The sequence below is a fragment of the Tachypleus tridentatus genome, chromosome 7, assembly GCF_004210375.1.
Source record: "Tachypleus tridentatus isolate NWPU-2018 chromosome 7, ASM421037v1, whole genome shotgun sequence".
Lineage (NCBI taxonomy): Eukaryota > Metazoa > Arthropoda > Merostomata > Xiphosura > Limulidae > Tachypleus > Tachypleus tridentatus.
The window spans coordinates 177,678,219-177,822,397 of NC_134831.1; the positions used below are offsets into that span (position 1 = coordinate 177,678,219).

A 144,179-nucleotide genomic window follows, 5' to 3' on the forward strand; every position below is an offset into this window, starting at 1 on the left:
TTAATTGGACTAGCTGTTTTCTAATTAAAGTAGACAACACGTCAAGAAAGGAGGTCATTACGTAAGTCTCTACCTCAGATTTGGAGTCGAGCGCCCCATCCACCCGGCCATGCGATTTGTTTGTCTGTATTTTACGAGGTGTATTACTTTACAAACGAAGTAGAGAGGTAAATCATTACATAAGTCTCCGATTCTTCAGAATCGTTAAATAATAATGGAAGATTTAGTGCTGAAAATCTGAAATTTTTAGAATCTTAGTTATGATTAACAGAAAATTCGGGGATTTTGCGTCAACACGTCTGCCACGGTGTCCAGAAACAAATTCGACTTTACAAGCTACATACGAAGAAGTGTTTAGAAAGGTTTCTCCATACAAAACAATCAACTCAGACTTTTTTTTAATGTGTGTGTTTTTCTTATAGCAAAGCCAAATCGGGCTGTCTGCTGAGTTCACCGAGGGGGATCGAACCCCTGATTTTAGCGTTGTAAATCCGGAGACTTACCGCTGTACTAGCGGGGGGCTTTTGTTAATCAAAGGCTGTTGAAAAAATCTTGAAGGACGAGTTGTGAAAATATTCTTCTGGACAAGTACGGAGCCTGGCGAAAGGCATAGCTTGGCTAAAACTTTAGGATCCATTGTTCGATGTGTCAACTATTACCCCATACCGGGTTGCAAAACTTTTACTCACTCTCGCATGTAAGAAATAAAATAAAAAGAAGGCTTAATTCCAATCTCCAGTGACTTCAGTGGATAAGAAACACGAATATCACAAAATGTGAGTTACCAACGTTTGGAAATTTCACGGAAAGCCACGTAAGGGCTACCTGCATACAGCCGTTCTTAATTTTGATCTGGTAGCTTAAGAGAAATACATTTAGCCAACAGCAGTACCCACCGCCAACTCTTGGGTTACTCTAATCCGATAGAATAATGTGATCTGCTTCTGTCGTTTATAGCGCATCCAGAGCGCGTTGTTTTTCTTTGTGGCAACACGTCGCGACCCACGTATAAAAGATCAAATAATTCGTAATTTAATTTAATATAAATATTGGGGCAAATGTTTCAGTAGTTACGATGTTTTATATAATTTGTTGTTTGAGGTCCCTCGCTTGGACAGTTTATGGACGTAAAACTCTGAAATTCGGGGTTCGTTTTCCCGCAGTTGACACAGGAGACAGTCCAAGATATTTGTTTAAATGTACAGCTACACAGTAAACCATCAGCACTCTGTACACCACGAGGAATCGAGCCCGGGATTTAGCATTATAAATCTTAAGGTTTGCGGCTGAGTCGTCGATAGGAGTTATTTTAGAACCAATATAAGTTTATACTTTAGTGCACTAGTGACGTATGAAATAAATGTTTATATCAGTAGTTCTTTAAATCTAGTTAAAAGTTAGTACATATTTAATATTAGTGTTAGAAGTTTTGCTCAAATGCTCTTTATTTTTTATAATTCTATGTTTAAGAATTTCTCATATATATTGAAAAATCCGCCTCTGCTACAGAAGTAAGTCTACGGATTTACAACGCTAAAATCAGGAATTCGATTCCCCTCGGTGGATTTAGCAGATAGTCCGATGTGGCTTTGCAATAAGAACCCCCCCCCCCACACACACACATGTTAAAAATGCACATAAAAGTATTTACTACCTTACCTTAAATTTACAGGATTGAATTTAATAAAACTTTCAAAAACCACCGAATGTGTAAAAATGACGTTAATTCTTAACACATACTGGATGTGTTTTATTTAACACTCACGAGTCGTTTAGTTACTTAAATAGTCAATAAAATTTAAAGCATTAAGAAATATTCGAAAGAAACAAATTATTGTAACTGTCTGAAACAAACGTCCCCTAGTGGCACGTCTTCGAACGTACAACGCTAAAAACCAAATTTCGCTACTTGTGGAAAGCAGAGCACAGATATTCAAGGTGTAGCTTTGTGTTTGACCGCAAAACAAAGAAACCGCAACAACAACAACAACAACAAAAAAAAAAAACACGAGGTAATAGCGTTAGTCTGATATGATAATAGAAAGTTTGTCCATAATACTGATTTTTAATGTTGATTAAGAAAAAAAAACACACTTTGTTTGTTGGTTTTGAAATTCGCGCAAACCTACACGAAGGCTATCTGCGCTAGCCGTCCCTAATTTAGCATTGTAAGACCAGAGGGAAGGCAGCTAGTCATCACCACCCACCGCCAACGTTTGGGCTACTCTTTTACCAACGAACAGTGGGATTGACCGTCACGTTATAACACCCCCACGGATGAAAGGACGAGCACGTTTGTTTTGACGGGGATTCGAATCTGCGACCCTCGGAAAAAAGGAAAGAGAACAATTATAATAACCAAACTATATTTTCCATAATCAGTGCCGACGAGGCTTTACGGTTAATACCAGATCTCGTGGGGGGCGTTATAATGTGACGGTCAGTCCCACTATTCGTTGGTAAAAGAGTAGCCCAAGAGTTTGCGGTGGGTGGTGATGACTAGTTGCCTTCCCTCTAGTCTTACACTGCTAAATTAGGAGCTGCTTGCGCAGGTAGCCCTCGTGTAGCTTTGTGCGAAATAACAAAAAAATCAAACAAAGTGTTTGCCCTCCCTTCTGGTGTCCAAAATTAGGAGCAGCAAAATTAGCTTTGTGCAAAATTCAAAAACAAAACAAAACAATAATTTAAATTAGTGGCTCCTACACCAGATTTGTAAAATATGTATCTCTTGGAAGTTTCTTGTCATGTGTCTTTTCTTCTTGTGGTTCAGCGGTTTGCTTGAGTGGCTGTAATAACGCCAAAATTTGGGGTTGTATCTCAGTGGTAAACACAGTAAGCCCATTGTGCTGAACAAAAAAGTAAATGTTTCCCAAAAATATTTTAATTCTAACAACAACAGTACAAAATCGACAGTTTATAAAACATTGTACTTACTACCAGGGTAAGATGATCATACTTTAGCGCCCTCTATATTAAATTTTAAGTTATTACAAGTGACTTTTTTTTTCTTTTTCTCATCGTATTCTTCTAAATGCCGTAACAAGTCATTCAAAGAAGCTGAAATAAAGCTAAAACTTCCTGGTTTCATGTTAACATGTTCATTTTTAGGAACACGTCATGGAGATACTGTGACTAATTAAGGAATGTCGAAACTATGCACTATGTACCTTATAGAATAACGTGAATTTCCGAACTTGCTAGGACTACATTTTTGAAGTCAGAGCATACTATCGACTTTTTCTAGACTTGTTCTCAAAGTTAAACAAGGTTTTTCTACCGGCATTAGCCGACCTTAGTTTTAATCTGATAAGCTAAAGGGCGGACAGCTAGTGAACAGCATCTACACCGCCTTCTCTCGGGCTATTTTAATCGAATAGTGATATTGGATTGTTGCTTTTATAACGCACCTGCAGCCCAAAAAATATAAAAAGCTGTTTTTTTTTCTCGCAATAACGGGACGCGAACCTGAGATCCTTTGACCTATGGTCCAAAGAAGATAAACGAAATGACAAGCAACATAGAAGCGCAAATAATTCTAAATAAATCAGTAACTAAAATTTGCTGAAGTTTGTTTGTTGGAAGTCAAGCACATATCTACGTGATGGGCTATCTGTGTTCTGTCTACTAAGGGTAACAAAATCACTTAAATTGAGTTCAAGACTAATATAATTTGTACAATGTAGAGTGGGATTACAACTTTCACTGAGAAAACTTCATTTAGTATTTTCAACATAGACAATATGAACTAAGTGGTCATGTTTAGGAACGTAAATCCCCCCCCCATATCCGCTGAAGTTAAGTGTAAACTTTTAAATCATTCGAAATCGTTCGTTCTTCGCTAGTATTCATTTACACTACCGTTAGTTTCACTTGTATTTCTTTCTTAAATTGTAATTAGGAGTAACCTCATACTATCCGCCTTCCCCTCAAAAGATGAAATAAGTAGTTTTAATAATGTCAAAGGTTAATAGTTCATTTGCCCACTTCTGTCATCGCCACCTACTTTTGTATTCCTTTAATTAGTGAAAAAATCGAGAAACCTGTGGTGGGGTTGGCAGTATACCTCCCCGAGTTGAAATTAATACTTTGAATTTCTATAGAGATGTAAAGATGATGACTGTACTATGGCATTAAATATAAGGCTGCTTTCTTATTACTCCTCAGTTGCACAGAGGAATGTCTGCGGACATACAATGCTAAAAACCGGGTGTCGATACCCATGGTGGGCAGAACACAGACAGGCCTTTGTGTAACTTTGTGCTTAATTACAAACAACAACAATCCTTTTTTATTATTACTTTAATATACTTATAGAAGTAAGAACTGTCTTGGAAACAACAGCTTACAAACCAGATACGGATCTTATATGATATTCTATAGAAGTAAGAACTATCTTGGAAACAACAGCTTACAAACCAGATACGGATCTTATACGATATTCTATAGAAATAAGAACTGTCTTGGAAACAGCAGCTTACGAACCAGATACGGATCTTATACGATATTCTATTGAAGTAAGAACTGTCTTGGAAACAGCAGCTTACGAACCAGATACGGATCTTATACGATATTCTATAGAAGTAAGAACTGTCTTGGAAACAGCAGCTTACGAACCAATAGGGATCTTATACGATATTCTATAGAAGTAAGAACTGTCTTGGAAACAGCAGCTTACGAACCAGATACGGATCTACGATATTCTATAGAAGTAAGAACTGTCTTGGAAATAACAGCTTACAAACCAGATACGGATCTTATATGATATTCTATAGAAGTAAGAACTGTCTTGGAAACAGCAGCTTACGAACCAGACACGGATCTTATACGATATTCTTTCTGGAACTGAAATCATTAAAATAAAAACGTATAAACGAATTACTGATCACTAGCATTATCTAAAAAGTATTAATGCCACCTTTGGGGAGGAGGTATCTTGAAGTTAGTCCTCCAAATTTAAATTCATCCCTATTTTGAAAGAGTTTATTTATTTGTCGAATTTCGCGCAATGCTACTCGAGGGCCAGATTTGCTAGTCGTTCGTAATCTAGATGTGTTCGATAGGTTACTCAACAACACCCACCGCCAACTCTTACTCTTTACCAACGAAAAATAGGATTAAGCATGTTCAATGACGGGATCCGAACCCGTAATCCGCAGCCAGCGAGTCGACTGCTGTAACCACCAGGCCTTGTTGTATGTGAAACACAGAGTACAAAATTTAAGTACTTACGAAACACAAACGCTTCTGTTTTTTAATTCATTATAACAATTCCTAATTTAGAACTACTGTCCAGAGCAAGGAAAACGAATAAACAGCGCCTGCCGTCCATTTTTAACGGAATAGTTAGGTTAAATTGAGTGTATGACAATTGAAGGCTTAACCACGATATCTATAAAATAATTATATTAGCTGGTATGTGTTACGTCATATATCTCGTACGTGGTTTAACCAAGAACCATGAACTTTAGTTCACTGTTGGATGTTTCACCCACTAGGGGCGCCAAATGTCTACCTAATAAGCCGTTATTTTAATTCTGGTAAAACAAGGGATAAGCTCCCATACATGTTCTATATTGTAGTTAGCGATGAAACACGTTTTCAAAGAAAGAAAAAGAAGCAACTTAGATCCTTGACAGGTTCTATGAACCCATTTTTATTTCTTATGACAAAACACCTAATGGCCAAGTCTTTGAAGCCTGAATGTGACAGTATCCAGTTTTCAAATAACTAGGAAAAGACAAAAAAGAAACAAAAATTATAACACCAAATTATACTACTTTTATTTTGTCGAGTAGTTAGACTTAGGCCTAATTTCATGGCTTTAAAAAGTCATGCTGGACCGACATTAAAACGTCAATGAGTGCATTTGATAGAGAAGTTCTTAAACCTTGTGCAAAACTGAACGAAATTTTAATATTATATTCTTCTCTGGTAAGGCTTTTAATGACTTCTCTGAATAAACATTATTGTGCTACAAACAAAAGAAGTCACGAAATCGTTAGACAATAATCGCTGTTCTGGTGTCTTATGGCCTGTCGTGATTTTCTGTCCACAAATAAACAAACGCATTTCCTTTACGAAAAGACGCCCTTCTGCTATAGCTCGTGAAGGAATCTTGTTCAAGAAATTACTGGTTGACGAGAGATAAGAATACCAGACAGTTAAATTACGTCGAACATGTTGCTATGACAAAGGCATTAGGCACGAGGGTTAACAGTAAAAAAATAAACAATCTTATCTATGCTTGTTAGAGTACGTTTAAAACACATTTTGGATTGTTTTTTGAACATGCTATCAAACAAACACTACCAAACTATACAAACGCGTCGATATTGAAGTTCGGGCTGTTGCAGAAGTCAAAGAATGTCTGCACTTTTAACAATGTTATACTGCACTGATTTTACGTTGGTTATGCAATAAATGCACATGGGACACATGCAAGTTAACAATGATAACTCCGTAGAGATATACGTAATTCAGCAAAGCTGCCTTGAAGGGGCGGGACATGTGTCTCAAAATTCAAAGACCTTTCCTGTAAGAAAAACAAAAAAAACTTCCGAATTTCCACGAAGCATCCCTCGTGTACATTCGGTCATCAAACCACACCTGTCTTATTTCTACTTTAAGGATACGAATCTCATACTGACAGGATTAAAATATATGTATATGTATAAACATGCAACCAATGATCCATTTCTTGTCTGATTGATCAAGAGAAGATTAGCGACCGATCATTTGCATCTTGATTGGTTAAGCGGCAACACCATAAAAGTTATGACTTTCCAAAATATGTTCACACCATCGACAGGTGGTTTAAGTTGTACGAACCTGGACAAAGAAATTGTATTTAATAACTACAGACAGTAACTGGTATCTTTCAGTTTGCAGTGCGCTCGCGCAACACTCACAGCAACGGTTACTACCCGGTCTTTAGTCTGTTTCTAAGAAGTGAAACCCAAGACTGAGCTAGTCGGGGCAAACTGCAGGCTATCATTGTGCTCCAAAAGAGTGACTGATAGACGACCCTACACTCCTCCCACTCCTCGCTGGTGGACGCCCTGTGATAAGATCCTATATTCGTAAGATACGAGCTCGCGTTACGCAATCGTTTCATTGTTATAATTATCACATTTGTAAATTATCATTAGACATCGTTTTTAAATACATGTCAGCATAAAATTATGATTATTAATTATTGAAACGATATTGGAAAACCAAATTATATTTAGTCACTAATACGACTAATGTTACAATTATTGGAGTAAATCACTTGGATCAAGAGTTGCTCTGATATTTTAAAAGATATAGCAGTATTACATTTATTGCGTGTGAAGTGTTATATGGTTTTAAAAGATATAGCAGTATTACATTTATTGCGTGTGAAGTGTTATATGGTTTTAAAAGATATAGCAGTATTACATTTATTGCGTGTGAAGTGTTATATGGTTTTAAAAGATATAGCAGTATTACATTTATTGCGTGTGAAGTGTTATATGGTTTTAAAAGATATAGCAGTATTACATTTATTGCGTGTGAAGTGTTATATGGTTTTAAAAGATATAGCAGTATTACATTTATTGCGTGTGAAGTGTTATATGGTTTTAAAAGATATAGCAGTATTACATTTATTGCGTGTGAAGTGTTATATGGTTTTAAAAGATATAGCCGTGTTCCACCTGCTCCCTGTGAAGTAGTATATGATTTGAAGGATATAGCTGTGTTCTATCTGTTCTGTGTGAAGTGGTATATCATTTTAAAATATGTAGCCGTGTTCCACCTGTTCCCTGTGAAGTAGTATATGATTTGGAGGATATAGCTGTGTTCTATCTGTTCCGTGTGAAGTGGTATATGAATTGGAGAATATAGCTGTGTTCTGTCTGTTCTGTGTGAAGTGGTATATCATTTTAAAATATATAGCAGTCTTACATGTGTTTCATTTGAAGTGGTATATGATTTTAAAAGATATAGCAGTATTCCATCTGTTCCCTGTGAAGTTGTATATGATTTAAAGGATATAGAAGTGTTCCATCTATTCCGTGTGAGATGGTATATGATTTAAAGGATATAACGCTGTTCCATGTGTTCCATGTGAAGTGGTATATGATTTTAAGGATATAGCAGTGTTACATCTGTTTCGGGTGAAGTTGTATATTATTTTAAAAGATATAGGAGTGTTCCATCTGTTCCATGTAAAGTGGTATATGATTTAAAGGATATAGCTGTGTTGCATCTGTTCCGTGTGAAGTGGTGTATGTTTTAAAGGATATAGCAGTGTTACATGTGTTCCATGAACAGTGGTATATGAATAAAAAGATACAGCAGTGTTACAATTGTTCCATGTGTAAAACAAGGACGGAAAGATGATTCTGATCACAGAAATTTCTTTGAAATACAGGGTTACAGACTATTTAATAGGGATAGGAAACACTGGATGAAAAAATCCCAGGTCCGATAACTGTTACATCAGCTGTTAATGGAAAAGATTATTCTATGTCACTAACAGATATTGAACAAAGTAAACCTGAGAACGCAGCATGAAAAGGGGTAGGACGGCCATTTTGACTACCACTCCTTGCTTGAAGGGATTACAAGTGGAAAATGGCAACGTTGGCAAGTAAAGGAAAGCATCAGCGAAGGTCGAGTTACCTGAGGAAGAGGGAAAGGAAAGAAGAGAAAAGGAAGGGTTAAAGATAAAACCGTGTGGGATGATAGAGACGTCTCTTGCATTTAATGTTCAGGTCTGTATTCTGAATCGAAAATCGGAGAACGTGGATCAAATGTGACACCTGCAACGATTGGGTCCACCAAGAATTTGCAGAAGCCACTGATGGTGAGGATGATTTGAATTACCAATTCTGGACTAGAATGTTTAAGCTTGTGTTTGATGCAAAATAAAGAAACATGGCAATGTAATGGGTAAGAAACAGAGAAAAACAAAATGTTGAAAAATGAAACATTCCTTTGAACAGTCACATGTGATGAAAACGAAATCTCTTAGATGGGGTATAAAATGACCCTAAACATGTGATACGGAAATTGTGTGCATTTACGATAACTTAGTATTGATTATTAACACCTTTAAACTCGAAGACATTAAACTCTGGTTTCTGTCCTATGGAGAAGAAGGAAATTTCACTTTGTCCTTCACTACTGGGGCAAAGAGGAATTTTCATGATTTTTATAATTTCATGTACTTCAAACAAAGGCTTAGTTAAAATGAACTTTGCTTACGCCACATTGAAGTGTTGATCCCATCTGGTATAAAAATAACCAAGGTTTGGCCCTGCATTGATGTTCTAGGCGAAAGAACAAAGGAAATTTAGGTGGTATACGTGATCTGGTCTCTCCTAACTAGAGGACGTGAACAGAAAGGTCAAGGAACATTGAAAAAGTGGATGATGTGAACAAAAAGGTTAAAGAACATTGAGAAAGTGGATGATGTGAACAGAAAGGTTAAAGAACATTGTTTGAGAAAGTGGACAATGTGAACAGCAAGGTTAAGGAATATTGTTAGAGTAAGTGGAGAATGTGAACAGAAAGGTTAAGGAATATTGTTAGAGTAAGTGGAGAATGCGATCAGAAAGGTTAAGGAATATTGTTTGAGTAAATGGACAATGTGAACAGAAAGATTAAGAAATATTGTTTAAGTAAGTAAACAATGTGAACAGAAAGGTTAAGGAATATTGTTTGAGTAAGTGAACAATTTGAACAGCAAGGTTAAGGAATATTGTTTGAGGAAATGGACAATGTGAACAGCAATGTTAAGGAATATTGTTTGAGTAAGTGAGCAATGTGAACAGCAATGTTAAGGAATATTGTTTGAGTAAGTGGACAATGTGAACAGCAATGTTAAGGAATATTATTTGAGTAAGTGAGCAATGTGAACAGCAAGGTTAAGGAATGTTGTTTGAGTGAGTGGACAATGTGAACAGCAAGGTTAAGGAATGTTGTTTGAGTAAGTGAACAATGTGAACAAAAAGGTTAAGGAATATTGTTTGAATAAGTGGACAATGTGAACAGCAAGGTTAAGGAATGTTGTTTGAGAAAGTGGACAATGTGAACAGAAAAGACAAAAAGAAGCAGTGTTTCAGTCAGGTGACGAACTTTGATTTCATACGACATAAACCTCTATTTCTGAACGTTTCAGTTGCTCACCTTACCCAAGTCGCAATATGAGGGTCTCGTGTTAGAATTTATCACCAAATATGTTTGCCCTTTCAGTCTTGGGGTGTTATAATGTCACAGGGAATCTCATCATTCCTTGGTAAGATGTTGACTAACCGCCTTCGATCTATCTATAACTTCACAGTTAGGAACGTCTACTGCTGATACCTCTTAAGTAGCTTTGGGCAAAATAAAAAAAAAAACCCTTTGAATAATGGATGAAGTGCCCTGGAATAACCAACTACAAAGCGAAATAAAGTTGGTTGAATTGCTCTGAAGACGTGAAACTAAGTGTATGATTTATTGTTTAATAAAGGGCTGCTTTTACCAAGAAACAGTCGACACATACTGTGAATATGATTCAATAAGTGATAGAATGTGTGTTCTTTGAATTACATTTGGCTTGTCGTAATTTCGGCTTAAATTAGTTATATGGAAATTTAACAAGTAATCCAACATATAGTTATTAGATAGAAACTAATAATGGTAATGAAAGGTTATATATAATGATAACCTGAGTGATACGGACTCTTGTTTGTTTGTTTGTTTTGGAATTTCGCACAAAGCTACCCGAGGGCTATCTGTGCTAGCCGTCCCTAATTTAGCAGTGTAAGACTAGAGGGAAGGCAGCTAGTCACGAACACCCACCGCAAACTTTTGGACTACTCTTTTACCAACGAATAGTGGGATTGACCGTCACATTATAACGCCCCCACGGCTGGGAGGACGAGCATGTTTGGCGCGACTCGGGCGCGAACCCGTGACCCTCAGATTACAAAGCGCACGCCTTAACGCGCTAGGCCATGCCAGGCCCGATACGGACTCTACTATTATCTGTTTGGGTGTATCTCTTTTCTTTTTGTTGTTTACTAAAAATGAGGTGTGAGAAAAAAAAATGTAAAAGACGTCGTTTAGATGAAAACTTTTACTTGGCACATTGTTCATTGTTTAACAATGAAAAAATTAGAACATAGCACAAACTGTTTCAAAAATACGAACCCTCAATTTCTGAGGGTTTCATTTTGAATGAAAATTTTTATTTGATTTCCAAGTTTAACGATAAAAAAACTCCCATATTTTAATACATGATTTATTAACAGCAACTTTAACCCACGGGTTTTCCTTTTAAATATTTATAGACAGAAACTAATTCCTTAGAAATATCGGTAATACTGAAGAAGTATGCTGTTCGTTTCTAAAACCAATATGATTCTGTGAAACCGTTAGAAACCAAAGGTACTTTAAACAATTAATTGGAACCATCCTAAATCGACAAGGCCTTTCACTGCAGTTTGAAAATTTTCTAGAATGATTTTATACTGTTAAACTCAAACGATGTACACCACTTTTTGGATCCATTTAAAATCGTCAAAACATTTTAACGCAAAGGATTTTAACGCTATTCGGGGCTCGGCATGGCCAAGCTTGTTAAGGTTTTCGACTCGTAATCCGAGGGTCGCTGGTTCGAATCCTGGTCGCACCAGCCATACTCGCCCTTTCAGCCGTAGGGGCGTTATAATGTCACGGTCAATCCCACTATTCGTTGTAAAAGAGTAGCCCAAGAGTTGGCGGGGGGTGGGGATGACTAGCTGCGTTCCCTCTAGCCTTACACTGCTAAATTAGGGACGGCTAGCACAGATAGCCCTCGAGTAGCTTTGCGCGAAATTCAAAACAAACTTTTAACGACGATATTCAAACCACGATTCTAACGATTAACGGAATTTTAATCAGAATTTTAACAGTTAATGAGATTTTAACATACTCGATTTCCTGTGAGATGAAACTTTTTTAGAAATTCGCCAGAATTATGTTCCTAAATTTGAATATTATGAGTATGATTTAATTTTAGGTTTTACGTTTCTTTTTCTTTCTTTTTTTTACATAAAGTACTTAGTTTCTGTGTTTCGTATATAATTACAGTATTTTTCTGTGAATCTCTACAGACTATTGCGTGAATTTTTTGTAACAGAATTTTAGTTACACAACGGCTATACATGGATCAAGTTGAATTAGGATTTCACCATGGATACACAAGAAGACGAAATATCTTCATTTCCTTTATACGAATCTTTCGTTTGGAATCAGTTTCGTCTTCTTTCCTTTAATTTCATTACTGTTTCTTCTTCTAGTTTCAATCAAAAACGTTCCGAATTTTCTCCTTTGCTTTAAAATTCAATGTTTGAACGTTTAGGGTTCTCTTGGTTTCGTGAGTTATATATTTGAGGGCGCCGTGGCTAAGTTGGTTAAAACACCTGTCTAGGAAATCGCGAGTTCGATTCTCGCCGGTGCATTTAAAAAGTTTATCAAATTTACTTTATTTCATTTCGAAGTACGACAAGAAATCTATTTTTATTTTGCCCTCCAGTAGCACAGTGGTATGTCTGCGGACTTATACACTAAAAACCGGGTTCCGATACCCGTGGTGGGCAGAGGACAGATAGCCCATTGTGTAGCTTTATGCTTAATTCAAAACAAACAAACTCTTGGTTTCGCAAGAGAATTGGCTCGAAATTCTAGCTACAACAGATTCTGAGAAATCATTAGGAAAAGAAAACTCCTATAGAATTCTTCGAAACGTTCAACTGATGATTCAGTAAGGGTTTACTTCTTAGTTATAATCTAATTCTAACATTGAAATAATCAACCTTTCTTATATTTGAAAACTAAAGACAAAGGTTGAACTGTTAGCTCTATTTGTTGTACTGCTACACGAAATGAAACATGTAGGTTTAATAATCCTGTCCAACAGAAATAAACGCTATTTCTTCGGTTTAATATATTAACTCTGTCCAACAGAAATGGCCCGGCATGACCACGTAGGTTAAGGCGTTCGACCCGTAATCTGAGGGTCGTGGATTCGAATCTCGGTCGCACCAAACATGCTCGCCCTTTCAGCTGTGGGGGAGTTATAATGCGACGGTCAATCCCACTATTCGTTGGTAAAAGAGTAGACCAAGAGTTTGCGGTGGGTGGTGATGACTAGTTGCCTTCCCTCTAGTCTTACACTGCTGAATTAGGGACGACTAGCACGATTAGCCCTCGAGTAGCTTTGCGCGAAATCCAGACCAAACCGACAGAAATAAACGTTATATCTTCGGTTTATTAAACTTGTCCGATAGGAGTAAATACTAGTTTTCAGTTTAACAGCCCTGCCCAACAGGAATAAACGCTATTTCGTCGGTTTAGTAAACTTGTCCGATAGGTATAAATACCAGTTATTCGGTTTAATAACGTTATCAGACAAGTATAAAAACTATTTATTTGACTTAGTAACTTTGTCGGTCAGGTTTGGTTTGTTTTGAATTTCGCGCAGGGTACACGAGAGTTATCTGTGCTAGCCGTCCCTAATGTAGCAGTGTGAAATTAGAGGGAAAGTTGCTAGTCATCACGATCCACCGCCAACTACGCTTTTGCCAACGAATAGTGGGATTGACCGAACATTTATAACGCCCCCACGGCTGAAAGGGCGAACATGTTTGGTGTTACTGGGATTGGAACCTGCAACGCTCGGATTACGCCCCTCGCTAGTACAGCGGTATGTCTCCGGATTTACAACGCTAAAAGCAGGGGTTCGATTCTCCTCGGTGGGCTGAGCAGATAGCCCTTTGTGGCTTTGCTATACGAAAAACAAACACACCCTCGGATTACGAGTTGAATGCCTTAACCACCTGGCCATGCCAGGAATAAACACTACAAATTATTTAGTTTATAAACCATGTACGATGACTAAAACGAATTAATGTTATTATTACATTGTGCTCAGTAACCTAATCCAACAACATCAAGTAACATCTTTTGAATGTGTGTGACAAGAATAAACGATAATTCGTGCAGATACACGCACAATAATTAATTATAAAAACTACAACTTCTTCACTTAAATTACATTATTTATCAACTACCTGTCTAAGAGAAACTGAATGTCACCGAAAGAACACATAAAAAAAATCATAATTTTCATGACATTAAAATTGTTCCAGACAATGAATATTGGTTGTGCAATATTCTCCATACTGAAACACATTTGAATTGAATCATCAAACTGGTACTGTTGAAATAGAAAGGGAGAGATGAAATAACAATAATGTTAGTTTGCAAGCTATACAAGGACACAGTGACACAGCGGTATGTCTATGAATTTAGGACGCTAGAAAGCGAGTTTCGATACGTATGGTAGAAAGAGCACAGATTGTGTGGCTTTTTTGTTTCAACAACAAACAAATACTGAAGCACAAGGACTACTTGAATATAACTGTCCTTAATGTTAAAATTGATATATTAGAGGAAAGTTAATCAACAGCACCCACCGCCAACTGTTAAGCTGCCCTAATTACTGGAACCATGTTAACTACTATACCGAGTCCACCTCGCGAACTTTGATTTATTTCTTTGTTTTTGAATTGCGCATAAAGCTACACTAGGGCTGTCTGCGCTAGCCGTCCTTAATTTTGCAGTGTAAGACTAAAGGGAAGGCAGCTAGTCATTACGACCCACCATCAACTTGGGTTACTATTTTACCAACAAATAATGGGAGTGACTGCAAGTTATAACGCAACTACGGTAGCAAGGGCGAACATATTGGGTGACATGGCGAGTTAAACCACCAACTTCCAGATGGTTAGGATGCTCGACTTGCAATCTGAGGGTCACGAGTTCGAATCACAGCCGTGCCAAACATGTTCGCCCTTGCAGCCGTAAGGGAATTATAAAGTAATAATTAATACGTGTGGCAGTGTGTGGTGATTACCAGCTCTTTTCCTTCTGTTTTTTTTTTTTTTTTAAATTAGGTATGGGCAGTGAAGATAGTCTTCGTGTAACTTTTGCGAAATTTGAAAACAAAAATACTTTCTTTGACATTGCTCCGCAGTAACATGGCGGTACGTCTTGAGGCTTGTAACTATAAAAATCGGGTTTTGGTACAGGTGGTGGGTAGAACACAGATAGGTTGTGTATCTTCGTGCTCAACTACAAACAAACTAATAAATCCTTGACGGTAGCTTCACGTGGTTTAGTACTGACGTCTTCGCCTATACGAGTCCTAATTCGCGACAATAAATCTTCAATTGTAGAATGGTTACCAAATTTGAGTCGTTCGTCCGTTTAATTCATCTATTCCTGCTCGATCTTATGAGGGTTATCCTAAGTTCATAATTGGTTCCTCAGTACCTCACAGTGACAAACATATTTGCTTTATAAATCTGTATCTCTTTATATAAATATTCTATTTTTAACTAATGTTTAATTTGTTAGGCCTGACTCTACTGTGGCAGACGTTGAAAATCACGGAAATCCAGTAGATGTTTACAGTCTGGAGTAAGTATTTCGTTACAAAGCAATGTTTTCAGATTGAGCACACAAACGCCATTTTCCCAAAAATTATAAACATTTTAATTTAAAATAAAAAATAAACTAAATGAGCTCAAGTCATCTTGCTGTTTATGTCCAAGTGATTTCCTGCAAATCGAGTATTTAGGAGGTCTTATGTAAATAAAGCATTGTTTTTGAATTTCGCTCGAGAGCTATCTGCGCATAAATAAAGCAAGAAGAAACATTTTACAAGGGTGTAGTTAAAGAAAAAAATGATATGTTAATTATAATCTATAGTTGTTGTCATATAGGGACGTAATTCTGTCGGTAGTCACTGGTACTTGAAACATGAGGGTCGCGGGTTCGAATCCCGTCCCACCAAACATCTTCGCCCTTTCATTTGAAAAGGCATTATAATGTGACGAGAAATTCCAGTATTCGTTGGAAAAAGAGTGGCCAAAATGTGGACAGTGAGTGGTGATGACAAGCTGCCTTCCCTCTCTTATTTCACTGTTAAATTAGGGACGGCTAGAGCAGAAACCTTTCGTGTAGCTTTGCGCGAAATTCAGAACAAACTACCAATCAAATGTTTTTGTTATCTTTACACATAGTTTTATTTTCAAAAACAGGTACACAGCTGAATGAAGTGGACGAAATTAGTGAAAGTGTTAATACTCATACCAGCCGTCCTGAGATACATTTTTACATCAAGTAGGTTTCTCGTCATCACGATACATCGATATTGTTTGATGTTAGAATTTTGAAATGTATACTAAACGTACGTATACATCTTGTAGATATTTGGAAGATACCAAGTAGCAAAACAAATATCCAAACGATTTGTCAAAAACGTCTCTTATCTCGCTTTCTTTCTTTTTCTCGAATCTCCAGGTGGGATAGTGGTGAGTCTACGGATTCACAATGTTAGAATCAGTGTTCGATTCCTCTCAATGGACACAGCAGGTAGTACAACTTGACTCTGCTATTAAACACACACATTTACATCAACTCTTCATCTTGGCAGTGCCCTCTGGTGGCTTAGTGACAAACCCTAGGACTTAGGATGATAAAAATCAAGTTTCGATACCCGTGTTGGGCGGAGCACAGGTAGCCCGTGGTGTAGTTTCGCGCTTAGCAACAAACTCATCGGGTCCTCGGATGAGATAACGATAAGTTTATAATGATAAAATTCAAGGTTCAATCACCATGGCGGACTCAGCGCAGATAACCCATCGCTTAGTGGTTTTGTATTGAAACAAACGAGTTGTCTTCAGGCAACTGAAACCTTTACACGTAGCAAATGGAACAAAGGAACTGGTTAAAAAAGTCATAACTTAAAATCAGGGGTTCGAATCCTCTCGGTGGTCACAGGAGATAGCTCGATATGGTTTTGCTATAAGAACACGCAGCCATACAGTGAGAGGTGGATGAAGGGGGAGCTAATTCGTTTCTCTTCATATTCCATCAATGAAGGACATGCCCGGCATGGCCAGGTGGCTATTGCGCTAGACTCGTAATCTGAGAGTTGCGGGTTCGAATCCCCGTCACATCAAACAGGCTCACATTTTCAGCCTTGGAGTCGTTATAAGTGACAGTCCATCCTACTGTTCATTGGTAAATGAATAGCTCAAGAGTTGGGCTAATCTTATACTGCTAAATTAGGGACGGATAGCGCAGATAGTCCTCGTGTAGCTTTGCGCAAAATTCAAAAACAAAACATTTTTCTCGCTTCCTCCTTGTGGCACAGCGGAATATCTGAAGACTTACAACGTTAGAATCCTAGTTTCGATGCTCGTAGTGGGCAGAGCACATATAGCCCATTCTATATATTTGTGCTTACTTACAAACAACATTTTTTCGAGCTATTCATGTAGTAGGGAAAAACAAGTCAATGAAAACTGCCTGTATTTCAGACGCGTCTTAAATATTATTATTTGAAGAAATGCACGTATAAAATTAAAAAAAATAATATATATATATTTTTAAATAGGTTTACACAAACAACTTCGTTGTCTGTATTCAGATAATGGTGTCGTCTTATTGCTTGAACAGTAACTGCTGAGCATTCTCAAAACATCACTGATTCAGCGCCAACTGGCTCTCGCTGAAAACACGTTAAAAGGTGACAGATGAAAATTCGACTGTATAGATCGTCAGTCACGTAACGCGTTTTATTTCATTCTTAGTGTGGAGATCATAAAGTCAAGTATGACGAAATTAACAGCAGACTCTCCAGACCCCCAGTCCTTCACAGGAACATTACACGGGGGCAGCTGTTTAACACATGACTGAATCAGACTTAACAAGGTAATTTTCTATCATGTGGTTAACTTTCATTGCAAACTGTGGTTATAATGCCAATCCCGCTTCTGTTTAGCAGCTAACGTCGTTATCGGTCTATTTGAAATCACTGATTATTGTATTACCAGCTCAACACTTAAGTTTCTGCTCCGTTTGTTTATTCTATTTTTATAAATATTAAAAATAACTTTGAACAGCCTAAATTAATGTCCTTTTCACACAGGCTCACTCGTCTTCACGTTTCGCTCCTGAGGCGCTTCTTTCAAGTGGACCTTCTTTACAGGGATTGGTTTGTTCGTTTTGCAGTCCACTAGGCGCGTTTTCCGGACGAAATGACATCAGCTCTTATTATAACGTAAACAAAAACGTCATAACACGTCACACACTTTTGTAGCTCATCCACAAAATGTGAAATTCCCCGTTAGTTGGCGGATAAAAAGTGGAATCTATAAAAGCATTAGGAGCATTTAGAAAAGATGTGGACGTATAGCAAGTGTCAGGGAGTGACTGCACGTGCTGTATAGGTCTATAGATATTTCCGTGACAGCGTTGTTTGGGTCTTTGCTGAGACGCCACATGACACTTCAGCCTAGATACTTTCGCAACTGGGTTTCTCTTTCGTCGAATCAAGAAGTTAAAAAGGCGGACATGGAAGCAAGATCGTTCATACGGCACAGTTCGCGTATAAACGAATCGTTTCGTGTGCGCTCAAATCGCCCGTTTAGTTCAGTTGCTTGTCTACACACGTATTTAACAGGTAAGTTAAGCCTTCCTTTCAATAAACACAACCCTTAGTAAATGTAGGAATTCTGCACCATCGGATACAAGGATTGAGGAACATTTGTATCAAAGTGCTATGTACTTATGTGTTCTTGGCACGGGACATCAGATGTACTTACTCACTTGACACGTGCTTGACTGTCTGTCAGGTCTGTAAAGGACAGGGAGAGGGAGGGTGGAATCTGTGCCAGTACTGGCTTGTTCTTTATCGGTAACGATCACATTACACTGAAACTTATGTTTGTCTGTAAGTCAAGACGTTCAACAGAGCTTTCACATAGACAAACATACAAACATTATTGGGAAGCTGCTGACGTTAACGGTTGATTAGTGCGCCAGGCCACCCAGGAACTGGAGTACAGAAAGTAACTACTTCAACCTTCAAGCTAGTATACAGAAAATATAGTTTTGCTTTTTTAAGTTGGAGGCTGTGTTTCCAGTTTACAGATATCTGAATGTTCGATGGTTGTCACTTGACGAAACATGTTCATATATCGTTTTATTCTTTTCACACGTGACAAAAATGTTAAATTTTAATTTATGTTGATGATAAATGAACTATACTCTGATCCGACACGGGAACAGAAAAATAACATCGATACTAGAAGATGCTTTGTTTTAATTAGAAAAAGTCATCAAAGTTTATTTTAAAGACGAACTACACTTAATCTCACAATATTGTTCTGAGCCGTGTTTTATACAAAAGGACATTGTTTTTTTAAAAGTTGAAATAAGAAGTCTCAGGGTTTAGGAAATAAACAACGGATACAAGTGTTTATTTCCTCAGGGCTGTTTTATAGGTAAGATCATAGTTAAATAACGGCTTCAAAATCAAACTGATAGTTTTTCTACGAATTATTAATCTGCCGTATTAGGTATAAATGCCTTTCTTCAAGTAACTGAAGTTTGCTTGTTTATTGCAAGCCAGTGCATGCGCATTGTTACCTGGTCTTTCTTTTCAGATTAAGAAGTTCTGAGATAAGCAGGATGTTGTGCGAACCCGGGCTGAAACAGCATTGCTCGTAGAGATAAACGATCCTGTACTAAGGTAGAGTTACGCTTAATATTTTATAAGATGACCATGTTTTCGTGGCAACTTTGAAAAAAAAAAAGATCCGTTATATTAAATTTGGCCCGCAAAACGTAATGGAACTTCAAAAACACTGTTTTTGGTGTTGATTAAAAGTCTTCGAAAAACAAGTCTACTTCTGACAATCTTAAGAATGGGTTCATGACCTCTAGGACTCTGTACTCTCAGTATAAACAACAATAAACGTTCTTTGTCGTTTCCTGAGAAGTCTATCGATCACTGAACGATCTCAAACAATGAAAAGTCTTCCTTCTCGGGAGTTTTATTCTTATCTTTCAACAGGATTCTAAAGTTTCTGGAATACCTGTCTTTTTGATTCTTTAACTTCAACAGAGTTTGTTTTCCATTTTAACACGAAACCGATCCTTACGGTTAATATTAGGGTAAACTTGACTTTAGGACATCCTACCAGTGTATACTCAACAGTTCAGAACTGAAAACAGGGTTTACATAAATAAATTGCTTCATAAAAGACGATGAAAATTTACCGAATTTTTGACAAAAACGGAGTGAGTGGCTAATATTCAAATAAAGGTTTCTGTGTTAAAGTTAAACCAATAAGAATAAAGTTTGTATTGCCCTGAAATGTAATATTAAATTAAAAAGACAACCCTGAAATGTAATATTAAATTAAAAAGCAACCTTGAAATGTAATATTAAATTAAAAAGCAATCTTGAAATGTAATATTAAATTAAAAAAACAACTTTGAAATGTAATATTAAATTAAAAAAACAACCTTGAAATGTAATATTAAATTAAAAAACAACCCTGAAATGTAATATTGAATTAAAAAACAACCTTGAAATGTAATATTAGATTAAAAAAACAACTCTGAAATATAATATTAAATTAAAAAACAACCCTGAAATGTAATATTAAATTAAAAAACAACCCTGAAATGTAATATTAAATTTAAAAAACAACCTTGAAATGTAATATTAAATAAAAAACAACAACCCTGAAATGTAATATTAAATTAAAAAACAACCTTGAAATGTAATATTAAATTTAAAAAAACAACCCTGAAATGTAATATTAAATTTAAAAAAACAACCCTGAAATGTAATATTAAATTTAAAACAACAACCCTGAAATGTAATATTAAATTAAAAAACAACCCTGAAATGTAATATTAAATTTAAAAAACAACCTTGAAATGTAATATTAAATAAAAAACAACAACCCTGAAATGTAATATTAAATTAAAAAAACAACCTTGAAATGTAATATTAAATTTAAAAAAACAACCCTGAAATGTAATATTAAATTTAAAAAAACAACCCTGAAATGTAATATTAAATTTAAAAAAAACAACCCTGAAATGTAATATTAAATTTTCGTTAAAAGATGAAATGTTTTTGCCTTTTTTCCTTTTTTTTATTAAGTTGGCCAGGTGGGTTAAGACATTTGACTCGTAATCTGAGGGTCGCGTGTTCGAATCCCCGTCGCACCAAACATGCTCGCCCTTTCAGCCGTTGGGGTGTTATGAAGTTACGGTCAATCCCACTATTCGTTGGTAAAAGAGTAGTCCAAGAGTTGGCAGTGGGTTGTGACGACTCGCTGCATTCCGTTTAGTCTTACACTGCTAAATTAGGGACGGCTAGCGCACTGCTAAATTAGGGACGGCTAGCGCAGGCCCGGCATGGCCTAGCGCGTAAGGCGTGTGACTCGTAATCCGAGGGTCGCGGGTTCGCGCCCGCGTCGCGCTAAACATGCTCGCCCTCCCAGCCGTGGGGGTGTATAATGTTACGGTCAATCCCACTATTCGTTGGTAAAGAGTAGCCCAAGAGTTGGCGGTGGGTGGTGATGACTAGCTGCCTTCCCTCTAGTCTTACACTGCTAAATTAGGGACGGCTAGCACAGATAGCCCTCGAGTAGCTTTGTGCGAAATTCCCAAAACAAACAAACAAACAAACAAACAAGCTAGCGCAGATAGCTCTCGTGTAACTTTGCGCGAAATTCAAAAACAAACAAAAGTATTTTTTTTTTTTTTAGTTTTTACAATAATGACCAAAATAGCTTGTAATTCTTGGGCGTTCGACTCACGATTTTAGGGTTTATGTTATGTTTTGCATATATATTATTTTGAAGATAAATTTTGGTTTGGTTCGTTTTGAATTTCGCGCAAAGCTACTCGAAGGCTATATAAATTAGGAATGGCAAGCGCACAGTAGGATATTCACACACACCACTATGACGCAAGACACTGTTGACTGCTCTGGTGTTGTGAAGTTCTCGTGAGAGTAAAACTTTTGACACGTGTCTTTTGAGCAACTACCTTCATTCGTGCTGGATTCTATGAAACCAGTAGCTCTGAAAGTGGTAAGTAAGCTCGGCGATTTAATTATTTTACGTGGCTTAGACCCAGTTTCCTTTAATTAAGTAATCACTGGGTGTACGATCAGGGTTGCGTTGACTGGTGACAGAACACAACGATGACCGACCACGTTTCGCAAGAATACGGTAATTGTAGATGCAGTAACATTGATATTACACGTGTTTTCTGAGACTTGTGACTGGGATTGGGAAATAGCATTCCCTCTCATAACTATCCCTCTCTTTCGCCCTGTATCACTACAGGATGGAAGCTTTTTTATCGTTCCAAACAAAATCCAAATACTTCAACTTAACAACTCCCGACTTCACCAGTTAAATAGCTAGGTACATCAACAGTGAAATATAATATTTCAGTTAAATAGCTAGGTACATCAACAGTGAAATATAATATTTCTTCATCATTTTCATGGCCATAAAAATCCTTACTTGATCCATGACTGTGTAATACACCTCAACAGTTCCACGACTACAAAATTAATTTACAGTGTCATGACTATAGTACAATTTTACAGTTCCATGACTATAAAATTAATATACATTTCATGACTACAGTACACTTCAACAGTTCTATGACTATAAAATTAATTTAGAGTGTCATGACTATAGTACACCTCAGCAGTTTCATGACTACAAAGCTCCTCAGTTGCTTCATCACTTTAATAGAAGACGTAGAATGGATTTCCAACCACCACAGAAAGAACATTCTTGTTAACAGAAAGGGCACGGTTTCGGTATAATTATTTTGATGCCGTATTAATAGAGTTAATGATTATTTGTTTGTTGTTAAGCACAATGGGCTTTCAGTGCTCTCTATCCAACACGATTATTATAAACCCAGTTTTAGCGTTATAAGTCTTCAAACGTACCAGTGGGCCACCAGGGGACAGAATTAATTAGTCTATTTCACGTCCTTCAGAATTTCATGCTCACGAACATAATTTTCTAAGTTTTATTTATTTATTTTCTTTTTTCACAATAGCTGATTCTCACTGAAAAAAAGCTGACAATAAGTGAAACGCCACCTAGTGGCATTCATATTTATTTTAGTCTTAACTTCAATAAATGTTTAGTGTAAAGGTTACGATTTGTTTTGGGAATTTCTCGCAAAACTATACAAGGACCATCTGCGCTAGCCGTCCCTAATTTAGCAGTGTAAGACCAGAGGGAAGGCAGCTAGTCATCACCACCCACCGCCAACTCTTGAGCTACTCTTTTACCAACGAATAGGCCTGGCATGGCCAGGTGGTTAAGGCACTCGACTCGTCATCCGAGGGTCGCGGGTTCGAATCCCCGTCACACCAAACGTGCTCGCCCTTTGAGCCGTTGGGGCGTTATAAAGTTACGGTGAATCCCACTATTCGTTGGTACACTGCTAAATTAAGCACGACTTGCGCAGATAGCCCTCTTGTAGCTTAGAAAGAAATTTAAAAACAAATTGTCATTTAAAATAACAAAGATTGCTTTAAAATTCACAGATGATGTTTACTCAAAAATCTAGAATTTTTTCCCATAAGATACGAAAGAAAGGTAACAGTGAAAACCTGTTTGTTTTTTAAACCATGAAAATTCATCTTCCGTTCTTTAAATTTTCACAGTTAAAGATGAGGTGGTAATGGGTTCATCTTCCGGTTAAGATGAAGTGGTAGTAAGTTAATTTTCCGGCTATGACGAAGTGGAAGTGGGTATATCTTCCAATTAAAAGCTCTGGTTGTCTTAGTTTAAGAGCGAGATATTTTAACATTCTAAGTTGGAATCTATTCCCTCACTCGAAGAATGAAGCTGGAAAAACTGGAGTTAGGCCTAACATCAAATTCCTTTATACAGTGGTCGATAGCATTTACTGGTGATGTAAACTTTTTAAAGTTTCATTTTACTTTACTACAGAGCCATCTAGTGGTTGCACTTCGATAACTTGTATATCTTTAGAGTTGAAGAGCCCTTTTGACCTAGACTCTGTATTAAAGATACATTTTAACCGAATTTGTTGACATAAATTAATTAATTTTTCTCCCAATCATGAAGGACATGGCTAAAATACCCATTTTTTTTGGAACATGTAACATGGGAACAAATGGGGTGATTAGTTATCACTTTTGGTTTGGGTAATTTAATGGGTAACGTATTTAATGTTCCCAACTTCTGCTTCGAGCCGTTATGACATCATGATATCATAAAGGCCCTGTAGAACAAGGTTATCACTCTAACAATTGAAGAGACGCAGTCACCAGAAGAAGAACAAATTGCAGTGAAAGTTGGTTTCCGATACCTCTGGTTGTTAAAGACACGAACATTTAAGAACCGTAGCATCCTTCTGGTGATTTTCCACGTTATATGAAGAAATTCGTTAACCGACTACTGTAAAATGCAGGACATGATTGTAACCACAGAAAACTGTTAGTATGGTGAAGAGAAAGTCTCGAACCCGTCGCTACTTCATAGAGTTTACCCTTAAACATACAATGTGGTTGTTTCGTCGCAAAATACAAAAAAAATGTTTTAAAAACGTTCTTTAAAATCATAAATGGGTGTTAAAATTTAGGATTTTTCTATTTGTTTAATAAAGAAAACCAACGTTAAAACATTCGTCAAAGAGTGAATAATAAAAATAGAATATAAAACAAGAAACTTATTATAAATTAAATTTATTTTTTTTAATCACAGAATTACTCGTCGTTCTGTTCGTCTTTGGTGACGTAGCTGGTAATCCTGTCCTCAACAAGACCAACAGGCTTCAAATTTCTGAACAACTATTCTCCCAGAGGCTTCGAGAACCATGTAATGCTTACGACTTCGTAAATGGCCAGATAGCGTACGTGGACATGTTGAGACTGGAACAGGAATTTGTGAGCACTTTGAAAGACAAGGCGAAAGATATGTTTACGTCGGTAAGTATCAGTTTAAACCGCACTTTAAAGTTGTTTTCGTCACATATTTAATCCCTAGTTAACCCATGTTGCTTATAAGCACAAACATTTAGCCCTCTTAAAAAAAAAAAAAACAAAAAAATTGATAAATAAGCTCGAATTAAGAGCACGTGTAATATGTTTAAACTTATAACACTTCTGTTGATGACAAAAGCTGAGCTGATGAGATTTTCTTCAAGAAAACGTGTAGTTTTTGGTAACGTGTTTCTAATAAGTTATGGGTATACTCTCATATGAATAACATATAAATATAATAATATTTTACATAAGCAACATTCACACACACAAAAAACCAACCACAACAACAGATGAAAAAAATGCTTTTAAATAGCAAAAGATTCTATTCTAATCGATTTGACATCAGTTTCACCCAGTCATTATTTGGCACGTTCTATATTATCTGCATAGCTCACTTCCTCTTCAGAGTTTTACCATCTTTATATATTTTTCCTGCTTGTGATTGGATTGTTTTTATATATTTGCACAAAGAGAAACATACAGGTAAGTTTAAGCCATTGAAAAAATGGCAAAATGTTTACGTAAAACTACACGTTTGATCTTGAAATAGTTTTTGTAGCAAGTGGGCGTTTATACGTTTCGAATAATGTAAGAAGACTCAGTGGTTTAATAACTGCTCATGTGAATCAGGTGGAACACGCGTTAAGATTCGAAACGTCGACTCTAAACAACAGGTCTGCGCTAAATATTCGAAAGATCGCTTTCGAACAACCACAGATCCGAAATGTCAATTTGAAATGTTTTATTCGATCTTCTCTGCGATGGGCGAAGTTTGATGTGTTGTTTAAATCTCTTTAAAATGCATAATTTATAATGATTCATTCATTATGAGACGTTATAAACTCTTAGAAAAGATTTTACGTTAAATATTTATATAACAAACCGGTTCGGACACACTTAACTTGTTCAAGAGCGAGCTCTGTAAACGACTAATTAATAACTCGTTTCAAGGACTATTTTTTGTCGAGTAGTGACATTACAATCTAACGGGTTGAAAGCTGCCCATTCTGAATATAACATAAGAAATTAGACAAGCTGTGTATTTGAAACAGTTGAACCCCCCAAAAAAAAACAAACAAACAACAACAACAAAAACTGTGATTGCACGAAGTCATTAACAAGCGTTATTTTCATAACACATATCACGTAATTGACACGACCGTTTTACATAATATATCTACACTGATAACAACACTAACTTAACAGTTATAGTTACAATGTCAAAACCCGATGTTAAGAAACACAATTAGAAATGAACTATATATAAGAACTAGCTATTCTTAAGTAATTTAGTAATTGAAATTTCGTTAAGTCCCCGGGTCAAACCAGATGACTCTGGCACCGGGCCAAACGAACACTGTACGATCACGAAGTTACAGTTAACAACACACTCGGACGACCTGGGTACAAGAATAGAAGGCAATTCATTTAGTCAGTTTGTCACCCAGGTTGTTACAGAATAATTAAATCATATTAGTTGAAAATATGCTTCCTGTCGAGATAATATCAGAAGTGTATCCATCTATTTATTGGTCCATACTTCACTGAGTGAAATACTTTATCTTACTGGTATGTTTCTACTCAATATTTTATGTACCCGTGCTTGTTAGTTACAGCTGAGATTTCAAATGCTCCGGCCCGGAATGGCCAAGCTGTTAAGGCGTGCGACTCGTAATCTGAGGGTCGCGGGTTCGCATCCCCGTCGCGTCAAACATGCTCGCCCTTTCAGCCGTGGGGGCGTTACAATGTGACGGTCAAGCCCACTATTCGTTGGTAAAAGAGTAGCCAAAGAGTTGGCGGTGGGTGGTGATGACTAGCTGCCTTCCCTCTAGTCTTACATTGCTAAATTAGGGACGACTAGCACAGATAGCCCTCGAGTAGCTTTGTGCGAAATTCAAAACAAACAAACAAATGCTTTTCGTCTACAAGAGACGAGTTACTGAAGATACAATCATTCAGTAACAATCATTGTTGTACTTGAGAGGTGGTACTTTTGTAAGTAGCTGAAAGTAATTTGTGACGAAAAATAATCTACTTGAAGAAAATCCATACATAGTAGAGACGGCTATTATTGGCATTGAAAACGTTTCAATCTCTTTACGTTACCACCAGGTTAAGTACGAGATATGAAAAATTTATTCGATTGAAATCAACTAATTAAAACAAGACTTCATCAACGTGAAAGAATTATTCACATGGGGCACGGCCCGGCATGCCCAGGTGGTTAAGGCAAGTAATCCGAAAGTCGCGGGTTTGAATCCCGGTCGCACCAAACATGCTCGCCCTGTTAGCTGTCGAGCGTTATAATGTTACGGTCGATCCCACTATTCGTTGGTAAAAGAGCAGTCCAAGAGTTGGCGGTACGTGATGATAACTAGCTGCCTTCCCTCTAGTCTTACATTGCTAAATTAGGGACGACTAGCACAGATAGCCCTCGAGTAGCTTTGTGCGAAATTCAAAACAAACAAACAAATGCTTTTCGTCTACAAGAGACGTGTTACTGAAGATACAATCATTCAGTAACAACCATTGTTGTACTTGAGAGGTGGTACTTTTGTAAGTAGCTGAAAGTAATTTGTGACGAAAAATAATCTACTTGAAGAAAATCCATACATAGTAGAGACGGCTATTATTGGCATTGAAAACGTTTCAATCTCTTTACGTTACCACCAGGTTAAGTACGAGATATGAAAAATTTATTCGATTGAAATCAACTAATTAAAACAAGACTTCATCAACGTGAAAGAATTATTCACATGGGGCACGGCCCGGCATGCCCAGGTGGTTAAGGCAAGTAATCCGAAAGTCGCGGGTTTGAATCCCGGTCGCACCAAACATGCTCGCCCTGTTAGCTGTCGAGCGTTATAATGTTACGGTCGATCCCACTATTCGTTGGTAAAAGAGCAGTCCAAGAGTTGGCGGTACGTGATGATAACTAGCTGCCTTCCCTCTAGCCTTACACTGCTAAATTAGGGACGGCTAGTGCAGATAGCTCTCGTGTAGCTTCACACAAAAATTCAAAGGAAATAAACAGAGACTTATTCATAGAAACTACAACATAAAACAGCCAATCAACAATCCGCAACTCATCGAAACAATTAACTACAAAGTATTAACACATCTATATACCTTACCTTCGAGGTATCAATAACAAAGCAACCACATTGAAAAACTCGTAGTTAAACCAAACATTTCAGTAAAAACTAAATTATTTCTATAACCGCGTTATTGTCTCCCCCGTGCTAGTACAGCGGTAAATCTACGGATTTACAACACTAAAATCAGGGCTTCGATTCCCCTCGGGGGTCTCAGCAGATAGCCCGATGTGGCTTTGCTATAAGGAAAAATACAACCACGTTATCCGCGCCTCGGATTGGAACTCGAAATCTCTCGCATACCAGACCAGTGAAATAAACTGTGGTTTGTCTCCGAATTTTGTGAATAGCTACTAGAAAGCTTTCTGCTTTAGCAACCCATAATTTTGAAGTGACAGACTAAAGGGAAGGCAGCCAGCCAGCCACTTAATACTATACATCGTCAGCTATTAAGCTACATTTTACTGACTAATAATGGAATTGAATATCGATGAAAACGCCCCTACAGCTGAAAAGGAGAGTATGTTCAATGATGGAATTCGAACCCACGACGCACACATTGCGAGTCAATTTCTGTAACCACTAGACCATTCCAGGCCTAACGAGATGAAAGAGCTAGCCTCATAGAAACAAATTCTCCTTGAACGTAACAATAGAGTGGTGTGGAAGTTGTTAATTAGGTGTTCATGTGGTACTCTTGTTCTCGATATATATACATTTCAACGCCTCGGATTTGAACCAGAGATCTCTTGCACGCCAGGCGAGTGTTCTACCAGTTGCATTTAAGCGCTAGGCCTATAACGATTTCAACTCAAAACGTTCCACCGAAAACCTTTGCTTAGTTTCCAACGTCCGTATTATTTTTTTTATTATCTCACAAATGCTCGAAGGGAGATCAAATTCTATCCTGACTTCATATATCATTCCCTGTTTATCCCTAAAGATCCAAGCCAGGTTCGGTGACAATCGGTCCAGCGTTTCGCCGGTTACCGGCGGTAACACACGGAAACGTTTGTCAAATAACAGTTTAGACTTTCGATAAACGGACTGTCCTATGTTGGAATAGTGTTAAGCTCTTACTGTTAACTTGTGTCACAAAACACAAATGAAAAAGGAAATTAAAAACTTTTCACGCGAGGGAAAATGTTCACATTAGAAAACCCGGTTTTGTTAATTCCTAACGTATTCGTTTATCGTTTCCTGGGTTTCTCGCTCGGAACTCGTGTTGTAGAAACTATAATTTACGTTTCGCCAGAATTAGAATTCAAAATGTTTCACGTAGATTATTTATACACCTTGAATTTTTTGTTTTCGAATTTCGCGCAAAGCTACACGAGGGCTATCTGCGCTAGGCGTCCTCAATTTAGCAGTGTAAGACTAGAGTGAAGGCAGCTTGTCATCACTATCCACCGCCAACTCTTGGGCTGCTCTTTTACCAACGAATAGAGGATTGACCGTCAAATTATAACGCCCCCAAGGCTGAAAGGGCATGCATGTTTGGCACCACGGGGATATAAGCCCGCGATCCTCAGATTACGAGTTGAGCGCCTTAACCACCCGGCCATGCAGGGGATCTAATGTGAATTAAGGAAAATAGTAAAACGTAAAGGTCTCGTGACAACGCAAGCGTTTGATACAAGTCTTACCACTTTCTGACGTCAGAATTATAATTGCATTTAGTATATTAAATAGACAGAAAAGGTGTGGGAATTTCAAACGTCTTTTTATTATTTTTTTGTGCGAAGAGCCAGAAGCATCCGCGCGGGTGGGGTGGGAGGTATTGTCTCCCCCTCCTCGGAAAATTAGAAACATAATCCTGCCTTTATTATTTCAGCATATGCACATGAATTCACAAGTCGCTTTTAATTAACATCAACATTTCCCATAGCTTCGCTTCTCCTTCTCCGCTTGAAAAATTCCTGTAGACGTCCATGCTAAGAGGACTGTTTTTGTCTGTTTGTAATTAAGCACAAAACTGCACAATGGGCTCTCTGTTTTCTCTCTATCACAGGTGTCGAAACCACGTTTTAAGTCCTCAGACATGCCGTTGTGCCCATTCGGGAGGAGAGACTTGCTTGAATTGATATATTATAGACATATATTTATAATTATATTGTATAATCAGTCATTAGTCACAAGATATTCTTATTTCAGCAGCTCAGTTGACCCAGCTGTATTCCGGTTTTGAACACTATATATGTGACAACTATTACTTGGCCCGCCTTTGAACACTATGAACGTGAGAACAATTACTTTATCCATCTTTGAACACTACACACGTGACAACTACTACTTAATCCGGTTTGAACATTGTTTATGTGAGAACAATTACTTTATCCAACGTAGAAGAGCGAATAACGTTTCGAGCTTCTTCGGTCATCGTCAGGTTCACAAAGAAAGAAAGAGGTAACTGACCGGAAGCTGACCACATGTTTGGAAGGGGTTATGTAACTGAGTGTCGGAATGTAGAGGGCGGTGTTAGATGTTTGAATATATAATTTTATTTTATTATATTTAATATAGGTATAAAGGCGTTCCTTTATATTGGTTTATTTTGGTTTAAGTTGTTGTGTAAGTAAGGCTTCTTTAATTTTGCGTTTGTTTATGTTTGTTTCTTTATTTAGTGTTTGAGTGTTTTCTATGGTTATGTTGTGTTTATTTGACTTGCAGTGTTCGAAAACGTGTGAAGGTGACTTTTTATGTTCTTTGAATCTGGTTTCCATTTTTCTACTTGTTTCTCCAATATAGAAGTCGTGGCAGTTATCACATTGTATTTTATAAATAATGTTGGTGTGGTGTTTGTCAATGTAGTTTTTACATAGTATAGACCTCAGTTTTGTGCTTGGTTTTTGAATACATTTGCTATTAACTGGAATGTCATATTTCGTTATTAGTTTTTGCCAAATGTTGGTTATTTGTCTGTTGGTGTCAGAAATATATGGTATGCAGCAGTATATGGTTTCGTGATTTTTTGATTCGTGAAATATATTTACTTTTGTTGATTGATTTTGCTTTCTGTCTAGGTGTGTGCGTATAATGTTTTCTACGGTTTGTGGAGGAAACTTATTGATGTTGATGAAGTATTGTTTTATTTTGTCTAATTCATCGTTAGTTTTATCTGGTGAGCATAGTTTTATGGCTGTGTTTATTTGGTTTCTTAGTATGTTGAGTTTTTGTTTTATTTCATGTGCTGAGTCCCAAGGAATGTATAGTCCAGTATGGGTGATTTTTCGGTGGATTTCTGTTTTGAATTGTGTGTCGGTTCTTGTAATTTTGAGGTTAAGAAATGATATTTGATTGCTTTCTTCCTGTTCACATGTGAAGTTAATGTTGGGATTTATAGAGTTAATGTGATTGAAAACGTTAAGTATGTGTTCTGTAGATCTGAATCCCGCAACCGTGTCATCTACATATCTGTACCAGTATACTGGTGGATGTAATGCTGTGTTAATTGCTTGTGTTTCAACTTGTGTCATAAAAATATTGGCTGGAACTGGTGATACTGGGTTGCCCATGCTTAGGCCATTTGTTTGTATATAGTTGTGGTTGTTGAACATGAAGTTTGTCTTTATCGTGGTGAATTCTATGAGAGTTGCTGATTGGTTGCTGGGAATGTCTATAGTTGGGTTAGGGTCTCGGATATAGAGTTCTAAGGCTATCCTGCAGGCTTCAGTGGTTGGAACTTCTGTAAAGAGGGATATAACATCAAAACTGGCCATTAAGGCTTTGTGATTAAGTTGATTTAGATTAGACTTGAAATTAAAAGTCTTTGATGAATGAGCTGGCTGATGTTACTTATTTGGAGAATGCCCATGCTATGTATTTACCAAGATTGTAATTAAACGATTCATATGTGGACATTATTGGTCGTAATGGACAATCTGGTTTATGAGGTTTGGGAATGCCGTATATTTGTGGTGTGCGTGAGTCGATTTTACATAGGTAGGAATAAAGTGTTTGTGAAATTGTGTTGGCTTTTTTCATTTTTTAGTAGTAATTTGTTTAGTTGCGTCTCGTGTGTCTTTGTTGTTTTTAGGTGTTTCTGGAAAATATAAATTTTTAATTTTACCTGGGAAGTTTGACTGTTGGATGTCAATAGAATTATCAAAGTTGTCTTCTTTCTGTTGGTTTGTTTTGGTTGTTTTCTTATTTTTGCTTTCTGTAGAAAGTATCACAAGTCTCCTGGCTAGATCTTCTAAACATGTTTTGATTTCTATGGTTGGAATGTACCTAGGTGCTATTGCGAAGTTGAGTCCTTTGTTAAGTAGATGTATCTCGTCTGTATTTAATTGTCGGTCGGATCTGATAATTATGAGGTTAGTCAACGGTTTGTCATGTTGATGTCTTTTCTGTTGTTTGCATCTTAGTTTTTCTAGTTTTTTGTTGTGGCAGATCTTTTTGTTTCTGTCATTCCTAGTGTTGATTTGGTTTATGCTTCGTTGTATAAGTCCGTAAATCTCTGGTTTAATGCAGCATGCCAGTTGATGGTCTAGGTTCATTTTTTGTTTTTGTAAGTCATGTAGTTCTTTCTGTAAATTTTGAATAATGTTTGTGTATTTATTAAAATTTTTTGAAAGTTTTACCTTTATAAAATTAGGGGTTAGTTGTTCGTTTCTACATTGTTAAATGAAATAGTTGTCATTTCTTCTATTGATAATTCTTTGGTTTAAATTTCTTAGTTTTTTTAACGATCGTGTGAGCGTGTACTGTTAATAGTGGTGTACGGTATGTTAGTTCAGACATAATGGTAACAGGTAAGTACAAATACTCTGAGAAAAACACAAAGACTTACACTTCTTATACAATCGCCGTGATGAAATAATAATCAGTGATGTCGAGAAAACCCACTTGTAGAGAAATATATATTTCACACACAATTCAAAACAGAAATCCACCGAAAAATCACCCATACAGGACTGACTATACATTCCTTGGGATTCAGCACATGAAATAAAACAAAAACTCAACATACTAAGAAACCAAATAAACACAGCCATAAAACTATGCTCACCAGATAAAATTAACGATAAATTAGACAAAATAAAACAATACTTCATCAACATCAATAAGTTTCCTCCACAAATGGTAGAAAACATTATACGCACACACCTAGACAGAAAGCAAAATCAATCAACAAAAGTAACTATATCTCACGAATCAAAAAATCACGAAACTATATACTGCTGCATACCATATATTCCTGACATCAGCAGAAAAATAACCAACATTTGGCAAAAACTAGTAACAAAATATGACATTCCAGTTAATAGCAAATTTATTCAAAAACTAGGCACAAAACTGAGGTCTATATTATGTAAAAACTACATTGACAAACACCACACCAACATTATTTATAAAATACAATGTGATAACTGCCATGACTTCTATATTGGAGAAACAAGTAGAAAAATGGAAACCAGATTGAAAGAACATAAAAAGTCACCTTCACACGTTTTCGAACGCTGCAAGTCAAATAAACACAACATAACCATAGAAAACACTCAAACACTAAATAAAGAAACAAACATAAACAAACGCAAAATTAAAGAAGCCTTACTTACACAACAACTTAAACCCAAAATAAACAAATATAAAGGAACGCCTTTATACCTATATTAAATATAATAAAATAAAATTATATATTCAAACATCTAACACCGCCCTCTACATTCCGACACTCAGTTACATAACCCCTTCCAAACATGTGGTCAGCTTCCGGTCAGTTACCTCTTTCTTTCTTTGTGAACCTGACGATGACCGAAGAAGGTCGAAACGTTGTTCGGTTTTCTGCGTAAAATATTTTCTCAACCCAAACGAGCCGTTTTTGCATACATATTTCTCTACAAGTGGGTTTTCTCGACATCACGAATTACTTTATCCGTTTTTAAACACTATATATGTGAGAACTGTTACTTGATCCAATTTTAAACACTATATGTGACAACTATTACTTGATCCGGTTTTGAACACTATCTATATATGACAACTATTACTTAATCCGGTTTTGAACACAATGAACGTCAGAACAAATACTTTATCCGTTTTTGAACACTATATATGTGAGAACTGTTAATTGATTCGGTTTTGAACACTATGTATGTGACAACTATTACTTGATTCGGTTTTGAACACTATCTGTATATGACAACTATTACTTGATTCGGTTTTGAACACTATCTGTATATGACAACTATTACTTAATCCGGTTTTGAACACTATGAACGTGAGAACAAATACTTTATCCGTTTTTGAACACTATATATGTGAGAACTGTTAAGTGATCTGGTTTCAATGCTATGTATTTGACAACTATTACGTGATCCAATTTTCAACATTATGTATGTGACAACTATTACTTGATTTGGTTTTGAACAATATGTATATATGACAACTATTACTTGATCCGGTTTTGAACAATATGTATATATGACAACTATTACTTGATTCGGTTTTGAACACTTTGTAAGTGGCAACTATTACTTTATCCATTTGCGAACACTATGTATGTGAGAAGTATTACTATATCCATTTTTTAACACTATGTATGTAAGAACTGTTACGTGATCGGGCTTGGAATACTATGTATGTGACAACTATTAGTTGATCCGGTTTTGAACACTATGTATGTGAGAAGAATTACTTTATCCGATTCTGAACAGTATGTATGTGACAACTATTACTTGAGCCGGTTTTGAATACTATGTATGTGACAACCAATACTTTATCTGTGGAAAAGATAAAGCCAAACATCATGCCGCGAAGACCCCATCTTTGTTACGAAACCCCTCCAGGTCCCACTTATGTCTTCAATTTTTTTTTGAACAATTGTGTTGTTTCAGAAGGGTTAGATTTTCATTCTCTTAGTCTTTCTACACGAGCGACTCATATTTTGGGTAGACGAGTAGAAAAAACACGTAAAAGTCCTAATGAAGCGACAATCACAACTAGTTTTTAGCCAATAAAGGAAAATGAGCGATGGAAATCCGCGTAAATGCGGACACATGTGTCGGGATGTGTACCGAGGGTCCAATATAAGAGCTACGATATGCCACAGATCACGTTTTACAATCTTAGGGCCTGACAAGTGTGACAATAAATTGTGCTATTTTGTTGAAAATAATCCCGAAGCTCATTGGTAGCCTTTCCTCTCGTCAGCAGTTGTAAATTATGAATGTTATGGCTTAATATTTGAGATTTGATTTGCATACCTCAGAATATAAAGATGAAATGACTGTTATTTTTTGAGACTCAGATGTATTTAAAATAGGATCAGAGGTGAGTAGAAGCATGTCATATCGGCCAATAAGGTCATGGTGAGTGATAGAATGTTATCTTAGCTAATGAGGCCACGGTGAGTGATAGAATGTTATCTTGGTCATTAAGGTCAGAAACACTGGCTTTAAATACCAAAAGGAAGCATTTCCACTCTGCTCATTGAAGCCCTTGAAATAAAAATCTTTCGTTCATATCTTTATTTGTTTCAGACATGTTTTATAAGGGCTATCTACACTAAGTGATAGACTATATGGAAGATAACTAATAAAAATCACCCATCGTTCAACGTATTTAGCTATTTTAATCGAATAACGGGGTTTAATTGTCACTTTTGTTACATACCCAAGTTCTGAGATTGTGCAACGCAATATATTTTTATCCGCAACGAGACGCAAACTTTAAATCTTCGGATTCACACAGTAGCCAAAACAGTGCTATAACAGAGTAAACTATTCTACTGTTTGGGATAAAATTATCAATGGGCGAAAGGTTAAAAAAAAAGAAGTTTTAAAACGAGTGGTACTTTATGCACTATTTTTATTCATTTTGGTTTACATCTCTGATATAATGAGAAATTCTTTTCACCCTCTGGCCGGGCAGTTAAGGCACTCGACTCGTAATCCAAGGGTCGTCTGTTCGAATCCTCGTCATACCAAACATGCTCACACAAGTGTGATTTTCATTACGTTTATTAGACCTACCAGGTTACATAATTTTAGCTTTATTGAATTTTTAACTTTTGTTTGCATATACAAAAATAAATTGTTAAATAAAAATAAGTTCTCATTGTTTGCAAAAAAAAGAAGTTTTAAAACCAGTGGTATTTTATGCACTATTTTCAAAATTTAAATGGGCACGAAGAAGAGTAAACATTTACTAACGCCATCTAAAGTCTATAAGCGTATTCTATCGGTATCTTAGAAACAAACCAACCACAATATCAACTAATGAGCTTCTAGTGTACACATCTGTCGAGTTAGGCCTAGTGACCTGGTAACATTAGTGAAAATCACAGTTTATATTTGATAGTTTTTTTTTTTTAATTTCGCGCAAAGCTACAAGAGGGCTATCTGCGCTAGCCATCCATAATTTTGCAGTGTAAGACTAGAGGGAAGGCAGTTAGTCATCACCACCCACTGCCAACGTTTTACTAACAAATAGTGGGATTGACCGTCACATTGCAACGCCCCCGCGGCTGAGAGGGCGAACATGTTTGGTGCGACGGGGATTCGAACACGCGACCCTCAGATTACGAGTCGAGCGCCTTAACCACCTGGCCATGCCGGGACCTCACCTTGATAGATTTATGCAATAAACTCATGAAATATGTAACATTTATTCATCCAAACATGAAATTCAGAGTTTATGGTAATTTTATCTTTGTGAAGAGCTGTGTGAGAAAAATGAAAATATTAGTGGGGAGATGATAATATTACTTTAATCAGATTTTTTTGGTGTGTTTTTTTCAGGTGATGGGGATGTTTGTATTAATACGGGTAGCTAAAAAAGAAATGAAGTTTAAATTACCTAGCCAAACATTTAAAGAAAATCAAGAAACGTGACCACAAACTTTCATCTAGTTACAAAGATGAGAAACCGCAAGTTAATTTGGTTCAATCAGGCGAAGAGCCGCACGTGAATCCCCGCGGGTAATGGGATGAAACCGGATCGTCTAAGGTCAGACCAACCAGTTGAAACCCTGGAGTTATTTCTTTCGGACTAGTCAAGTTACGATGGAGGTTATAATAAAATTATTTTGAGCGACTGATACGCAGGTGCGTTTTTAAGCCACCGAACGTTTCCGATTACAAATGTCGAGATAACTTCGCCATTTTCATGGCATCCGGAAAGGGTGGGGTAATTGAGAACAACGTGGAATGGGGAAAGAAACTCAGATCTTTATGACCCTGATTATGATACCTGAAAGTGATGCAGGTGTGTGCCCTGAACGTGGGCGAGCAGTTCGTGAGGCTTGCTTTACTAATTTCTTTTCTATTTTCGTAACAACCGTAAAATAATTACAGGGCATAAGAAACAGTGCGGTTTACATGAACATCAAAGAATCTAGTCTTTACTATTCAGCTTTCATGACAAAATATACGACTGACAGATATTATAAATAACAAATAATCATGGACTGTTGCCAGAAACCAGAGAGGAAATAGTTGTTTTTATTTTATTAGCATATCCACAAGATTATTTGGAAATAGAAATAAATGCAATCAGTACTGCACTGAGATATGAAAAGTTTGACCTTGACCACAATTCCTAGCGGGAGCCCAAAACGTTTGAACTTCGTGTAGACAAAAATGGTCGATCTTTGATATCGAAGGCCCAGCATGGCCAGGTAGGTTAAGGCGTTCAACTCGTAATCTGAGCGTCGCGGGTTCGAATCCCCGTCACACCAAACATGCTCTCCCTTTCAGCCGTAGGGGCGTTATAATGTGACGGTCAATTTCACTATTCGTTGGTATAAGAGTAGCCCAAGATTTGGCGGTGGGTGGTGATGACTAGCTGCCTTCTCTTTAATCTTACACTGTTAAATTAGGGACGGCTAGCGCAGATAACTCTTGAGTATCTTTGCGCGAAATTCAAAACAAACAAACTTTGACATCGAATTGTGTTTAGTCAAAGAGTTGGATGTCACTGCGCGTTTAACTACAATCATTTTACAGTTAAATATACGAAACGGGGGGGGAAGACGTTTCGGTTTACAGTTTCAGTGTAATTTCCACAAAAAAAGCATAAATAATTTTTATTCTTTCTCACCACTACAGATAGGAGATTGTGCCAACCTAACATCTATCCCCGACTCTTTATATTACATTCCTAGCGTGGAACAACTCCAGGTATTTATGAATTAAATATCTTTGAATTTTCTTGGTATTTAAGGGTAGGTTGATGAAAATGTTTAAATATGTTAACATGAAAGCGTTCATCAACGATAATTTTAAATTAAAAAACACACAACAAAAAAATAAAATATTCTTAATCTCTGTTATCCACTCACTTAGATTTATTTATTTTGAGTGTTATTGTGTAGTTTTCTGTATTCTAGCTTAATATTTTTCTATGCAGACACTATCTGAAACTTAAAAAAATATAATTAAAATAATATTATTATTACTTTTGGGTCGAGAGCGAAAGAGGGGTTTCATTTTGAGATATCTGAGTAACTTAAAGGTCAAAATGCCCGGCTTGTGAATCAGAGAGTTAGTGGTTGAAATCCCATTGACAAATACACAAAATGCGCTCCTCGTTTTGAGGTCGTGGGTGTGGTTTACTTGTTTTGACATTTGCTCAAAGCAAAAATGAGGTGGGGTATCTACACCCATCACTGCCAACTGTGGGCTTCTTTTGTCATACGAACAGTGGATTTGACTGTCACTCTTATAACGCTACTCTATTTAATTTTTGGCAGTAACAGGAATCTCTGATTCACAGCCCGGCACCATAACTACTAGCCATGCCTGGCCATGACAGAGGTAAAAGAAAACCTGGTTTTATTGAAATATTTTAGTATTTATTATTTGTGTATACTACTTTAATTGGACTTTTCTTTTGTAGAATCTAACATTTTCTCGGGCGTTGCAAGTGTTGGACGAGTTGATTGTAAACTATACTGCATACGTATATTTTTCGAAATCTCAAGACGAAAACTCCTCCTGTTACTCTGGTCATTTTGCGTACCAAGCACAGAAAGTCATAGTTAACCTGGAGCAAGTAAGGTGTTACCTCCTACACGTTGGCCAAACACGAGGGCAAATAATTGACGTTAACAGTTCTGCGAGGAATATTTTAAACACAAGCATAATTGACTTAGTAGTGTGCTCACGCCGGTTTTCTAGGGACTGTTATATACTTAAAGATATAACAACTCTAGCAGAGATATTATACGGTTATATGGACAGTCAGATTTCACTGGACGAAAACGAAAGTACCCCTTTTCAACCAACATAATGAGAAATCCATGGAAGTATTTATTTTATTTTTTGCCTATTTATTTATATTGAATTTGGAAGGAAATTGCCCAAGTGCCTTTATAAGGCCAAAAGGACTTCCTAACTTCCTATATATATGTTCATAATGTAGCTACTTTTACTTGGCTATATCTCCAAAGAAAAGGTGGAGGGGATATGTGAAATAATCTAGACGGTACTTTTGTGTCTTTCGTTTTGTAGATTGAACTCGAGGTTAAAGGTAAAATATGAAGTACTTGACTAAAATCAAAAAAAGAGAGATTTGTTCTTGTTCAAACAAAACGATAGCACTGTATATTGAGTCGTTAGTATTTTGCTCGTAGAGAGCGATTTAGCAAAACTTTTTTCTCACTTCGCAAATATTGTTAGACCTAACATATCAGTCGACGTTTCTTGGTTTTAACAGTTTTATATTTGTATTTACAGGTTCCCAAGTCCTGTAAACTATTTGTTTATTATTAGTATTAGGCCTAGTATATTCTATAAGCTATTTTTTTATTAGTAGTATTAGGCCTAGTCTACTCTACAAGCTATTTGTTTATTATTAGTGTTAGGCCTAGTCTATTCTCCAAACTATTTATTATTAGTGTTAGGCCTAGTCTACTCTATAATCCCAATGATCTATCAGTAATGGTTCCTTTCAATAACAAAATATGACTTAATAAAGAATGATAGGTATTTTGTTTCTTAATGTTACCTTGGTTCTTAATTTCAGTTTTATTTTCGAATTTCAACAAACAGGAATTCGGTATAATCGATGTTTGATTAGGTTGTCTTGTTGATGCTTTCTGTTGCTTTAAGCTTTCATTATGTGTATCTTTAAGACAGATCTAGATTATTTATAGTACCAGTCTAAGATAGATGCTTTATTTAAATTTCAAGTTCAGTCAATAATAAGTATTATTTATCGATTATATGTGAACATCTTAAGACGGTTAGTACATCAATGAAAAAATGTAAGAAGGGCGTTCTGTAAAAATGCCACGACAATAACTTTTAAATGAAATGTTTCCAGAGTAGGGTTGCCATCCTCTACTATTTCAGAGGACAATACATTATTTCCTGTATTTTTATTTTATTCTCGGATAACTTATAAGAGTATGATTAATTTTCTAGTCTCAAAAAGTACTTTTGCTTCCGTTAATATAAGGAATCAGGCAATCATGGTTCGATACCATCCAAGTCGTTTTCTCTCTAAAAATGTACAGAAAGCTTCGTAGACCTATAAAGAATTACATAAGCTTGCTGAACATGTTCGAGTCATTGCTTCCAACTTAATGGTGTATCTTGTATATCTGAGTAAAACTTTCGCTTATTTTCAAACAGTTATCTATGGAATATTTAAATTTCAAATTTTAGGGTTTTAAATAAGCAATATTATTTTGTTCTGCTACATTTATTCATGTACAAAATAGCAGATTTGACTGTCTAAATGTTATGTCTTTAATATCGGGTTTTATTTCAAATTACTTTACAGTGTTATATTTATATTGTACGTCTTTTTTTTTTGTCAACTGTAATCTTAGTTTCAGCGAAGATTCGAATAACCCATGATTGATGTAAACGAAATTTTATTGTATTCAAGATTAGGTTTTTTTTGATAAATATTATTCACTGTATAATATTTACTGGACGACTTTGAGAAGAAGTATTTACGCAAGAAGAAATATTACAGTATATTTGGATCATAGAGTGCAAAATAACAGGAGTAGGTAAAGTCATCTAATGGTGCTTGGGATTAGCCTATACTGGATTATTGCATTAAAGACACAGGCATTCAAGACTATCTGGCTAGATTTACCAAATAATTTGATCTGATATTTTTATATTTAACCATAATAGGGATACAGTTTTTCAAGAAGAGGTTATGACAAACCCACAGATTTATATCGGTCGCATTCATTGTTTTCGTTTCCGTTAAAGAAATATTTTGCTGACTGGTTGTGAATCGCGGTCCTGTGATAAAGCTCGCCATGAATACATCGGCTGAGCAAAGTTGTTCACAACTGCATATTTTCCTGTGACTAAGTTTTTCTTCTAGTCAATTTGCAACTGTATACTCAACGATAATAAGAAAAAAATCAATTTCAATTATTAATACTAAACAGCTGTTGGGTAAACTTATATTAACTAAACTAACCTAGAAGGGCTGTGTGACAAAACACAGGTTGATTTTCTGGCCCACTTGATCTCTTTTGGTCTGTTGTTTCCAAATTGTTTATTATTATTATTATTTTGTTTGCTATTTTCGACGGGAAAGTAAATAGCTAATGAATACAATCCATCCAATCATGTCCAAAATACGCATCGTATTTCATTTTTTCTTGCAGAATTCAAATATATAAAAGGAAAACACAATATTACTTATATATTATATTAGTATCATTTTTTTAGCAGCATAAATTGTTATATTAGTATCATTGTTGTTAAACAGCCTATGGTTAAGTACCAATATCGTTCTTCTTAAGACAGCCTTTTCCTTCCAAAGTATCATGTTTTGTATTTACCATGCTGCCTACCAGTTTATTCATGTTAAACGAAAAGTATATTTGGACCAATTATTTCACCACTTGAACAAGAGCGACAACTGTGGTTTATTTAGTAATGGACTTACACACTTGTGGCTTGTGAAACCACTAGTGCATGTTTTTATAACATTTACATCAGTGGTAGAAATGTTTTGATAATCTAAATATTTTTATGCAACTCACAGTAGTACTGAAACTAGTATCTCACGCTTGTATTCGTTTCTTTATAATTATCTAAAAATAAAAAGGGTGTTAAATTAACATGGGCGCCAGCTGGCCCTTTGATATAGCTGTGGATTGCGGAGAAGTCGAACTAGGTTCAAACCTGTTCGATAACACAAAACATTTCCCTAATTTAAGCTATGGGCTCATTATAAGAATGACAGTCAATTAGCTATTATGAATGGCGGATGTAGCTTGCTATTAACTGTTTGCCTTCCTTCAGGTTAAGAGAACAAAATTAAGGTTTATTTGTATTAAAGCACAAAACTTCAAAATGAGCTATCAGTTCTTTTTTCACACTACGAGTATCGAAAACTAGTGTTTATAAGGCTACTTACTTGCTAATGAGTCTCCGGTAGGCTGCAAATTAGGGACGGAGCAGATAGTCTTTACCATAATATAAAATACTAAAATGAGCAAGACTCAGGTTGAAGGTCTGATAAAATCACTGTGTCGCCATACTGAACTTATTGCACAATGTATCATTGAATAGGGAAAATGCATTTCAAGAACGAGCTTTTACTTCGTTATAGTACATTGTTATGAACTAGTTACTTTAATTATTTCAACTAGTTATTTCAATTACTTCATCATTGTTTTATCAAAAATTAATAAGATTGTACACTTTTGCATTGAGTGAGCGGCTATTGTAAGTCCTGTAGGGAATGCAGCACGTGACAGCATAAAACAATGTTTTATACTTTTGATGCGCCGTTAAGACTATTGTTTGGATTGTTGTTGTTATCGCTACTGCTACGTCCCCCCGCTGGGACAGCGACAAGTCTTAGGATTTATAACGCTAACATCAGCGGTTTGATTGCTGTCGGTTGACACAGCAGATAGCTCGATGTGGCTTTACTATAAGAAACACACACATACTACTGTGGCACATACTCGAAACATCACAAGTGAGAGAGATATTTATTTAAACCATATAATGAATATTACGCCTACTAGGCTTCTCACTAGCTAATATTAGTGAAAATGTTATTACGTTTAGAAGCTAGTAGAAACCACCAGTGAACAAGATACCGCGATATTTATTAGGTTGTCCAGAAATAACTGTCGTTTATGAACTGCGAATTTTGGAAAAGTATAAGCCAGTGTTGTAAAACATACTTTAATCAAAGTAAGCACCATTTGCTTCAACACACTTTACCAACGTATAACGATGAAGTTTATGCCCATGCTAAAGATATCAGAGTTTCTATAGTCAATGAACTCTCTGAAAGCTTATTCCGGAGCTGCCTGGTTTTGAAAGTGTTTATTGTTCAATAGGTTTTCAAAGTTCTTGATAAAATAAAAATCTGTAGGGGAAAGGTCTGGGGAATAAGGTAGATGAGGCAGAACCTCAATTCCCAATTTGTTCAATTTTTGGAGCGTCATCCTTGACAGGTCTCATAACGCCGATTTTGTTGATCTTCAGTCAGCTCATGCGGAACCCACTTATTCAACCTTTTCGTCTTCCCAATCGCACTCAGGTGATTGGCAATACTTGATTTGCTTGTGCCTAGCTTTTCTGCAACTTCACGTACTGTTGTGCAAGTGTTTGTCTCAACTGCTTCCCTCAATGTGTTTTAATTTAAGGATGGCTTCCTTCCACGATGGGTTCGGTATGGCCAGGTGGGTTAAGGCACTCGACTCGTAATCTGAGGGATGCGGGTTCATATCCCCCGTCGCACCAAACATGCTCGCCCTTTCAGCCGTGGGAGCGTTATAATGTTATGGTCAATCCCACTATTCGTTGGTAAAAGAGTAGCCCAAGAGTTGGCAGTGGGTGGTGATGACTAGTTGCCTTCTCTCTAGTCTTACACTAATAAATTAGGGACGGCTAGCGCAGATAGCCCTTAAGTAGCTTTGCGCGAAATTAAAAACAAACAAATTTTCATCTCCGTGTCGAAATCTTTGGAACCAACGCTGAACTCTACGTTCAGTGACAGATCCATGGGCGAATGCCTGGTTGATTTTCCGTGTAGTTTCGGTAACTTTTCGTCCAAGTTTGAAGTCGTAGAGGAAAATCTGACGAAAGTCGTTGTTGTCCATGCTGCCGTAGGGATTGCGAAACTTACTCTGAGTAGAGTTGAAACAGCAGACAATTAAGACACTTTGTAAGTGAAACCTCCAACGATAAGTTACTCAATATTCAGCTTCATCGAAAGAATTCTGATATTTATTTCTGGGGAACCTAATATATCATTTGATGCACAATCGAGTGTAATTATATTTTCTTAATGTTGTGAAATAGATAATCCATTGACGGAAATACCATCTGATTTTCTAATTCACCGCAAAATTAATATCCGATCCGATCAGATTTAATCGGATCAGATATTAGTCCACTCGCTCGCCGAGAACTAAAACATATATATTTTACAAAATATAAAAGATTTAAATGTATTACTTCTTGGGGTTAAACAATAGGTTTTGGTAAGTTCTCGGAGTTATTACTTTAATGCCCTTTTCTTTTTTCCAAGGGTTATTAATAACGACTTGGGCTTGGTTAAGGTTTCTTATGCGACTGTATCGAACGGGTTTAATTCTGCACATTTATCGTTATCCGAAAGGCTTAATGTAGTTAATTATTTTGGAGTGAAAAGACACATACAAAAGTAACTCTTTATAAGTTACATTAAATGATTAGTCTTTATAAAAAATAGCGTTGACGATGGGGAATTCACATAAAAAATGTTAATCATATACTATTTGTCGAAAAGAAAATGAAACATTTTCAACAAAGAAATGGAAATTAACACGCGAAAATAATTTTGTTTTCATAGTTCAGAGACAGATCTTTTGTTTTGTTTCTTTAATATCCAATAAGTCACAATTAAATGTTATTGTTTTGTACGGGACTATTTCTTTTAGTTTAACATTATCAATAAATTAGCTTAGAACTATAACTTAACATTCCAGTTACATGTTATTTAAAAATTACATTTTATTTATGTATGTTGCATTTAGTACTTTTTTTAAAAACTACTCTGGTGGTAACGTATGAAACTATATAAGATCTTTTGGCTCTAAGTGTTGTCAACGTTCCTATTTCACAAACGTTTGAATATAAATAGGCTACGCCTTAATCAGGAAAACTGTTAAGTAAGTACTATATTAGCACCCGGTTAAACCTTATGTTTTTGTTTGCATACATATGTAAAAGTTGTAATATAGCTTGACATTTATTATTGTATTCTTTTTTCTTTATAGTAATGTAGTTAAACCTAACGTTTTATTATAAATACATGCTGTAACATTATTGCTGTATAGTCTAATGTAATAATCCAAATATATATATTATACCAACATTACGCCTAACGTTAAAGTCTTTATATAAATACCCACTACATCTCAGGTTTATAATTGGGCCTAAAATCTTTTTATAAATACACGCTACACACCAACATCATAATTAGGCCTTATATAATTAATTATATGAATGCACGCTATATTAGCATCACAGGCAAGCCTAATGCAAGAAAATATCGTTTCATAGAATATCTACTAGTACTATTACTTTTTTAAACGCCGTACTTAATCCATTTTAACTTTGAAAACAAATATTAAAGTGATGGAGTGGAGGTTATGTTACACATGAAAACACCGTGAATTTAAAATATTTGATTGTCTTGTACTTACCACTAGGATCCATAGCCATTATGCTCCGTTCCCAAATTTATTATAATTTGGATTTTGATAATAAACTGTTGGTAAGGAATACTTGTCAGTATATTTCGAAGTAATGATTGTTAAAATGTAAATCGTATAGAATACAGAATGCATAAAACAAAACTTTGAAAGGTTTACATCAACTGCACTGAGGCAAGTTCGAGGTTATATTGTATGTTGCCCGCAGTAGTTTAGCTGTACGTTTTTCCAATTAAAATAATGGGACCACATTAGAACGCCAGAATCAATGTGGGTGGCCTGTACCGTAAGGGTCGGAAGTAAAATTTTGTTTGTTGGAGGGAGGGGGAAGATAAGGTTTAGTGTCGTGTATTAGAAGGTGGTTTGGTGGGCTCAAGCCGTTGTCTTTAAGCTCCAGAAGTACACCTTTTCTCAGTCGTAAAAATTGCCACAACTACGACAATAAATCCCTGATTTCATACCTTATTTATTGCGAGCTACTACTAAGCAAAAAATATTTCATCTTTAAAATTAATACCGCACAGGGAGTTGTAGGTCTGTACAGTAAAAAAAAAAAAAAAGCTGTGATATTCTAAGTGCCATCTTTATTTTCATTGAGACAATGCCCCTTTTAAAGTTCTCTGTTCGTTGCTGATAAGGTTGGAATAAATTCAGTTTACAGCTTGAGTGACAATGTAGGCCTTCTTTTGTGTGTGAATTGGGAACCTATATGTGACAGAAAAAGGAAAAACAACAAACACGTGGCGGAATTCTTGTGAAGATAAACAGTTTAATATTGAACTGGATTTATCGCTAAACATTTTTATTAATTTAAATGAACTAACTAACTACACGTCCAGGACGCTATTACACAATTACCATTACAATTTCATTATAAGCTTCTGTCATTTCTTTTTCTGTCGTAGGAAACTTCGTTTTTTTTTAGGTTGTTCTTTATTACCTTTAATATAAAGTTAGTAACCAGTTAACATTGTCTTCTATGTTTACTTTGGTCTTTTAAACCTACCTTTTAAATCCAGTACCTACAACTAATGAATTAATTTTAGAACTCCGTCTGTTTACACCGAGTCGTTATTTAAAACAAAAAGAAATACAATTCACATTTGGATGGAACGGTATGAGAGAGAAGAATCCTAGGCTCCCCTTGTTATGATACCTAAAACACAAGTTTGGATGGCATTGTATTGGACAGGAAGGTCCTATGCCCCCTTGTTCCGACGCCCACGCGTTTCAAGTTTGTCTTCAGTATAGTTTAGGTTTCAAAAAAGTTTAGAAGAGTTCAATCTGCGCCAAGAGTTTCGAAATCTGCAGTTTTGATATAGTTTTAAATATGTAATAAACCCATAAGATGCTCTAATTGATTTTATTACTTTTAGAAATATATTATCCTGTAATTAAAATATTACTTTGCAAGTTCATGTTTTATTAATACAGAATATCAGTGAAAGTGTGTGCTTGTTGGTAACGAATGTATTTACAGTTTATGTAGCGACAACTGGAAGGTGTTTGATTGGGGGACTTTATGCGAAGGGAAAAAAATCTGTACGGCAGAATACACTCTGTAACAACTTCAGGGTTGTTTAGCAGGATAAACTGCTTCGTTTTCGATTTGAAGGAAACGTTCCTCTAATATGTTTATTGTTGGTCTTGGAGTTATCTTTGGTAGGGCTAAGAAACAGTTGTTACAACAATGATGTCGTGTTTTTTTTTTGTTTTCTGCCATACAGCTAAACCAACTCAGCGCATTCACTGTACATCTGTCACTGTTGACATTCTTATCACGAGTCAATTTTTATACCTGAACAGCCTCCTGGTGGCCAAACGGTGACTCACAAAGCGCTACATAGACATATTCCCTTTGCGTATTATCTTCAACGAAACCTCGAAAAAAATGTTTTAGGTTCAGAATAGTTAAGACTATGTTAGCTAACAGACTGAAGATAAGACCGAGACGTTACTAAACAATTTATATTATGAATAAATTAGTTATTTGTTATTGTTTCTCTTTGGGGGGAGATAGACATAAATGTTTCTATAAAACTTCCATGCTTTTGTTATTCATAATTCTGTTTATGTACTTTATTTATTTCCTATTGTAGAAGTGACCTATTTAAAAAAGGGAAATTGAAACGTGACTGTACTTAAATATTGAAAATAAATTATTCATTTTGTACAAAAGTGACTATATTGTCCAAATATATCTCGTCTAACCATGTAGGTACTGCCCGACATAGTACGTGTTGAAAATACATAATAACCAACTATTGCATGTGTTGTTTCGTTATTATAGAGGGAATATTATACTGGTATCCAAGTGACGAGTCTTGATCTCGAGTGTGTGGTGAAACCCATTTTTCAAGACAAACCGATACAGACGATAAAATTTCTTTGACATTTCGTGAAATATATATCTTCGAATGTACATGGCAAGCCTTCTAACGGCTCCGTCAAATTACAAGTGTAATAATATATGTGATACACGAAAATCAGAAATAGAATATGAAACTTCCAATAACTACACGAGAGGAAAACAATTAATATTCGATCTAGTACAACGTATCAGTATTGGAATATTAAATATATTAATAGTAAAACATTCTTTACCAAACCGAGACATCACATATTGTTTATAAGTTACACATTTCTTGTATCGCAATTTCTACAAGTTTCGTATTGTATTCCATTCAGGCTCGGCATGGCCAGGTGGGTTAAGGCGTTCGTCTCGTAATCTGAGGGTCGCCGGTTCGAATCCTCCTCGTATCAAACATGCTCGCCCTTTTAGCCGTGCGGGCGTTATAATGTGACGGTCAATCCCACTAGTCGTTGGTAAAAGAGTAGCCCAAGAGTTGGCGGTGGGTGGTGATGACTAGCTGGCTTCCCTCTAGTGTAACACTACTAAATTCAAACAAACTAGTATTCCATTCAAATAATTTGGATTTAAGTGAAATTAAACGTGGGCGAACGCGGTTTTTACCTACAGTAACAACAATGTTACGAGGTGCCCGTAAAAGACCAGAACACCTGTGATAATAGTGAATCGAAAATGTATTTTTGTTTCTTTCGTAACTGGTTTATTTTTTTGGAACAGACTTTAAAAAAAGAGAAATGGTTCTCAAATTGTTATTGGAAAGCAAAAGAAATCCAAAAGCTTCCGTACAAAACCACGTGATAGCCTCGTTTCAGAACTAGGTTCTGTTCTAGAAGCAACCCAAATATATACCCATATAATTATCATTTATTGGGTTTTCCCGTTATAAACTTGACACAGAATAAAACTGTATATCATTCGCACCTGTTTGAAAAGCAATACAACTTTGCTAGAGGTTGTTCACTGCCGTTTTTTGTAAATCGACGCACAGATTGTGAAACATTTAATTCGTGGAAACCCCAAGACTTCCAGTTTGATTTTAGAGTTTTACGAAATATGTAAAGCGTGACCTATCTTAGTATGTAACTTATTTTTTCCTTCTACCATGTAACTGGATTGATTTAATATGTCGAAAGTTTATTCAACTACAGAGAAGCGTGGAAAAACCAGGTGTGTCTTATTGGCTATTCAAGTTCGAACGTCTTGGAAGACTTATTGTGCATTCTCGTGCATAATAGGTAACTGTTTCGATCCTAGACATATCAAGGTATTTAAAAATGCACGAGACACGAGAAAAAAGTCAGGTCAGTGCACATAAACTTACGGTTAATTTACTCTGCTTGTTTATTGTCAAGCATAAAACAACACAATGGGCGATTTGTACTGTGCCGACCAGGTGTATGGAACCCAATGTTTGAAGCTATACATCTCGAGACTTGCCGCTGAACGAAACGGGGTAATTTAAACCGCACGAGGGTTCATTATATACTGCGCATTACACGATCTTCTTTATACCGTGTATGAAACCTAATAATCAGAGAAAGTATTTGGATAAACATTTGACATTTCAAGTCATTAGAAAAGCAACAATAACAAATAAAGAAAGCAAAATATTATAATCTCATTATGTTTAGAAGTACAAACAATGTTTTTAATTTATTTGTACTATATTTAGAAGTACAAACAATGTTTGTAATTTCCCTGTAATATGTTCAGGACCTGAGACAATGTTTAATTTCCCTGTAATATGTTTAGGACTATAAACAATGTTTTTAATTTCCCTGTAATATGTTTAGGACTTCAGATAATGTTTAATTTCCCTGTAATATGTTCAGGCCTTCAGACAATATTTAATCCCTGTTATATGTTTAGGACTTCAGACAATGTTTTAAATTTCCTTGTAATATGTTCAAGACTTGAGACAATGTTTTAAATTTCCCTGTAATATGTTCAAGACTTGAGACAATGTTTAATTTCCCTGTAATATGTTTAGGACTATAAACAATGTTTTTAATTTCTCTGTAATATGTTCAGGACTTGAGACAATGTTTAATTTTCCTGTAATATATTTAGGACTTCAGACAATGTTTAATTTCCCTGTAATATGTTCAGGACTTCAGACAATGTTTAATTTCCCTGTAATATGTTTAGGACTTTTAACAATGTTTGTAATTTCCCTGTAATATGTTCAGGACTTGAGACAATGTTTAATTTCCCTGTAATATGTTTAGGACTATAAACAATGTTTTAATTTCTCTGTAATATGTTCAGGACTTGAGACAATGTTTAATTTTCCTGTAATATATTTAGGACTTCAGACAATGTTTAATTTCCCTGTAATATGTTCAGGACTTCAGACAATGTTTAATTTCCCTGTAATATGTTTAGGACTTTTAACAATGTTTGTAATTTCCCTGTAATATGTTCAGGACTTGAGACAATGTTTAATTTTCCTGTAATATGATTAGGACTTCAGACAATGTTTAATTTCCCTGTAATATGTTCAGGACTTCAGACAATGTTTAATCCCTGTAATGTGTTTAGGAATTCAGACAATGTTTTTAATTTCCCTGTAATATGTTCAGGACTTCAGACAATGTTTAATTTCCCTGTAATATGTTTAGGACAACAAACAATGTTTTTAATTTCTCTGTAATATGTTTAGGACAACAAACAATGTTTTTAATTTCTCTGTAATATGTTTAGGACTACAAACAATATTTTTAATTTCCCTGTAATATGTTTAGAACTATAAACAATGTTTTTAATTTCCCTGTAATATGTTCAGGACTTGAGACAATGTTTAATTTTCTTGTAATATGATTAGGACTTCAGACAATGTTTAATTTCCCTGTAATATGTTCAGGACTTCAGACAATGTTTAATCCCTGTAATGTGTTTAGGAATTCAGACAATGTTTTTAATTTCCCTGTAATATGTTCAGGACTTCAGACAATGTTTAATTTCCCTGTAATATGTTTAGGACAACAAACAATGTTTTTAATTTCTCTGTAATATGTTTAGGACTACAAACAATATTTTAAATTTCCCTGTAATATGTTTAGGACTATAAACAATGTTTTTAATTTCCCTGTAATATGTTCAGGACTTGAGACAATGTTTAATTTCCCTGTGATATGTTCAGGACTTGAGACAATGTTTAATTTCCCTGTAATATGTTTAGGACTATAAACAATATTTTTAATTTCTCTGTAATATGTTCAGGACTTGAGACAATGTTTAATTTCCCTGTAATATGTTCAGGACTTCAGACAATGTTTAATCCCTGTAATGTGTTTAGGAATTCAGACAATGTTTTTAATTTCCCTGTAATATGTTCAGGACTACAAACAATATTTTTCATTTCTCTGTAAATTTAGTGCTATAAGTTGAAGTACTTTGATCAAGTAAGTCTTGTTTGGGCAAGACGAGTAAAGAGAGAGAAGAATTGTTAGATTTTATGTATTTTAACTTGTGGTCACTTAGTCGAATTCTATGCAACAAATATATAAGTTATTGTATCATGCGCTTTATTTATTGGAAAAAACAAACAAACAGGGCCGAAGTACGTAAATTAGTCTTTGGTCAGTTATATTAAAAAGAAAAACGAAACTGAAATCACGTGATAATGTACAAGGCTTATTTATTGACCTAAATTTGTTAATCTTTTTTAGTTCATGAAATGAAAAGCTTCCCGGATTTTAACGCCCGCATTTGGGCAAGCACTATTTAAATGTCAAATATAAGAATGCGGAATGGGCAGGGTGTGGCCTTGGGGATAGCGGTCAATTCAAGGGTGGTTAGTTTACTACTTCCTTAAAAATGCGCTCCGCACTTTATGGTCGTGTGTGTGCGTGCGCTATGGGAGTGATGGCTAAATCTCAATATGTAATTAGAAAAGAGTAACACAAAAGTTGTCGGTGGATTCCTATCAAAAAGATGTCTTTATTTTATCAGCTTCGAATTAGGGTTGGCTCCCTGTGTATCTCTAAAACAAACAAACAAATAATGAGGAAAACAACATAAACAGAAATACATTAATTTGCATAAGACAACATATGTGAGGTAAATGAACATATTATATTTACTTTATTTTGCACGTTTGTTTTTTGAATTTCGCGGAAAGCTTCACAAGGGTTATCTGCGCTAGCAGTCCCTAATTTAGCAGTGTAATTCTAGAGGGAAGGCAGCTAGTCAACACACCCACCGCCAACTCTTGGGCTACTCTTTTACCAACGAATAGTAGGATTGACCGTCACATTATAACGCTCACACGGCTGCAAGAGCCAGCATGTTTGGTATGACGGGGATTCGAACTCGCGACCCTCGGATTACGAGTCGAGTGCCTTAACCACCTGGTCATGCCGGGCCCTTTATTTTGTAAGTTTTAAAGGTGCGTTTCCCTTGAAATCATATCACAATATATATAGTGTAAAATCATTAACATAAGTTTATTTTAATGAAGAGAAATAGTGGAATTTGACTTTTACTCTTATAATATCTACCGCAGGTATCGAAGCTCGATTTTTTCGTCATAAGGTTTTAATACTTGCCAATGAGCTACCGAGGAGAAATTATTAATTTTATTGTTCAACACAATGCCCTCACTGGTATCGAAACTCTATTTGTGACGTCATAAGCCCTAAGACTTATCTTGAGGACCGAGGAGGATGTATAAATATTTCTACTGAAGTATTCTTTGTGTAATTAAAATTAGGTTTAATTGAAACTGAACTATGTGGATGCTAAAATAAATAAAACTTCAATCTCACCAAAACTGATTAACTTTTATGTAGTTTTTTTTCGGAAATGTCTGAGGCTAGTGGGATAAATTTCTATTCGGATTTCATAAAACAGATATTTTTTTTATTTTAGCATTTTAATCATTGAAATTGAATTTATGTATACTGGTTGGCAACTCATGAACACAACCCTCCGCCAACTATTGGGTTAAGCTTTGACTTAAACTCATCAAACGATAGACTCGGAGGTGGGTATAAACTAGTGACCTTAAATCTAGGTCAAGGTGAGATTTACGTAAGCTATAACCACGTCGTGAATTTTATTTAGTAAACAGAAACTCCTGTTGAATATCTGCCGTTAACATTTCGAGAGGTTATTCAAAACTTCCTAGATAGATGCACTCTACTGACAACATTTGTCTTTAAAATTACTTATTTAGCCTTTGGAATGAGACTAGTATTGTATGACATAGTGGTTAATGACCCAGAAGATCAGATTTAACGATTCTTAATTTAAAACTGATGACCAAAGAAAAAGAGTAACAGTCAGACACATCTGCTGCTCATACGGCTACTCGTAACTGAATGGTGAGAAACTATCACTGTTATAACGCCCCCTCCGCTAAAAGTGCGGTGCGGATTAAGCGGCAGATCGTGGCTTGAATCTTGGATCCCTCGATTGGCACATTACACGAGGCTTAGTACGCAATACTAGTGTTTATAAATTAAAAGTTAGCTAAACTGAAAAAAAAACACAAAGATTTAAATCAACATTATCTTTAGAAAAGTTAGGTGGTGTTATTGTTTAAATGATCAGGTTGTTAGGGCGCTCGACTGGTAATCTGATGGTTGCGGGTTCGAATTCCCGTCATACCAAACATACTCCCCCTTTCAGCCTTGGGGGCGTTATAATGTGAGAGTCAGTCAGTCGCACAATTCGTTGGCAAATGTAGCCTAAGAGTCGGCGGATTGTTGATTATGACTAGCAGTTGTTGTTTTGAATTAAGCTTAAAGCTACACAATGGTATCGAAACCTGGTTTTTAGCGTTGTAAGTCCGCAGACATGCCGCTGAGCCACTGGGGGGCGATTATGACTAGTTGCCTCTATATTAGGGACGGCTACTCGTTCCTACTGCGCTACTGCAGATAGTCCTCGCGTAACTTTACGCGAAAGTAAAAATAACAAATTATTACTTAAACTTGGTAACAGGAAGCTAATTCTAAAATTACGGTTTAAAACATTAGATTTTATTAATTTATATATTTCTGTACGAAAAAAGCCGTGAGATGGCTTAACAAATTATCTCTTAATAAAATGCAGCTGCTGCAATCTGTTGATGGTTACCAAAGATAACCTGTTAAAGATACGTAGATGCAGTTTATTTAGTGACATCTAGCGACAGCTTTAAATAATAATTCACGAGAAATAAATTTTAAAGTATTTGATTAAATAAAGCCTTCTGGATGTTCATACATTTGCCCTCCCCCTCCGACAAAACAACAATCACGAAATTCTAATTGCTTAAAATTGATCAGTTTTCTTTACTTGATGACTATTAAACCTCACCAGTACATAAAATCAGAGACTATATAGGGAATTAAGAAAGAGCATTCGTATGAATTTTATTTTTAAACATAGACGTTTATATATTTTTAAACTGTTCTAAATTACACCTAACCCTAGCATTCATATTACCTTACAGTTCAATAATTTGTGAGATACGTAATACGGAATTATTAAAAAAACAACTGTAAGCAATTATTAAGAATCGTCACACTTGGTAGATTACTAAAAACAGTGAATCTTTAGTATGCTGCGTTTTTTTTATACGGCTCGCGGAACACAAGAAGAAGCATGATGCTGGGATCGAACCTATGGTTATATGTCAGTGTTGAATAGTGAATGTACAGTCTATGGAATAATGTGAGCTCTGGTGGTGATTGGTATCATAGACGTATAGAACTTGTACACATTTGTTATCTGTGTATATATAATTAGATGTATATCTGTCACGCTTTGTACCTCCTGAACGGTTAATCGTAGAAAAAAATGTACATCAAAATGCTTCTTTCTAAGAGTACATCCCCCTCCAGTGGCACAACGGTATGTCTGTAGACTTACAATGCCAGAAACCGGGTTTCAATATCCGTCGTGAGTAGAGCCCAGATAGTCCAATGTATAGTTTTGTACTTAATTACAAACAAGTAAATCAAGACATTATAGAGAAACTTTCATTCTTTGCAGTTTCTGGTCCGACATGGCCAGGTGGGTTAAGGCGTTCGAGCCGTAATCCGAAGGTCGCTGGTTCGAATCCCCGTCGCATCAAACATGCTCGCCCTTTCTCAGCCGTGGAGGCGTTATAATGTGACGGTCAATCCAACTATTCGTTGGTAAAAGAGTAGCCCAAGAGTTGGCGGTGAGTGGTGATGACTAGCTGCCTTTCCTCTAATCTTACACTGCTAAATTAGGGACGATTAGCGCAGGTAACTCTCGTAGCTCAGCGCGAAATTCAAAACCAAAAACAAACTTTGCAGTTTTTAAGATGTCATATCAGTATCAGTCTGTTACACTTCGTGTATGCAGAAGGGTCAAACACTCAAGAATAAAGATATTTCTTTTCGTGAAAGGATCTTACGGATAAAAAAGGGGAAGGGACTGATTTTAAATATAGGAACGTTGTTTACTTTAAAGATATATATTTCATGTCTATTATATACATTCATGATTTTATTGTAGTGTGTCGATTAATCGACTGTAATTCAATTCATTGTCTCCGTTTTGACATTTTTTTCTGTAGCAGTATTTTCTTGCGCTCACTGAAATGACAAGGAACAGTGGGATCCAGCAGAAAAAGCCCAGCAGCTACTTTGTGAACCTAAGTGCTGTATTGTGCTGGATGAACCAATTTTATCTAAATACGAATATTTTTGTCAATAATGCATTACATTTGGTATACTTGAAAACAAACGAAATGTAATTTTCTTTATTGAAATAAGACACAGAATGACAATATATAACTATAAATGGCCCACTAGTCTATCATATTTCATATACTAGTATGAGGGATCACATTGGCTACACATTTTATATTGATTCATCACATTCTTTTGGAAAATTACCCTTGATTTGTTTCAACTGGCATCTGCTAGTGTTATATAAAAGACAAATTAGTCGAAATCTTCGGGGTCGTGAAATATATGGGTAGTTCTCAAACTTAAGCGACCATAATGAGATGAAACTATTTTGACTGGTTTTTACGAACTGTTCACGTCCCATTCAGCAGTTTCTTTGTGACGTTAGTTTGGACATTTCTAGAAGTATGATTAAGCACTTCTGTAACACCTCTATAAATACCGCACATTTTGACATAAAACCTTTCGCCAACTTTTATTATTTTAAATGTTAGTTACGATTATGATCGGTAGATGACAGTATAGTCCAAGAAAACAAACTAGACGCAAAACCAACGTCTCTTTACTCAATATTTTAGTGAAATAAAAAGTAATTGATTGGTTCTATTCTAGATAATGCAATCTATCAGTGTTAATCACCTGCTTCCACCATAATGTATGAATTTGTTTAAGACATAACTCATTATTTCAGCGACGACGAGAATTAATAGCCTTTTCTGTTAAAATAATCAACCATAAAAATTGACAGAATGGACATAAGTAGGCACGTGAAATTACCTTAACGTGATAAACTTCAGCTAGTTGACGTTCCAGTTGAAATAGTGAGTGATTTGTTTTCCAGGTGTTTTCATAACCTAGTTCTCTGTACATATACTTCACATTCCAGTTGAAACAGTGTTATAATTCGAGGTGTTTTCATAGCCTAGTTCACTCTACAAATACTCCTCGTCCCAGTGGAGTAGTGAGCGTTTTGGTTTCTCTTTACACACGTAACATACGTTTCTTTTGAATTATAGTTTGATGTAAGTGCTGTTTCCTATACCTACAGCTAGTACTAAAATATCCCCTGATTAAGTCCATGTCTAAGATGATTTTAGGAAGTATCGAAAAAACAAGTTAATGTTAAGTACCACTATAGTGGATTCATGTAGACGTAAGCAACATTATTTTATAGGTCTTTGTTTAATTATGTTAAATTAAGAACCTTAATTATGGTCATATGTTTTTTTTTTTAAGTTATGCCTCATTCCCAAAAGTATCTCCAATAAAAATGCCTCTCAGTGGAACAGCGGTATGCCTGTGAACTTATGACACTAGAAACCGGGTTTCAATACACGTGGTGGGCAGAGCACAGATATCTCATCGTGTTGCTTTGTGCTTAAATACAAACAAACAAACCAATAGAAATAGGAGTTTTTAGTTTCGTGCATATCGATATAAATGTTAATATTATAGTAAACCGACAAACAACGGTTTACAAGCACAACGAAGTGGTATGCTTTCTTCAGAGCCGATCTGAATGTCCTGTCGAAAATTGTAGTGTGTTTAGCACAAAATAAACCACTTTATTATGCTTATAAATTGTTTGTCAGTTTACTACTATATTAGCATAATATATTACTGCACACAAATGTATTGTAACATCACAAAATAATCTGAATGCAGTATGAAGACCGCAACTAGCAAACAGTGAAATAAAGTGAAAGTCGGTTTTGTTCGAAAATAAGTTTATTAAAAATGTACGTAGATGGCGCTTCCTTCGCACAAGCAGAGGCATTAGTTTGCCTTGTGCTAGGACTAACTTCTTGTAGTGTTTGGTTAATATACTTTTCTCCTTCTTTATCCTCTCCTGTTATACGAAAGAAAGGAGAAAAGGGCAATTAGGGCTGGTTTTGTAAACAAATAAGGCATTTTTTTTACTTTCATATATGGGCCGGTCGTGGCCTGTTGATTAGCGTACAAGACTGTAAATCCAAGGCTCGCGTCCCATTGATACAAAAATGCGTTCTTTACTTCGGAGCTGTGAAAATGTTATAAGAGTGACCATAAAATCCCGTTTTTCGATTATAGTCATTCAAACACGTTTCTGCGACTTTCCACGTAACAGTTTTCATAATTTTTTCTGTGAAGTTTAAAACAAACGAGTGGATGTACGAACACATACATACACAGCTCATAAAGACTTATAGTTTCTGTATGCTCGTATTTTCAATTATGCCTGGGAACGATAAGGTCACGTGATCGAAAGAAACATAATCAAAGCAACTTGATGTGCTTATTTCTGTTCATTCTTGGGGACTTAGTATTGTTGATAGGCAATCCACGGGGGCCCAGATTCAACATACAGTCCAAATTGAGTACCTCAGAGGTTCAACAGACTAACAATGGACACTCCATGTCAGGTGGCATGATGGAGATATTTATTTCAATTGTGTGATGTAGGTGGCTCGATAAAGATTGGCTCAGCCATTTAGAAAAAATAATTCTTATGGGACAGGATATGTATTGAAGAGAATATAGTAGCTGAGAATAATAGCTGGTGCTGTTTATTGTGTAACAATAGGGAGGTCAAGAGCTTTGTTATCGATGTGCTCATTATAACGTGAAATAAGTAATAACAATTTTTTTTACTAATTCCGTCAGAACACACTCGATTTTGTTTCCTGAACAAAAAATAACCAAGGTACATTTACCACTAAAACGTCAGGCCGTCATGCGGTCATTCTCACGCACGGAAAATAGCCTGCACGTGCATTAGGCTGTTACAATATTACGTTTAGATGTATTATTACGCTATATTGTTTTGAAGTTATCGTGTATTGTTTACAGAAACAGAAAAGGACATTTTGTTCGTCTGTAAGCTACTTTGCTCTTTAACATAGCACAAAATATTTCTAAACCTGATTCACACATTCACATGCACAATGTGCTATTTCTGCTTTATCCATTGCGGGTGTCGAAACTCGGTATGTAGCAGAATAAGACGTCGGACTTACCGCTGAATTACAGGGACTTCCTCGTGCAAATTTTGTGTTTTAAGACAAACAAACAAGATGGTGTCTTCTGTCTTATACTTTGAAATATTGAGCTAATAATATGATAGATTTTGCATAACATAAAAGCTACTTATGGATAAACATTTGACAACTTAATACACTGGTACTCTGTTAAATTGTAGTCGGATGTGTTTTATATTACGTAGCAGTAATGTGTTGTTAAACAGCTTTTATTGCTCTGTTAAAGAGAAACTATTCGTTAAATAGCAGTAATGTGTTGTTAAACAGCACCTATTGCTCTGCTAAACAGAAACATTGTTTTGTTAAGTAGCAATAACGTGTTGTTAAACAGCACCTATTGCTCCGTTAAACAGAAACTTTGTATCTCAGAACGGCTGGTATGGGTATTAACACTTATTGATAAAGAGATAACAACGTTTCGATCTTCCTAGGTCATCTTCGGGTTAAGAAAGAGAAAGTTTGAAAGTGACCGTTGCCGGACACATGTCTTAAGGAGAAGAATTTAAACAGGGCTTTTGCAGTTGGATTTTAGGTTATTAATTATTATAGGTATGAAGGTGTTCCTTTATTTTGGTTTAATTTTGGTTTTAGTTGCTGCATATGTAGGGCTTCTTTGATTTTGCGTTTGTTTATATTTGTTTCCATACTTAATATCTGGGTGTTTTCTATGGTTATGTTGTGTTTATTTGATTTACAGTGTTCAAAAACGTGTGAAGGCGTTTCTTTGTGTTCTTTAAATCTAGTTTCAATTTTTCTGCTTGCTTCTCCAATATAGAAATATTTCCGAAATGCAAACTAGATTCATATAACAAAAAAACAACAAAAACACGTTCACACGTTTATGAACACTGCAAATCAAATGAACACAACATAACCATAGAAAATACCCAGATATTGAGTAGGAAAACAAATATAAACAAACACAAAATCAAATAAACCCTACTTATACAGTAACTAAAACCAAAATTAAACTAATATAAAGGAACACCTTTATACATATACTAATTAATAACCTAACGTCTACCTGTAACGCCCCCTACAATCCCGTACCCGTTTAAACTTTCGTCCGCAAGAAGTGTCCGGAAAAGGCCACTTTCAAACTCTCTCTTTCCCAACCTGAAGATGGCGTAGGAAGGTCGAAACGTTGATTTCTCTTTATCAATAAGTGTTAATATCCATGCCAGCAATTCTGAAATACATTTTTATTTCAAATGGGTTTCTCGTCGTCAAGAGAAACAAAGACTTTGTTTTGTTAAGTAGCAGTAATGTGTTGTTAAACAGCACGCATAGCTCTGTTAATCATAAAAATGTTTGTTTTGTTAAGTAGCAGTAATGTGCTTAAACAGTACATAGTGCTCTGTTAAATAAAAACTGTATGTTTGTTAAGTAGCAGTAATGTGCTGTTAAAGAACACCTAGTGCTCTGTTAATTAGAAATTGTTTGTTTTGTTAAGTAGCAGTAATGTGTTCTTAAACAGCATATATTACACTGTTAAAAAGAAACTGTTTTCTTAAGTAGCAGTAATGTGTTGTTAAACAGCACATATTGCTCTGTTAATCAGAAACTGTTTATTTTGTTAAGTAGCAGTAAGGTGTCGTTAAACAGCACCTATTGCTTTGTTAAAAAGAAACTGTATGTTTGTTAATTACTGCATGTTCACTTTGGCCCGATATTCTTTAAGTAGAAATAGAATGGAGTTATGAATAAATAATTAAGGAAAGTACTTTGTTAGGAAATACTTAAATCTATTGTCTAGCAATAAATTGCTAGACAAAGAGAGTATAATGGCTATGGTTACACTGTTTGTCCAGGTTAACCTGATATCATTTGGCACAACAAGTAATTGTAACTAGTGAAATGCTGTAGGTCATGTGATATAGTAATTCGGTTCTCAAATTGCACGAATCTGTACATTGCTATGATATAAAATTTTCCCAGCCCGCTGGGCTTACCTAAACAGTTATAAATTATGAAAAAAAAAAAAACATTTTTAAAAGCAATCTAATGATTAGAAACCAATTTGTTTTAGTCACACTAGAGGTCAGAATAAAACACGGTTTAGTTTGAATTTTACACAAAGCTAAGCGCCCCTAATTTTGCAACGTAAGTTTAGAGAGAAGGCAGCTAGTCATCACCCACCGCCAGCTCTTGGGCTATCTTATCAACGAATAGAAGGATTGACCGTCACATTGTAACGCTCCCAGAGATGAGAAGGCGACTATGTTTGGTGTGGCGGGATTCGAACCTGCGACCCTCAGATCACGAGTCGAGTGCCTTAATCACTTGGCCATGCCGGGCCGATAAAACACCCACATATGTTATTGGTGTATCTGAAGATAGAAAAGTATTGCTGTTATAAAAGAGACCGATAAATTCAGGTTTTACTCCGCGTAACGGTAGGAATGAGAAGTTGAAAAACTTAAACGATTTCATTTGGGTTTGATTGCAAGCGACTTTAATTAAAAAAATAACTGAAGTTCTAAAACTCAGTGCTCTTCGATGACTGAGAATTCTCTATTTTTTAAATTACAGAAAAAAACTTGAATAAAATATGATAGTAGCTTTGCATTCTGGGATTTAATAATTGCTGAAAAGAAATTATAAGGGCAACGTAAACATTAATTTCATCCCATTTTCAGTGACGTAGGAATCAGGAGACTAAGGGTCCCTACCCTTCAATATGTTCCTTTAAAAATGCATCAAAATTAGGAAATTATGGAAAGCGAAGAATGTACAGAATTTAATCTAGAACCCAAGAGCTTTCGGTGCTTCTCTGAAACATCTCGACATCAGCCACGAGAGGTGAGCTTGTGGTGCTTGGATCGGTCAAACAAAATTAGGGAGAACTAGCGCAGATACTACTTGTACACAGAGTTCAACAAAATAAACCTATTTGCTTTTACAGAAACACAATATTCGCTTCGATAGTCACAAACAAAACTGCGTCAAAATAAAAAGATTTATTTTTATTGCTGTTTGGTTTGTTTAGAATTTCGCGCAAAACTACATGAGGGCTATCTGCGCTAACCATCCCTAATTTAGCAGTCTAAGGCTAGAGGAAAGGTAGCTATTCATCACTACCCACCGCCAAATCTTGGACTACTTTTTTACCAACCAATAGTGGGATTGCCTAGAACATAGTAACGAGGGGAATTCGAATCCGCGACCATCAGATTACGAGTCAAACGCCTTAACCACCTGGCTATGTATATATATACATACATACATATTTATTTAAGCAAGCGAACATATTTTGTAACAAAAATATATTATTTTAGTTTTAACCACGTTCTGGAACTAACCGCTTCAGCTTTATCGGGTTTATAATTTAAGTTTTTGTTTTATCTACTTCTGCGTTTGAAAATCTGTGTCGTTAAGAAATTGGTTATATGTTCACATAAGAATATTTCGGCATTATCACGCGAAGAAAGAAAAGAGCTAATTCTACCTTCTCTTGCGAAACAAGAAAACTCTCAGTGTGTCTTACGTTAGAAGCCCAGCGACAAATGGCTTTGGAATAAAAAGAAAGAAAGGAAAGAGAGATAGAGAAAGCGGACAGTGTCTTTCCTTCTGTACAAAGTACATTCTTTGGGTTGTTGTCAAAGGTCTATAAGGTAATTAATGATGTCTAACAAAGAGCCTAAGTCGCTGGAAGATATTTTTATATTTTCTGAAGAATATATATACACGTGGAATTTGAATGGCGTATTATTAACACGTGGTTTCACCTTTTATCCAATCAATAACTGGTTGAATGGCAATAAAATAGAACAAGAAAATTAAACATAATAAAAATGGATAGAAAATAAAAAGAACTAAGTGGAGGATTTATTTAAAAAAACAACAAGAACATCGAAGACAAACGGTACATAAAACTTAACAGGATTCGAGTAGGCTTAACCTCACTCTAAGCCTATTTCACAATATGTAATTGTGTGAGATATCATGGTCTGATTTTATGAATTCTTCATCTAATTGCCATTGTAAAATATAAGTTATGTAACTACAAGATCCGCTACATATCGGCTTTTTATTAATTTAAATATAATGTTTTTGTTATTATTCCATGTGAAAAACGTCGATTTCTCTTTTGAGTAAGGGTTAGATATATACAGAAAAAAATTAGGTAACTTAGCACAGAGATAAGATGGCACAATTCCAATTGTTGAAGGTAAATAACATTGCTGATAGGAATATGAGAAAGGGGATCCTTCCACCCATTTTGATGGAGTCTAGCTTAGCCTGGTTGATGGGGCGCTCGATTTGATATTCTTTGGTAAAAGAGTAGCTCCAGAGTTGATGGTATTCGTTGTTGAGTAACTGCATTCTCTCTATCCTATCACTGTTAAATTAGGGACAACTATCGGATATAGCACATGCGCATATTTGGGCAAAATTCAAAACAACTTTAATATAGCTTTCTACATGTCCTTTGTTTGGTGGAGGGGTCCAAGAGGACTTTGGAAAATGGAAGGTGTTGATTGTCAGTGGGGTGAAATTTTTAGTGAAAAGAGTCGCGGAGTTGGTGTTTTCCAGTTTACCCTGTAAAAAGAAAGATCCACATTTCAAACGCTCTTTGATAAGGGGGTTTAATATTGTTCTGTTAAATTAATATTTTTGAACCTACTTGTTTTCTTAATATCATGAAAGAACCATTTACAAGGGAAATAACAAACGTAAATGGGTCAGAAAAAATTAGCTCCCTTTAGAGTCGTGTTTGCGTATGAGAGTAGTGGTAAAATCCTACTATTCGCTTAGAATAGACCATGAAGGCTGTTAGATATACATATTCTCTATAGTTCAAGATTGGGAAAGGCTCGAGCATCAGATTCCTATATCAGTAGCTGCTCCTTTACGGTATTTCTTTAGATGTTGCATTTCTACAGAAAGGCATTTACCACAACTGCACTTTGACATTGTTTAACGTTGTATAGTTAGTGTGATGTTACTGAAAAATGATTGTTTTGGGAAAAGTACGTAGCAGCCCTTTCTAATGCAGAATATTTCTTCACTCAAATAATAAAAGTCTGTATAGATTGGGAATTAAGAATGTTCAATACTGGAACATTTCCTGTACTTAATGATATTGGAATGCAAAAAATATGGGACATCTTGGGGTACCAAGACCGTCCAGTAAGAGACCTGCAACAAGTCGTACCCAAGCAGTTTTAAGTAAAGTAAGAATCTTATTACACGTAAAAATATACAAATATAAAGGTCAGAGACAAACGCTGTTCACACGATCCATGGATAACAGTTAGTAACATAACCAAAAATGGCTTCCATCTGAGAAAGCGACATAAGTCACGTGCAAACAACTTGCTTCTGCGACTTAGCTGTTCAACTGTTACATATCTCAAGCAACAAAAGAATGAAACAGATGTTCATGTTTTGGTGTGCGAAGTAATAGCGGTTAAGTCGCCTATGTATTTCTCTGTGATCAGACTGATGAAATGTGCTATTGAAAACCATCATTCATATGCACTAGATAAATTATGGAGAGCCTGCAAGGTGGAGTGGTGTGCTCAAGATATGACACACCTACAACGGAGCCCTTTTACAGTGGAAACTATGTTGTAAAGCTTTAGTCAAGATGCATAATTCTCAGATAGAACATGACGACATTGACTTCAACGACGAGTTGAGGCTCCAAATCGTTTTAATATAACACATTCAACCTCTGTATTTGGAATAAGGAACAGTGTTTATAATAAAGCATAATAAATTTTCCTTTAAAATTTCGAGGCGTTCCATATTGTATTTAAAATACTTTTATATGACGAATTTTTTTTTTACAAACCCGGCAGTATAAAAAAGTATTGATTTGAAGAAAGCATGTCCAAGTGCATTTCGTCTCAAACTTTTTTGGTTTTTTTCAGTAAAATATATTGAAATCTATTTCCCTGGTTTAATTATTAGAAAAAAAGGAAAACCTCCGGAAGGCATTAAAAAGGACTTTGTTGAATGAATATAAAAAACGGAAACCGCTAAGATTTGGATGTCTTATTATCTAATGTAGCTGCGTTTAGTCTTTAATTTGTATGTGACTTTGTCAACGCCTCATTTTTGGTGTTGAAAGGCAAATAAAAAGGAAAAAAATAGAATACTTGTACCTTTTTAATACTTCTATTTCAGATAAATTTCTTCGTAGTAAAAACGAACTGCTACTTAATATTGCATGAATGTAATCGACAGATTAATCTAATATTCTGAAGTTTCACTGAAACTAGTCAGAGGCAAAACTTAAATTAATATAATTTAATTGCTTTTGTTAGAGTGCCAAGAAAGGATCTATTTTGTTAAAGGCAGAACATATTTAAGTTTCTAATTTAAATACGCCATCTCAAGTAATACATATACGGTAAATTTGAATTTTTAATTATTATAGTCACAGTGATCACACATGCACATTTACTATTTTCTTAGTGGAAAATTGAACCTTGGGAGTCTCAGATATTCCCCCCCCCCTAAGTTAGTAATATTTTTAATCAATAAAGTTTCATGTTTTGTTTTTTTTTCATTTTAATAATGTATTTATTATTCGATGCGTGTAGAACGATGAATTTAACCAATTATTCATGTGGTTTTAAACGCGTTTTACTTCATATATTAACCTAAATTAATTTATGTATGCGAATAATCTTATGACATTTCGTTATATTCATTATTCCATGTAGGCCCGACATGGCCAAGTGGTTAAAGTACTCTACTAGTAATGTGAGGATCGATGGTTCGAATCTCCGTCACTCCAAACATGCTCGCCCTTTTAGCCGTGGTGGCGTTATAATGTGACGGTCACTCCCACTATTCGTTGATAAAAGAGTAGTCCAAGAGTTGGCGGTAGGTGATGATGACTAGTCTTACATTGCTAAATTATCCAGATAGCCCTCGTGTAGCTTTGCGCGAAATTTAGAGCAAACCAATTTATTCGATGTTATGTAATGGATGAACTGTTTAATGAGTGCATATATATCTGTATTAAATAATTATTTTCTTTCTCTTATTAAAGAATCTGGGTGTCAAACCCAATGATTCAAGGTTATGAGCATTGATTTCGTGAGGATGAAAATTACTTGAATTAGAAATGCTTTCAGAATACGTATACGGTGGTATATCAAAAGAAACTAAGTTCGAAGGCTTATAATGCTAAAAATTAGGGTTTGGTACTGGCGACACATGCAGCTCACCGGGTAACTACGTGTGTATCAAACAAACAGATACGATCTTCTAAAGAAAGACTTTAAAACAACAACAACAACAAAATTAGCCCTCGAAGTAAGATGACAAAAGGTTCACTCACTCGTAGCCACCATTAAAATGTGGTCGTTATCTAATCTCTCTGCGTAAGAATATTAAAAGTATTATTAAAGAAACTACTAAGGCTTATTGCTACCCCTCTCTTTTTAGCCAACTGATCAAAAGAAGGTTTCTTGTTTGTTGTGAATATCTGCGTTAGCCTTTCCTAACTTAGCAAGGGAAGGTAACTAGTAATCACCTCCACCGCCATCTTCAGGGCTATTTCTTTACCAATGAATAGTAGGATTGACCGATACATTATAACGTCCCCGCGGCTGAAATAGCGGGCATGTTTGGTGAGACAGGGATTCGAACCCGCGACCCTCAGATAACGAGTCAAGCGCATCCTAACCACCTTGCCATGCCGAGGCCCAAAGAGAAGGCACTCAGACAGTAACACTCTACTGCTCATTATCTACGTTACGAAATTGACTGTCACTCTTACAACGCTCCCAAATATGGGGAAAGGTTAGTGATACAGTACATATTTGGACCCGGCTCGACTGTTCCGAAATCACAAATTTTCACAGGGCCAACTAGTGCCCACGTTAATTTAAAATTTTAATACCACTTTCCTTTTTGTTGGATAATTACAAATAAATGACTGCAAGCGTGAGACACTAGTTCGAGTACTACTGCGAGTTGCAACAAAAAATACTTAGATTATCAAAACATTTCTACCATTAATGTAAATGTTATAAAAACGTGCACAACTGGTTTCACAAGCTACAAGTGTGTCTCTTACTAAATAAACCACCTTTGTCTCACTTGTTCAAGTGATGAAATAATTGGTCCAAATACACTTTTTCTTCAACTTGAATAAACTGGTAGGTAGCATGGTAAATACAAAACATGGTACTTTGGAAGGGAAAGGCTGTCTTAAGAAGAACGATATTGGTACTTAACCATAGGCTGTTTAACAACAATGATACCAATATAACAATTTATGCTGTGTAATAAAAATGATACTTCTATAACACTTTAGGTTGTTTAATAACAATGATACTGATATAACATTATAAGCGAAGCTAATTGACAACAATGATAATGATATAACACTATAAGCTAAGCTGTTTAACAACAATGATACTGATATAACGCTATAATCTAAGCAATTTAACAACAATGATACTAATATAACACTATAAGCTAAGCTGTTTAACAACAATTATACTGATATAACGCTATAAGCTAAGCAATTTAACAACAATGATACTAATATAGCCCTTAAAGTTGTTTAACAACAATGATACTGATATAACGCTATAAGCTAAGCTGTTTAACAACAATGATAATGATATAACACTATAATCTAAGCAATTTAACAACAATGATACTAATATAGCACTTAAAGTTGTTTAACAACAATGATACTGATATAACGCTATAAGCTAAGCTGTTTAACAACAATGATACTGATATAACACTATAATCTAAGCTATTTAACAACAATGATGCTGATATAACGCTATAAGCTAAGCTGTTTAACAACAATGATAATGATATAACACTTTAAGTTGTTTAACAACAATGATAATGATATAACGCTATTAGCTAAGCTATTTAACAACAATGATAATGATATAACACTATAAGCTAAGCTATTTAACAACAATGATACTGATATAACGCTGTAAGCTATCTATTTAACCACAATGATAATAATATAACAGTAAGTTTAACACACTGTAAGCTAAGCTGTTTAACAACAATGATACTGATATAACACTATTAGCTGCTTAACAACAATGATACTGATATAACACTATTAGCTTTTTAACAACAATGATGCTGATATAATACTATAAGCTAAGCTATTTAACAACAATGATACTGATATAACGCTGTAAGCTATCTATTTAACCACAATGATAATAATATAACAGTAAGTTTAACACACTGTAAGCTAAGCTGTTTAACAACAATGATACTGATATAACACTATTAGCTGCTTAACAACAATGATACTGATATAACACTATTAGCTTTTTAACAACAATGATGCTGATATAATACTATAAGCTGTTTAACAACAATGATACTGATATAACACTATAAGCTGTTTAACAACAATGATACTGATATAACACTATTAGCTGTTTAACAACAATGATACTGATATAACACTATTAGCTGTTTAACAACAATGATGCTGATATAACACTAAGCTGTTTAACAACAATGATGCTGATATAACACTAAGCTGTTTAACAACAATGATACTGATATAACACTATAAGCTGTTTAACAACAATGACACTGATATAACACAAAAAGTTGTTTAACAACAATGATACTGATATAACACTATTAGCTGTTTAACAACAATGATACTGATATAACACTATTAGCTGTTTAACAACAATGATGCTGATATAACGCTATAAGCTGTTTAACAACAATGATGCTGATATAACACTATAAGCTGTTTAAGAACAATGATACTGATATAACACTATAAGCTGTTTAACAACAATGACACTGATATGACACTATAAGTTGTTTAACAAAAATGATACACTGAAATCCAAAATACAAGTTTGAAACAATTGAAATTCAATTTTAATACTTCAAAAAAAAAAAATAAAGAAAGAAAACAACAAATAATTAGTGAAGATTTGATATATATCTTGATAAACAACTTTGTATAAATATTAATAATAATAATTTCGGTAAATAAATGAATTAAGAAAAAGAACCACAAAAAGAAATATAACTTATGTTTCAAAATGTTAACCACTTTTCAATTCTTTCTAAATATATCTTGTGAACTAAGTCGTTTTTAAAATCAAAGAATGATTTTTATGTCATGGTAAGAGACTTCATCTCCTATGACTAGATATTAACATAAATTTACATAATCATTCATCATATTAATATCTAAACGTCACCGCTAGGAAGAATGTGTGTGTGAATTTCGTAAATTTATTTTAAATTAACCACAAAACTACATAATAAGCTACCAGTATTTTCACAATTACGGGTATCGAAACCAGGTTTCAAGCGTTGTAAGTCTGAAAACATGTCGATCGCCCTAACCACCTGGTCATGCCGGGTATTAGAAGGTGAGTTAGTGCTTTAATGTAACTAAAAAAATAATCATAGTACAACTAAATAATAGAAGGAATAATAAAGACAAACAAAACCACAATAAAATAAATATAGATTAATGTTAGTTTACAATGAACAAACAGACGGTTTGTCGAACTCCGGGGGGTGGGGTCAATCCTACTATTCGTTTGTGAAAGGGTAGCTCAAGAGTTGGTGGTGGGTGGTGATGACTAGCTGCCTTCCCTCTAGTCTCACACTGCTAAATTAGGCATGGCTAGCACAGATAGCCCTCGTGTAGCTTTGCGGGAAATTAAAACAAACAAGCAAACAAACCCTTTTTGTTCGTTCTAATTTTAAGGTATATTTTTGTGTATACCTATTCCAACTGTTTCATCTGCATATATCTATCGTTTAGAATATCTATGATGGATCCCACTCTTAGTGCAACAGGAAGGTCTTTATGTTTAACACTGATAAGGACATCCCAATTTAAGTTGATATTCACTGTTTTTTTCTCAATCATTCCGTTTAAGTTTTGTGTGCTCTGTTTTTATCTGCAGCCTCTCTTAATTCTGAGCAACAGATCAGAAGGAAGGTAACATCAAACTGTTGGACTCTTTCTGTACCAACGAAAAGTAGGATTGATCTTCATGTTACAAAGCACCGACGGTTGAAACAAACGATCATTTTCAGTACTGGGTTTCGATCCCGCGACACAAAATTTGCGAATCAAGAGCCCCAAACACCAGGCCATTTTATATAATAGTTGGTGATGGGTTAGTCTTTTTCTAAATCCAGTTTGTTGTATAAGTTGATTGGAGTTAAATGATTACTAATCCAAAACGTTTGTGGATGTGTGACAACTATAGTACGTTTACGAGTTTTCAGTTTTTATGTTTTCCTTCTTTTTTATTTTTTTATAACAGGTGTTTATTTAGTTTTGCATTCTTCATGATGGTGGTATCCTAGCTGGAAACAGTATGTGTGATTTTATCCAATCCTTGTTGTTTTTCAGCTATATAAATAATACGCTTGCGTTTCTCCTTCCGAAAATTATCTCTCAAATTTCTCGATCAAATACTATAAATATCATATTGTTAGAAAAGCTTTTGTTCATTTTGACTTTTCAGTGCAGAATAATTTTACCTGTTTTTTGCTAAGTAAAACTTTTCAACAAAACGAATATGGTACACGAAGGCAACATGTCGTTCTCATCACGTGACGACTGACTTCGATTTTTTTATTGCAAAGTATCTCATACAGAAAACACTTAACTCACGTGGAATTTTCTTAAAAAATGAACCTTACACTAAATGTATTTTTTGTGTGGAGTTTCTCGACTTATTTATGTCTAACCTACACACGGACAGTTCATTCAGATCCACGTGCTTCTCAGTTTCTGAAGATACATTAAAGCATTTCTGCATATTCAACTACGTTTGCCTTTATTACAACTTTACATTTACTTTAATTTACAATAAATAAGCTCCGTTTCGTTTCATAAACACTTTTAGCTACGTTTCTTTAGTAAGTATTAATTCTCTCTTTTATGAAGTGTCTTTATTTAAACTTTTCACACTATGTCATACACCGAAGACTCATAACAACCATTTCATACTCTGTTTGCTATCTTAGATACCATTACTTTATTGCTTACTTTAGTGGGAGTTTTATTTTATAAATTTACGTCTACGTTAGTGTATTTGTCCTACCTATTTGTAAAGTAGTTTTAAATTTACCAGAATTTATCGATATAAAACATCATGTTTGTAAACAAAGATTGGATTAAATTGGATGCGTCAACATCCAAGAATAAGGAAAATTCAAGCGAAGGGTATGAAAATTACCGCAAATATTTCGCGGGTCACGGCTAGATTTATTTAGTCTTGGTGTTACTTCTTCCTATATGTTGAAGTTACATCGTCTCAGGTAGAAAGATGACAACCGTTGCGTACAATCTCTTATTCCTCCAGATGTTCCTCTTACCACTTTCCAGTATTTTTCTCTGTAACTAATTATAATTTTCAATACCCTTTACTTATACTTATTTCATTTCTAGTGCCTTCGATACCTCTGTGTATTCTTATCTTGCTGTCGGGTCTCTGATTTCTGTTTTTCATAATTCTTTCATTTCGTTATTTTATTTATTTTCCATAAACTTTTATTTTTTGCTTCTTCTATCATCGTGTCTGTCAGTTTTTCTTTGCATTTTTTGCAAGTTTACAGCCTACAATTGACTTTTTCAAATTACATCCTCGATTTCTTTTTTGTTTGTTTATTTGAATTTCGCATAAAGCTACTCGAGGGCTATCTGTGCTAGCCGTCCCTAATTTAGTAAAGACCAGAGGGAAGACAGTTAGTCATCACTACCCACCGCCAACTCTTAGACTACTCTTTTACCAACGAATAGTGGGATTGACTGTAACATTATAACGCCCTCACGGCTAAAAGGGCGAACATGTTTGGCGCGACGGGGGTGCAAACCCGCGACCCTCAGATTACGAGTCACACGCCTTAACACGCTTGGCCATGCCGGGCCCTATATCCTCGAAATGAAGTTTTAATGTTATTTCAAAGTCTTTTTTTATTTTATTTTTACACGAATGGATCAACGACTTAGTCAGAGGAATAGTATTTCACAGAGCCCAGAAGTATTCGTTTTAGGGTGATCCAGATTTAGAGGCTGTAACTAATTATATGACTGAAATACTTATATGCATCTAGTTAAAGAATGGTTATACATAATTCTGGTAATCCTAGGTCATCACACTGGAGTAATAACATTGTAAAACATTAGGTCATAATATTGTTGTAATCACATCGTAAAACATTAGGTCATCATACTGATGTAATAATATTTTAAAACATTAAGACATCCTACTGGTGTAATCCCATTGTAAAACATTTGTTCATCTTACTGGTGTAATAACATTGTAAAACATTGTTATCATACTGGTGTAATCAAATTGTAGAACATTAGGTCATCATACGATGTGTAATAACATTATAAAACATTAGGTAATGATACTGGTGTAATAACATTGTACAACATTAGGTCATCATACAATGTGTGATAACACTATCGAACATTAGGTCATCATACTACAGTAATAACATGGTAAAGCATTAGTTCATCATACTGGTGTAATGACATTGTAAAACATTTGGTCATCTTATTGGTGTAATCACATTCAAAAGTATTAGGTCATAATACTGGAGTATTGACATCGTAAAGCATCAGTCCTTCCTACTTGTGTAATCCCATCGTAAAACATAAAGCATCATACTGGTGTAATCCCATCGAAAAACAGTAGGTCATCATACAGGTGTTATCAGACTGTAAAACTTTAGGGTCCTCATACAATGTGTAATAACATTGTACAACGTTAAGTCATCACACTAGAGTAAAAACATTGTAAAACATCAGGTTATCATACTGGTGTAATCAGACTAAAACATGAGGTCATCATACAATATATAATAACATTGTAGAACATAAAGTCATCACACTATAATAATAACATTGTAAAACATTATTTCATCACACTAGTGTAATCAAATTGTAAAACGTTAGGTCATCATACTGTTATAATAAAGTTGTAAAACATTAGGTTATCATACTGGAGTGTTGACATCGACTTAGGTCATCATACAATGCATAATAACAACGTAGAACATTAAATCATCATACTGGAGTAATAAAATTGTAAAACATTAAGTCATCATACTGGAGTAATAACACAAAACATTAGGTCATCATAATGGTGTAATGACATTCTAAAACACTAGGTCATCATACTGAACAAATAACATTGTAAATCATTAGGTCATCATACTGGTGTAATGACATTGTAAAATATTATATCATCATACTGGAGTATTAACATCGACATTAACTTATCATATTGGTGTAATCCTATCCTAAAACATTAGGTCATCATACAGGTGTAATCCCATCGAAAAACTTTATTATACTTGAGTAATACAATGTAAAACATTAAATCATAATACTGGTGTAATCACACTAAAACATGATATTAATACACACTAATCATGATATTAGTGTAATGAAATTCTAAAACATTAGGTGATCTTACTGGCTTAATAACATTGTAAAGCATTAGGCCATCATACAGGTGTACTAACATTGTAAAACATAAGGCCATGTTACTGGAGTAATAACATTGTTAAACATTAAGTCATCATACTAGTCTAATTACATCATGAATCATTAGGTCATCATACTGGTGTAACCACATCGTAGAACATTATGTTATCATACTGGCGTAATCAGGCTGTAGAACACTAGGTCATCATACGATGTGTAATAACACTGTAGAACATTAGGTCATCATACAATAGCAATAACACTGTAAAGCATTAGGTCATCATACTGGTGTAATCTCATTGTGAAAGGCTAGGTCAGCATATTGGTGTAACGAATCCTAGGTGAACATGTTGCTTTGATCCATCTGAGGTTAACATGTTGGAGTAATCACATCATGAAAGACTTGTAACATCTTCTGTATTAACATAATTGACCTGTTTCAAAGGTAAACTTGAAAGTTTGGAACGCTAAAATGCAAGCATGAAGCCCTGCGATAACCACAACATAAATATTTCACTTTGAACCTCCCAAGAGACAGACAACAAAAATCAACAAAATCTATCTGTTTTTGAGCATATTGTTTACACTGGATTTTATGAATTTGATGTTGGTAACTCTTTAAACTGATCTGTGATAGTTAATACCTGGGTGTCGTGTCGCAGCACGTTTTGTGAGCCTTGACATTCAGTGAAAGGACTTGTGGTTGACATATCTTTATCTTTTATTCTTTGTTTTCACTCACAAGTTCTTAGACGTGAAATATTCTGATAGCAAAGAACACATACATAAACCATGATTAATTTAGTTACATTTATATTTATAGACATTTCTATGTTCTCAACTTTCCTGGTTGTTAGACAAGTCGACAGTTAAGTGTTTGGAGTCTCTGTAAATTTTGATAAAGTGTCAATATTTTAAGGAACTTAGTGGACACGTGGTCTTGTGTTTCATTGTCTACAGGGCAACGTGTGTGTTTTAGTACTTAGGTGGCGCCGAGCAAGTGTTACAGTTAAAATTTCTCAAGAAAGCCAACAGAACTGTAGAGTTATAAGTTACATCATAAGCATGCGTGACACTTCTAGATTTGACGGATGTGGAATATTTTTCATCATTCCACATAATAAATAAAAACCATAAATTGGTGGGGAAAAGGTTGAATCAGTATAACCCGAGTTAGATTTCAATTTCTTAGCACTTGTGTATAATGTTAAAATAATACGCAACGTTAGAATCAATACACGGTTAAAATGTGGACTCTACATGTCATCTTCAGAATTGATCTTTCAAGTCTCATGATCCAACTAACAAGGAGTAAATATGACGCTCCTGTCTAGAAATTTCACTCCTCAAAATGATATGGTTTTGGTCGAAACCTGTAAGAATCCACATTTTAGAAATGGTTTTAATTGTGCATCGATTTTAATGTCGTGCGTTACTTATTTACTCTTGTAACATTTCAATTTATCTATTTAAGTTAATAAGTAACAACAACATAGATTCCACTTGTCTTTAAAAATGTCCAGTTAAAAAATCCTAAATGAGAACAGTGATAAAGAATAAGACTCAACTGTTTGAAAGTCAGAAGCCTCTCAGAATGTTGTGCACCAGTCTGACTCGAACCAGTTCTTGAGCCAAGTTGTGTTGCGTCATTCTTGCCAGATATTCTTGCTGAGTAATTTTATTATTGATCCGTTATTCATCCAAACGGAGCTTCCAAAGAATCCGTCACTAAATCCTTCTACAAACCATAAAGTGTTTTAGAAGATGAAGTATCACACCACAAAGAAACTCGTGATAAAACCAGAACTATACTTCCGGTGTAAGTCCTCGTGATAAAACCAGAACTATGCTTCCAGTGTAAGTCTTCGTGATAAAACCAGACTGTACGTTCAGTGTAAGTCCTCGTGATAAAACCAGAACTATACTTCCAGTGTAAGTCCTCGTGATAAAACCAGAACTATACTTCCAGTGTAAGTCCTCGTGATAAAACCAGAACTATACTTCCAGTGTAAGTCCTCGTGATAAAACCAGAACTATACTTCCGATGTAAGTCCACGTTTCACTGGAGACTTTGAAATCTGTTCGTGTCCTGTTCTTCAGGTGAAAATTTTGCTTATTCCGAATTGTGGCTACTAATAGAGAGCTATACAGACGTCATTTTGACGTAAATAACATATGAAACCTCTACGAAAGATGTTACTCAAATAAAACACGAAAAGGCCCGGTATGGCCAAGTGGTTAAGGCGCTCGACTCGTAATCCGAGGGTCGCGGGTTCGAATCCCCGTCGCACCAAACATGCTCGCCCTTTCAGCCGTGGGTGTGATATAATGTGTCGGTCAATCCCATTATTCGTCGGTAAAAGAGTAGCCCTAGAGTTGGCGGTGAGTGGTAATGACTAGCTGCCTTCCCTCTAGTCTTAAGCTGCTAAATTAGGAACGGCTAGCGCAGATAGCTCTCTCATAGCTTTGTGCAAAATTCAAACCACTACTAAATTAGGTAGGGCTAGAGCAGCTAGCCCTAGTATAGCTTTGCGCGAAATTCCAAAACAAAAAACAAATTTGTATTTTAAAAAGAGTCCAATATTAAACAAACGTTTAGTAGGTTAATGCCCTATAATAAAAAGTTACACGTCTCATTGTTTTTGAGCATAAAGCTTCTCAATGGATTATCTGTGATGTATCCAACACAGTTATCAAAACCAGGTTCTCAGCGTTATAAACCTTCGTGATTACCGCTTAGCTCTTACGGGATCAATTCTATAAAAGTCTTCAAAACTCGCACTGTTTTTATATATACAGCTGTTCACATAATACTTTATTTTTTTCGATAAATATTTATTATTGTTTTTTTAAACTACGAATGAAAGATGGTTTTGGAAAATATTTTTTCTATTGCAATTTCACATGGTTTGATTATTTCATCACCACCGCATTCCTCACGTTACTCAACGTAAACTCTAGAAAATCAGACAAACTGATAATACAAAAATACTGTTTAACAGCTATTCCAACGAATGACTTTCGTAATGTGTAAAATAAATATTATGCAGTTTTCATTGAATTACGTAATAGGATTGAATGTGAATAATCACATCGTATTAAATCAGAAGTGCGTAAAATCTTTTTTGAAAACTTATTACCTGCTATATACAATAAGAACGAAACATTGGAAACACAAGTTTGTCTGGACACGTCACATCTTTATCCATTACTGTGACGTTCTTGGAACAGCAATGCTATATTTCTTTTAATTTAGACGTTATAAAACCAAGGCACCGGAAACAGTATTTATTTTCTAAGTTGGAGAAAAGAAAAGAAAAACGCACACATTATTTTCCACTTGCACGCGCATCCAAGTTTTCTTTTGTTTTTGTTATTGGCACGGACTATGGGCTGTGGATTTCCGACCAGGCGAGCCAGCTTGGAATCTTTACGTAACCACAAATTATTTATCATATCTTAAACTCTTGGTGTGTTATAACAGTGACAAGCAATACCTATGCGTGGAAGGTAGGTGGTAAGGTGCCCCTGACTGTCTGCTCAGCCCGGCATGACCAGGTGGTTAAGGCACTCGACTTGTAATCCGAGGGTCTCGGGATCGAATCCCCGCCACATCAAACATACTCGTCCTTTTCAGCCGTGGGGGCGTTATAATGTGACAGTCAATTCCACTATTCGTTGGTAAAAGAGTAGCTTAAGAGTTCGCGGTGAGTGGTGATGACTAGTAGCTGCCTTCCTTCTAGTCTTAGACTGCTAAATTAGGGACGGATAGCGCAAATAGGCCTCGAGTTGCTTTGCGCGAAATTCAAAAACAAACTGAAACACGAAACAACGAGTTAAAAGCTCAAGTTCTTCTGAAGAGTTTTCTTTTATTTATCTTCACACTTTACACATGCGGACTCGCGATTATTGTTTTTGAAAGAAAAATATGAGCAGTTAGGGAAGGGGTCGTGTGTATGTATAAACTTTTCAAACGACGTGACGCAGATGGCGCAAGTGAAATAACTTGTGAGTCTCTAACGAGGCCCCTGCGTAATCAGAATATTCTGAATGGAAAGAAATAATCACCTCACAGAACTTACATCGAAATAAACTAAACTGGTTATTTAAATTTCGCGAAGGTTTGGAGACTGTTTGTTCGACCATTATCCACCGTCGAGCGTTAGTTTTTTCCAAATACTTGAAGCCAGTCTATTGTCAAAATTGTGTATACAGATCAAATTTGTTTTGATAAAAAATGTAAGGGGGGTACAGCTGTATAGATGCGCTTAATATTATTTCTGTGTTTAAAATAATATGGAAAACAAAAGTGGTCACTTATTATGGACTTTCGGATTATCGCCCTCCCACCCAATGGTACAGCGGGATGTCTGCGAACTTAAACGCTAGAAACCGGGTTTCGATGCCGTGGTGGTAACAGACTACAAATAGTTCATTGTGTACCTTTGTGCTTAATAACATACAAATTGAGATTATTCCCCCTGGTGGCACAGCGCTAAGTTTATGAACTTACAAAGCTAAAATTCGGGATTTCGTTGTCAGATGTAGATATAGCAAAAAGCCTAATGTGACTATAACCTTTCTTGATTTGATGGAAACTAAGACTGGCTTCTACTATTTATTTTTAACCAATCATTTTGAGTCAATGGATCAGTTCTAAATTTAATGGTTTCTAACACTGAAGGCGCGGCATGGCCAGGTGGGTTAAGGCGTTCGACTCGTAATCTGAGGATCGCGGGATCGAATCCCCGTCGCTCCAAAAATTCTCGACCTTTCAGCCGTGGGGACGTTATAACGTGACGGCCAATCCCACTATTCATTGATAAAATAGAAGCCCAAGAGTCAGTGGTGGGTGATGATGACTAGCTGCCTACCCTCTAGTCTTGCACTGCTAAATTAGGGACGGCTAGCGCAGATAACTCTCGTGTAGCTTTGAGCGAAATTCAAAACAAACAAACTAACACTAAAAATCGGGGTTCAATTCGATTCCTAGCAATAGGCGGAGCTTATGTATACTATTGTTTAGACAAGAACAATGGTTCTATTTTGTTTTGTTTCTTTCTTCTTCTATCGATGATGTTTATTGTGAGTTATAATCTCTTATCCTGTAATATGTATTCTGTCAAAACGAAACGTGTGAACCAATCTTACACAGTTATTATTTTTTTAGAAATTCATTTCACAGTGTTTTTTGTTCTAACTGAAAAAGAACGTTTCGAATTGTTTTTGAATTCCACGCAAAGCTACTCAAGGACTATCTGTGCTAGCCGTCTCTAATTTAGCAGTGTAAGACTAGAGGGAAGGCAGCTAGTCATCACCACCCACCACAAACTGTTGGACTACTCTTTTACCAACGAATAGTGGGATTGACCGTATCATTATAACGCCTCCACGGTTGAAAGGGCGAGTATGTTTGGTGTGACTGGGATTCGAACCTGCGACCCTCAAATCACGAGTCGAGTGCCTTAATCACTTGGTTATGTCGGGCATTTTGTTTGATATCACGACCTTATCTATTAGTTGTTGTTTTTATATGTACAGACAAAGGTTTCACATTTCAAATAAAGAACTCAACCTTTCAAGATAACAGTTGCTTCCGTCTAGAGTCAGGACTCAGGACAATTAAGGACCCATCATATTTGAGGATGGTGACATCAATATTATATTTCCGTCAGAGAAAGGTGGATTTAGTTTTTAAAAAGAGATAGAGAATAAATTTGAAAATAGTAAGAGAAAAAAAACACACACACAAAGAAACAAGGCATTATGCAGGTTATTACAGAGTACCTAGTTCCACACCGTCTTATTTATGAAGATGCTTTGTTCACGAAAAAACAGAAATCAATAGTTTCTTTCTCGTGTATTTTGACAAGTTTAATCATTCCTAGTGCTGTAGATTAGTTTCTGTTCCATGTAACTAAAGTTTTCGTTATAAGTTCTTCTTCAGAAGTTGTTTTTAAACGAAAAGATATATAATAGGCTATTTGTGTTGTATCCACCAAGGGGAAATCGAACCCCCATTGTTTAGTGTTTATGAGTCCTCAAGCTTAACGTTGATAAACATGGAATAGCATATTAATATTTGTTTCGTTTGTTTATTCAAGTAAGACAAAGCAATTCGAGGGCTGTATGTTCTGTCCATCTCGAGGAATCTAGCATCTAATTTTAGCGTTGTAATCTGATTATGTAACTTTTAAAGATATGGTATCGAACCTCGTTTTTAGCCTCAGAAACCACGAGACTTACGACTGAGCTACTTGAGGTGTTGATTCAAATCGTCTGTTCTAATATCTTAGAACTTTCCCGTTTATTAAAGTTTTATCTTCATGTTTCTGTTCTTTTAAAGAGTACGTATTCAATTGCTCTTTCAAAAGCTTTATATCCAAGCTGATTTAAACAGATGCTGAATTTTCGAACGTCAAACGTGCGCTTCAATTCTGACTCTTTTTCTCACTTCCACGAAGAGCGGTGGCTCACATCAAGCATATCGAACCTTCGAATTTTATTTTGTAACAGCTTAATAATCGTTTCATAAGCTCTAGCTTATAGAAGATTGCTTTTCCCGATAACCCACACAGCTAGACAAATTCTCTGGAATTGAATATGGTGATGGTGTTTTTTGTTTGTTGAAAAGTGTAACTTTTTCTTTAAGCTTTAAAACTCTGGTTGTGAGTTACTTTTATTCATGGTGTTTTAACCTTAAATTCTTATCGAGGAAAAAAAAATGTTTAGTAACAAACGTTACTAGTCATAATTAATATCACAGGAATGCTTTGCCTGTTCCTTAAGTACAATGCTTCACAACGGGCTATCTCTGCTCTGCCCGTCACGGATGTCAAAACCTGATTTGGAGTGTTGGAATGCCTCGGGTACAAAATCTTCACCAATAACTGTAATGTATACGACAGTCTTTAAACGTCCCTCATCTCCCGTGGCACAGCGGTATGTCTGTGATCTTATAATGCTAGAAATCGAGTTTCGATGCCCGTGGGGGGCACAGCACAGACAACCTATTGTGCAGCTCAGTACTTAATTACGAGCAAACAAACAGCGCTGTTTTTGCGTGTCTTTTACAGAATATTAACTGAGATCTGGAGTCTTAAAACAACAACAATTACACTACAGTGAATTATTATGACATTAAGCCTGGTTTTGTATTTAACATCTTCGCTATTGCATAGGATAATTAATTGTGGTGTTGGCTTGTACTTTAAACTTTCTTTCAGGAATGCCCTGGACATTTGTTTATTTGAAGTTAAGCACAAAGATATACAATGCTCTTCTCACTACAGGTATCGAAACCAGGTTTCTAGCGTTATAAGTCCGCAGACATACCGCCTGTGCCAAAGGGGAGGGAGGTCCTGGACATGTGGGAAAAATAAAACACAAAACACCTAAAACTAACGTTACTCAATGCCCAGTTGGGCTACACCAAATGTTTGTAAGTAATGCTAACACTAAATAATTAATATTTAAGATGCTATTTGTGCAAGAAATGTGATATTTTGTTTGTAAAGGTATTTATTTATTTTAAACGAACCTGAATCTCGCACCTGATCCAATATTTTGTTTAATTTTGTTGTTGTTGTTCTGAAAAGATGGTTTGGTTTTTGGCTTTTGAATTTCGAACAAAACTACATGAGGGCTATCTGCGCTAGCTTTTCCCTAATTCAGCAGTGTAAGACTAGATGGAAAGCAGCTAGTCGTCACCAACCACCGCTAACTCTTGGGCTACACTTTTACCAACGAATATCGGAATTGACGTAACATTATAACATCCCCACTGCTGAAAAGGGCGAGCATCTTTGGTGAAACAAGGGTTCGAATCCGCGACCCTCAAATTGCGAATCAAGCGCTCTAACCACATGTCCATGTCGGGGTTCTCAAAATTGGAAAGAGAAAGTGCCTAGAAGCACGTGTGTAGTTTCTAAACCGAGATTCGCTTGTATGAAGTGTCCTTTCTGTTTTTTGTTGTTTTTTTTTTTTACATTTTATGGGACACTTGTATTTTGATGATAAGTTATCCCTGGACTGGACTGTTTATCGCATTATTTATGGAACACTTCTGACAAGCATGACCAATTACCTCATGATTTATTTTTGTTCATATATATTTATATATGCGTGTTTCACAAACTAAACATCACACAATAAAACATTACAGTTATTCCCAGAAGTACATGATAAATGTTTATATATTTTTGTATTTGAGTCTAAGTAATACATTGATGGCCTTGCACGTGCTTTGTTACGTGTCACTCTTATTCTACCAATAGAAATCTTAAATACGAAAAGAGACAACAAGAGTTAGAGAATTTATAGACAAAGATTTCGAAGATTGGAGACAGTAAATTTAGAGACGTCCCTATATTATAACTTTTTTATTTATCGTTGTTTGTTTTCTATTTTCGACAACTAAAGCGTTTCTACTGTTATGAACACAACTGTTAGGTTTAATTACCTACCGACGACTGGTTAAAGTGCTGGGCTGCGGATCATAAGGTTCAGACTTCAACTGCACAAGCTAAACATTTTCGGTAATAGAAATGATGTAAAAGTAGCAGTCTATCTCTTTTGTTTTCTATTCAAAGCCAGGTAATTCTCAGTACAATTACCGATACGTCTTTTGGTGTTTTTTCGGCTTATTGTCCTCACGTGATATTCAGGAAGAGCGATTTCGTAATGGCTATTTGCCAAACGACACATTTTCAATTTGAAAGTAATAAGCTTTCGGACGTTTGAAGGTCATTATCCCTCCCATTACGTTTAAAAATAAAAGCTGAGAAGTTACATTGTTAATTACATTAAAAACTGTTCAGCCATTTGATATTAAAAGGACGTGCTATGTTATCTCCTAAGTTCTTTCTGCGAATTTGCTATCCTTCCCTCGTATGAATATAGGTTCACTGTGGTGAGTAAAATACCCCCTCAAAATTTTATAAATATATTCTACACTCTCCCATTAAACGAAGCCTAATTTTATTTATCGACTTGCTTTTGTTTACGGTTACCAATGAGGAGTGAAATTCCTGGAAACAGTTACAGTGGTAAATCTAATGACGGATGAGTCTTTGCACTTATTTTATATTAATACACAGTTTTTTAACTCAAAATTAATTAAAGATAAAAACATTTTTTTCTTTCGATTTTACATTTTTGACAGCCTTACTCGATATCTACAGTAAGCTCTTGTGAACAAATCTTTGATTATGAATAAATAACGACGATAATTTATAACCAAGCCAAAAAAAAATCACCGAAACATTCTGGTAACAGTCAATAAGTATTTTAAGTTACAATACGTGCACACAATGTAAACTCAGCGTATTTCGTATTCAGTTTACAACAAGTATTTTAAGTTACAATACGTGCACACAATGTAAACTCAGCGTGTTTCGTATTCAGTTTACAACAAGTATTTTAAGTTACAATACGTGCACACAATGTAAACTCAGCGTGTTTCGTATTCAGTTTACAACAAGTATTTTAAGTTACAATACGTGCACACAATGTAAACTCAGCGTGTTTCGTATTCAGTTTACAACAAGTATTTTAAGTTACAATACGTGCACACAATGTAAACTCAGCGTGTTTCGTATTCAGTTTACAACAAGTATTTTAAGTTACAATACGTGCACACAATGTAAACTCAGCGTGTTTCGTATTCAGTTTACAACAAGTATTTAGTATCATGTATTCAGCTTATAGCAAGTATTGAGTATCATGTATTCAGTTTCCAATAAGTATTGAGTATCATGTATTCAGTTTACAATAAGTATTTAGTATCATGTATTCAGTTTACAGCAAATGTTTTGTATCATTATTCAGTTTACATATGTGGTTAAATATTTATCTTTTAGGTGTCTTGACTATTCAGCGGTGAATATTCGTATTTGCAAAGCTGAAAGCTGGGATTCGATTCCCTTCGGTGGACATAGAAAGGTGGCGTTGCTGTAAAAAATAGTTACTCTACATTTAGACCAATAAACAGCAAGATTGCGGTCTATCTATAAGGAGCAGTCATAAAGAGAGAAAAAATCCATATTTGAAATATTTATATCTCAAGAGCGTATGTGTTACAGAATAAATAAGTGATACAAGAGACACGCTAAGAATGATAAAATTTACCGGACGGCCACTAAAGGGAGTTTTAAACTTATCACATAGCTTGTTTCTGTCCTCAGTATAACTGTTAATTCTTTGTTCCTTGTACCATGCCCAGTCTTTTCTGAATAAAACCTATTTTTCTCTGTGTGCCTCTAGTTAGATTTATTTGTTCTAGAACAAGTTGTTCTAACAACATAACCACTCTGCATATTCAGAAAATTAATTTTAGAATTGGCAAAAGCGATGTAACGACACATATTTTAATGTTTTGTGAGATGATGAAACAGAGAAACAACGACACAGTATTCTGCGTGTAATAATACATGCTATAACACTTTGTTTTTAATATGATAAAACAACATCACAAACACAACGACAGTTTTATGGTGGACCTGAAGTAGAGCAGTTATTAACGTGCTATGTTCTGAGTACGAGGTTCCACGATTCACATCCCATTGTCTCCTTTAAAACCGAATCCGAACTTTGGGGGCGTGGAAGCGCTAAAATAAAGGGGGTCAAGTTGAATTATTCGATCGGATAAGAGTAGCCCAAGAGGTGGCGACTAGCCATGTTTTCCCTCTCGTCTGAGAGTTTAATATCCAGGAAGGCTATGCGCAACAAAAGCCCTTATGTAGCTCTTCGTAAATACATGATACAAACATTGGGAAATAACACATGAGTAGACAGTAAAGTTTAGTGTTTTGAGAATGTTGTATTTTTTGCTGCCATTGGTGACGTTCTTCTAGTCGAATCCTTTCACATATCCTCGCCACTGGTCTGTTTTCAAAGAGATAATGGCGCGTGTGCACTCAGGTATTGATACAGATGAGCGATGCACTCATGCTGACGAGATGAATAAAGAAAAATATACCCTCGAGAAACTGAACCTTCCAGCATTTAATTAGTAAAGGTCTTTCTTTGACAGCAAGGAAACAATATAATCTTCCAGTAGTAGCAGTCTCCCTAAGCATTACTGGTAAAAGATTCTTTTCATTTCTTTTGTTTTTTCTATGGACTCGTGCGTAAAAAAAAATTCAAAATATTTGCACAGACCAAGAACAGAAGGAAATATTAACAGCTAAATTTAACACTTTTTCTTGCTATTCCAAGTTCTTCTAACCCTTGAATTTTGTTTTTTAGTCGCGGCATATTGGCTCATAGAACGACTTTTACTCTTTTTTTTTTTTTCAAATACAAACTTTTAGCTCATACTTCCGCCATCTCTTGACCGATTTGAGACCTAATTACAGTTTTGGACTCAGAAAGTCAAACACCTTTCGAGTGATTTATTGGACCATGCCCAGTATCTCATAGGTAAATTTACTCTAATCGTACCAAAAAAAATTCAAGTGTCGTGGCTATTGAGGTCTTCCAGACCCCTTTTTCTCTGTTCTTGTCGTTGGTGGTCAACGGCTGTCATATCTCACCTTTGGATATAATGTTTTTATGTGGACCAAAGAATGCACTTCTGATATTTGTCTTTGCTAGAGATTTCGGTGGCTCACTGGTAAGCTTATAACACTAAAAGTCGGAGCTCGATCCCAGCGGTGGACGTAACTCAAGTAGCTCATTGTGCAGCTTTACGTTAAAAAAGAAACAAACGTTATTAAATGACCTTCTGCCTCAGCAACATAACGCAAAAAATGTTTTTGTTTTCCATTAAACGATACAAAATAACACAATATACATTAAATGAAAGAAAACATTTGTTTTTGCAGTAAAGAGAAGTCAGAGGTCATGGTTATGGTCAATGTGAAGGTTGAAAACCGCAATAAATGCTATAATTGTTCTGTAATATTGGAATAAAAATATTACTTATGTTTAGTAAAACTATTATTGTCAAATTACTGAGTTGTTATTAACTTCACATATGTCGAGGTAAACATATTTCATAATTTTATTCTTGTTTTATCATAAAGCTACACGATTGGCTACTGTGGTGTGTTTACTGTGGGTATTGAAACCAAGTTGTTAATTTTATAAGGTTTCAGAGTTGTCGCTGTGACACTGGGGGGAGTCCACTGTGAGAATTGAGTAATAAACTTTAAAGTATAAGCCATCGGTAGATAGTTGTATTAAAACGAGAAAAATAAACCAATTAAATAAATTGGAACAACATATCATTTTCTATCTAGAGTATACATAGGAACACAATACTAATTAGTGTAATTATCTTTTTAATTTGTTTAAGTGACTATTTTGGGTCTTGTAACTTAAGAAATCACGGACCCACAGCTTTAACAAAGAAGCCAGTAGGAATGTGTGTGTTTTCTTATACCAAAGTCATATTGGGCTACCTGCTGAGTCCACCAAGGAGAATCGAACCCTTAATTGTAGCGTTGTAAATCCGTAGACTTACCGCTGTACCAGCGGGGTACCAACAGGAGTATAGAACTCCATCGATAATATTAGGGTTAGCCATCAACACTTCTACACAGTCACAGGTGCTGTTCTTGAATTATTTTAACCTGTACTTCACAATCTATTGGCATTTTCTTAGGATAAACAAAGATAAAGGAACTAATAATATGATAAAACTGGTGCTTTAACAGTGAGTTTTTTCTGTTTGTTTGAAGGCTAGCACTAAGCTGTAAACTGGGATATACGTACTATGTCGACAACAGGCATCGAAACCTCATTTCTGGCATTGTAAGTCCGCAGACTTACAGTGTGATCGCCTGAGGAATTATAAAGTTAAAATTCGGGTTTCGATACTTGCGATGTGTAAAACAGATGAAGCGCATTGTGCTAGATCAAACAAACAATAACAACAAAGACAGAGGTTCTTGTTTATTTGAAATTAAGCACAAAGTTAAACAAATGACTGCGTTCTGCCCGTTGCGGGTATCGAAACTCGGTTTCTAGCGTTGTAAGTTCACAGACATTCCGCTGTGCCACTAGGGGACGTCACACCGAACATATTCGCCCTTTCAGCCGTGGGGACGCTATAATGTGACGTGTCAATCAATCGCACTATTCGTTGGTAAAAGAATAGCCAAAGAGTTTGCGGTGGGTGGTGATGACTAGCTACCTTCCCTCTAGTTTTACACTGCTGAATTAAGAACGTCTAGCACAGACAGCCTTCGTGTAGCTTTGCGCGAAAATTCAAAACAAACAAACAAACAATAGTAATTAGGAGAAATACCTGATCTTAATATGCCGTCTAAACCTTGGGATTACAATCGAAGTAAACGAAGCATACATTCGATTGGTTATTTACGATTTAGAAAGAGTCTGAGTCAAGTAGATGAATTATACAAATTAATAAAGAAAAAAGAATTTTAGAAATAAATACATTTTTTGTGATATAATAATATATTGGAATTACATATTTGGAAATTTCTGTCGGCTGTTAAAACAAATCATTTCAGAGAATTGGTTGAGCTTGCCGTATAGGTTTTATTATTATATCCGATTCCGCAAACGATGGCTGCAACCAATTCAAAGGAAGCAAATCCGTTGGAAACCAGCCAGTCTGACGGAAAGAAGGCAAACTAACCCTTCAGTCCGTAAAGTTCTTAAAATTATTTGCGAAAAAGTGTCCTATAAATTGTGTTTGTTTGGAAATTTCGCACAAAGTTACTCGAGGGCTATCTGTGCTAGCCGTCCCTAATTTAGCAGTGTAAGACTAGAGGGAAGGCAGCTAGTCATCACCACCCACCGCCAACTCTTGGGCTACTCTTTACCAACGAATAGTGGGATTGACCGTCACATTATACACCCCCACGGCTGGGAGGGCGAGCATGTTTAGCGCGACGCGGGAGCGAACCCGCGACCCTCGGATTACGAGTCGCACGCCTTACGCGCTAGGCCATGCCGGGCCCTATAAATTGTGTTATGGTATCATAGGCGTCTCTGTTGGCATACGTGCCAGGTATGCCAAGTGAAAAAAAAAAATCTCATCTATTTGACATATCTTGTTCAAACATCGAGTATTTTTAGTACCTGAGTATTTAAACTTCAGACACAATATCCTTTACCAAACAAAGAATAGAATCTTTGTATAACCACGTTATGTGATGACAATATTGATCTACTTTAATTATTGTTAGGTTTAACAGTTATATAATATTGTGTTTATGATGAAGATGTTGATCTACATTAATTATTGTTAGGTTTAACAGTTATATAATATTGTGTTTATGATGAAGATGTTGATCTACATTAATTATTGTAAGGTTTAACAGTTAGATAATATTGTGTTTATGATGAAGATGTTGATCTACATTAATTATTGTAAGGTTTAACAGTTAGATAATATTGTGTTTCTGGTGATCATTGTAACACGGACATTTCTTTTTAATAAAAATTACTAAACACGTGGAGTTCATTTACAGCATCATTTTGACCAGTCTTTTATTAAACACAAAGATATACGAGAAGTTAGTTTGTACTGTGCCATCACGGGTATCAAAACCTGTAGCTGATGTTTGAGTAATTTCATGTGTTCGTCTGTTTCGTCTAGTGTATAATGAACTAAGCGACGGGGTTTACAGAAGTTATAAAATGGAATAATTTTGATGTTGATGGTATTTTTATTCTGCTATTTCTTTATTTATGAGTTGTATATGTTCCTAGGGTTCCACTGGCCAGTAAAGTGTTGTGGGCTCGCAAGCAATATGAATTATAAATAGTTTAGGAAGAAAAATTCTTAAAAAAAAGAAACAAAACTGATGGAGGTCCATGTCGGTAATTTTAAGATTCTATTATTTTAAAAGACGGAAAGTAGTATACTTCAGAACGTTAATGGACTGCAGCTGCATTTTATTATGAAGCGGCGGCGGCGACGTTTCGACTTCACTACTGAAGTCTTGTTTGATTGTTTGGTTTTTGAATTTCGAGGGCTATTAGCAGTAGATCTCTGTAATTTGGAAGTGTCGCGATAAAAGAAAAGACAGCTAGACATCCGAACTAATCACCAACTGATGGGCTACGCCAATCTCATAGTGGGATTTGACCGTCACTCTTATAACGCTTTCATCGTCACCAGAAATGGCGATTTTGTTTTGGTTAAAAGACGATGAAAACCACCAAACCTCAGAACCACAGTCCGATACGCTAACCAAAGCACTTTGGGGCTGGTATCCGAGCCAAATACAAGAATACAAAATGTTGGGAAGTATTATCACTCGGGGGCGATTTTAATTAAACGTGTTCGTTAGAGCTTCAAAGCTATTTTTATTAAAACAGAATATAAACGCCAAAACATAAACCTCAAGCCTGTAACACAAGGACGGCTTTCTTCTAATTAAGTCCAAAACACGAGAATATACATCCTGAACAAAACACGTTTTCGATTTAATATGGAAAGGAATTTTCATAATGGGAAAATCTCATCAGGGAACAATGACTAATTTTTTGTGAGTTCTTTCATATTCAATGAGTATTATGAAGGTAACAAAGGCGAGAAATATATGCCACGAGCTGGAAACGAATAACAAGGAAGGGAGGTGAAAAACCCACCTTCTGGTATACCCCACAGCTGAAGAAAAATAAGTGCTCTGAAAAGGTTTAAGTTATTTTTTACACGTAGTCATGCATTCCAGCAACACAGACAAAATAATTTTGGAAGACAAATATTAGATAATCATTTTATATTAATAGAATAAAGCTTTCACTAAACACAAGTTGACTATACACAACATAAACGAACCTCCGGAATAGAAAATGAGCGATTTCAGCCCTAAAACACAAGCAGAAAGTTAATATTTTTGAAGACTAATTTAACATATAGTACGCGAGTTTTTGCCTCATAATACGAAATCACTTACTGTCATCTCTTACATAGCGTGCCTATACACAGCCGGAAAATGCGGTAAAAATATTTGTGGCAATAGGACGTGAACCATGAATTATCGAAATCGCACTGTAACTTGTAGACCACACCAAACTCAAAGTACCAGTAATTGTTGATTTTGTTTCAAGTACATAACAGCACAGTAGACTCTTCTCTTTTTCACACTACGACTCTCCGTTACGACTTTTTACACTACAACTCAGGCCCGGCATGGCCAGGTGTTTAAGGCACTCGACTCATAATTCGAGGGTTGCGGGTTCGAATCCCCGTCACACGAAAAATCGTCGCATTTTCAGCCATAGGAGCGTTATAATGTGACGTTCAATCCCACTAGTCGTTAGTAAAAGAGTAGTCCAAGATTTGGCGGTGGGTGGTGACGACTAGCTTCCATCCTTTTAGCCTTACACTGAAGGGACGGCTATCGCAGGTAGCCCTCGTGTAGCTATCCGCGAAATGTAAAACAAACCAAACAACAAAAACTCTTTTCACTACGAATGTTTAGCAATATATGCTCTCACGTCTCTGGTAAATTACATGAGCGGCAGGGGGGGGATATAATATACTAAATCAGTGTTATTGTATCACAGAAAACACTTACCAGCACAGTTAGTAACTAAACTAGTATAACTGTATTGTGTTGACCAAGAATATAAGAGTTTATATTTAGATCCATATAAAAATATTATCTAATGACCTACGCATGCGTTAATGATAATGGAAAGTCAAATGCTGTGTATGTGCGTATGTATATATATATATATATATATATTCCTGTTTTTCTTCGACCTCTTTGTTTGTGCTTATATTAAATATATTTAACTGATGTTGTGTAAACTCAAATCCTGGAACATTAACAGCAGAGAACACATACCAGATGTTGTTCTACTAAACAACAAACGCGCCCACATTTAAAAGTTTAAATTTAGCAGCGACAGATTAGATAGTCAACGCCACACAAAGTTAAATTATAACATGTTCGATGATGAGGTTCGAACCAACAACCCGCACGGTGAAAGCTCAATCAACAGGCTTAAATCTAAGATTTAACACCTAGAAAATATTGTGTTTGTGATGAAGATATTGATGTACATTAGTTACTGTAAGGTTTAATAGTTAGAAAATATAGTGTTTCTGGTGAAGTTGTTGATTCACATTAATTATTGAAAAGTTTACTACTTAGATAATAATGTGTTTGTGATAAAGATGTTGATACAGATTAATTATTGTAAGGTTGAAGAGTCAGTTGATGTTGTGTTTGTGATGAAGATGGTGATCTACATTAATAGTTGTAAGGTATAACAGTTAGACAATATTGTATTTATGGTAAAGTTGTTGTTTTGAATTAAGCACAAAGCTACACAATGGGCCATCTGTGCTCTGCTCACCACGGGTATAGAAACCCGGTTTTAGCGTTGTAAGTCACATACCACTGAGCCATTGGAGGTCCAGTAAAGATGTTGACCTACATTAATAATTGTAAGATTTAACAGTTTGATTATATTGTGTTTGTGATGAAGATGTTGATCTAGATTAAATATTGTAAGGTTTAACAGAAAGGTAATGTTGTGTTTGTGAAAAAATGGTGATCTACAGTAATTGTTCTAAGGTTTAACAGTTAGACAATATTGTGTTTGTAATAAAGATGTTGATCTAGATTAATTATTGTAAGGTTTAACAGTTAAATAATGTTGTGTTTGTGATGAATATGTTGATCTACATTAATTATTGTAAGGTTTAACAGTTATATAATATTGTGTTTGTAATAAAGATGTTGATCTACATTAATTATTGTAAAAGGTTTAACGTGTACTTCGAAAGATGAGTCTTCTTTATCTAAGTATTTCGGAATTTTTTTTATAAACAGATGAAGAGATGTATAGATGAAATTAATAAGTATATTAAAAAGTTATCACTTGTTTTTTTTCTCACGTACGTTTTTTTAATATGCGAAAGGAACTCTGATAAAGAAAACTACTTTACGAAGTTTCTACAAGGTTAATTAAGTTTAATTAATCATTTCTGTGGAGATGGACTGTGTGTGCAATTTTCATAGCTAAGTTAATCTAAGCATTAATTAATCTTTATGGTTATATATAGAAAACCATCACTGATAAATGAATATGTTTCAAAACTGCACTTTTTTTTTTCTAGTAGCGGATCCATGCAAACATTACACCCCTAAATCTCATAGTTCAATGTTTCGAAAAAAATACGTATATTAAGATAATTGTTTGTTTGTTTGTTTTTTAATTTCGTACAAAGCTAGACGAGGGCTATCTGCGCTAGCCGTCCCTAATTTAGCAGTGTAAGAATAGCGGGAAGGCAGCTAGTCATTACCACTCACCGCTAACTCTTGGGCTACTCTTTTACCAACGAATAGTGGGATTGACCGTCACATTATAACGCCCCCACGGCTGAAAGGATTACGAGTCGCAGACCTTAACCCACCTGGCCATGCCGGGTCATCTTAAGAGAAAGTTTTGTGTTTGCAAAAAAAAAAAGGGAATTCTGAATAGTTGTAACTGTGATTAGATATCAGAGCCGTTTCACGAGCCGATATGCTGCGGCTGAAAACATTAAACACGTTTCTCCACAGAGCTTATGCACTGATACAAATTAAATATTTTTTTGAAATCACTTTTATTTTTGTAAAAAAAAAGACACATTCTCGATGGTGAAAGTATGTGTCTTCCACGTAAGGTTATTTTCTCACCCTGCAAAGGAAATAAGCAAAAGAAAAGGCAAACACTCACCAATAATAAAAGTTTGTTTATATATCAAGTTTGAACCACCACTTATTATCCGTGCGCGACGTCGGAGCGAAAAGTAAGGACAGTTTTCTGTCTCAATATAATGGAGAACAAGGCACGATATTAAGAAGGTTCGAGAACCTTTTTCATGTTTATCGCTGTGAAGACAGTTCGAGAGAGACGAAATTCTGCTCGCTGGTTTCTTTTGAAAACTATAAATTGGAAAAGTACGAGTTGTGATCAATAATGATTGTAAATAGTTTGCGATATAGTTCCCCCCGATATAAGCAGGATATTCCCCCCCTTCGATATTAAAGAATAAGAAGCACTAGTTTAAAAGACAGTTTTTCGCGTGGGTAAATCTCGGTTTTATACGAGGCGCGTTTCTTTTACTTATTCTAAATTCATTACATTTTGTTAAAGATAAAAAATAACAACAGTGAAATTATTGCTAGACGACTAACACCTAGAAATTACTGATTTCTACGCAGACCCCCAAATAAAGAAAAAAAGATATTTAAATATATCTTATTTAGAGTAATACCACTGTTTAGAAATTCATAGGTTAATACCAGTCACAGAGTTCTTATGCCATTCGAAAGGAACTACTTGACGAATTATCGATTAGTATAGCATTATCGCCACAAGAGGGCGGGATGGTGACCTCTTAATGTATACAGTTCAGGCGCCTCGAGCTGACAGTCGGGTTTTATCAGAGCGAAAAGATCCGACAGGGCCTGTTGGAAACTGACTTATTTAATTGTCATGGTAGAAAAAAAAGACTAGTCTAAATAATTATCCAGTCTTCTTTTATCCAGTACTTTAAACCTGATTCCGGAGATACGTAGGCTTACTGATGAAATCTGCAGAACTGCGCGTGTTCCATATGAATAATCTCTGAGAAATAGGTAAGTGGCTGAAAAATATACTAGAACCAGTCTTTACCGTTAATACCAGTAGTGGTATTCAAATATGTAACTCTTTTGAAACTGATTATAAAACTGTGTGCTTGCTTTTTGATATTTGCAGCGAACTGGAATTTAATTTTTTGACCAGAACTTGATAACAGTACCATCTGAAAGACATAAGTCAAATGAATATATCAAAATGAAAATCATATGTTCATTATAAAGTAGGCTACACAGAAATAACAGTCAGAATTGAATTATAATTTATGAAATCAACGTTAGTTCGCCATATTGGAAAGCTCTAGATTTCGGAGCTAGCGAGCTGAGTTCGAATCCATTCTACACCATAAAATATGCTATATACGATGGTGCTGGTGGGATGGATGCTGCTGAATGAATATCTTCCTTTTGGTCAGTAGTTCAAAATTAAAAACGGCAGCAAATAGTTTTGACATAAATATAAAACAATTACAGCAATCTATTCCGATTGTTCGTTTTATAAATGAAATATTTGTTTCTAAGTCTCTTTTTTTCAGACGACAAAATGGATTTCAGTTCCTTTAATCACAAATTTAATTACAGAGGGTTTAGTACATATAACGATTTTAGGGAGGGTGTGCAACACTCCTTTTATTGGCGCAAAATTTTATATCCTCAAATCATAACGATGTTTTCAGATCGAGGATTTAGAATTTCGAAGCTGGGCATATTCATAATTCTTAATGGCGTTAGAAAAAAAAGAAATATGGATCAACTTGGGGAACCAGAATCCTCCACAACGAGACCTGCAGCAAGTCGTATTCCTGGAATGGTAAACAAAGTGCAGATTTTGTAACAGGATACGATAAACTCAAGAAAGATCTCTGTCTGAAAAAGTTCACGAGTGATGCGCACACAAGTTTCTGCCGTGAAACATCCATTCAATTGTCATGTGCTCCAACAGATGGAGAATGGAACGAATATTCATATTATTCCATACAAAAACGTAAAGTTCAAGTAGCCGGACGTAGTGCCTAATGAACTTCTGTGCGACAGAAGATGGAAAGCATCCAGTGAGAAGTGGTGTGCTTTGGATATGACAGCCTTGCGATGAAACGTTTTCAAGCTAAATTACGTTGGAGGCCTATTGTCAAGGTCGTCAGATAGAGCATGGCCAGATGTGACGAAGTTCCAGAACTGTTTTAATATAACGTACTCAAACGTCTTTCTAATCACTTGTTAAGAGAGACCCTGCAGTAAACTAAAACATTTATTAAATTATTTTCGAGATCAGGACCATCCATTAACATTATCCTCTATCCATAGAGATGACCTTAAGATGTAAGGCCCAGCATGGCCAAGTAGTTAGGGCGCTCGACTGGTAATCTGAGGGTAGCTGGTTCAAATCCCCGTGACACCAAACATGCTTGCCCTTTCAGCCGTGGGGGCGTCATAATGTAACGTAAATCCCTCTAATTGGTAAAATAATAGCCCGAGAGTTGGTGGTGGGTGATGATGACTAGCTGCCTTCCCTCTAGTCGTACACTAGTAAATTAAGAACGGCTAGAACAGGTAGTCGTCATGTAGCTTCGTGCAAAATAAAAAAACAAAAAACAAACATAAAGAAATAACAACACTTACAACAACAGCAATACCTGTTGATATACTTAACAACAACATATACAGATAACTCAGTTTCTTATCTAAATATATAAAATATTTCGACTAAAACTTTATGATCTGTATTAAACTGTAACAGGTTTATAAGCTGTTACGAACAGTTGTGATATTAAAAAAACAAAAATATATGGATGTTCATTTTGAATCCTAATTAGTTTGTTTACTTTCAGCCAGATGTCATTTGTGCGGACTTAATGCCCTCCAAAAGGATACAATAACTAAACTTCCAGTAATTCTGATGTGATGCAGAATCTCTAACGACAAGAGAGATTTTTTTAAAGTGGAGTGGACATTCGCCGAGCGGAGGACAAACAGTCCACCGTTTCATTACAACGAGGCAGGAATGTATCGGGCATCTGATACAGTGAATATGAGCGGTAAGGACTGGTACTCTGATGATTTCGATGGTACGTTATCAGTATCACAAGTTACAGTGATTGGTGCTCTTTCTGTACTGATATTCTTGACATTAGTTGGTAACACGTTGGTCATTGCCGCTGTCGCCACGACTCGCCAGATGCGGACAGTGACCAATTATTTTGTAGTATCCCTCGCCGTTACTGATCTGTTGGTGGGCCTGCTTGTACTCCCCCTGGCAGTTATCCAAGAGGTTCACCACTCCTGGCCCCTGGGGAGAGTCGTCTGTGAGTTCTGGATTTCCATGGATGTGTTACTGTGTACGGCATCTATTCTTACCCTATGTTGCATCAGCGTGGATAGGTACTTCGCCATCACTGCCCCTATGACGTATGTTGTTAAACGGAGCTCCAACTTGGCCCTTGTTATGATCTGTGGGGTGTGGGTGATGTCGGCGTTGATCACGTGCCCTCCTATCTTTGGTTGGAGAGATTCGGATCGACAAAACGCTACAGACTGTGTATACAACTCCAACAAGGGCTACGTCGTGTATTCCGCTCTAGGGTCCTTCTATATCCCAGCTCTGGTTATGGTATACGTCTACTCTAGGATTTTTGCAGTCGCTCGCAGAAGAGAGGCAGTGCTGACGGCCCCACAAGATGAAGACGGTCAAAGAGACGCTTGCGCGATTGAAAATGAGCCAACACAACCGTCGCCAGAAGGGAAAAACGAAATCTACACTTTGACAGAAATCTGCCATAAACGTTCCGATGAGTCGAACAAGAATTATTCACCAGAAGAACACGAGAGATCAAAATCCATGCCTTTTTCAAACACTAAAAGCTACCGAATGAGTTTAACAAGTCGTACCTCTAGTACGGCGAGTGACTCGAGAATGTTTTCGAGATTCTCCAGCAGGTGGCGCGACAGAAATATTTCTTTCCGTGACATCAAGCGCAGATCAGGTTTTGGTGAAGATACTATCAAAAAAAGACAAGGATACGAGCAAACTGCTTTTCAACGAGAGCGTCGAGTGGCCAAATCACTGTCTGTGGTCGTTGGAGGGTTTATTGTCTGCTGGCTTCCGTTTTTTACACTCTACATCGTGAAACCATTCTGCACTGGATGTTCCATACCGCCAATCATAGACTCCTGCCTCGTCTGGTTGGGATGGTTGAATTCAGCTATCAACCCCTTTATTTATGCTCTCAAAAGTAACACTTATAAGAAAGCCTTTGCTCGGTTGACCATCGACAAACTTCATCGGAGACCCAGACGGAAAAGTCAAAACGTGAACAATTTTTTGTGATTGTTTTGTAAAGAAAAAAAATGTTTTTAACGTGACGACTGTTAACATTCATGTTCTGTATGCGATAGACTGAAATACCAAACCTGTGTAACTAACTGATTAAATAAACATAGATTGTAGTGTAAGGTTAAGTATGAAGCGAAACGTTTCAGTTTCTCAAATATGAAAAACAAACATGGAGTTTGATCTCATCAACAGGCAAGGTAATAATACCTTGCCTTTTTTTTTTAATAAAAAAGTGAATCGTAGAATTATTATGTGGGACAACGTTTCGGGCTCTCCAGTGAAAGTTTTCACCGAAATTTTACTTCCCCCCAATAAACAATATGGAGCAGTCCGTTGCATATTTAAACCTTGCAGTGTCTAAAAATCTAAAATACAAGTTAAACGATAAGTAAGAACACACATTTCGTTAGACTTAACGAATCTTCCTAACTTTGCAAATGTAAGTCTTACAGGTTAAATGTTGAACTCGACCTCTTTGTTAAAACCCCAAGTATCCAACAACGGTTTAACAGCGATAACACAGAGTGACAGGTATACGGTTCGATTCCCCGCAGAAGATACAGCCCAATGTCGCTCTGCACTGAAACAAATCGTACGTTTATATGTCGGTATCAATGATGTATCCAACCGTTATATTCTGACCTTAATATAGAATGGAATTAAAATATAACTGGAACGTTGCTTTGTGCGCACGTGAGCTAAATAGCCAAATCAATGACCTTTGGGTTCAGATATAGCCGTTCCAAATCTTTAACTACCGACCAGCTGTCATAAAGACTCCGAGCGGCTCTTTACAACAAATAACGGGAGTGACTGTTAGTTTTACGACGCGCTTACAAGCTGAAGGTGCAGAGAGCTTACAGCTGAAGGTGCAGAGAGTGTTCAGTTGCACCACCTCCCGATCCTTCGATCCTTTGCTCCACAGCTCGACGCTCTAATACTAGGCAACACTTGTGTCCCAACGAGGTCAAATAGCATTTCAAGTTTCTATCTTGTTCTATCATTACTGAAATGTTAAATAAAAAAATAATAAACCTGGCCGAACTTCCTTAAAAGCTTAATCGTGTTAAGGCTTAAAACAAACGTTAATGGCTTACTGATTATTTTCCATTGAATAATAAATGAAAGTTAAAACTGGTAAGAAACTGACGATGGCTTTATTAAGATATACCACTTACAAAACTCAAGTAAAGATTGGACAGAAGTCAAGGTTCTTATTTCTGTTTCTAAAAGAAATTTGTTTTGGATTTTGTACAAAGCTAATCGAGGGCTATCTGTGCTAGCCATCCCCAATTTAGCAGTGTAAGATTAAAGGGAAGGTAGCTAGTCATCACCATCCACCGCCAACTCTCGGGCTAAACAGCTTTCATTCTTGCAACACATACTACACATAAACAACCGTCATGCTTACTACACATAAATAGCTTTCACACTTGCTACACATACTACACATAAACAGCTTTCACACTTGCTACACATTCTACACATAAACAGCTTTTACACTTGCTACACATTCTACACATAAACAGCTTTTACACTTGCTACACATACTACACAAACAGCTTTAACACTTGCTACACATAAATAGCTTTCACACTTGCTACACATAAACAGCTTTAACACTTGCTACACAAACTACACATAAACAACCACAATGTTTGTCTTTCACTCACTTCATACAAACAAGGGAAACAGAACATAAATGTTTCTTTTCCTCTTTTTTTTCTGTTGCTGTTTTTCATCCGAAGTTTTGAGACGAAAATTAGTTATTCCGCGTTAAAAAAAGGTTATCCGCTGGAACAGTGAGAAATTTACAATCCTAAAATCAGGGGTTTCATTCCCCTCGATGCACACAGGAGATAGCCCCGATGTGGCTTTGCTGTAAGAAAAACACAAACACACGCTTTAAAAAATCCAGCTTTCAAAGACATCTTTACAAAGTCAAACTAAAAAGTCCTGGTTAAAAAAAAGTGATATTTGTTTCTAACTGATCAAAATATAAGAAGAGTTGTTAACTTAAAGGGAATACCGTGACAACTAAAGTTGGTAAGTTAAAGGGAATACTGGGACAACTGAAACCGATAGGAACGGAATATAAATGAAACTTCAAAGAAATGTCGCATTCAAATAGTTTATTTTGATTTTCGCGTAAAGCTACACGACAGCTATTGTCACTAGCCATCCCTAATTTAACAGTGTAAGACTAAAGGGAAGGCAGCTAGTCATCATCACCCACTGCGAACTCTTGGGTTAATCTTTTACCCATGAATAGTGGGATTGACCAAAACATATAAATGCCACCACGGCTGAAGGGGAGAGTGTATTAAGTGGTACGGGGATATGAACCTACGACCCACATATTTCGAGTCAATCGCCCTGGCCGCATGGCCATGCCTGACCACCATTCAACAACAAGCGTGTTTTTTACCTAGCAAAGCCAAATCTGACTATCTGCTGTGTCCAACGAGGAGAAAAGAGCCCCATAATATAGCGTTGTAAATCGCACCATCGGGGAATGCCAAGGATGGCCAGGTGATTAGGGCACTTGGCTCGCAATCTGAGGGTCGCGGGATCCCCGTCGCACCAAACATGCTCGCCCTTTAAGCCGTGGGGATGTTATAATGTGACGGTCAATCCCACTATTCGTTGGTAAAAGAGTAGTACAAGAATTGGCGGTGAGTGGTGATGACTAGCTGCCTTCCCTCTAGTCTTACACTTCTAAATTAGGGACGGCTAGCGCAGATAGCCATCGTGTAGTTTTGCGCGAAATTCAAACCAAACCAAATAAACTCATCGGGGAACATATTCAATGTAAAACCAACGATACTAAAATTACGTTTCGTAATTAAATATACCTATTATTTGGTTATATATGCACAGCTACACAATGATCTAGCTGTGTCTAACGCGAGTATCTAACCCCAATTTCTAGCGTTGTATATAGCCAGGCCATTGAGCCACATAGTAGGGGGAAAAGCATCGTATTTGGTCTCTGAATCTAATGGCAGGAATCGAATACCGGATTTTGTTGTTTTCACTCTGCAACCTTACCGCCGAGGGACGAACAGTGTTCAATTAAGACAAAACACACACACTCATGAAAGTCGAACTCTGGGTTTCGAAACCAGAACTATTTAGTTTGTATCTTCTCAAGAAGAAGTTGTCACTTGGAAATTTTCAAACCATACAGATCTAAAGCTTCTGACAAATTGACACACTTTTTTTCTTGTCTATTCTGAACAAAAAATTAAATAAACGTACAGGAATCGAATACCATACGTATGTTGATCCATCTAAGCTACCAACGTTATCTACTGCTGCTCCTAATTTTGTTAAGTTTGGTTTATTTTGAATTTCGCACAAAGCAACTCGAGGCCTATTTGCGCTATCCGTCCCTAATTTAGCAGTCTGAGACTAGAGGGAAGGCAGCTTATCATCACCATTCACCGCCAACTCTCGGGCTACTCTTTTACCGACGAATAGTGAGATTGACCATCACAGTATAACGCTCCCATAGCTGAAAGGGCGAGCATGGTTGGCGATACGGGGATTCAAACCCGCGACCCTCAGATTACGAATCAAGCGTCTTAACCACCTGGCCATGCCAGGGCCTTTCTGTGTAATAGAACGAGGTTTCCACGCCTTGCGAACTACATTTACAACAATTACTAAATTAGAGATGGACACGTCTAAACCTTAGGATCACTGAATCTGGCCGTTTTATCCCACGTGTCACATATGGTGTTGTTCAGATTGAAAATACAGGGTGTCCCAAAATAAAGTGTACACTCATTGGATCATTATAACTTGCCTTGTTTATTGATTTTAACAATGAAACAAGATACACATGACAGCCAAAGGATTTATTTAGAGATTAAATACTGAAATCAAGAGAAAAATAACAAATAAAATTCTTCACAATGAAAACTCTCCTTGGTTGAAATTGTAAAATGTCACAATTTGCTTGCTTCACTTCAGGTGTTCAAACTGAAATCCGTTCTGCTCCAGACACATCTCATAACGGGAAGAAATGGAAGTGCACACATCAAACACCATCTCATCTGGTATTAAAGCACATTGTTCTTGAATTGCTACTCTCAATTCGTCAATTGTTGCCCTTTTTTGTGCTGTAAACTTTGTCTTTCAGAAACCCCACAATAAGAAATCCATGGGTGTCAAATCTGGTGATCTGGCAGGAAATTCTACACTTCCTCTTCGTCCAATCCATCTGTCTGGCATAGATGCATCCAGATAAGCTCTCACGTCGCGATGGAAGTGGGGAGGAGCGCCATCCTGCTGGAAGAAACACTCTTCTTCTCCAAATTGTTCTTGGATGCGTGGCATGGCAAACTCTTGTAGCATGTTGAGATAATTCAATCCTGTTACGGTGTCTTGGAAAAAAGAATGGTCCGATGAGTCCTCTAGCGGACAGACCACACCACACAGTCACTCCAGGCAAATTCAAGTAATGTTCCTCTGTAACAAGTGGATTTTCTGTTGCCCAGTAGATGTAGTTGTATCGATTTATTGAGCCATTCAGCTTAAACGTTGCTTCGTCACTCCAAATAAGTTTGAGTGGAAATTCATCATCGCCTGCACATCTAGCAAGATACCATTCACAGAACTCAACCCTTCGATCACGGTCATCTTCATTCAGAGCGTAAACAAGCGATGGGATGAAACTTTTGAACTGGGAACGCTTCAAAACGCGATGAACGCTGGATTTAGGGATACCTGTTTCACGAGACAGTTGGGGCACTGATTTTCTTGGAGAATTCAGAACATTATCAATGACCTCTTGCTCTCTTGTTGGGTTTGTTGATGATCTTTTCGATCGGAGCGACTCTTTCTCATATGGTGGAGAGTTCTGTGTTCATCAAACTTGGCGATGATGCGTGAAATGCTGGGGCGAGATGGCGCATCCATATGGAACTTTCTAGTAAAACGTCTTTGCACTTCAGCTTTGTTTTCGACTTTCCAAAAAGGTTTTGAGAATGAATATTTTGTGCTCGATTGTAAGTTGATTATCCGCCATCCTTGGACACAGGTCAAATCTGAAACAAAAGAAACGGTTTATTAGCCATACACAGTCAAAGAATGTAAACGTTATTTTGGGACACCCTGTATTTATATAGCTTACATTTGTTTGTTTTTGTTTTGGATAGAAATAAGAGAATGGGTTGTCTAACACATGAAAAGAGGACAAGGAACAAGCACTTATGAAACTTATTACTGTTAATTATTCAGTACAAACACAATCGTGACCTTTTAACCTAAGTGGCAATTTAGAAACACAAGTATTGAAGTAATGTCTGTACAAACCCTCTAGAGAAGTCGGTGAAATTAATAAGAGTAAATTACTTAAGCTGTAGTTGGAACCTTATTTGAACAAATCGATTTAAACACAAATATTTTCTATGGGCCAATGAAAATGCTTCAAATACTTCATAAACTGCGGAACTACTTTGTCAGTGAGCTTTGAGTAGAGAAGAAGGAATGTAGTCGAAACATTAATGAAATAGTAATCCCTTATTAGAGGGGATTAGTCGATAACTGAAAATACAGATATAATAGTACGGCTGTCTATATTGCAATTAAACCAGATTTTCAGAGAAACTTGAGGAATCAGAGGTATTATTTTCGATGATTAAGTATCCTTTTATTAAAGTCATTCATCAAACTGCGTTTTCCAAAGTTTCAAAGTGACAAAATAGAGCAATTTATCAACATTCTTACACAAGGCCTAGCTTCGCAAGCACTAATAACTCCCACAGTTTTCGTAGATCCAATAAAAGCTGTAACAATGCTATTTGACAAGGGTCCTGACAGAAATTTTTGTTTGCTACAAAAGTTAGAGTAAAATGTTGGATTCATGAGACAAGCTGACTTTGTTTAACACAGAGACGTATCGTCTTAAAGAAAAACAAATAATTAAAGAGACCACATTCCCATGGAAAAGTCCACACCTCTCTCCAAAAGTTAAAAAAAAAGAGAGATATTCAGTTAGTCTCGCTGTTTGTGTTTCTGTAACACGTAATTATCTCAAAACTTCACAACAGCTAAACTAATGTATGGCTTATTAAAAATGAAGATGTAATTGAAAGAAAAACAAAACAAAAACCACCTAATAATCTATTGTTTTTCGTGGCATCACAACGTGGCCACCTATTGATGTCAGTAAAGAAGTCATGTGTACATGTACGTGTGTGTGTGTTTGTGTTATGTGCTTAGAGGTAAAGAGAAACATTTTTCTCAGTATCCTGCGGCGCCTTTCAGACCCCAAGAGACATTTTGGAGCCTGAAAAATATTAAACCTAAATAACTACCACGATTGAATTGGACTAGTGTACTTTTGAATTACATTTTTGTGTGTATGTGACAAAGCTTACAAGTGTGGGTGAATAATTACAAATATTTCGGAAACTCTAAAGTGAAAAGGATGACAATAACTAAGTTGAAAGCAGTATCGTCCGTGACTGGAGGGCTGATAACAGTTAAATTGGGGGTTCGATCCCTTCGATTCCACTACACAAACAGCCCCTCGTGCAGCTCTGTGTTCCTCCAACTTTCCTTCTTTTTTACGATTTTGTTAAAAACAAACCTAAAAAGTGATGAACTCCCCTAATTATAACCCTATAAGCCCTTAAGCCTCTAACGGTGTTATGAAATACATGTACAAGTTTTTGCTTATCAGATTTTGAATTATATTTTTGGGACTCATAAGCCAAACATTTTCAGAAAGAAAGACGACAAAAAACAAAAAAGAAAAAACTGCTGTAGCTTTTCTTAGCTTGACGCCCCCTAGTGGTACAGCGGGATGTCTGTGAAGTTAAGACGCTAGAAACCGGGTTCGATGCTAGTGGTGAGCAGAACACGAATAGTCCAGTCTGTAGCTTTGTGGTTAATTTATTAGAAACAGCTTAAATTGTTTTTTTTTTTTTGTAGAAATGTAATAGAATAGAAAGAAAAATTCTTATCAGTAAATGATGATTCAGATTTAGTGAAATGTAAAACAAGATATTTCATTTTCATCGTGAAAGAACCTTACGTGTACGTGAGCTAAAGAAGCATTTAAAAAAAACAAAGGTAAAATTACAGACCAGAGAAAAAAGTTTTTTCCGCTACCACAGTGGTTTTAACTGGATCTTTGAAATGAATAAGGTGATTGCTTTTCATTCTTTTTACGCACCCTAAGCTTAAAGTGCTGAGCGCATGCAACAGCATCGCATCTCGAACTTTAGACCCTCTGATGCATAGCCCGACACGTCTACTAAGTCTATTGTACGTAAATTAAATTGTTTAACTACATTAACGGACTGGGAACTCTTTTAGTGCCAGATATATTTCTAGATAAACAATTCTGTTTGCTTGGTTTTGAATTTCGTGCAAAGCTACACGAGGACTATCTGCGCTAGCCGTACCTAGTTTAGCAGTGTAAGATTAGAGGGAAGACAGCCAGCTTGTTATCACCACCCACCGCCAACTCTTGGACTACTCTTTTACCAACGAATAGTGGGGTTGACCATAACATTCTAACGCCCTCACGGTTGAAAGGGCAAGCATGTTTGGTGCGACGGGGTTCGAACCCGCCACCCTACGATTACGAGTCGAACGCCTTAACCATCTGGCCATACCGGACCAGATAAACAATAATCACACGTTTTAATATTAATTACTTCTGATACTGTAAATCTCAGGTACTGAGGAAATATACTTTTTTTAGCAACTTACATTAGTCCTTATCGCACTTTTGGAGGATAACACGAAGGGTATACTGCGTGTTCTTTGTATGTGTTCTTAGCACTACTCTGAAGCAGTGTTTCGAAACCTTTTTGATACCAAGAATAGGCTCGGTGCTTCCCCAAACTGATACGAACCACTAAAATGCAAGTAGGAATATTTTCAAGATTTACGCGTGACTTGTTTAGTTGTTTTCGTAAAATTCAACAGAGTGTCGAGGTGAATTCTGAAATGTTAGTTTTGGATAAAAGTTGGTGAAAATACTTGAATATTTTAGTAACCACCAGACGATATCACACGTGCGATCCCCAGTTTCGCAGTTTTAAAAACAATGCCCTAAGAGAGAATGGTTTCATAGTTTAAAAACAAACTACATAGAAAAAATTTTTAATAGTTTCAAAGGAAACTCGTGGGAATGAACAGTCATAAAAATATCGAAAGAACTCCTAGGAAAATTATGATTTCGAAATTACTCAGGAAATTCTTTTGAAAAAAACAACTGTTTTAAAAGAATATAAAGGCATTTTTTATCTTTTTTTACAATTTTAAACGAGTCTCCCGGAAAGCGATGTTTCATAATTTTAAAAGAAATTCCTTGTGAAAAATATATTTAGGTGGAAAGGACTCGGGGAAACATGAGGAAAAAAATGATGAAAAATACCCACTATCGCAGATGTTGAACTGTTTTCATAATTTATACCACTAAGGTATCTGATGAAATTCACGTGTAGTAGTAAGTGAAAATGCGTTTTTATTTTTATTTTTAGGAAAAAGGTCTCAAACTTAAACATAGAAAATCAGTAGAAACGACATGAAGTCACAGTTGTCAAGCAAAACGTAATTTTCCTACTTGTTAGAATGTCGGCTGGAAATTTCAGCAATTTCTTACAGTTTATTGTTCTGATTACAAAGTTGAAGGTTTTGTTGCTTTATTGTCGAACAGGATACCAGGACTAGAAATTGATTCCACGAAATCTTTAGTGTTTGTGACTGGCCATAAAGAGAGAAGAACGGAGTTGTAAACCAGAAAACAGAACAGAAACAAACACCAATACAAGTGCTACCAAGCGAACGGAAACTGTCACAGTTCTAGCCTTAAAATCACGAAAAAAAAAGGAATAAATTGTTTGATTTTTATTTTGCTGAAGACTTGGTTAGAAAGAGTAAATTCTGCCTCCAAGTATACCCCACCCTATCATATGGCACAGCATCAAGCATGCAGATTTACGATGCTAGAAACCGGGTGTCGATATCCGTGATGTAGCTTTGTGCTTAACATCAAACAAACTCACACCCAATTTTCCTAGTGACCTACCCAGTTATCGAGCATAACTTAAATGGAAGCAAATGCAATAATAACAATGAAAAAGAAGATATACTTACGGAACTGTAACTCAAGTGACATTAAATTATTTTGTACTAGCCCGGCATGGCCAGGTGGGTTAAGGCGTTCGAATCGTAATCTGAGGGTCGCGGGTTCGAATCCCAGTTGCACCAAATATGCTCGCTCTTTCAGCCGTGGGGCGTTATAATGTGACGGTCAATCCCACTATTCATTGGTAAAAGAGTATTCCAAGAGTTGGCGGTGGGTGGTGATGACTAGCTGCCTTCCCACTCGTCTTACACTGCTAAATTAGGGATGGCTAGCACAGATAGCCCTCGAGTAGCTTTGTGCAAAATTAAAAACAAACAAACAAAATCTTGCACTATCACTGACCTATACTTATATTCTTACTTCCTCTCTCTTAATCAACAAAGAAATGAGACAGTCATGGTTCGCTGTTGGTCGAAGATATTATTTTATTAAATTCTATTTAATTGGAATTTGTGACCCCCCATTTCGGACCTCGCGCCCGTTGAACTCCCTTGAGGTCTATCTCTGGGCTCTTGACCAGCTTTACGGCAAATTTCAAACATAAACGAATCATTAGAAGTTTATCGTGCGAGTTGCACTACTGTTCACAAACGATACGATATAGTGGCTAGAGACAAGCATGAGTGAGCACTTATGAATGACATTTGAATATACTGTATGTAACTGAATATTACGGATACAGCATCTACGTGGATTGCGGTAGTAGCAACGAGGTTCGTACCCAGAACGAAGACCCTTGACTCAGCAGGACAAAAAGTAGTGAACCCTAGTCTATCTCCTGCGAACCAGCTGTTGTCCTCAGGAGGAGTCGTTCTCGGATTATTACCTAGTGCTCAACCCACCTGGGCATATTGTGGGCTTTCATCACAAATAGCGTCCTCCTCATAATATCTGAAACGTAGAAAGTAAACTATTTGGTGATTAGCATCTAGCAGTGAAGCAAATTAACAACTTTAGGGCTTATAATCTTAGAATTCGAGGTTCAATCCTCGCAGATACAATGCAGGTACGTGCAGCTGTAAGTATGAACTTACGTAATACGAACGAATTCTAAATTTAGCACAACTGAAAATTCCGAGGGCTAATGACGCCAAATCACGGGCTTCGAAACTCGTGGCGAGTCAATCGCAGATAGTCTACTGCGTAGGTTTGTGCTTGAAAACAAACAAACAAACTTAAAGTTAAGTTGTAAATATTTCTCATAAACAGAGACGCTGTATAATGTAACTGCAATACTACACTGAAGTCACAATAAATAACGGTGGCGCCAGTCAAAGAAATATTAGTCTAACAGGTTTATATACATTTACTTATCCAGTGTAATTTTGTGTACAATGTCACTATAATCTTTCTACTGTTGATGTCAGCCCTGAATTTTCAGTAGTAATTACAACTCGGTCCGATTTCAAGGAAACAGAGTAACACAGGATTTAAGAAACCGAAAAAGAACCAGTTTTCTACGTAAGCATAAATACATTTCCTTCAACGACCTCTCTATATTCCTGTACATTTAACATTTACGTTCAATTTCGATTCAGTTATCTGACACTTTTGCGTTTCCGATATCACATAGCTTCATTCGCTTCACACCAAGTAACTGTAGACGTGAGAATAGTTATTTATCACACAAGAAGGACTGGATTCTGGAACATCTGAAGAAAAGTGAAATGAGTTCTTTGGAAAACATAATGAACACAGAGATAGAAAGAAGGAAAGAGAAGTAGATAGAAGGATTGACAAGTAGATTATATGACAGAAAAAGAGAAACAAAGACGAACAAAGATAGATAGATATATAAGAGGAAAATAGATAGAAGGACAAACAGATACACAGATACTAGAACAAAAAAAAGAAAAATAGATAGGAAAATATACATGCAGTAGAATATATGTAGGAGATAAGCCAAACAAACAGGTACAGATAAATAGTTTGGAGGAGAGATAAGAAATGATAGATAGATAAATATGAGGAAAAAACAGTTAAATATACAGATAAATGGATAGGCAGAAAGATATTACTGTATTCTGTAATCTATATTTGACCACAGGTTTAATATATCTCAAGCACCTACCGATATCTAATTTGAAAATATACTCAGTAAAAGAAACAAAAACACAAACATAGTTTTATTAGAATATACTAAAAGAAACATTAGTTGCACAAAAATACAGTTTCTATATTTTTTTTCTCTCGCAGAAACGACAAAAAGAAAAGTATATTTTCTATACTACTATGATTGGTTTAAAACACACAACGCTGATGTTTTAACACTATTGCATTCTGGTGACGTTCGATTTTCCTTCAAAACGTCTTGACAGATTTGTAAACATGGAATAAAGAATGAAATTTTGCGGTAATTTCAACCACATCCGAATCTTAGGTTGCCAGCTACACAGTAGGTAAAGATTTCAGTTCATTACTCCTAGCACAACTGTTGCTACCACAGATGTGAGAAATATGTAACGTGTTGATGGTCCTTTAGTCAGAACAAGGCATTTATATACATAAGATACAAGAAACACTTAACATTGACGATAATTTATTATTATGAAATATCCAGTACTTAAGCTGTTTAATATACTAAAAGTAAATATGGCGGATTTAAAGAATAATATACTTATTTGAATGTTTATTTTTGTATATAAATATGTTGGTTATTGGTCTACGTGGTTGTGTACTGTAATGTAGACTGTTTTAGAGGGGTAGTTACTCAACCGGAAATAAATAAGGAAGTTCGTTACAGGTGTAGGTGGTTGTGTTTTGAAGTGAAGACAGTTTTCAAGGGGTATTTACTCAACCAGAAGTGAATAATGGTGGTAGTTATAGGTTGATGGTGTTGTGTTTTGTAGCGAAGCCTGTTTTCGAGAAGCATTTACTCAACCACAATTGATTAATGGTGATGATTATAGGTTTAGGTGGTTGTGTGTTTAATAAAGACTGTTTTAGAGGGGTATATACTCAATTGGAAGTAAATAATGGAGTTGGTTACAGGTTTAGGTGGTTGTGTGTTTAATAAAGACTGTTTTAGAGGGGTATATACTCAATTGGAAGTAAATAATGGAGTTGGTTACAGATTTAGGTGGTTGTGTGTTTAATAAAGACTGTTTTAGAGGGGTATATACTCAATTGGAAGTAAATAATGGAGTTGGTTACAGGTTTAGGTGGTTGTGTTTTGAAATGAAGACAGTTTGCGAGGGGTATTTACTCACCCAGAAGTGAATAATGATGTTGGCTATATGTTTAGGTGGTTACGTTTTGAAGTGAAGACTGTTTCAGAGGAATATTTATTCCTGTAGGTATACATGGCAATGTAAGCTACAGGTGCATACAATTGTGTTTCGCAGTGAAGACACTTTTACAGCGGTTCTTTTCAGACGTTCTGGCGTTCAGCCAGAGGTGTAAATCTAAGTCATTATGCACTATACTAATATTTGTTTTTAACAGGTATGGATGATTCAATTATCAGTTTCTTTTCTTATCTAAAACGTGAATTTTAGTGAAGAAATGAAGAAGTATAGGTCTAGTATATTATTGGTTCACTTCGTCATTACTAGGATACTTGAATCGTTGACTTCACGGCTCTTCGTCTTCAGTGGTATCCAGGAGAATGCAGTAAATGAAATGGATTCCATATGACTGAGGAATGTACATCCATTTACTCACCACTAATAACCTAAATTACTTTAGGTGTAGGATAGGGTATTAAAACACTGTCAATACTAATCAGTAAACTGACTTGAAATACTGTTGGCGCTATTCGTGTGATGCTGTGTGTTATTATTTCAATATTTGGAAATACCAGTACAGGTAAATATGGTTATCTTGTATTTATTCTTATCAGTACAGGCTGATATGATAATCCTGTATTAACAGAGCTCGACATGACTCCTCTGCCTTCAGGGGTATCAATATATAATTCTCCTCCGTTCAAAAGTACAACTTTAGTATAAAACATCTGATACTACGAACATAGAATAATTTATACAACACAGAGCCCTTCACGGCCACATGGTTAGGGCACTTGACTCGCAATCTAAGGGTTGCGTGTTCGAATCCCCGTCACAAAAAACATGCTCGATCTGTCTTTGTTTCGTTTTGAATTTTGCGCTAAGCTACTCAAGGGCTATCTGCGCTAGCCGTTCCTAATTTTGCAATGTAAGACTAGAGGGAAGGCAACTAGTCATCACCACCCACCGCCAACTCTTCGGCTACTCTTTTACCAATGAATAGTGGGATTGACCGTCACATTATAACGTCCCCACAGCTGAAAGGGTGAGCATGTTTGGTGCGACCGAGATTCGAACCCGCGGCCCTCAGATTACGAGTCGAACTCCTAACCCACTTGGACATGTCAGGCCCTCGCTCTGTCAGTCATGAATGCGTTATAATGTGACTATTCGTTGGTAAACGAGTAGCCCAAGAGTTGACAGTGGGTGGTGATGACTAGCTGCCTTCCCTCTAGTCTCACACTGCTAAATTAGAAACGGTTAGTGCTGATACCCCTCGTATAACTTTGCGCAAAATTCAAAACAAACCAAACCATACAACACAAGTTTCTAAATGTCCGAAATAAAAGAGTGACAGTTGTAAAAGTCACGTACAACATGAAAATGATTTATGTTTAACAGTTGATATTAGATTCATATAATTGTGGTTATAATGATATTAAAAAGTGTTTATCTCTAAATGATATGAACAAAAAGATCGAACTTACAAATTATTTTCTTTTAGGAGACATCTTGGCTCTCTTCCATCTAAGGAAAAATAACATAATAAAGGACATAACTCGATAATAAATGCTGATAAACACTTGTTGAATAATTTTAGAAATAAGCAAATAAATATATAGCGTTATCGAATTTTACTTTGTAGCTTTATAGACCTTTGGTAGCCTAGATAACTAATATAATGTAATCCGTCAAAAACGATCTGGTTTATTATCGGCCCGACAGTTGTTATAAGATGTATATAAAAAATACCGTATTGGAAATACACTTAGCAAATGAAACAACAACAAATGTCTGACTAAATAGTATTGGAAAATAACTATTCCAAATGTAGTGTTCGTTTGTTTGTTGTGAATTACAAATTACACAAGGAGTATGGGTGTTGTACCAACAGTGGGTACCGAAACCCAGTTTTCAGCGTTAAAATTTCACTGTGTCATCAGGAGGATGAAAGATCTAATGTGAAAATATTCACACGCTACGAAGATCCTCTTTAGATTTTACAGATTTTATGACCAACAGAAATAAGAGCGATTTAGAGATTGAAATTTCAAGGTAACCATTCCCAAGTTTCTATCGTTACTACAAAGTTTTAAAGTAACCAGTCCTAAATTTCTATCGTTACTGAACAGTTTTAAAGTAACCATTCCTAAGTTTCTAACCATTCCTAAATTTCTATCGTTAAGTTTCTATCGTTACTACAAAGTTTTAAAGTAATCATTCTCAAGTTTCTTTCGTTACTACAAAGTTTTAAAGTAACCATTCCTAAATTTCTATCGTTACTGAACAGTTTTAAAGTAACCATTCCTAAATTTCTATCGTTACTGAACAGTTTTAAAGTAACCATTCCCAAGTTTCTATCGTTACTACAATGTTTTAAAGTTACCATTCCCAAGTTTCTATCGTTACTACAAAGTTTTAAAGTAACCATTCCTAAATTTCTATCGTTACTGAACAGTTTTAAAGTAACCATTCCTAAGTTTCTATCGTTACTACAAAGTTTTAAAGTAACCATTCCTAAGTTTCTATCGTTACTACAAAGTTTTAAAGTAATCATTCCCAAGTTTCTATCGTTACTACAAAGTTTTAAAGTAATCATTCCAAATAAAATAAAAAGAAAAAAAACACACGAAATAAGGTACTACAATTTGGAGGTAAGTCAGATAAACCTACTTCCTGAAGTTGGTGTTCCGGATCCAATTACAGTAGTAAAAGTACTGATTAATAGGACAGTATACAAATTATTTTAGTATAGATAATACCAACCACTTACCTAAACTAACTAGTATAACTCCCAACCACCAACTACCGTTCTGTTTGACTTGATTACAACTTTTATTAGCATCAGGTAACTGTCATCCATCATGTAAAATACTGAGCGAGAATTCTGTCCCATTTTAGAAAACGCATAGGGCGACACTTGTATTTTAATTTAAATTAGGATTTATTGCACAAGTAACTAAGGGTTATTTTGTAAATTAATTAATATTGTTTTAAAAATGTTAAGAAAGGTTTATTGAGATAAATTCAACAGCGGAAGTATGTAAATATATCAATGTAGTCGACGCGACAACAGACGAAACGAGACAAAACAAACCCTAAGAACATAACAATCCGCCATTACACATTTACGAATATAACACAACAACTCAACATTCAGTTAAAAATAAAAACCTTAAAATATTACGTACTGATAACAGCATTAATATAAGAAAAATACAAGCACTATTACTCATGAACTAAAACCTAATTTAAATTCAAAACACAGGTGTCGCCCTATGCGTTTTCTAAATTTAAAACAAAATGGAACAAAATTTCACACGATATTCCTTTTCTTACCACCAGGAGGGTAAGAAACATTCCAACCGATATTTCTATAGAATAGTGATAAACCTTTAACAATGTGATATCTTAAGTGTAAGGATGAAATACTTTGGGTTAAAACTGATAAATTTTGGACGATAAAAACCAACAATTTACTTTCTAGCCCTTATTTTTATAGCGGATTTACAGAACTTCTCTAGCGGCTATTATGTTAGTTCGGGCAAACAAACAAAAAAAAAAATTTATACACACGATACACAAGGGTACTATTTTCTCGCCACTTTTTCTAATAGAAGCACATCTGGGTTTCATCCTTGGGATTACAGGTCCCAGTGATACCATTGTTATATTCATAATTGGACCCTCAACCTCTGTTGGATATACTCTGATATAAGTCCACCAAAGTGTCAATATTCAAGTTTTACTAAAGATTTTGATTTCAAACATTCGGCGGAAGGATACATGATGGTTTAATGGGATCAATGTTGCCTCTAAATGTTTCTCAAAATAATTCATACTCCTTCAAGTAGATATACCACCTTTTAACCCTAAAGATTTTCTTTTTATCCGTTAGTTTCTTTAAAGAATATTTGCTGTCACCTGTGATGTATTAGCTAATGTTAGTCAAGCTACTGACAGTGCATGCATCGTAATTCTTCCTGTTGAAAAGTTGGCTAATAAATTTTTTATGCTACGCCCTCTGATGGCTCAGCGATAAGCTTTAAGGCTTATAATGTTAACAAAATTGGGGTTTGATCCCTGCGCTGAGCACGGCTTTGCGCTAAACAACAATTTCCTGTTAAAGGTTTTTAAGACTAGCACTAATTTAAGATCTCGAAATTGTACTTTAAGATCTTGGATTTGTGTAGCTAATAAAAATTTATTTTCATTGTGTAAGATGAAAAACTGCATACTTTATTATACGAAGTTTATAAAGCGAATACAATTAATTTTCGTCTGCAAGTTCCCATAATACGTTGATTTTTATTTCTTAAGCGGAGAATTTGAAAACTAATAGAATTTGTTTGTTTACTTACAATTTTCACGCAAAGTTACACGAGACCTATCCGCGCACAAGCTTCCCTAAGTTTAAACCAACAGAGCAGAAGCCAATCAACAAGTCAACAGCGCTCGCCGCCAACTCTTGAGCTACTCTTTAAGATTAAATATTGGGATTCGATACTTTATTTTATAAACTCTCCGTAGATTACGATGAGAATGCATTAGTCTTTTTTTTCACTAACGGGGCTCGAGCCACGAAATATCAGATTCACAGTTCGAGCACGGATAAACACTAGGCTACAGCGTGGCCTAAGATAGTAATAAATCACTGACTGAAGAAAAGTTTTACAAGTTTCGAACAAATAACATATCAAAGTTATATATATATATATATATATATTTTTATTTTCAGGATGTGCAAGATATTAAATCTTTCAACAAATAGAAAAAAAAAACACGCTAAAATATAACTTGTGTGTCAGTTTTCTGCTTTCTCAACAAAACCAAAACAGAAACCTACATTGTTAGTGAATTATTTACTTCGTGTTTGTTGCCTTTGTCACGTTGTCAGAATCACTTCTATTTGCGGATTTGTCTTTCCAGCATTATATTAATATTTGTTATTACAATAAACCGTATTCGAGATATTTATATAGAGATGTGAATGTACTAACAAAAGATTTTCGTGACAGTAATACTAGATAGAACAGTAGGAAGGACAACAAATGGGTTTCGAACGAGGCTAAACAAGTTAAAAAAAACAGCAAAATTGAATTATTTTACGATGTTAAATGTGATACAGCGACATCTGTAGGGTAAAAAACAGTTTAACGTAGCTTTTTTTTTTGTTTATTGAGGTAAATGTATTAGTTCGAACGACAGTTCTCGTCACGCCTTCTTCCAGTAACTGGTGTATATTGCTTTATTTTGGATATTTTGGCAAACAAACATAAGAACCACCAACAATAAGTATTCCTAACCTTGAACAACAACAACAAAAAAAACTTAATGATAAAGGTGTTATTTAACTGTCACTCTTATAACGCAACCGTGGCCCAAAATTGTGAAACGCCATTTTACAAAGTCTTTTGTAGAGTAATGGGACGCGAGCCATGGACTCTTGAATCCATTATCTAGTGCGCTAAGTACCATGCCACGTGCACTACAATCGTCAACTCTCATAGCTTTCTTAAACCCAATCTAGTGACGACGTTTGTTTGTTTTTATGTCACTGATACAGAAAAAAAATATATATGAAAACAAATCTTCAGCTCTTCCCAAAGCAACACTTTATATCGAGAATAGTTCCTTAATTTGCCGCTACAGTCTCAAATTTATTTCGTATTTTGGTATTTTTAACCTTAACGGTACATTATACGATACTTGCGTTGAATGGCCAGGTCAGATACTCTTAAGATTTGCAGAGAATCAGTAGCCTCCTCCGCCTACACGGTTACTCTTAATAGACTAGTAGGAATGATAGTCACAACTATAACGCCCCAACAAAAGAAGAAAGACATTTTTCGCGACATATCGCTTTCATTCTGTTTCTCTCTCATTGTCTTCAAGCTTTTTTGTCTGAGAACCCATTAACCCTTACAAATACTGACTAAAGTCCAATGAGATTACATATTTCGTCACTATCGTGAATGAATCAAGTACAACAAAAACTGTTTCTTGTTTCATGTAACACTTGAAAAAACAGACAAGCGACTCCTTTGGGGCTTAAACCCAATTTAGTGACGACGTTTGTTTGTTTTTATGTCGCTGATATAGAAAAGAATATATATTAAAACAAAACTGCCTTAAGCTCTTCCCAAAGCAACACTTAGATCAGACAATCACAACACAGTATTGCGTATAACAATCTGTTCACAAAATATCACACCAATTTGATGTTTATCGTGGCAAGATTAACTTATTATCATTTGTTATAAAATATACCACGTGAATTAATCTCACCGGATGTGCGAATCGTTCGATTTCCTGAACAGCGAGCTTTTTATAAGAGAAACAAATAATTAACAACTGTAGACTTAAGACAAATTAATTCCGCACATTGTGTGACTAAGTGTTGTGTGTTAATATTACTATTTTAAGAGTTTTAAATTAATTAGCCTTCACTTTGCTTGTGTTTTTTATTTATTGTTGGCTTTGCTGCTAATAAGCTCTTCAAACTAAACGGCACATAGAATAAACGACCAGATCAAAGACCCCACGGAATCTCCAGGCTCCGACTTAAAGGTCACAGCAGCCACAACCTACACCCCTGACCAAATACAGGAGTTGAATACTACTGTTATGATGCTCCCAAAACTCAAAGCGCAATGCGTGTTCTTTAGCGGCACAAAATTTCATTGTTCTGAACACTAACTCCCAGGCTACAACAGGCACAGTCTTTGTCAGATGCTCAGGGATAATTAGGCTTCGGAAAGCAAATGAGGATAATTATTTTGCATAGGTAGTTCAGAAAGTAATCAAAGCTATTGAAATGTCGAGTTAGATGCTAATCTATTAAAGGAAGCTGGTTATACGCTTTTCAAAAGAAAAAAAAGAAACGCATGTTCGAAGTCATATGAGGTTTCAACATTCCATCTCCTCGGCATATAATGAACCAGGTATAGATTTTTCAGAAACTGCCGATGAATTAGAAAATAAGGCCTGGCATTTACTGCCCTTTAATATCTACGAGTATCCCATTTACTTAAATGAAATATCTCTACCAATAGGAAAGCAGATATCTAATCACAAATTGTGCGGAATAATTACGTGGGCGTCTTTGTCAAATAATGTGAACGTGTATTATATTTCAAGAGTAAAAAAAAAATTGTTTTCTAAGATTTGCTCAAGCAGAAGTACAACACAGAACAGAGAAAGATCGATATGTCAAACCACTAGTTCTCTCGGTTGTTTGAAGACGATCCGTGAGCGCAGAATTAAGATTTGTTTGTTTGTTTTAAATTTCGCGCAAAGCTACACAGGGGCAATCTGCGTTAGCCGTCCCTAATTTAGCAGTGCAACTCTTGGGCTACTCTTTTACCAACTAATAGTTGGTTTGACCGTCACTTTATAACTCCCGTATGGTTGAAAGAGCGAGCATGTTGATGTGATGGGGATTAAAACCCTCAACCCTCAGATTACGATTCGAGCGCCACCTGGCCATAGGACCAATCAAGAAATAGCAGCACGTAGAAGTTCTGCCCCTGCATACAATTGGTTTCTCTAATCCTATAAATCAAGCACGATTTTTAGCACACTTTAACTAAAAAAAGGGTATTCGTTTGTTTATTTGTTTATTTTCAAACTTCGCGCAGAACCACACAAAGGGCTAATTGCATATAGCTGTTTATTAATTTGATTAGTCACCAGCACCCACAGCGCCTGTTCATGGGCTATTCTTGGCTGAAAGAATAACGCGATTTTACAGTCGTTCTTATAATGCACCCATGGTACCTAATTGCGTAGTGCATTTTATAGGTAATGGGACACGAACCATAAACTCTTGGATTCAGAGAAATACTAACACTTAGGCCACTGTGAAGTTTATTTGTAGTCAACCACAAGGCTACACGATGGACTGTCTGTGCACTGCCTAACCCGGGCATTAGAACCTGGCTTCTAGTGATTTAAGTCCGCATACATATCGCTGTGCCGCTAAAGAAGCCACTTTCAAAAAATATTTGTGTGTTTAGCTTATAGCAAAGCCACATTAGGCTATCTGCTGAGTCCACCGAGGGGAATCGAATCCATGATTTTAGCATTGTAAATCCGTAGACTTACCACTGGACTTGATAAATTATAAAATTTAATTTCAGATATGAGACTAAATTAAAAGCGACAGTAACAAACAGTAACGTGACTTCTTTGGTACATCTTCTGGTCAACTGTAGATACATGACTTCTTTGGTACATCTTCTGGTCAACTGTAGATACATGACTTCTTTGGTACATCTTGTGGCCATCTGTAGATACACGACTTCTTTGGTACGTCTTGTGGCCATCTGTAGATACATGGCTTCTTTGGTACGTCTTGTGGCCATCTGTAGATACATGACTTCTTTGGTACATCTTGCCATCTGTAGATACATGACTTCTTTGGTACATCTTGCCATCTGTAGATACATGACTTCTTTGGTACATCTTGTGGCCAACTGCAGATACATGACTTCTTTGGTACATCTTCTGGTCAACTGCAGATACATGACGTCTTTGGTACATCTTCTGGTCAACTGCAGATACATGACGTCTTTGGTACATCTTCTGGTCAACTTCAGATACATGACTTCTTTGGTACATCTTCTGGTCAACTTCAGATACATGACTTCTTTGGTACATCTTCTGGTCAACTTCAGATACATGACTTCTTTGGTACATTTTGTGGCCATCTGTAGATACATGACTTCTTTGGTACATTTTGTGGCCATCAGTAGATACATGACTTCTTTGGTACATCTTGTGGCCAACTGTAGATACATGACTTCTTTGGTACATTTTGTGGCCATCTGTAGATACATGACTTCTTTGGTACATTTTGTGGCCATCTGTAGATACATGACTTCTTTGGTACATTTTGTGGCCATCTGTAGATACATGACTTCTTTCTCATTTCTTCTGTGAAGAGCAGACTCTTTTAAATGATGGCCTTGACGAGTTCAAAGTTCGTTGTTAAGGATGCCACATAAAGGGTACAGTATTCTTCCACCAATGGTCTTTTCCTCGGACCATACAGAAATTTATCTGTTTGTCCTCTTCATTTACAACTGAGATTTCTTCTCGATAATTTCAGTTGAACGTGCTCAAGATAAGACATAAAAATATTTTACCGCCTTATTAGTTTCTTACTCTAACTGAGGATTTCAACCTGGTACGTATGAAGCCCTCTATATGGGTCAATCATTTCTTCTTGAAAATATATTTTTCTGCCTTATCATGTGACTCATTTCAGTTGATATCACATGCACGTGATGCTTTGTGTCAAAGCCACCCATGTATACAACGTGTTTCAAAAACGCGGAAACTGGCGCACAAACGAGGGAAGACATATAGCTGTTTCTTTATAATTTTTCCATTTATTGTCAAGATACTCGTCAATTCCGCCTGTCAGCATCTTCCTTTAGCATTGCAACTCAACAAGCATCTAAGCAGATGCCATTAATTTCCGTGTCTTTCATCTTCTTACGAATTTTCCATTCTCAAATTCCCCCGAATGTCTGGAATAATTTCTATCAAAGACATCGTTTTATCTACTTATGCAACAAATGCCCTTGACGCTTGACTGCTACAGTAACAAAACCACTTGATATACTAATTAGATCACGTGATTAGGCACACGTTACTTGTGTTAACTACAATACGTGTGTTACGTTAATTCGTTCACGTGTGGACTAGAAGAGATACTGTCTTAAGTAAGAGAAATGTTAATTAAAAGACGTGCTATTCGAGCGACCATTTTTTATGTTAACTAAAGATTACGTAACGCCTAATTTGCTGCAAGAGCAGCCGTTTGAATGTTATTTGATCAAAAAGATTGATTGATCAGATTTTAGTCCATTTGTATCGAGTATAGAAATGAATAAAACCCCTATAACGAGAGCGCTTTGGAAAGCACTCAGATTATAAGGTTTTTACTGATTTCTATAAAGACTTGATGAACTTACGTATGTACATAGTATACATACGTTTGTATTATCTCATGAACCAACGTTTTGTGTGTGTGTGTATATATGTGTCTTCAAAACTCGTAACGATTTACCAATACTGTAATACGTTAAGTTGCTATTCAAACGAAGACACCATCACGAATATTTTGTTTTCACCAGCTTATTGAATATTCTTCTGATATCGACAACGTGTTTCTTTAAAAGACGTCTTAGGCTTTGAAAAAATAATTAACGAGTAAAACAGAAGACTCGCTGCTGGTAAACTAAAACCTACATCTCTGTGTCTCAGTTTAGTACCGTTCTCATAAGAGAATAGCGTTGACAGTTTGACTTAATGACAGAAACAATTAAATATTTGTTACAAAAACAGATAATTCTACATTAATTAGGATAACAGAAACTTTTAAAACAAGTATTAAAGGAAATATGGACAAATAAAGGAAATCTTACTTATAGAGGAAGTATTATTATATTAAGGGAAATATGGACAAATAAAGGAAATCTTACTTATAGAGGAAGTATTATTATATTAAGGGAAATATGGACAAATAAAGGAAATATTACTTTTTGAAAAAGTATTATTATATTAAGGAAAATATGGACAAATAAAGGAAATCTTACTTATAGAGGAAGTATTATTATGTTAAAGGAAATATGGACAAATAAAGGAAATCTTACTTATAGAGGAAGTATTATTATATTAAAGGAAATTTGGACAAATAAAAGAAATGTAACTTATAGAGGAAGTATTATTATATCAAAGGAAATATGGACAAATAAAGGAAATCTTACTTATAGAGGAAGTATATTTATATTAAAAAAATATCGACAAATAAAGGATATCTTACATACAGAGGAAGTATTATTATATTTAAGGAAATATAGATAAATAAAGGAAATCTTACTTATAGAAGAAATATTATTATATTTATGGAAATATGGACCAATAAAGGAAATTTTACTTATAGAGGAAGTATATTTATCTTAAAGGAAATATGGACAAATAAAGAAAATCTTTCTTATAGAGGAAGTATTATTATATTAAAAAATATGGACAAATCAAGGAAATTTTATTATAGAGGAAGTATTATTATATTAAAGGAAATATGGACAAATAAAGGAAATCTTACTAAAAGAAGAAGTATTATTATATTAAAGGAAATATGGACAAACAAAGAAAATCTTACTTATAGATGAAGTATTATTATATTAAAGAAAATATAAACAAATAAAGGAATTCTTACTTAGAGAGGAAGTATCATTATATTAAAGAAAATATAAACAAATAAAGGAATTCTTACTTAGAGAGGAAGTATTATTATATTAAAGAAAATATGGACAAATGAAGGAAATTTTAATTATAGAGGAAGTATTATTATATTAAAGGAAATATGGACAAAGAAAGGATATCTTACTTATAGAGGAAGTATTATTATATTAAAGGAAATATGGACAAATAAGGGAAATCTTACTAAGAGAAGAAGTATTATTATATTAAAGGAAATATGGACAAATAAGGGAAATCTTACTTATAGAAGAAGTATTATTATATTAAAGAAAAAATAAACAAATAAAGAAAATTTTACTTATAGAGGAAGTATATTTATATTAAAGGAAATATGGACAAATAAAGGAAATCTTCCTTACAGAGGAAATATTATTATATTTAAGGAAATATAGATAAATAAAGAAAATTTTACTTACAGATGAAGTATTATTATGTTTTAGGAAATATGGACAAAGAAAGGAAATTTTTCTTATAGAGGAAGTATATTTATATTAAAGGAAATATAGACAACTAAAGGAAATCTTACTTACAGAGGAAGTATTATTATATTAAAAAATATATATAAAAAAAGGAAATCTTACTGATACAGGAAGTATATTTATATTAAAAAAATATGGACAAATAAAGGAAATCTTACTTATACAGGAAGTATATTTATATTAAAAAATATGGACAAATAAAAGAAATCTTACTTATAGAAGAAGTATTATTATATTTAAGGAAATATAGAAAAATAAAGGAAATTTTACTTATAGAGGAAGTATTATTATATTTATGGAAATATGGACAAATAAAGGAAATCTTACTTATAGAGGAAGTATTATTATATTAAAGAAAATATAAACAAATAAAGGAATTCTTACTTATAGAGGAAGTATCATTATATTAAAGGAAATATGGACAAATAAGGAAAATCTTACTTATAGAGGAAGTATTATTATATTAAAGGAAATATGGACAAATAAAGAAAATCTACCTTATAGAGGAAGTATTATTATATTAAAAAATATGGACCAATAAAGGAAATCTTACTTATAGAGGAAGTATTTGTATATTAAAAGAAATATGGACAAATAAAGGAAATTTTAATTGTAGAGGAAGTATTATTATATTAAAGGAAATACGGACAAATAAAGGAAATCTTTCTTATAGAGGAAATATTATTATATTAAAGGAAATATGGACAAATAAAGGAAATCTTACTTATAGAGGAAGTATTATTATATTAAAGAAAATATAAACAAATAAATGAAATCTTACTCATAGAGGAAGTATTGTTATATTAAAGGAAATTTGGACAAATAAAAGAAATGTTACTTATAGAGGAAGTATTATTATATTAAAGGAAATATGGTCAAATAAAGGAAATCTTACTTATAGAGGAAGTATTATTATATTAAAGAAAAAATAAACAAATAAAGAAAATTTTACTTATAGAGGAAGTATATTTATATTGAAGGAAATATGGACAAATAAAGGAAATCTTACTTACAGGGGAAGTATTATTATATTAAAAAATATAAACAAATAAAGAAAATCTTACTTATAGAGGAAGTATTATTATATTTAAGGAAATATAGATAAATAAAGAAAATTTTACATACAGACGAAGTATTATTATATTTATGGAAATATGGACAAAGAAAGGAAATTTTACTTATAGAGGAAGTATTATTATATTTATGGAAATATGGCCAAATAAAGGAAATTTTACTTATAGAGGAAGTATACTTATATTAAAGGAAATATAGACAAATAAAGGAAATCTTACTTACAGAGGAAGTATTATTATATTAAAGGAAATATGGACAAATAAATGAAATCTTACTTATAGAGGAAATATTATTATATTAAAAATATATAAACAAATAAAGGAAATCTTACTTATAGAGGAAGTATTATTATATTAAAGGAAATTTGGACAAATAAAAGAAATCTTACTTATAGAGGAAGTATAATTATGTTAAAGGAAATATGGACAAATAAAGGAAATCTTAGTTATAGAGGAAGTATTATCAAATTAAAAAATATAAACAAATAAAGGACATCTTACTTAGAGAAGAAGTATTATTATATTAAAGGAAATATGGACAAATAAAGGAAATCTTACTTATAGAGGAAGTATTATTATATTAAAGGAAATTTGGACAAATAAAAGACATGTTACTTATAGAGGAAGTATTATTATATTAAAGGAAATATAGATAAATAAAGGAAATTTTACTTATAGAGGAAGTATTATTATATTTATGGAAATATGGACAAATAAAGGAAATCTTTCTTATAGAGGAAATATTATTATATTAAAGGAAATATGGACAAATAAAGGAAATCTTACTTATAGAGGAAGTATTATTATATTAAAGAAAATATAAACAAATAAATGAAATCTTACTCATAGAGGAAGTATTGTTATATTAAAGGAAATTTGGACAAATAAAAGAAATGTTACTTATAGAGGAAGTATTATTATATTAAAGGAAATATGGTCAAATAAAGGAAATCTTACTTATAGAGGAAGTATTATTATATTAAAGAAAAAATAAACAAATAAAGAAAATTTTACTTATAGAGAAAGTATATTTATATTGAAGGAAATATGGACAAATAAAGGAAATCTTACTCACAGGGGAAGTATTATTATATTAAAAAATATAAACAAATAAAGAAAATCTTACTTATAGAGGAAGTATTATTATATTTAAGGAAATATAGATAAATAAAGAAAATTTTACTTACAGACGAAGTATTATTATATTTATGGAAATATGGACAAAGAAAGGAAATTTTACTTATAGAGGAAGTATTATTATATTTATGGAAATATGGACAAATAAAGGAAATCTTACTTATAGAAGAAGTATTATTATATTAAAGAAAAAATAAACAAATAAAGAAAATTTTACTTATAGAGGAAGTATATTTATATTAAAGGAAATATGGACAAATAAAGGAAATCGTACTTACAGAGGAAATATTATTATATTTAAGGAAATATAGATAAATAAAGAAAATTTTACTTACAGATGAAGTATTATTATGTTTTAGGAAATATGGACAAAGAAAGGAAATTTTTCTTATAGAGGAAGTATATTTATATTAAAGGAAATATAGACAACTAAAGGAAATCTTACTTACAGAGGAAGTATTATTATATTAAAAAATATATATAAAAAAAGGAAATCTTACTGATACAGGAAGTATATTTATATTAAAAAAATATGGACAAATAAAGGAAATCTTACTTATACAGGAAGTATATTTATATTAAAAAATATAGACAAATAAAAGAAATCTTACTTATAGAAGAAGTATTATTATATTTAAGGAAATATAGAAAAAAAAAGGAAATTTTACTTATAGAGGAAGTATTATTATATTTATGGAAATATGGACAAATAAAGGAAATCTTACTTATAGAGGAAGTATTATTATATTAAAGAAAATATAAACAAATAAAGGAATTCTTACTTATAGAGGAAGTATCATTATATTAAAGGAAATATGGACAAATAAGGAAAATCTTACTTATAGAGGAAGTATTATTATATTAAAGGAAATATGGTCAAATAAAGGAAATCTTACTTATAGAGGAAGTATTATTATATTAAAGAAAAAATAAACAAATAAAGAAAATTTTACTTATAGAGGAAGTATATTTATATTGAAGGAAATATGGACAAATAAAGGAAATCTTACTTACAGGGGAAGTATTATTATATTAAAAAATATAAACAAATAAAGAAAATCTACCTTATAGAGGAAGTATTATTATATTAAAAAATATGGACCAATAAAGGAAATCTTACTTATAGAGGAAGTATTTGTATATTAAAAGAAATATGGACAAATAAAGGAAATTTTAATTGTAGAGGAAGTATTATTATATTAAAGGAAATATGGACAAATAAAGGAAATCTTTCTTATAGAGGAAATATTATTATATTAAAGGAAATATGGACAAATAAAGGAAATCTTACTTATAGAGGAAGTATTATTATATTAAAGAAAATATAAACAAATAAATGAAATCTTACTTATAGAGGAAGTATTATTATATTAAAGGAAATTTGGACAAATAAAAGAAATGTTACTTATAGAGGAAGTATTATTATATTAAAGGAAATATGGACAAATAAAGGAAATCTTACTTATAGAGGAAGTATTATTATATTAAAGAAAAATAAACAAATAAAGAAAATTTTACTTATAGAGGAAGTATATTTATATTGAAGGAAATATGGACAAATAAAGGAAATCTTACTTACAGGGGAAGTATTATTATATTAAAAAATATAAACAAATAAAGAAAATCTTACTTATAGAGGAAGTATTATTATATTTAAGGAAATATAGATAAATAAAGAAAATTTTACATACAGAGGAAGTATTATTATATTTATGGAAATATGGACAAATAAAGGAAATTTTACTTATAGAGGAAGTATTATTATATTTATGGAAATATGGACAAATAAAGGAAATTTTACTTATAGAGGAAGTATACTTATATTAAAGGAAATATAGACAAATAAAGGAAATCTTACTTACAGAGGAAATATTATTATATTAAAGGAAATATGGACAAATAAATGAAATCTTACTTATAGAGGAAATATTATTATATTAAAAATATATAAACAAATAAAGGAAATCTTACTTATAGAGGAAGTATTATTATATTAAAGGAAATATTAAGAAATAAAAGAAATCTTCCTTACAGAGGAAGTATTATTATATTAAAGGAAAATTGGACAAATAAAGGAAATTTTATCATATAGGAAATATTATTATATTAAAAAAATATAAACAAAAAAGGAAATCTTGCTGATAGAGGAAGTGTTATTATATTAAAGGAAATATGGACAAATAATGGAAATCTTACTTAGAGAGGAAGTATTATTATATTAAAGAAAAAATAAACAAATAAAGAAAATTTTACTTATAGAGGAAGTATATTTATATTAAAGGAAATATGGACAAATAAAGGAAATCTTACTTACAGAGGAAGTATTATTATATTTAAGGAAATATAGATCAATAAAGAAAATTTTACTTACAGACGAAGTATTATTATGTTTTAGGTAATATGGACAAAGAAAGGAAATTTTACTTATAGAAGAAGTATTATTATATTTATGGAAATATGGACAAATAAAGGAAATTTTTCCTATAGAGGAAGTATATTTATATTAAAGGAAATATAGACAACTAATGGAAATCTTACTTACAGAGGAAGTATTATTATATTAAAAAATATAAATAAAAAAAGGAAATCTTACTGACACAGGAAGTATATTTATATTAAAAAAATATGGACAAATAAAGGAAAAATTACTTATACAGGAAGTATATTTATATTAAAAAATATGGACAAATAAAGGAAATCTTACTTATAGAAGAAGTATTATTATATTTAAGGAAATATAGAAAAATAAAGGAAATTTTAATTATAGAGGAAGTATTATTATATTTATGGAAATATGGACAAATAAAGGAAATCTTACTTATAGAGGAAGCATTATTATATTTATGGAAATATGGACAAATAAAGGAAATTTTACTTATAGAAGTAGTATATTTATATTAAAGGAAATATGGACAAAGAAAGGAAATCTTACATACAGAGGAAGTATTATTATATTAAAAAAATATAATCAAATAAAGGAAATCTTACTTATAGAGGAAGTATAATTATGTTAAAGGAAATATGGACAAATAAAGGAAATCTTAGTTATTAAGGAAGTATTATCAAATTAAAAAATATAAACAAATAAAGGACATCTTACTTAGAGAAGAAGTATTATTATATTAAAGGAAATATGGACAAATAGAGGAAGTCTTACTTACAGAAGAATTATTATATTAAAGAAAATATAAACAAATAAAGGAAATCTTACTTATAGAGGAAGTATTATTATATTAAAGGAAATTTGGACAAATAAAAGACATGTTACTTATAGAGGAAGTATTATTATATTAAAGGAAATATAGATAAATAAAGGAAATTTTACTTATAGAGGAAGTATTATTATATTTATGGAAATATGGACAAATAAATGAAATCTTACTTATAGAGGAAGTATTATTATATTAAAGGTAATATGGACAAACAAAGGAAATCTTACTTATAGAGGAAATATTATTATATTAAAAAAGATATAAACAAATAAAAGAAATCTTACTTATAGAGGAAGTATTATTATATTAAAGGAAATTTGGACAAATAAAAGACATATTACTTATAGAGGAAGTATTATTATATTAAAGGAAATATGGACAAATAAAAAAAATCTTACTTATAGAGGAAATATTATTATATTAAAAAAGATATAAACAAATAAAGGAAATCTTACTTATAGAGGAAGTATTGTTATATTAAAGGAAATTTGGACAAATAAAAGACATGTTACTTAGAGAGGAAGTATTATTAAATTAAAAAAATATGGACCAATAAAGAAAATCTTACCTATAAAGGAAGTATTTGTATATTTAAGGAAATATAGATAAATAAAGAAAATTTTACTTATAGAGGAAGTATTATTATATTAAAGGAAATTTGGACAAATAAAAGAAATCTTACTTATAGAGGAAGTATTATTATATTAAAGGAAATATGGACAAATAAAGGAAATCTTACTTATAGAGGAAGTATTATTATATTAAAAAAATATAAACAAATAAAGGAAATCTTACTTAGAGAAGAAGTATTATTATATTAAAGGAAATATGGACAAATAAAGAAAATCTTTCTGATAGAGGAAGTATCAATATATTAAAGGAATTATGAACAAATAAGGGAAATCTTACTTATAGAGGAAGTATTAATATATTAAAGGAAATATGGTCAAATAAAGGAAATCTTTCTTACAGAGAAAGTATTATTATATTAAAGAAAATATAAACAAATAAAGGAAATCTTACTTATAGAAAAGTATTATTATATTAAAGGAAATATGGACAAATAAAAAAAATCTTGCCAATAGAGGAAGTATTATTATATTAAAGGAAAATTGGACAAATGAAGGAAATTTTACTTATAGAGGAAGTATTATTATATTAAAGGAAATATGAACAAATAAGTGAAATCTTACTTATAGAGAAAGTATTATGAAATGAAAAGAATATAAACAAATAAAGGAAATCTTACTTAGATAGGAAGTATTATTATATTAAAGGTAATATGGACAAACAAAGGAAATCTTATTATAAGGGAAGTATTATTATATTAAAGGAAATTTGGACAAATAAAAGAAATGTTACTTATAGAGGAAGTATTATTATATTAAAGGAAATATGGACAAATAAAAGAAATCTTACTTATAGAGGAAGTATTATTATATTAAAAAAATATAAACAAATAAAGGAAATCTTACTTATAGAGGAAGTATTATTATATTTAAGGAAATATAGATCAATAAAGGAAATCTTACTAATAGAGGAAGTATTATTATATTAAAGGAAATATGGACAAATAAAGGAAATCTTACTTATAGAGGTAGTATTATTATATTAAAGAAAATATAAACAAATAAAGGAAATCTTACTTATAGAGGAAGTATTATTATATTAAAGGAAATATGGACAAATAAATGAAATCTTACTTAGAGAAAAAGTATTATTATATTAAAGAAAATATTAACAAATAAAAGAAATCTTCCTTACAGAGGAAGTATTATTATATTAAAGAAAATATAAACAAATAAAGGAAATCTTACTTATAGAGGAAGTATTATTATATTAAAGGAAATATGGACAAATAAATGAAATCTTACTTAGAGAGAGTATTATTATATTAAAGAAAATATTAACAAATAAAAGAAATCTTACTTATAGAGGAAGTATTATTATATTAAAGGAAAATTGGACAAATAAAGGAAATTTTATCATATAGGAAATATTATTATATTAAAAAAATATAAACAAAAAAGGAAATCTTGCTGATAGAGGAAGTGTTATTATATTAAAGGAAATATGGACAAATAATGGAAATCTTACTTAGAGAGGAAGTATTATTATATTAAAGGAAATATGGACAAATAAAGGAAGTCTTACTTATAGAAGAAGTATTATTATATTAAAGAAAAAATAAACAAATAAAGAAAATTTTACTTATAGAGGAAGTATATTTATATTAAAGGAAATATGGACAAATAAAGGAAATCTTAGTTACAGAGGAAGTATTATTATATTTAAGGAAATATAGATAAATAAAGAAAATTTTACTTACAGACGAAGTATTATTATGTTTTAGGAAATATGGACAAAGAAAGGAAATTTTACTTATAGAAGAAGTATTATTATATTTATGGAAATATGGACAAATAAAGGAAATTTTTCTTATAGAGGAAGTATATTTATATTAAAGGAAATATAGACAACTAATGGAAATCTTACTTACAGAGGAAGTATTATTATATTAAAAAATATAAATAAAAAAAGGAAATCTTACTGATACAGGAAGTATATTTATATTAAAAAAATATGGACAAATAAAGGAAAATTTACTTATACAGGAAGTATATTTATATTAAAAAAATATGGACAAATAAAGGAAATCTTACTTATAAAAGAAGTATTATTATATTAAAGAAAATATGGACAAATAAAGGAAATCTTACCTATAAAGGAAGTATTTGTATATTAAAGGAAATATGGACAAATAAAGGAAATCTTACTTATAGAGGAAGTATATTTATATTAAAAAATATGGACAAATAAAGGAAATCTTACTTATAAAAGAAGTATTATTATATTAAAGAAAATATGGACAAATAAAGGAAATCTTTCTTATAGAGTAAATATTATTATATTAAAGGAAATATGGACAAATAAAGGAAATCTTACTCATAGAGGAAGTATTATTATATTAAAGGAAATATGAACAAATAAATGAAATCTTACTTATATAGGAAATATTATTATATTAAAAATATATAAACAAATAAAGGAAATCTTACTCATAGAGGAAGTATTATTATATTAAAGGAAATTTGGACAAATAAAAGAAATGTTACTTATAGAGGAAGTATTATTATATTAAAGAAAATATAAATAAATAAATAAAATCTTACTCATAGAGGAAGTATTATTATATTAAAGGAAATATGGCCAAACAAAGGAAATCTTACTTATAGAGGAATTATTATTATATTAAAGAAAATATAAAGAAATAAAGAAAATCTTTCTGATAGAGGAAGTATCAATATATTAAAGGAATTATGAACAAATAAGGGAAATCTAACTCATAAAGGAAGTATTAATATATTAAAGGAAATTTGGACAAATAAAAGAAATGTTACTTATAGAGGAAGTATTACTATATTAACGAAAATATAAACAAACAAAGGAAATCTTACTTATAGAGAAAGTATTATTATATTAAAGAAAATATAAACAAATAAATAAAATCTTACTTCTAGAGGAAGTATTATTATATTTAAGGAAATATAGATCAATAAAGGAAATCTTACTAATAGAGGAAGTATTATTATATTAAAGGAAATATGGACAAATAAAGGAAATCTTACTCATAGAGGAAGTATTATTATATTAAAGGAAAAATGGACAAATAAATGAAATCTTACTTATAGAGGAAATATTATTATATTAAAAATATATAAACAAATAAAGGAAATCTTACTTATAGAGAAAGTATTATTATATTAAAGAAAATATAAACAAATAAATAAAATCTAACTTATAGAGGAAGTATTATTATATTAAAGGAAATTTGGACAAATAAAAGAAATCTTACTTATAGAGGAAGTATTATTATATTAACGAAAATATAAACAAACAAAGGAAATCTTACTTATAGAGAAAGTATTATTATATTAAAGAAAATATAAACAAATAAATAAAATCTTACTTATAGAGGAAGTATTAATAGATTAAAGGAAATATGGACAAATAAAGGAAATTTTACTTAAAGAGGAAGTATGTTTACATTAAAGGAAATTGGACAAATAAAGGAAATCTTACTTATAGAGGAAGTATTATTATATAAAAGGAAATTTGGACAAATAAAATAAATGTAACTTATAGAGGAAGTATTATTATATCAAAGGAAATAATGACAAATAAGGAAAATCTTACTTATAGAGGAAGAATATTTATATTAAAAAAATATCGACAAATAATGGAAATCTTACGTATAGAAGAAGTATTATTATATTAAAGGTAATATGGAAAAAAAAGGGAAATCTTACTTATAGAGGAAGTATTATTATATTAAAGAAAATATGGACAAATAAAGAAAATCTTACTTAGAGATGAAGTATTATTATATTAAAGGAAATTTGGACAAATAAAGGAAGTCTTAGTTATAGAAGAAGTATTATTATATTAAAGAAAATATAAACAAATAAAGGAAATCTTACTTATAGAGGAAATATTATTATATTAAAGGAAATATGGACAAATAAAGGAAATCTTACTCATAGAGGAAGTATTATTATATTAAAGGAAATATGGACAAATAAATGAAATCTTACTTATAGAGGACATATTATTATATTAAAAATATATAAACAAATAAAGGAAATCTTACTTATAGAGGAAGTATTATTATATCAAAGGAAATTTGGACAAATAAAAGAAATGTTACTTATAGAGGAAGTAATACTATATTAAAGGAAATTTGGACAAATAAAAGAAATGTTACTTATAGAAGAAGTATTAATATATTAAAGAAAATATAAACAAATAAAGGAAATCTTACTTATAGAGGAAGTATTATTATATTACAGGAAATATGGACAAATAAGGAAATCTTACTTGGAGAGAAAGTATTATTATATTAAAAGAAATATTGACAAATAAAGGAAATCTTCCTTACAGAAAAAGTATTATTATATTAAAGAAAATATAAACAAATAAAAGAAATCTTACTTATAGAGGAAGTATTATTATATTAAAGGAAATATGGACAAATAAATGAAATCTTACTTAGAGAGAAAGTATTATTATATTAAAGAAAATATTAACAAAAAAAAGAAATCTTCCTTACAGAGGAAGTATTATTATATTAAAGGAAAATTGGACAAATAAAGGAAATTTTATCATATAGGAAATATTATTATATTAAAAAAATATAAACAAAAAAGGAAATCTTGCTGATAGAGGAAGTGTTATTATATTAAAGGAAATATGGACAAATAATGGAAATCTTACTTAGAGAGGAAGTATTATTATATTAAAGGAAATATGGACAAATAAAGGAAATCTTACTTATAGAGGAAGTATTATTATATTAAAGAAAATATAAACAAATAAAGGAAATCTTACTTATAGAGGAAGTATTATTATATTAAAGGAAATATGGACAAATAAATGAAATCTTACTTAGAGAGAAAGTATTATTATATTAAAGAAAATATTAACAAATAAAAGAAATCTTCCTTACAGAGGAAGTATTATTATATTAAAGAAAATATAAACAAATAAAGGAAATCTTACTTATAGAGGAAGTATTATTATATTAAAGGAAATATGGACAAATAAATGAAATCTTACTTAGAGAGAAAGTATTATTATATTAAAGAAAATATTAACAAATAAAAGAAATCTTCCTTACAGAGGAAGTATTATTATATTAAAGGAAAATTGGACAAATAAAGGAAATTTTATCATATAGGAAATATTATTATATTAAAAAAATATAAACAAAAAAGGAAATCTTGCTGATAGAGGAAGTGTTATTATATTAAAGGAAATATGGACAAATAATGGAAATCTTACTTAGAGAGGAAGTATTATTATATAAAAGAAAATATGGACAAATAAAGGAAGTCTTACTTATAGAAGAAGTATTATTATATTAAAGAAAAAATAAACAAATAAAGAAAATTTTACTTATAGAGGAAGTATATTTATATTAAAGGAAATATGGACAAATAAAGGAAATCTTAGTTACAGAGGAAGTATTATTATATTTAAGGAAATATAGATAAATAAAGAAAATTTTACTTACAGACGAAGTATTATTATGTTTTAGGAAATATGGACAAAGAAAGGAAATTTTACTTATAGAAGAAGTATTATTATATTTATGGAAATATGGACAAATAAAGGAAATTTTTCTTATAGAGGAAGTATATTTATATTAAAGGAAATATAGACAAATAAAGGAAATCTTACTTATAGAGGAAGTATTATTATATTAAAAAAATATAAAAAAAAAGGAAATCTTACTGATACAGGAAGTATATTTATATTAAAAAAATATGGACAAATAAAGGAAAATTTACTGATACAGGAAGTATATTTATATTAAAAAAATATGGACAAATAAAGGAAATCTTACTTATAAAAGAAGTATTATTATATTAAAGAAAATATGGACAAATGAAGGAAATCTTACTTATATAGGAAATATTATTATATTAAAAATATATAAACAAATAAAGGAAATCTTACTCATAGAGGAAGTATTATTATATTAAAGGAAATTTGGACAAATAAAAGAAATGTTACTTATAGAGGAAGTATTATTATATTAAAGAAAATATAAATAAATAAATAAAATCTTACTCATAGAGGAAGTATTATTATATTAAAGGAAATATGGCCAAACAAAGGAAATCTTACTTATAGAGGAATTATTATTATATTAAAGAAAATATAAAGAAATAAAGAAAATCTTTCTGATAGAGGAAGTATCAATATATTAAAGGAATTATGAACAAATAAGGGAAATCTAACTCATAAAGGAAGTATTAATATATTAAAGGAAATTTGGACAAATAAAAGAAATGTTACTTATAGAGGAAGTATTACTATATTAACGAAAATATAAACAAACAAAGGAAATCTTACTTATAGAGAAAGTATTATTATATTAAAGAAAATATAAACAAATAAATAAAATCTTACTTCTAGAGGAAGTATTATTATATTTAAGGAAATATAGATCAATAAAGGAAATCTTACTAATAGAGGAAGTATTATTATATTAAAGGAAATATGGACAAATAAAGGAAATCTTACTCATAGAGGAAGTATTATTATATTAAAGGAAATATGGACAAATAAATGAAATCTTACTTATAGAGGAAATATTATTATATTAAAAATATATAAACAAATAAAGGAAATCTTACTTATAGAGAAAGTATTATTATATTAAAGAAAATATAAACAAATAAATAAAATCTAACTTATAGAGGAAGTATTATTATATTAAAGGAAATTTGGACAAATAAAAGAAATGTTACTTATAGAGGAAGTATTACTATATTAACGAAAATATAAACAAACAAAGGAAATCTTACTTATAGAGAAAGTATTATTATATTAAAGAAAATATAAACAAATAAATAAAATCTTACTTATAGAGGAAGTATTAATAGATTAAAGGAAATATGGACAAATAAAGGAAATTTTACTTAAAGAGGAAGTATGTTTACATTAAAGGAAATTGGACAAATAAAGGAAATCTTACTTATAGAGGAAGTATTATTATATAAAAGGAAATTTGGACAAATAAAATAAATGTAACTTATAGAGGAAGTATTATTATATCAAAGGAAATATTGACAAATAAGGAAAATCTTACTTATAGAGGAAGAATATTTATATTAAAAAAATATCGACAAATAATGGAAATCTTACGTATAGAAGAAGTATTATTATATTAAAGGTAATATGGAAAAAAAAGGGAAATCTTACTTATAGAGGAAGTATTATTATATTAAAGAAAATATGGTTAAATAAAGAAAATCTTACTTAGAGATGAAGTATTATTATATTAAAGGAAATTTGGACAAATAAAGGAAGTCTTAGTTATAGAAGAAGTATTATTATATTAAAGAAAATATAAACAAATAAAGGAAATCTTACTTATAGAGGAAATATTATTATATTAAAGGAAATATGGACAAATAAAGGAAATCTTACTCATAGAGGAAGTATTATTATATTAAAGGAAATATGGACAAATAAATGAAATCTTACTTATAGAGGACATATTATTATATTAAAAATATATAAACAAATAAAGGAAATCTTACTTATAGAGGAAGTATTATTATATCAAAGGAAATTTGGACAAATAAAAGAAATGTTACTTATAGAAGAAGTATTAATATATTAAAGAAAATATAAACAAATAAAGGAAATCTTACTTACAGAGGAAATATTATTATATTATAAAAGATGTAAACAAATAAAGGAAATCTTACTTATAGAGGAAGTATTATTATATTACAGGAAATATGGACAAATAAGGAAATCTTACTTAGAGAGAAAGTATTATTATATTAAAAGAAATATTGACAAATAAAGGAAATCTTCCTTACAGAGGAAGTATTATTATATTAAAGAAAATATAAACAAATAAAAGAAATCTTACTTATAGAGGAAGTATTATTATATTAAAGGAAATATGGACAAATAAATGAAATCTTACTTAGAGAAAGTATTATTATATTAAAGAAAATATTAACAAATAAAAGAAATCTTCCTTACAGAGGAAGTATTATTATATTAAAGGAAAATTGGACAAATAAAGGAAATTTTATCATATAGGAAATATTATTATATTAAAAAAATATAAACAAAAAAGGAAATCTTGCTGATAGAGGAAGTGTTATTATATTAAAGGAAATATGGACAAATAATGGAAATCTTACTTAGAGAGGAAGTATTATTATATTAAAGGAAATATGGACAAATAAAGGAAATCTTACTTATAGAGGAAGTATTATTATATTAAAGAAAATATAAACAAATAAAGGAAATCTTACTTATAGAGGAAGTATTATTATATTAAAGGAAATATGGACAAATAAATGAAATCTTACTTATAGAGAAAGTATTATTATATTAAAGAAAATATTAACAAATAAAAGAAATCTTACTTATAGAGGAAGTATTATTATATTAAAGAAAATATAAACAAATAAAGGAAATCTTACTTATAGAGGAAGTATTATTATATTAAAGGAAATATGGACAAATAAATGAAATCTTACTTAGAGAGAAAGTATTATTATATTAAAGAAAATATTAACAAATAAAAGAAATCTTCCTTACAGAGGAAGTATTATTATATTAAAGGAAAATGGACAAATAAAGGAAATTTTATCATATAGGAAATATTATTATATTAAAAAAATATAAACAAAAAAAGGAAATCTTACTTATAGAGGAAGTATTATTATATTAAAGGAAATATGGACAAATAAAGGAAATCTTACTTATAGAGGAAGTATTATTATATAAAAGGAAATATGGACAAATAAAGGAAATCTTACTTATAGAAGAAGTATTATTATATTAAAGAAAAATATAAACAAATAAAGAAAATCTTACTTATAGAGGAAGTATATTTATATTAAAGGAAATATGGACAAATAAAGGAAATCTTACTTATAGAGGAAGTATTATTATATTTAAGGAAATATAGATAAATAAAGAAAATTTTACTTATAGAGGAAGTATTATTATATTTTAGGAAATATGGACAAAGAAAGGAAATTTTACTTATAGAAGGAAGTATTATTATATTTAAGGAAATATGGACAAATAAAGGAAATTTTACTTATAGAGGAAGTATATTTATATTAAAGGAAATATGGACAAATAAAGGAAATCTTACTTATAGAGGAAGTATTATTATATTAAAAAAATATAAATAAAAAAAGGAAATCTTACTGATAGAGGAAGTATATTATATTAAAAAAAATATATGGACAAATAAAGGAAAATTTACTTATAGAGGAAGTATATTATATTAAAAAAATATGGACAAATAAAGGAAATCTTACTTATAGAAGAAGTATTATTATATTAAAGAAAATATGGACAAATAAAGGAAATCTTACTTATAGAGGAAGTATTATTATATTAAAGGAAATATGGACAAATAAAGGAAATCTTACTTATAGAGAAAGTATTATTATATTAAAAAAAATATGGACAAATAAAGGAAATCTTACTTATAGAAGAAGTATTATTATATTAAAGAAAATATGGACAAATAAAGGAAATCTTTCTTATAGAGGAAATATTATTATATTAAAGGAAATATGGACAAATAAAGGAAATCTTACTTATAGAGGAAGTATTATTATATTAAAGGAAATATGGACAAATAAATGAAATCTTACTTATAGAGGAAATATTATTATATTAAAAAATATATAAACAAATAAAGGAAATCTTACTCATAGAGGAAGTATTATTATATTAAAGGAAATTTGGACAAATAAAAGAAATGTTACTTATAGAGGAAGTATTATTATATTAAAGAAAATATAAACAAATAAAGGAAATATTACTTATAGAGGAAGTATTATTATATTAAAGGAAATATGGACAAACAAAGGAAATCTTACTTATAGAGGAATTATTATTATATTAAAGAAAATATAAACAAATAAAGAAAATCTTACTTATAGAGGAAGTATTATTATATTAAAGGAATTATGAACAAATAAAGGAAATCTAACTTATAAAGGAAGTATTATTATATTAAAGGAAATATGGACAAATAAAAGAAATCTTACTTATAGAGGAAGTATTATTATATTAAAGAAAATATAAACAAATAAAGGAAATCTTACTTATAGAGAAAGTATTATTATATTAAAGAAAATATAAACAAATAAAAAAAATCTTACTTATAGAGGAAGTATTATTATATTTAAGGAAATATAGACAAATAAAGGAAATCTTACTTATAGAGGAAGTATTATTATATTAAAGGAAATATGGACAAATAAAGGAAATCTTACTTATAGAGGAAGTATTATTATATTAAAGAAAAATGGACAAATAAAGGAAATCTTACTTATAGAGGAAATATTATTATATTAAAAAATATATAAACAAATAAAGGAAATCTTACTTATAGAGAAAGTATTATTATATTAAAGAAAATATAAACAAATAAATAAAATCTTACTTATAGAGGAAGTATTATTATATTAAAGGAAATATGGACAAATAAAAGAAATCTTACTTATAGAGGAAGTATTATTATATTAAAGAAAATATAAACAAACAAAGGAAATCTTACTTATAGAGAAAGTATTATTATATTAAAGAAAATATAAACAAATAAATAAAATCTTACTTATAGAGGAAGTATTATTATATTAAAGGAAATATGGACAAATAAAGGAAATTTTACTTAAGAGGAAGTATTATTATATTAAAGGAAATTGGACAAATAAAGGAAATCTTACTTATAGAGGAAGTATTATTATATAAAAGGAAATTTGGACAAATAAAATAAATCTAACTTATAGAGGAAGTATTATTATATTAAAGGAAATATTGACAAATAAGGAAAATCTTACTTATAGAGGAAGAATATTTATATTAAAAAAAATATGGACAAATAAAGGAAATCTTACTTATAGAAGAAGTATTATTATATTAAAGGTAATATGGAAAAAAAAAGGAAATCTTACTTATAGAGGAAGTATTATTATATTAAAGAAAATATGGACAAATAAAGAAAATCTTACTTAGAGATGAAGTATTATTATATTAAAGGAAATTTGGACAAATAAAGGAAATCTTACTTATAGAAGAAGTATTATTATATTAAAGAAAATATAAACAAATAAAGGAAATCTTACTTATAGAGGAAATATTATTATATTAAAGGAAATATGGACAAATAAAGGAAATCTTACTTATAGAGGAAGTATTATTATATTAAAGGAAATATGGACAAATAAAGGAAATCTTACTTATAGAGGAATATTATTATATTAAAAAATATATAAACAAATAAAGGAAATCTTACTTATAGAGGAAGTATTATTATATCAAAGGAAATTTGGACAAATAAAAGAAATGTTACTTATAGAGGAAGTAATACAATATTAAAGGAAATTTGGACAAATAAAAGAAATGTTACTTATAGAAGAAGTATTAATATATTAAAGAAAATATAAACAAATAAAGGAAATCTTACTTACAGAGGAAATATTATTATATTATAAAAGATGTAAACAAATAAAGGAAATCTTACTTATAGAGGAAGTATTATTATATTACAGGAAATATGGACAAATAAGGAAATCTTACTTAGAGAGAAAGTATTATTATATTAAAAGAAATATTGACAAATAAAGGAAATCTTTTAAGTAGAGGAAGTATTATTATATTAAAAGAAAATTGGAAAAATAAGGAAATTTTACTTATAGAGGAAGTATTATTATATAAAGGAAAATTGGACAAATAAAGGAAATTTTACTTATATAAGAAGTATTATTATATTAAAGGAAACATGAACAAATAAAGGAAATCTTACTGATAGAGGAAGTATTATTATATTAAAAAAATATAAACAAATAAAGGAAATCTTACTTATAGAGGAAGTATTATTATATTAAAGATAATATGGACAAACCAAGGAAATCTTACTTATAGAGGAAGTGTTATTATATTAGAGGAAATATGGACAAATAAGGGAAATCTTACTTAGAGAGGAAGTATTATTATATTAAAGGAAATATGGATAAATAAAGGAAATCTTACTTATAGAGGAAGTATTATTATATTAAAAGAAATATTGACAAATAAAGGAAATCTTTTAAGTAGAGGAAGTATTATTATATTAAAAGAAAATTGGAAAAATAAGGAAATTTTACTTATAGAGGAAGTATTATTAAATTAAAAGAAATATGGACAAACAAAGGAAATCTTAATTATAGAGGAAGTATTATTAAATTAAAGAAAATATAAACAAATAAAGAAAATCTTACTTATAGAGAAAGTATTATTATATTAAAGATAATATGGACAAACCAAGGAAATCTTACTTATAGAGGAAGTATTATTATATTAAAAAATATAAACAAATAAAGGAAATCTTACTTATAAAGGAAGTATTATTATATTAAAGGAAATATGGACAAATAAAGGAAATCTTACTTATTGAGGAAGTATTATTATATTAAAGAAAATATAAAGAAATAAAAGAAATCTTACTTATAATGGAAATATTAGTGTATTAAAAAAATTTGGACAAATAAAGGAAATGTTATTTATAGAGGAAGTATTATTATATTAAAGGAGATATGGACAAATAAAGGAAATCTTACTTATAGAGGAAGTATTATTATATTAAAGGAAATATGGACAAATAAATGAAAACTTACTTAGAGAGAAAGAATTATTATATTAAAGAAAATATAAACAAATAAAGGAAATCTTCTTTACAAAGGAAGTATTATTATATTAAAGGAAAATTGGACAAATAAAGGCTATTTTACTGATATAGGAAGTATTATTATATTAAAATATATAAACAAATAAAGGAAATCTTACTGATAGAGGAAGTGTTATTATATTAAAGGAAATATGGACAAATAAGGGAAATCTTACTTCGAGAGGAAGTATTATTATGTTAAATGAAATATGGACAAATAAAGGAAATCTTACTTATAGAAGAAGTGTTATTATATTAAAGGAAATGTGGACAAATAAGGGAAATCTTACTTAGAGAGGAAGTATAATTATATTAAACGAAATATGGATAAATAAAGGAAATCTTACTTATAGAGGAAGTATTATTATATTAAAGGAAATATGGACAAACAAAGGAAATCTTACCTATAGAGGAAATATTATTATATTAAAAAAGATATAAACAAATAAAAGAAATCTTACTTATAGAGGAAGTATATTATATTAAAGGAAATTTGGACAAATAAAAGACATGTTACTTATAGAGGAAGTATTATTATATTAAAGGAAATATGGACAAATAAATGAAATCTTACTTATAAAAGAAGTATTATTATATTAAAGGAAATATGGACAAATAAAGGAAATCTTTCTTATAGAGGAAATATCATTATATTAAAGGAAATATGGACAAATAAAAAAATCTTTCTTATAGAGTAAATATTATTATATTAAAGGAAATATGGACAAATAAACGAAATCTTACTCATAGAGGAAGTATTATTATATTAAATGAAATATGGACAAATAAATGAAATCTTACTTATAGAGGAAATATTATTATATTAAAAATATATAAACAAATAAAGTAAATCTTACTTATAGAGGAAGTATTATTATATTAAAGGAAATTTGGACAAATAAAGGAAATCTTACATACAAAGGAAGTATTATTATATTTAAGGAAATATAGATAAATAAAGGAAATCTTACTTATAGAGGAAGTATTATTATATTTATGGAAATATGGACAAATAAAGGAAATTTTACTTATAGAGGAAGTATATTTATATTAAAGGAAATATGGACAAATAAAGGAAATCTTACTTATAGAGGAAGTATTATTATATTAAAGGAAATATGGACAAATAAAGGAAATCTTACTTACAGAGAAAGTATTATTATATTAAAGAAAATATAAACAAATAAAGGAAATCTTACTTATAGAGGAAGTATTATTATATTAAAGGTAAATTGGACAAATGAAGGAAATTTTACTTATAGAGGAAGTATTATTATATTAAAGGAAATATGAACAAATAAATGAAATCTTACTTATAGAGGAAGTATTATCAAATTAAAAAAATATAAAGAAATAAAAGAAATCTTACTTAGATAGGAAGTATTATTATATTAAAGGTAATATGGACAAACAAAGGAAATCTTACTTATAGGGGAAGTATTATTATATTAAAGGAAATTTGGACAAATAAAAGAAATGTTACTTATAGAGGAAGTATTATTATATTAAAGGAAATTTGGACAAATAAAAGAATCTTACTTATAGAGGAAGTATTATTATATTAAAAAAATATAAACTAATAAAGGAAATCTTACTTATAGAGGAAGTATTATTATATTTAAGGAAATATAGATAAATAAAGGAAATCTTACTTATAGACGATGTATTATTATATTTATGGAAATATGGACAAATAAAGTGAAATCTTACTTATAGAGGAAGTATTATTATATTAAAAAAATATGGACAAAAAAGAAAATCTTACCTATAGAAGAAGTATTATTATACTAAAGGTAATATGGACAAACAGAGGAAATCTTACTTATAGAGGAAGTATTATTATATTAAAGAAAATATGGACAAATAAAGAAAATCTTACTTAGAGATGAAGTATTATTATATTAAAGGAAATTTGGACAAATAAAGGAAGTCTTACTTATAGAAGAAGTATTATTATATTAAAGAAAATATAAACAAATAAAGGAAATCTTACTTATAGAGGAAATATTATTATATTAAAGGAAATATGGACAAATAAAGAAATCTTACTCATAGAGGAAGTATTATTATATTAAAGGAATTATGGACAAATAAATGAAATCTTACTTATAGAGGACATATTATTATATTAAAAATATATAAACAAATAATGGAAATCTTACTTATAGAGGAAGTATTATTATATTAAAGGAAATTTGGACAAATAAAAGAAATGTTACTTATAGAGGAAGTATTATTATATGAAAAAAAATATAAACAAATAAAGAAAATCTTTCTGATAGAGGAAATATGATTATATTAAAGGAATTATGAACAAATAAGGTAAATCTAACTCATAGAGGAAGTATTATTATATTAAAGGAAATATGGAAAAATAAAGGAAATCTTTCTTATAGAGGAAACATTATTATATTAAAGGAAATATGGACAAATAAAGGAAATCTTACTCATAGAGGAAGTATTATTATATTAAAGGAAATATGGACAAATAAAGGAAATCTTACTTAGAGAGGAAGTATTATTATATTAAAGGAAATTTGGACAAAAAAAAGAAATGTAACTTATAGAGGAAGTATTATTATATCAAAGGAAATATTGACAAATAAAGGAAATCTTACTTATAGAGGAAGTATTATTATATTAAAGGAAATTTTGAAAATAAAAGAAATGTTACTTATAGAGGAAGTATATTTATATTAAAAAAATATGGACAAATAAAGGAAATCTTAATTATAGAAGAAGTATTACTATATTAAAGGAAATATGGACAAATAAAGGAAATCTTTGTGATAGAGGAAATATTATTATATTAAAGGAAATATGGACAAATAAAGGAAATCTCACTGATAGAGGAAGTATTATTATATTAAAGGAAATATGGCCAAACAAAGGAAATCTTACTTATAGAAGAAGTATTATTATACAAAAGGAAATATGGACAAATAAAGGAAATCTTACTTATTGAGGAAATATTATTATATTAAAGAAAATATAAAGAAATAAAGGAAATCTTCTTTATAATGGAAGTATTAGTATAATAAAAAAAATTTGGACAAATAAAGGAAATGTTATTTATAGAGGAAGTATTATTATATTAAAGGAGATATGGACAAATAAAGGAAATCTTATTTATAGAGGAAGTATTATTATATTAAAGGAAATATGGAAAAATAAATGAAATCTTCCTTAGAGAGAAAGAATTATTATATTAAAAAAAATAAAGGAAATCTTACTTACAGAGGAAGTATTAGTATATTAAAGGAAAATTGGACAAATAAAGGCTATTTTACTGATATAGGAAGTATTATTATATTAAAAAAATATAAACAAATAAAGGAAATCTTACTTATAGAGGAAGTATTATTATATTAAAGGAAATATGGACAAATAAAGGAAATCTTACTTATAGAGGAAGTATTATTATATTAAAGGAAATATGGACAAATAAAGGAAATCTTACTTAGAGAGGAAGTACTTTTATATCAAAGAAAATATAAACAAATAAAGGAAATCTTACTTATAAAGGAAGTATTATTATTTTAAAGGAAATTTGGACAAAAAAAATTTTACTTATAGAGAAAGTATTATTATATTAAAGGAAATATGGACAAATAAATGAAATCTTACTTATAGAGGAAGTATAATAATGTTAAAGGAAATATAGACAAATAAAGGAAATCTTACTGATAGAGGAAGTATTATTATATTAAAGGTAATATGGACAAATAAATGAAATCTTACTTAGAGAGAAAGAATTATTATATTAAAGAAAATATAAACAAATAAAGGAAATCTTCTTTAGAGAGGAAGTATTATTATATTAAAGGAAAATTGGACAAATAAAGGCTATTTTACTGATATAGGAAGTATTATTATATTAAAATATATAAACAAATAAAGGAAATCTTACTGATAGAGGAAGTGTTATTATATTAAAGGAAATATGGACAAATAAGGGAAATCTTACTTCGAGAGGAAGTATTATTATGTTAAATGAAATATGGACAAATAAAGGAAATCTTACTTATAGAGGAAGTGTTATTATATTAAAGGAAATGTGGACAAATAAGGGAAATCTTACATAGAGAGAAAGTATTATTATATCAAAGAAAATATAAACAAATAAAAAATCTTACTTATAAAGGAAGTATTATTATTTTAAAGGAAATTTGGACAAAAAAAATTTTACTTATAGAGAAAGTATTATTATATTAAAGGAAATATGGACAAATAAATGAAATCTTACTTATAAAGGAAGTATAATTATATTAAAGGAAATATGGACAAATAAAGGAAATCTTACTTATAGAGGAAGTATTATTATATTAAAGGAAATATGGACAAATAAAGGAAATCTTACTTATAGAGGAAGTATTATTATATTAAAGGAAATATGGACAAACAAAGGAAATCTTACTTATTAAGGAAGTATTATTATATTAAAGAAAATATAAACAAATAAAAAAATCTTACTTATAGAGGAAGTATTATTATATTAAAGGTAATATGCATAAACAAAGGAAATCTTACTTATAAAGGAAGCATTATTATATTAAAGGAAATTTGGACAAATAAAGAAATTTTGAGTTATAGAGGAAGTATTATTATATTAAAAAAATATCGACAAATAAAGGAAATCTTACTTATAGAAGAAGTATTATTATACTTAAGGAAATATGGACAAATAAAGGAAATCTTACTTATAGAGGAAGTATCATTATATTAAAGGAAATATGGACAAACAAGGTAAATCTTACATATAGAGGAAGTATTATTATATTACAGGAAATATGGACAAATAAAGGAAATCTTACTTAGAGAGAAAGTATTATTATATTAAAGAAAATATAAACAAATAAAAAATCTTACTTATAGAGGAAGTATTATTATATTAAAGGAAAATTGGACAAATAAAGGAAATTTTACTTATATAGGAAGTATTATTATATTAAAGGAAATATGAACAAATAAAGGAAATCTTACTGATAGAGAAAGTATTATTATATTAAAAAATATAAACAAATAAAGGAAATCTTACTTATAGAGGAAGTATTATTATATTAAAGATAATATGGACAAACCAAGGAAATCTTACTTATAGAGGAAGTGTTATTATATTAGAGGAAATATGGACAAATAAGGGAAATCTTAGTTAGAGAGGAAGTATTATTATATTAAAGGAAATATGGATAAATAAAGGAAATCTTACTTATAGAGGAAGTATTATTATATTAAAAGAAATATTGACAAATAAAGGAAATCTTTTTAGTAGAGGAAGTATTATTATATTAAAAGAAAATTGGAAAAATAAGGAAATTTTACTTATAGAGGAAGTATTAT

General features: G+C 33.2%; 2 protein-coding genes across 8 annotated transcripts; both read left to right on the top strand.

Moving 5' to 3' along the window:
• Positions 1 to 6,898: 6,898 nt before the first annotated feature.
• LOC143257360 (uncharacterized) lies at positions 6,899 to 83,413 on the top strand. Of its 7 annotated transcripts, XM_076515917.1 has the most exons (7): positions 6,899 to 7,079; positions 15,415 to 15,477; positions 19,515 to 19,600; positions 24,642 to 24,865; positions 38,070 to 38,141; positions 38,860 to 45,118; positions 83,020 to 83,413. In XM_076515917.1, exons 4-6 carry the CDS (start codon positions 24,800 to 24,802, stop codon positions 39,250 to 39,252), a joined length of 531 nt encoding a protein of 176 aa, XP_076372032.1. In that variant the 5' UTR covers positions 6,899 to 7,079; positions 15,415 to 15,477; positions 19,515 to 19,600; positions 24,642 to 24,799; the 3' UTR covers positions 39,253 to 45,118; positions 83,020 to 83,413. The 7 variants fall into 7 exon arrangements, with proteins under 7 accessions (XP_076372032.1, XP_076372029.1, XP_076372033.1 ...); XM_076515914.1 differs by lacking the exon at positions 19,515 to 19,600; XM_076515918.1 differs by lacking the exons at positions 15,415 to 15,477; positions 19,515 to 19,600.
• A 9,122-nt stretch (positions 83,414 to 92,535) lies between these two features.
• Positions 92,536 to 96,145, top strand: LOC143257359 (putative G-protein coupled receptor No18). The gene is made up of 2 exons (XM_076515912.1): positions 92,536 to 92,721; positions 94,551 to 96,145. Exon 2 carries the CDS (start codon positions 94,724 to 94,726, stop codon positions 96,044 to 96,046), a length of 1,323 nt encoding a protein of 440 aa, XP_076372027.1. The 5' UTR covers positions 92,536 to 92,721; positions 94,551 to 94,723; the 3' UTR covers positions 96,047 to 96,145.
• The last annotated feature ends 48,034 nt before the right edge of the window (positions 96,146 to 144,179 follow it).

Coding starts and splice junctions, on each gene's coding strand:
- LOC143257360 (XM_076515913.1), top strand. CDS start 18,349: ATGACACTTCAGCCTAGATACTTTCGCAACTGGGTTTCTCTTTCGTCG. Junction 24,866..38,069: donor CGAAAGATATGTTTACGTCG/GTAAGTATCAGT, acceptor TCACCACTACAG/ATAGGAGATTGTGCCAACCT. Junction 38,142..38,859: donor CTAGCGTGGAACAACTCCAG/GTATTTATGAAT, acceptor TTTCTTTTGTAG/AATCTAACATTTTCTCGGGC.
- LOC143257359 (XM_076515912.1), top strand. CDS start 94,724: ATGTATCGGGCATCTGATACAGTGAATATGAGCGGTAAGGACTGGTAC.